Source organism: Calliphora vicina, chromosome 2 (assembly GCF_958450345.1).
Source record: "Calliphora vicina chromosome 2, idCalVici1.1, whole genome shotgun sequence".
Taxonomy (NCBI): Eukaryota; Metazoa; Arthropoda; class Insecta; order Diptera; family Calliphoridae; genus Calliphora; species Calliphora vicina.
In genome coordinates this window covers 6,912,788-7,056,966 of record NC_088781.1, presented here as the reverse complement: position 1 = coordinate 7,056,966, position 144,179 = coordinate 6,912,788, and the positions used below count along the sequence as shown (strand labels likewise).

At 30.3% G+C, this 144,179-nt stretch overlaps 12 protein-coding genes across 17 annotated transcripts in view; 8 read left to right on the top strand and 4 right to left on the bottom strand.

Moving 5' to 3' along the window:
- The window catches only part of LOC135950176 (MTOR-associated protein MEAK7), a 9,353-nt gene extending 6,883 nt beyond the window's left edge, over positions 1–2,470 (bottom strand). The window contains exon 1 of the mRNA XM_065499704.1: positions 2,213–2,470. Within this exon, the coding sequence (XP_065355776.1) occupies positions 2,213–2,341 (129 nt within the window). The 5' untranslated portion in view covers positions 2,342–2,470. The remainder of the gene's footprint in view (positions 1–2,212) is intronic.
- A 1,142-nt stretch (positions 2,471–3,612) lies between these two features.
- Uvrag (UV-resistance associated gene) lies at positions 3,613–6,694 on the top strand. Its single transcript, XM_065500823.1, has 5 exons — positions 3,613–4,200; positions 4,263–5,438; positions 5,501–5,578; positions 5,642–6,226; positions 6,319–6,694. The coding sequence occupies exons 1-5, from the start codon at positions 3,767–3,769 to the stop codon at positions 6,446–6,448; spliced, it is 2,403 nt and encodes an 800-aa protein (XP_065356895.1). The 5' UTR covers positions 3,613–3,766; the 3' UTR covers positions 6,449–6,694.
- A 496-nt stretch (positions 6,695–7,190) lies between these two features.
- Positions 7,191–8,734, top strand: LOC135950316 (reticulon-4-interacting protein 1 homolog, mitochondrial). The gene is made up of 4 exons (XM_065499855.1): positions 7,191–7,559; positions 7,616–7,824; positions 7,887–8,492; positions 8,560–8,734. Exons 1-4 carry the CDS (start codon positions 7,244–7,246, stop codon positions 8,665–8,667), a joined length of 1,239 nt encoding a protein of 412 aa, XP_065355927.1. The 5' UTR covers positions 7,191–7,243; the 3' UTR covers positions 8,668–8,734.
- Positions 8,735–20,868: 12,134 nt separating this feature from the next.
- Positions 20,869–21,628, bottom strand: LOC135952491 (uncharacterized). Its single transcript, XM_065502452.1, has 3 exons — positions 21,439–21,628; positions 21,221–21,369; positions 20,869–21,152 (listed from the first exon to the last, which is right to left on the bottom strand). The coding sequence occupies exons 1-3, from the start codon at positions 21,503–21,505 to the stop codon at positions 20,985–20,987; spliced, it is 384 nt and encodes a 127-aa protein (XP_065358524.1). The 5' UTR covers positions 21,506–21,628; the 3' UTR covers positions 20,869–20,984.
- A 3,497-nt stretch (positions 21,629–25,125) lies between these two features.
- FASN1 (Fatty acid synthase 1) lies at positions 25,126–44,089 on the top strand. The gene is made up of 4 exons (XM_065502572.1): positions 25,126–25,805; positions 35,123–42,517; positions 42,621–42,764; positions 42,840–44,089. The coding sequence occupies exons 2-4, from the start codon at positions 35,498–35,500 to the stop codon at positions 42,951–42,953; spliced, it is 7,278 nt and encodes a 2,425-aa protein (XP_065358644.1). The 5' UTR covers positions 25,126–25,805; positions 35,123–35,497; the 3' UTR covers positions 42,954–44,089.
- A 20,552-nt stretch (positions 44,090–64,641) lies between these two features.
- On the top strand, positions 64,642–84,916 carry fusl (fuseless). 4 transcript variants are annotated; one of them, XM_065501208.1, is made up of 6 exons: positions 64,642–65,007; positions 66,054–66,152; positions 79,853–81,468; positions 83,159–83,311; positions 83,384–83,567; positions 83,626–84,916. In XM_065501208.1, the coding sequence occupies exons 3-6, from the start codon at positions 80,818–80,820 to the stop codon at positions 83,958–83,960; spliced, it is 1,323 nt and encodes a 440-aa protein (XP_065357280.1). In that variant the 5' UTR covers positions 64,642–65,007; positions 66,054–66,152; positions 79,853–80,817; the 3' UTR covers positions 83,961–84,916. The 4 variants fall into 4 exon arrangements, with proteins under 4 accessions (XP_065357280.1, XP_065357278.1, XP_065357281.1 ...); XM_065501206.1 differs by having other exon boundaries at positions 65,764–66,152; XM_065501207.1 differs by lacking the exon at positions 64,642–65,007 and adding an exon at positions 65,117–65,304 and having other exon boundaries at positions 65,764–66,152.
- Positions 84,917–88,455: 3,539 nt separating this feature from the next.
- LOC135952167 (acylphosphatase-2) lies at positions 88,456–93,230 on the top strand. Its single transcript, XM_065501972.1, has 3 exons — positions 88,456–89,048; positions 92,741–92,867; positions 92,949–93,230. The coding sequence occupies exons 1-3, from the start codon at positions 88,982–88,984 to the stop codon at positions 93,061–93,063; spliced, it is 309 nt and encodes a 102-aa protein (XP_065358044.1). The 5' UTR covers positions 88,456–88,981; the 3' UTR covers positions 93,064–93,230.
- A 1,565-nt stretch (positions 93,231–94,795) lies between these two features.
- On the bottom strand, positions 94,796–95,595 carry cype (cyclope). Of its 2 annotated transcripts, none has more exons than XM_065500704.1 (3): positions 95,457–95,595; positions 95,046–95,240; positions 94,796–94,976 (listed from the first exon to the last, which is right to left on the bottom strand). In XM_065500704.1, exons 2-3 carry the CDS (start codon positions 95,216–95,218, stop codon positions 94,913–94,915), a joined length of 237 nt encoding a protein of 78 aa, XP_065356776.1. In that variant the 5' UTR covers positions 95,219–95,240; positions 95,457–95,595; the 3' UTR covers positions 94,796–94,912. The 2 variants fall into 2 exon arrangements, with proteins under 2 accessions (XP_065356776.1, XP_065356779.1); XM_065500707.1 differs by having other exon boundaries at positions 95,411–95,475.
- Positions 95,596–96,559: 964 nt separating this feature from the next.
- Positions 96,560–109,677, top strand: Ncoa6 (Nuclear receptor coactivator 6). Of its 2 annotated transcripts, none has more exons than XM_065500820.1 (5): positions 96,560–98,018; positions 100,093–100,273; positions 100,344–107,816; positions 107,880–108,431; positions 109,537–109,677. In XM_065500820.1, exons 1-5 carry the CDS (start codon positions 98,004–98,006, stop codon positions 109,596–109,598), a joined length of 8,283 nt encoding a protein of 2,760 aa, XP_065356892.1. In that variant the 5' UTR covers positions 96,560–98,003; the 3' UTR covers positions 109,599–109,677. The 2 variants fall into 2 exon arrangements, with proteins under 2 accessions (XP_065356892.1, XP_065356891.1); XM_065500819.1 differs by having other exon boundaries at positions 100,090–100,273.
- A 6,649-nt stretch (positions 109,678–116,326) lies between these two features.
- On the top strand, positions 116,327–117,493 carry LOC135949828 (brachyurin). Its single transcript, XM_065499266.1, has 2 exons — positions 116,327–116,778; positions 116,858–117,493. The coding sequence occupies exons 1-2, from the start codon at positions 116,327–116,329 to the stop codon at positions 117,444–117,446; spliced, it is 1,041 nt and encodes a 346-aa protein (XP_065355338.1). The 3' UTR covers positions 117,447–117,493.
- On the bottom strand, positions 117,458–123,121 carry mtRNApol (mitochondrial RNA polymerase). The gene is made up of 12 exons (XM_065500797.1): positions 122,683–123,121; positions 122,479–122,610; positions 122,007–122,418; positions 121,621–121,767; positions 120,793–121,552; positions 120,466–120,728; positions 120,020–120,394; positions 119,820–119,961; positions 119,638–119,745; positions 119,327–119,557; positions 118,037–119,259; positions 117,458–117,829 (listed from the first exon to the last, which is right to left on the bottom strand). The coding sequence occupies exons 1-12, from the start codon at positions 122,966–122,968 to the stop codon at positions 117,700–117,702; spliced, it is 4,209 nt and encodes a 1,402-aa protein (XP_065356869.1). The 5' UTR covers positions 122,969–123,121; the 3' UTR covers positions 117,458–117,699.
- Positions 123,122–128,579: 5,458 nt separating this feature from the next.
- Positions 128,580–142,832, top strand: LOC135950254 (uncharacterized). The gene is made up of 5 exons (XM_065499795.1): positions 128,580–128,882; positions 136,181–136,384; positions 140,252–140,471; positions 140,530–141,124; positions 141,767–142,832. The coding sequence occupies exons 2-5, from the start codon at positions 136,308–136,310 to the stop codon at positions 142,540–142,542; spliced, it is 1,668 nt and encodes a 555-aa protein (XP_065355867.1). The 5' UTR covers positions 128,580–128,882; positions 136,181–136,307; the 3' UTR covers positions 142,543–142,832.
- The last annotated feature ends 1,347 nt before the right edge of the window (positions 142,833–144,179 follow it).

Sequence of the window (144,179 nt, the reverse complement as noted above, 5' to 3'; positions counted from 1 at the left end):
GCTTGCAAAATCATTGGGACCTACTCAAGCAGCAATTTCAAAATGTTTGCGAGCAGCAGGGAAATTGGGTACCATACGAATTGAAGCCAAGAGTCATTGAAAGACGACTTTGCATGTCTGAAATGATGCTTGGGCACTATAAAAGAATAACATTTTTGCACCGAATCATTACTTGCGATGAAAACTGGATCCATTACGATAACCCGAAGCGTAAGAGATCGTATGTGAACCCCAGCTGAATCGACTCCAAAGCCAAATACCCATGGCGCTAAGGTAATGCACTGTATTTGATGGGACACAAAGGGTCTTATCTATTATGAGCTGCTGAAATCTGACCAGACCATCGCAAGGAACCAATACCGAACGCAACTGATTCGTTTGAAGCCTGCATTGGCCGGAAAACACCCAGAATATGCGGCCAGACATGAAATCGCAATATTCCATCATGACAATGCTAGGCTAACATGTTGTAATAGTTGTTAAAAACTATTTAGAAATAAGTTGTTGGGAAGTTTTGCCTCACCCGCTTTATAGTCCGTCCGACTACTATTTGTTTCGATCGAAGCAGAACGCTCTCTCTGGGATACGCTTCACTTTGAAACAGAGTATCCGATATTGGTTCGATTCGTTCTTGGCCTCAAAAAATGAGCAGTTCTTTCGGAATCATAGCTAACAATGGCAAAAGTTTAAAAATAAAAGCTAAAATTTTTAAAAAATTTCGCTTTTTTAAGTCATACAGCCAATAATATACTGTTTTTTAATCGTAAACTGGTTTCTTAGTGGAAAACCGTTTCCTTCGTTTTTTTTTTTGTGAAAATAAATTTTTTTTTATTGATAAACTTTTTTTTAATGAAAAACTTGGTTTTTAAATTTGTTTTTTGAGAAAAACTGGTTTTTAGCGGAATTCGATTTTCTAGTCCAGAACTATATTTTTTAGTGCCAAATCGTTTCTATAGTAGAAATTGGATCTATATGTGAAACAGCATTTTTTAGGGAAAATGTTTCGTTTAGGGAAAAAACTTTTTTTTGGAAACAGTTTTTTGGTGGAAAAATTTTTTTTTATGAAAAAAAAATATTTTTAAGTTAAATATGTAGTTTTTTATGATACATTTTCTTTCAGTCATCTGTAGAAACTTCTACTTTGCTAATATGATTACTCACATTACTTTAAATCGCCTCAAATAACAAGATCTAGAGAACAGAGATTTATAAATAAGTTTGTTACACATCAGATATTAATAGATATTCTAAATAACAGACAATTATTATTAATAAAATTAATAATAAAACAAATTAAATGATTTAAAACGTAATAGAGGATTAGATTAACAATAAGATTTTAGTGAAAAAACGTTTTTGTATAACAAAAGCAATGTTTGCCGTTATGATTATAACGGTAAATACACATTTTATATGCATGAATAACAGACCAATGTGTATTATATTTAAATCTAAATCTAAAAAATATTGTCAATTAGTCCAACAAATAAATGTGTACATTCATACATACATACATATGTATGTATGTAATAATTATTGTTTGATTTCTTTTGTGTACTTATTGTCGTCGTACAGTGTTTGTTTGATCAATTTGTTGTTGTCCGTTTCATTTAGGAAGCACTCATTTAACTGTAAGTTGTATAACGTTAAATTTTCTTTATTTCATTATCAATTTCCTTAGACGATCTGCATAAACAAACAAACCAACAAACATACAAACAAATAATTGCCATTAACGCTGGCTGGCATTGTCAGTCATCGTTTTGATTTGCTTCTTTTCGCTTTAATTGCTTTCGTCATCATGATCGTTTTACATGTTATCAGCTAAAGATACATTAGTGTGTTGTTCCCTCTTATTATGTGTGCTTTTTTATTAATTGTTATCCATCACAAGCAGTTGTTAAATATGTAGGTCTTTGATGTCTTATGACTTTATTTAAAATTTTTTTTGTTTTTTTTCGTTTTTATAGAAAATCCAATACGAATTCCTTATACAATAAATATGTGTAAGTATACACTTTTTTTGTGCCTGGCTAGTATAATTTGTAGGAAACAAATCCACTGACCTTGCATTTTTTTGTATTTTATATCAAAAAACTTTTGTTTGTTTATGCCAGGGATCTTGTTACATTTTGAATTTATTTTATTGCGTGGTATGATGTAAATATGGGCAAGCAAATACCGGTTTAGCTTGTGGTTTATTGATACTTACCAATAATTTGTTTTCCGTAATTTTCTCTGTATGTCCTCCTGATGTGTGACGAAATGAATGTTCCAAAACTTTCAGTTCGTCAGCTGTAAAAGGTAGTTGTTCGCCTTTTTTGGCCTGTTGATTACCCATTTTTTTAAAAAGTTTATTTGCCAATAAAATATATTCGAAAGCGTATGAAAACAAAACTAAAACAAAACGTTTTTTACAATCGACCAGTAAATTCTTCTTTGATGTGGTGTTATGATGGAGAATGAAAGAGGAAACAACTCAAAACAAAGCAGAGATGTTATCCACAACAAACAGCTGACTCAATAAAATGACAATTGCAACGGGTGGCATCATTAACAAGCAAGTTTTTCTAATTGGTAACCAAGGTTGCCAATTCTTTAGCGCAGAAAATGGCTAGATTGTGCTGGGGAAATAAAAAATTACTAGAAATGCAAATACACCAAGTAACTGAAAAAAATCGATGCAAATTATCTCTTAATTTAGTGAAGTTAAATTTAACATGTAAATATTTTATTTTAAAAAAGATACACTTCTTCAGTTTCAAGCAATGGTATAAATCAATTTAGTGATATTTTTGTAATTACTCTATCTTAAAAAAATTTTAATTTTGAATGCAAAACCCTCTATGTTTTTGAATATTTTCATTATAATTCCATTATTTTGTATAATTTTCAGTTACGAAATATTTTTCTTACTTATTTTGATGAATCTAACGAAATATTTTAAATTGACTAACGCGTTTTCGAGATATCGCCCATTACATAAATATTTTAGCCGGAATAGATACTATAAGAATTTAATATTCCTTATTAACAGATGATTTTAAATATATTCCGTCTATATGTCTCGTTCCCATCCGCCAGAAAATGTATTTTAAGGAAAATAATAAGGACATGTAGGTTTTGCAACTCGCTTCCCATTGAATTGAGGCATTTCAGTCATTAAAGGAAAATAATTGGATAATTTTAAACAATGAGAATAAATTTTTTCTCAATAGATACGATTTATTATATTTTTAATTCCTTTATATTTACATGGACATTGTAATTTCTATTGTGTTAATCATATAGGACCCTTTTGGGCTCGAATTTATATGCGTATGGTTTCGTATAACTTTTCAAACTGAATTTTGAAATTTTTTTCATAAATCACATATTAAATTTTTTTTCGTTTTCGTGAAATTAAAAACAAAAATGTTGTAGAAAAGATAATAATAAAAAAGGCTAGGATAATATAAAATGCCTGGATTTTCTGATTAGATCAAACTTAGCCAGTTTTTCTTATAGATAAATAAAAATAATATCGCTAGATCTAACCCGAAAAAGGCTAAATTGGCAATCTTATTGGTAACTCTGCTTTGTCAGATTTTTGACGTTTCATTTTAACAAAAAGAGTAGAAGAAAAACATAAATGAAAAATTTACTGCAAAATTGTATTATTTAGCAGAAAACTGGAAAAGTGTTAAATAAATTCAATATTATAGCAAAATTATGTTTAATTCAATGTTAAAAATAAATATTTTGTAAATATCTGTTAAAAAACAACATGAATATAAGACCCAGATGTCGTGAATGGCTGCCCTTAAGTACGCAGCAATTGAGATTAAGAAACCTTCAAGCAATACAAGGCGTTAATATTGAAATAAAAACAAAAGGCAGTTCCAGATCGTCCTCCGGGGGGGTTTACACACAGACGCTTTTGTATTACACACTGCACGATCATCCGGAAAATGAGCCATTCTATCAGAGTGAAAAGGTGGCCTTGCGAAAGCATTTACATGTGAAATGGGCGGAGATACAATGTCCAGAAATACTAAAGTCCAATGCTAATTGTGTTTGTATTAAAATATGGGCCTGCATAAAGAAGACTGAACAATTAGTGAACACAGAAAATGACGCGCCCACAGAAAAGGGCCAGATAGCTGAGGTTGACGACAAAAATACACTGCTGAGAACAAAGAAGATTAAGGAACCCATGAGGTATGTTATAACTGTATTTATTATTTAGTTGTTGAATATTCATGTATTGCTTTGTATTTTAGTGCCTTAACTTTAGAATTTGTTAAATTCCAAAAGTTGCCCAAACCCTCAGACTGTCTACTCTTCAGTTGGGCTATTTACTTTTCTGGTCTCATACCCCTGTCTCAAAATACCGAGGTCAAGTGTTGTGCGAATTCGTTGATTTTTCAAATGAATGATGAGTACTTTGCCTCGCCAGAACTCTTTAGTACGGAATGTTTACGTCAACAATTGGCTATAAACTATGAACGTTACTCGGCCAGTGTGCCAAAGTGTAGCATACCCACACCAGATGAATTTACCATTAACTCTCCGCAAGTTTCCCGTAGCTCTAGTCCTGTGGCTGTTGATTGGCAAAAGGATTTGCTGCGCATGTCAAAGACACGTTACGTCCAGTTGAACTGCGTACGTTCCGAGGTACGAGCTAGCTACGACTTGGTGAAATTGTTGAGATTGCAACAACTACAAAGACAACGTTTGCAGACGCAGCGCGAAAGTGTAGAAATGACAGCCGACATTAAACGTTTAAGCTTAAGATGTATAACCAAAGAACAACTATTAAGAAAACCACGTACCACTTCGATGAACTCAGCAATCTCATCGTCTGCATCAACTGCCTCACAGTATCATTCCATGGGTCGTACTCTTAGTCTTCTGCTGGCTGAACAGCAGCACATTGATCCTCATCAACTGCTGAGGGCCCAACAGCTGCAACAGCAATTGGAGTCACTGAAAAGTAAACAGCGGCTATTGCTAAGTGCTCAGGAAACCTTTTCTAAACGTATTACTCATCTTAGGCAACAATTGAACGGTGCTACTACATCGCGGCAGCAAATGCAAACTTGGTTGTCAGCCCGTCGACGCCATCTACATGACGACAAGTTGGAATTAGAACAATCCACGGTTCAGCAATTGGAACGACGTCATCGCAGACGTTCCATTACCCAACATGTAGAACGTATAATGTCCTCGTTATGTTTGGAACTCAGGGACATTTATCCAATTGCCCGTAATCGCTATGGTCTCTATACAATCTGTGGTGTACCATTTCCTACAATGGATGGCTACGTTTTGGACTCTCTCAATGCCCAAAGTGTGCATATATCAGAGAATATTACACCAATGGCTTTGAGTGCTTCATTGGGGTATGTGGCTCATTTGGTCGAAATGATATCAGTCGTTCTAAATCGGCCTTTAAGGTAAGTTTGTAAGGCAGTTCTGTTCTTTTAAAGATTTGTAGCAATTCTTCATTTCCTTACAGAAATCCAATTATACATGAGGGTTCACGAACACGTATTATGGATGTTATCAAAGATATACCCTCGTATACGTCAAGAGAGTAAGTATTATCTAGAAATTCTTATCAGAATTATAATTAATTTGTTTTGTTTATTTTACACAGATTTCCCCTCTACAGTCGATCCTCAATACCCACAAAGCCAGTCAAGTATGCAGTTAATTTGCTAAATCAAAACATTGCTCAGTTGTGTTTCGATATCACCGGAATACGTTGTGATATGCGTGCCACCATTGACAATTTATTAAATATATTTGCAACATTTATTCAAATCGAACAGAACAAACGAGAAATCTACTCACACACACGAACTTTGGCGGTAAAGCGTTTAACTATAGCTGAAATAAATGATTCCAATGAGGTGGATGGTGGATCTCATCAGCTGCAGCATCATCATCATCATCACAATCATAATCATCAGGAGCATAGTGATAGTCACCATGATAATCAGCATTTGCCCAATCAAATGTCAACTAAGAATGGTGAACAAGATTATTCCCTATCGAAGTCGCATTCGTCGGTCGATATGAATCATATGATGCCACCAACAACACTGATGCATCATCACCATCATCATAATGTGCCTGTATTTGCGCTAACTGCTGATAAGCTGTTACATGCATCACGTATAAGTTCGCACCCAATCGACATACAAGATCGATCAGTACTTATAACAACAAATCAACAACGGTAAATGCTGTTCTATTTTACTACTAGCTTACAAAACATTTGTGTGTGTAAACATTTATGGAATTTTCTAATAAATTGTTTTCTTTGTTTAGAAATTGTCGTTCTGTTGGCTCTTATACGGATAGCGAGGAAGAAGTTTGCCACTCGACACCGATTCAGTGTTTTTCTAATTCAGACTCTAACTTGACATCATTACAAAGTGGTGGGCATCATCATGTTTAAAGATTTCTTAATGTGATATTGTATTTTATTTCTTTTTAAGTTTATTGTTTTCATTTAGCTTTTTTTTCTCAAAGAAAAAATATTCATTCTTTTATGTTATTTAATTACAGTAACATGCAAAAGTACATTTGTAATATAATACTACTATATTTATATTGTGTATTTTAATCGAAAATAACTAATATATACAAATACTTGTTTGTGTTTATAGCCAATTTAATAAAACAACTATAAAATTTAATACAACTTGGAAATGTGTATCTTATGTGATAATATTCGGATTTGCCGAATTATTTATACAATTCAACTTAGTATTTTAATAAATCTGGGCGGTTACTGCCTAACTCAGTCGAAAAACGAAAATGTTCGAAATTGTGCGCTACATACATTTTAATTAGAAACGATTTCCTTTCGAATCTAGGGACTATCACCCCTGATTTGGGGGAATGTAATCTAGATGAATCCAGCATTAGCTATTTGATTTCAAACGACAAACGGACATTTGTTTTGAATAATTTATCATTAAATATAAATATTCTAATTTATGCAAACCAAAATATTCAAATTCAAATCCTATTTCAATTCTACTAGTGTATGTACAATGTTTCCTGCCTTTGATAAATTTAAAAATAACCCATGGTCACCTTAATCAACTAGAATATCTTGGCAACTCTTAAAAAAAATATTGCAAACAGCTGAGCAAAACAAAATAAAAAAACAACACAAACAAATCGAAAAAAGAAATTAAAAAATTTCTGAAAATTGTATAAGAAATCATTAAAATAATCAATAAGGATGCAATTAAAATTTCTAATAAGACCTTTAAATCGTTACAATTACTTTATTTCACAACGATTTGTCACACAAACCCACAGTCCACCTACTGGTGCAAAACAGCAACAAATACCAACAAGCTCCCTTAAAAGAAGAGAGAAGGATGATAGTAGCAAATCGAAATTAAAAATGCAAGGATGGCAAATCCATAGTTACGGTGATGTGGATGAATTGCTGTTAACCGACAAATTGAAAGTACCACAACTGAAGCAGGCCAACGAATGTCTGGTTAGAGTAACGACCACTACAGTCAATCCCATAGATGTGGCCATGTTAAGTAATAATTTTAGTACTTTACAATTGAAACAAACTCTATAAGATTTTATTTTATAGATGGTTATGGTGCCACCACTTTGAATACCATGCGTTGCCAGGGCAATTCCATAGAATTTCCCTTGACTTTGGGTCGGGAATTTTGTGGTATTTTGGTGCAGAAAGGCATGAATGTTGATATACCCTTGGGTCAAAGAGTTTGGGGTGTGGTACCGGTACAAAATACAAATGGAACACATGCTGAGTATGTAGCAGTAACGAATCACTGTGTAGGTTTCATTATAGAAACACTTAGGCAGTGCACTTACCAATCAATGTTAATTTCTTACAGCTTTCGGCAGCTCCCAAAAATCTTAGTGATGAAGAAGCTGCCTCAGTGTTATATGCCGGTCTTACAGCTTGGTCGGGTCTCTATGTTACAGCCAATATAGGCGGTGTCTGCGGTGCTCTCTCTGCCGATGGGGGCGGTGCACAAAAACGTATTTTAGTTTTAGGCGGTTCTGGCAGCGTCGGCTCCCTGGCCATACAAATGCTTAAAGCGCAAGGAACGCAAGTTTTAGCCACCTGCAGCGAAAATGCCACAGAACTTGTTAAATCGTTGGGTTGTGATATTGTTATTGATTATAATAATTCTGATGAAATGGCTAAATTGCGTTCATTTGCTCCTTATGATGTGGTGCTTGATTGCAGTGGTCAGGGACCACAAGGTGCTGAACTGTTGAACTTTAACTACAAGCAATATGTAACCTTTTCATCACCACTTTTGAAAAATATTGATAGCTCCGGTTTGGGTTTGGGACTTTTGAAAAATGTTCGCAATATTTTGGAAACAAATTTTAAATCAGTTTCCAAACAAAATGGTTTGGTTAAATGGGGTTTCTTTTCTCCTGCTGCTCAGGGTATTGAATTTTTAAAAAAATTGGCGGAGCGTGAAAAGGTATTAAAAATTAATAATGTTTACTCTGATTAATGGACTCATTTAAATTTTATGTTACATTTTTCAGATTATTCCCTTAATAGACAGCAGTTTTGAGTTCGAACAGTTGCCGGCAGCATTTGAAAAGGTTCGCAATGGCCATTTACGCGGAAAAGTTGTTGTGAATATTGATTAATTTTATACATATTTGTATTATTTATGATTTGTTATTAAATAAACCATGTTTGTGATATAATCGAAAATATTTATTGTTCTTTTTCTCAACTTTAAGATTTTTTATGAGTCTGATTCAGAAACACGAAAACAGTTTAAAAATGTTTGTATAAAAATCACTTAATTTTTGAGTGTATTTTTTTTTGAATCAGGCCCGTTATCATAGAATAAACACATAGAACGGAAGGAGAGAGTAATATATGTATATGGAAAAATTACTCTCTTTTCACACATACGGGTGATACAATAACAAAATACATGCAATACATTCTCATGAATTAGGTTTTTGACAACAGACTTAGGTTTTTGGCTCTCAGTTACCTATCTAGTTGTTGTCTATGCCCGATATCACCTTCACCGTCACTACTGCAAAATAATTGTAATTCGCCAGGAATATCGTTTAGTTGGTCGTCTCATAATAAATTTCCTTCTTCATTTCACGCCTAATTAGTTAAACAGGCAGTATTTGAAGTAATAATTGAAAGATACACGACTAGTAGTATTGAACCCATTTTGGCCATTGGCCCTTACCCTTCACCTTCGTATATATAAGTTTATCATTCCGTTTGTAATTTCCACAATATAATTTCCCGACCCTATAAAGTATATATATTCTATATCCTTATAGATAGCGAAGTCGATTAAGCCATGTCCGTCTGTCTGTCTGTTGAAATCAACTTTCCGAAGCCCCAAATACCAGACATACACGATTCATACATCAATATCTCCGAATTCTTCCGGCTCGGTTGCTATTTAAAATCGAGAAAATCCGTCCACAAATGGCTGAGATATAAGGAAAAATCCAGAACAACCTCGATTTTTGACCTATATCTGGATTTCTAAGTCATTAATGATAGACATTTCACACACCTTTGCAACGATGTATATAATACCATAGTAAGTTGGACATACAATGGGTTAAAATCGGAAAAAATATTTTTTAACCCGAATTTTTTTAAACCAAAAGTTTTTTTTTCGCTAAATATTAAAAAAATAAAATTGAAAAACAAAAAAAAAATGTTTAAATTAAAAGAAAAAAAATTTAAATTTAAAAAAAAAACTAAAAAACAATTCGAACATTTTTTTTCCAAAAAATTAAAAAAAAAAAAATTTGGAAAAAAAACAATAAATTTTGTTTACCTAAAAATATTTAAAATTTTTATTTTGAAGTATAATAAGATTCGGCACAGCCGAATATAGCTTTCATCAATTTGGCACTAACTATAAATGTTGAATTCAAATCACTGCAACAGGCTATTAGAAAAAAAGTTGAATGCTATTCTGTCATATTTCAATAAAAATATGCCTTATTAGCATTTATTTTATTGGCACTTTGATGACGTTTGTTTTTATAATACCAAATGCATCATATTTTTGTAAAAATTTGCTGAATTGCTATACAAAACTGCAGAAAAACATCCCGTTGGAAACATTAATAGAAATAATACACATTATTTTAATTATTGCAATTAATATTAAGAATTAATTTAAGGAACACTAGCTGCTGGATCCATTAAGACATAAGAATATTATACATATTGAAAATCATTATTTATAATACATATTACATACATTTGACCCTTATATTTAATTTACTCTGAAATTATAGAGTCTCCATACAAGGCCCCCCCAGAAAATTACTTGATAGTGATTAAATTGTACATAAACATGTTTTCTATGAACTTAAATATTTCTACCAATTTTTGTGAGGATAGGTCCATTATTGACCCTACCCTCCATATAACCCCTATATCAGAAAAATATATTATTGTCACATTGATTCACACAAGATTTAGCACAGCCTAGTATAACACTCTCACTTGTTTCTTTCTTATTAATTTTTCTGAACAAAAATATTCAAATTAGAAAAATCAAAATTCAAATTAATTAATTGATTAATTTAGTTTTGGTTAATCAGAAATGTTAACTAATAGATTAATTGAATAATTATAATATTGATTAATCAGAATATTTGATTATTCTATTAATCGCATATCCCCACTCTTAACCATTTCATTAAAAAATTCACTACGAATTAATTCATAGGCTTAATTAGTAACTACTTCTGACATATTTAATTCATTACTTTTATAATTCGTTCTTAAAGAATTAATTCCATATTGAATCATTCACGTTTCCTTTAATTTAATGATTAAATTTTTATTCAAATCAAATCTATTACAAAAAGGTTTTTGACGATTTTTTAACTTATTTTGTAAATGATTAAAAATAAAACAAAAAGAAATTAAACGAATAAATTTACTTTCTTATAATTTGAATAACAATTGAATTATTAACAAAAATTTAACCATTCAAAGGTTGAATAAATTTTGTTTTGAATTAATTCAACAATAAATAAATTATGTTCAAGTAAAAGACTTTGAAGCTAAAGAATTTATTTGAATGAATTTGCTAGTTCTGAATTAAGTTTTTAGTGAATTAATGTGCTGTTTTTCTATAGCGAACTAAGCTCTGACGGAATATAGAAAATAATAAAATTCATAAAATTATAATCAAGAAAATTTTTATTGGGATTCCTTCCCTGTGTTTAATAATTAATTATGACATATTTTGTAATTGTCTGACGTTAATCGTTAATACGATTTAAATAATTCACCTCTATTTAACCGAATTATTATCATTTTTTTAATGTTATTCATTAGTTGTTTAATTATTAGTTTGTTTACCCTGCACCATATACACTAATAAGTAAAAATACTTACATTATCAACATTTTTATTTTTTGCAACAAATTAGAAGAAAATTATTCTGGAAAACCTAATCTTTTCGAGACTATTTGAATACAGAGTGAGTTGTAGAGTGTCAAAGTTGCTCACATATAGTATTTTGTTTTTCAACAAATGAAGAGCGATTTGTCTTTATTTTAAGTTTTTGTAAAGTAGATTTAACAAAATACGAGTATGTTACAGCCATGGATAACATGTATAACAATTATTATTTACCGACATTTTTCGTTTCGTCCCCACAATTAAATTAATAGAAATGATCTTAAAATAATGATTGCATTTGTGTAGATATTTTTAGTTATTAATTTGTATGAGACAAAAAAATATCTAGACGTATAAGTTCACTTAATTAAATTAAGTTTTTATCTATTAATTTGAGCTATGGCAAACAAATAAAGAAAATATATATTTTCTACTTTATACGTAGCTGTAAATAAATACATATAGATCGGAAAATCTCCTGTCAAAGACGTAACTCAGTTGTCTAAAACCTAAGTGGTGGGAATGTATTACTAAAAAAACTATGTGAAATCAAAAACTACACTCGTATTTGTGATTATTTTGAATAAGTTTCCGCTCTATGTTTCTCTATGGCTGTAACCAAAAGAGCAATTTCTTAAATATGAGCCAATGTACGATTAAAAACATATATAAAAGTCAGAATAATTGAAATTTAGGGATATATGGTATGTGCTCCTAAGTCCGCATGTACCAGCAGTCGGCAAGTATACCTATTATATTAAAACTCAAATAAATAAGAATAACTGCAATTATTTATTAAAAAAGATCAATTTAGCTTTATAAACACTATCAAATATCTTTCTCCTAATTTAAATTTAAATGAAGATACATACATATATTAAAACTAAACTTAATTTATTTAAAACAATAGAAATTATTTAATTGTAATAACTAGTCATCAGTCCAATAGCAAAATCACACACTCAAGGCCGGTAGATTAAAAAGAAGTAAAGGTCTTAAACTGCCGACTACTTGTACATATGTACATCTAACCTATTTGAAACATTTTATTTACGTCTTATATTAATCCTTAAAAGTTGGTTATTCTAAAAATTATTTTTATCAGAAATAGGAATATCTCGAAATTCATGTGTTTAATTTTTTATACAAAATTTGAAATTCTATAAAATCTAAACCATACCAAAGTTAAACATTAATCAACTTCAAATTTCGTATTGCCACTGAGAACCCGTGATCCAAATTTCCCTTGTCGAAACATTTCGCTAGTTCTTAACAATATTATAATATTTGAGACAAATTTAAATAAATTAAACTTTTTTTGTGTAAATGTATGCATTTTTCAAAATTTACAATTTGGTTATTGATTAACACTATTTTAATGTTATTATACCCTTCACCATGAGTGACAAGGATATAATGTAACATAGAGACGAGACGTAATTGTCAAAAACCTAACTCTTGCAACAACAAAAATATGCTATTCAATGTATATTGTTGTTGTATCAGGCATATGATTTGTTATATCTTTGTTTAACAAATCGGAGTGTCTCATCTCTATGGGCGAGGATATATAAAAGTTTGTCATTCGTTTAATAATTTCAACATTTTTCATTTGCGACCCCATAAAGTAGTTATATTCGGGATTTCATGTCAAGTGAATCAATTTTTGAAATCGACATTCGTGAGAAGGGTATATATAAGTTTGTCATTCCATTTGTAATTTCTACATCTTTCATTTCCGGCTCTAAGAAATATATGTATTCTGGATCCTTATAGATAGCGGAGTCGATTAAGCCATGTCCGTCTGTCTGTCTGTTGAAATCAATTTTCTAAAGACCCCAGATATCTTCGGGATCCAAATCTTCAATAATTCTGTCAGACATGCTTTCGCGAAGCTGAGAAATGAGGAAAAAACCAGGACAACCTCGGTTTTTGACCTATATCTGGATCACTAAACCATAGTAAGTTGCACCTACAATGGGTCAAAATCGGAAAAATATTATTATATTAATATATAATTTTTCAAAAAATTAAACTTCCAAAAAAAAATAAATTTTGTTTACCTAAAAATATTTAAACTTTTTATTTTGAAGTGTAAAAGATTCGGCACAGCCGAATATAGCTCTATTACTTGTTTAATTTATTTTTGCTTAAAAGAAAGCTTAGGCCATAGATGGGAAACTCTCCTGTCAAAGACCTAACTCAGTTGTCAGAAACCTAAGTGTTGAGAATACATGTATGTATTTAGGTCTATTCCTTTAAAAGCTTTTTGGTAGCTTTGTGTGATGCAAGTTTGTAACTCAAGACATACAATTTTTAAGGAAATAATAAAGATTTGTAACTAATTATGCCAAGTTTCAGTGAATTGTCTTCCTAATTATGAACTAACCAAAAATACAACTTTTTTCTTAAAATAACCCTACTTTTAACTTAAAAATTTTTAGAATTTTTTTAGGGATTATTTGACAATTACGCGAACAGTGCTAATCTTGCAAATGCACAAACACAGCAAATAATATAAACTTGTGATTAAAACAAATTAAATTACATACATTTATTATCAATTTCTATAACACGAATGCAAAAATTGAAAAAAATATTGAAATTATTTCGCTATAGCAACATTTAAAATGGAAAAATCAAAGACAACTACACCAGCAACAGCAACAAAAAAAATTAAATGAAATGCACTTATCGATAATTTTAGCTAATACAAAAACTAATTTATAATTTATAACAATTTAAAATAATCAAATCTTTATTATTATTTTCTACATGATTATGTACATACGACTAGATACTCACATACATACATATGTAGCGACTTGTGAGAGTGTACATTTCTTTTTTTAAATAATTCCTACTTATTATTATTATTTGCTACCTTGTCGCGTGATCATACCTATTAATCTATACAAAAATAAATTAAAGCAAAAAAAAAATAATAATAATAACAATAAACAATTTATTATGAGCATGGGCAAGTTGTTATTATTATAAACTCATCATCACATCATCGTACCACACTTATCATATACATTATACATATATATGTACATACATATGTACATAATCGTATCTACATATGTATGTGTCGTGTTCGAGTACTTGAATATCATGAAATGTTCACTCATTCCACGTGTGTTCTCTAAGAGAAATACCATGAATTCTATACTAAATACATACATATGTACATACATATGTATGTATTCGAATGTTTTTATTTAAGTTTGACACTCTCCTGACGACCATCTGATATTTAATGATTAGATCAAAAGTTCAACGGCATATGCTTTTGTTGTTGTTTTATTTTTTTAGTACATACTAACATTTCTTTATTTTTATTTAGTTTTTTCCAGTTGACATGCAAATAAACAAAAAGAAATCATTATCGTCGAAAGGAAAATTTTATATAGATCTACTTTATAGTACATACATACAAACATACATACATACATGCATAAACAATTGGTAATATTATGTATGAATGTATGTTTATCTCCTCATCAATGTTTTGAATTTAAATTTAAAGTGGCTTTGGTAGCTAATTTTAGTTTCAGATATTGGATCGGAATTTTTTTTATTTTGGTAAAGAAAAACATTCGATTCCCTGAACGAATTGATTTATTTGATATCAACTGTCATAAAGTTTGAATAATAAATAAGCCAATTATAATGAATCAGTTATGGAATTGTTTGTTTTAATAGATTAGAATTATTATTTGTTGTCAATTTCGATTAAAGATTTTGTTAACTAAAAAAACACTTTAACATACATATGTATGTTGAATTTTCGTGAAGACCCTAGCAAAATAATTAATTACAGAATCAGATACATATCACTCCAATAAATACAAAATTACAACTATTCCAGAAATGATGGAAAACAAGTTTTACAAGACTTTACTATATCGAGATTGTACCATTACAGCACATGAAAAACAAAACGACTATAGAGTTCGAAAGAAATGATTTGCAAAGTCAAATAAAATTTCATCTGTCTAACGAACTGTCATACTGCACTCACTTTTTGACATTTATGATCAGTACAATCTGGAAAATAATCATCAAATCTACCAAATTATCCAAATTTATCCATTTGGGCAACTTATAGACGACTATTTTTGAGTGAGATCAATCAACAACAGAAGCTACAGACTCCATTACATCCAGACAAATCTCGCATTTGGTGCGGTTTACACGCATCATCCGACCGTATTTCTTCAAAAATGAAGCCAGAGCTTACGTTATGGTCAATGGAGATCGTGACTACACCATGGTCAACGATTTTTTGTTTGAAAATAAGGATGACATTGATCCGGGCGAGATATGGTTTCAACAAGATAGCGCTACATGTTATACGGCGACCCATTTCGAGAAATAGTCTTTATGGTCATGCGATTTGATCTCTTGATTATTTCTTGTGGGGCCACGTGCATTCACTGGTTTATAATGAAAAACCGGAAACAACTGACGCTTTGGAGGCCAACAATGTTCGTGTTAATCGTGACATGCTTGAAAAAGTGGGCCAAAATTGGACTTCCAGAAATCATTTTCAAATATTAATGCCATGCAAAGAATAACATGCCATCCATGTATTTTCTAATAAAATATGTATATTTTTTTTGAATAAAATTACTTTTTTGTGTTATTTTTACAATTTCAATTTCTATCGGGATTAAAAAACAAAGTTTATTTTTATACCCTTCACCTTAGAATAAACACATAGAACGGAAGGAGAGAGTAATATATATGGAAAAATTACTCTCTTTTCACACATACGGGTGATACAATAACAAATTACATGCAATACATTCTCATGAATTAGGTTTTTGGTTCTCAGTTACCTATCTAGTTGTTGTCTATGCCCTTCACCTTCGTGAGAAGGGTATATATAAGTTTGTCATTCCGTTTGTAATTTCTACATTTTTCATTTCCGACCCTATAAAGTATATATATTCTGGATCCTTATAGATAGCGGAGCCGATTAAGCCATGTCCGTCTGTCTATCTGTCCGTCTGTCTGTTGAAATCAATTTTCTGAAGACCCCAGATATCTTCGGGATCCAAATCTTCAATAATTCTGTCAGACATGCTTTCGAGAAGTTTGCTATTTAAAATCAGCAAAATCGGTCCATAAATAACGGAGATATGAGCAAAAAACCGGGACAACCTCGATTTTTTACCTATTTTTGATCTATATATGGATTACTAAGTCATTAATATAGACAATATGGATATCTAATGATAGATATTTCAAAGTCCATTGCAACGATGTAGTAAGTTGGACCTACAATGGGTCAAAATCGGGAAAAATATTTTTTAACCGGTTTTTTTTTCATCAAAAAATTTTTTTGTCATAAATTTGTTTTAAAAAAAAAAAAATTTTAATTTTTTTTTAAAAAAATTTGTAAAAAACTTTTTTTAAAAAAAAGTTAAAACACAATTTCGAAAAAAAAAATTTGAAAAACAATTAAAATAAAATTAAATTTTGTTTACCTAAAAATATTTAAAAAAAATTATTTTAAAGTATAATTTGGTGAAGGGTATATAAGATTCGGCACAGCCGAATATAGATCTCTTACTTGTTTAATTCCTAATTGAATCATTAACTCAAATTGAATGATTAAATTTTTCTTCAATTCAAATCTATTGCAATTAGGCTTTAGACAATTTTTTGAATTGAACAGAGATTCGAATTAATTCAGTTTATGTTTAATTCACAAAAATCATAATTCAGAATTATAATTTAAAGCAACTCATTCCCTAAAAACATTCCCAACATTAACAATTATTTAGCTTCATGTAAAGGCTTTTATTTGAATTGAATTCTATAATCAATGAAATTTTGAATGGTTAAATTTTTGTTAATTCAAATCTAATACGAATTGAATTCTTTTCTTTTTTTTTCCTTTAATCATTCACAAAAAAATTGTCTAAAGCATATTTGTAATAGATTTGAATTAAAGAAAAATTTAATCAATATACATTATTACGCTATTTTGTAATGGATTTTAATTAAATAAAATTTTAATGATCCAATAAAGAATTAATTCCCAAAGGAATGAATTCAATATGTTTGAAGGGAATTATGCCTATGCATTAATTCGCAATGAATTCTTTATGGAATTGCTAAAAGAAAAAAATTAATATGATTTTAACAATTTAATTAAAAATTAATTCTTTCGAACATTTGATTACAACACAGGAAAAACAAAATCGCTATCTTGTCCAAGGTTGGCTATCGATTCGAAAAGTTTAACGTCAGTTTACCAATAACTGTATTTTGGGAAACAAAATCTATGTTATTTCGCTAGATTTCCATAAACTAAATTATGAAAATCAAAAATGTGTAATATACGATCTAAATAAATAATAAATATTGTATTCGTACTTGACAATAATAGTGTTTTTAATGATTTCTTTATACATATATTTAAAAGAATTTTTATTTATTTATTGTAAAAAGTTCCTTTCTTCATACCCAATTACATTCATTATAAAATTATTTTTATTTTTAAACATAAGACCGACTTAATGTCTGACCGTTTTACATACGAACAGACTAAAATTCCACCCAGTACGAGTATACATATAGTAGATACAAGCAAATTAATTTTATTTTTATTTATTTTAAGAGCCAAAGTCATGATTTAATTTTAATTAATATGTAATACATTCCACTCAAGGTAAAAAAATTTGTATAGTGACAAAATTTAAAACAAATTAATTATTTATAGTGTACTGTAGTGAAAAAAACACTCTCCAAGTGACGTAGCAAATGTATAGTACATCATAAATCCATTGGTTTTTAAAATGACAATATATTATTATTCTTATATAATTTAAAAGCTTTCCAATTTAGCTGTGGGAGTTTTGGTCAAAAATCAGGAAGGTTAGTGTGTAATATGATTCGAAAGAACACATTTTCGAAGTACAGTGTGTTAAACTTACAAATTCGAATGATTTTCTTTTCGAAACCAATTACAAAATAATCCCCAAGATTTCAGGCAAATTTCATGTTTCTATGTTCATTAAAAAAAGTACGAAACGCAAAAATAAACTACAAAAATTAAATTTAGTTGACCCTGATTTTTACCGAAATGTTGGAAAGCATTAATTCTTTATGAATTTTTTTCTTTAAATCAAATTAAATTTGATCTTTTAACCATTCCATTAGAATAGCATTTATTACGATATTGAATTAATTCCCCTGACAGTTCATACATCATAAAAATAATTCCTTATAGAATCATTAAAATTATTCTTTAATTCGAATCTATTACAAAATAGCTTAAGGAAATGATTTCATTTGTTTCAATTTAAATCTATTACAAACGGAATAACAATACAAAAAAAAATAAGGAAGAAAAAATATTTTTATTGAATTTGGATTAGATTTGAATTAACAAAAATTTCAATTTTATTATGAATTAATTCCATTATAAACTCATTCAACAATGAATGAATTCCATAACCCCCTGTCTATACCTGATAAATTTTTATCATGATAAACTTCAAAATGGTTGTCTAAATAAAAAATTATCAGGTATAGTCTCCATTTATTAGTATTATTTCTTCGTTATGATAAAATTGTTAGTGCTTTTGCTTAGACAACTTTGTCTTGACAACAAATGTCATTTATTGTTATGATGAATATTTGTCAAGTATAGACAGGGGGTTAGTATTATTGCTTCGTTATGACAAAATTGTTAGTGCTTTTGCACAGACAACTTTGTCTTGACAACAAACGTCATTAATTGTTATAAAAAATATTTGTCAAGTATAGACAGGGGGTAAAGTCATTGAATGAATCTAAGCTTCAAAAGAATAAATTCTTAATTCAGTTTTCAAAATCAAATTTAATGTATTCTTTAACCATTCCATTAAAGCATTCAACAAGATTTTTTTGTCTTAAGTTGTTGGTAGTTCAAAAGTATTGAATTCATTCCTTTGAGAATTCATTATTAATACAATTAATCAGGGTTGTCATAGATAAAAAATGTACATTTGTATGTTTGTTTTTTGTTTAATCGATAAAGAATTTAATTCTAGATCGAATATAAAACCGATAACTTTCGATTTCACGAGACCAATGTACTTTTTCTGTCGTTTTCAAAACCGATTCCGACAATGATATGATTCTATGACAACCCCGAATTTCTGATTGAATGAATCATCCAAGTTTCCTGTAATTCAAATCAATTACAAAATAGTATTGAATGATTAAATTTTTCTGCAATTCAAATCTATTACAAATACGCTTAAGTCAAAACAAAACACAAATTGAATAACAAATATATTAGCTCAATTTGGATTAAATTTTAATAAAAAAAATTTAATCATTCAAAAAATGATTGATTGAATGAATTCTGTTATATATAAATTCAATAAAGGAATTAATTATAATAAACTAGTTGATCGCCCCGGCTTCGCCCGTGCGAACTAATGTTAGTTCTTCAAGTTTCTCCAACCCACGCACACCAGCCTGTTCTTATTTATTTGCAAATAAATTATCTAAATTTGTACTGCATACTTCAAGGAGGTTTTTTATTACAGTTGGCTGGACTCACAAAAAAAAAGAACGAGTTTTACACGGAAATTTTTAATTAAAATTTAATTAATTTGAAACTCTGGAATGAATAAATTTTTAACTAAGATTTTAGTTAATTAAGTTTAAATTAAATTATTTAATTCAAAGCACTATTTCCAAAACATGACAAAACTTAAGAGTGATATCCGTAACATTAACTTGATGTGAAAAAACTTAGCCTTTTCTTTTTTATGCATTTTGGATCCTTTTCAAAGTTTAAACGATTGCGTTTAGAAACGCATGACTTTAAGTTGTTTTGCAACCGATGCCTTGGAACTTACCCCATATCTGATGACATGATTGATGACTAAGTATTTTTACCGTAGAGTGTCGTATGATCGTCATACACTTTTTATACAACTTAAAAAAAAAACTAATATTACTTGGCATGACGACATATCTTACAGTGAAAAGTAGAAAATAGTTGGTTCAAAATCCATATATATAAAAATGTATAGTAATTCATAAAATGAGAACGGCTGGGCCGATTTCTGTAAAAATTTTTTGTCAGTGGATTTTCCCTCCGGAAAAGTCGGAAAATTGGAAAAATCGAAAATCGAGTTTTTGTATGAAATTTTGAAATTTCAGTTTTGAAAACGATCGCGGAAAATGCGAAACTTTATTACTCTAAAGTTTGTCTGAAGGCTTAAAATTGGAGCGAGGCGAACTTCGCCGGGTCCGCTATTTTATTATAGAATTTGATTAATTTTTAGTACTCAATCATGTCTTGATATATATTTGAACATGTTATGGACCTTTACACCTATTAATTTTTAGCCTCTTCAGATTCTATTCGACATTTTAAATTCTTGTTATAGAAATTCTTTAAGAAATAAACAAAATTTCGTATTAAAAACATTAAGCACATTTCTAATTTTATTACACATAAATGTAAAAATGCAACATAAATATGTATATTCAATAAAATAAAATACAATGATATTAGAAAGAAGCTACACTAACGACGTCGGGAACGAGAACGGGAGCGACGACGACTACCACGTCTACGTCGACGACCTCTAGACACCCTTCTCCTAGAACGGCCATGAGGCATCATATTCGGTCGGACAGTATGCGAACGCCGGAGTTGCATTGCAAAATTGTTGGAATCATCAGTTGGTGCGGCCTGATTTTAAGAAGAACAAAAATTTAAATCTTTTTACGAATTTTTACAGTTTTAATTGGCACCCGTACTAGATCATCTGTTAATGTTATAACACCCAAGCTGTGACCCACATCCAAAGCATTATCTATGGCCTTTTGAACATTTCCATAGCATTGTTTTAGATTCTCTGACGACAAAACGCATTTAATATCTTCGCAAAGATTTTCGTAAGTGTCACCTGAAATTTAAAAATCAAATAAAATGTATTATCAGACTTGAATAGAATCTGCAACATTAAAAAACTTACATAATTCCGGCTTTTGACTGAGGCTTTCCAAAATATGTGGTAACAAAGCAGAATTTTTAAGGTCCATTGTTTAATTTTTCACTTCAATTTAATTTGTTCTTTAATAATAGTATGCCACAATAAATTGATTTAAAAAAAATGTTTCCACAGCAATTAATAATTTTATGAGTCTCAGAAAAATTATGAACAATTGATTAATACACAGAAATCAAAAGTGTTTTGATGGAATATTTTTTTTTTTGTTCGTCAATGTTTTCAAAGTAGATAATCAAGGTGGAAACTTCCATATTTTGAGATCATCAGATGAATATGAGAGCAAAGTCTAAAATTGACCAGACCTTAAATAATAAGTAAATTCTGTCTAGACTGTGGTCTATACTTACATTTTTTTTAAAAAAAGTCGTGCCATTATTTAATCTGATAAAAGTACAACTCAAATCAATTGAATATGGTATTGAAGAAATTAATGTTTTTAAAAATGGATTTTTATACCCTTCGTTATGAGTGAGTGATAAGGGTATATATAAGATTGTAATTTACACATTTTACATTTGACATATATTCTGGAGCGTTATTATTTTGGTAAACAAATATAGCCATTGTCCGTATGTATTAAAGATATATTCATACATAATATACTAACTACATGCATATAAAAGTATGTCAGAAAAAACTTATACACTTGTTCCAACAAATTATTATTTTTCTAATCACGTTAGCTTTTAAAAATATGTTAGAAATTATCTTTTCTGAATCACTCATTTTCAACGTGAAAAAAATTAAAAAAAAAATTTATAAAAATCTGAAGATTCATCGTCATACTGTTCCAAAAGCCATTAAACAATATATGGAAGACTTGAACATTGAAAGAAATCCTGGATTAGGAAGAAAAAGGTTTAACAGATATTGGCAAAAGAAGTCGAACAACTCTTTCGAAGAGCACCGAACACCGAATAAATTTATATCTATTTTATAAAAAAATACACTTGCTGTGTAATGGAGGATGAAACTTATGTACTGGCAGACTTTTCACAACTTCCGGTTCAAGATTTTTATGTGGCTGATGGACGAGGTAATGTTCAAGAACAATACTGGAAAAACAAAAAAATTCGCTAAGAAGTTTCTTGTGTGGCAAGCCATTTTAATGTTTAAAGAGAATTTTTATATTGAACGGTTTTAGTTATATTTTAATACAAGTACAAGTTTTTTCTTTAGCTCCTATATTCATTGTAGGGTTACTTTACAGTTGTTTAAAATAAAAGTGGAAGCAAATTAAATGGAATGAATTATGATATTTTAAGGTTTTTCCTTAAACTGTTAAGCGAATAGGTGATAATTTATAACATGTCAATAAAAACACAATAGCAGTGCCTTCGTACTAATCAGATTAGAAGGATTTAGTTATATCAAATGGTAAATCTATATAGGTACATACATACAAACAAATTGAAATATTGAGGTAATAAATAATTGTAATAAAATTCGGTATTTTCATACGAAAATTGTATACCTATTCAATTATTTTTTTTTATTAAAGTTCATAATAACGAAAATTGTATACAGAAAGTATGAATACCCTCACTATAATATTACTCCAGATATGCAATAATACATTTTTACTTTGTACGGGAGGTGCCATGCTCATTGTTCCTATATAGGTCAATTGTGAATCTAAACCATCCAGGGACCCACTCAAACACACACAACAAATTTCATCGAAATCGGCCCAGTCGTTAAGGAGGAGTTCAGTTACTAACACACGTACGGAAGAATTATATACATATGTATATAAAGATTTTCAAAATTCGAAAATTTTCTTTTTGAGCACATGAATATGTACTTGATTGAATTATGGAATAATTGAAACTGTTTAGGAAATTGTTTTTTCTGAAAATACAAATCCTTTTTTTATTTACGATCGGTATTTATAAATTATTTAAAACAATTGAAAAACATTTTATTTTCATATGTATTGGGTTTGTATAACACAAAACAAATAAGGCAAACAATAAATGTGAAGAAAATATAAAAAAAATAAAATTTGCACAATTAACGAAAACATATTTTGAATACTATCGTGTAAACAAGAAATACCTTTATATAAAATATATTCGAAAGATTTGTATTTTAAACTTTTGCATGTTTGCATAAAACTAACATGACATTAGTTCATTTACTTTTGACATTTATTTTCATTAATATGAGGAAATGTTTGTTTTATTTTATTAAAATACAATTGAAGAGCTTAGTTCAATAATTTGATAAGTCACAAAATCAAAATATTGAAGGAAATCAATTTAAGTTTTGTCATTAATTGGAATGTTGACCAAATGCGAGGGGTTACATATCATTGCTATCGATCAGCTGTTCCTTTTGGTTGAGGAAACATTCAGTCGCAAAGTAGGTCTGGGTTGATTAACAACTCGCGCATCATTGTAATTATTTTTTAAGTGCAATCAGGCCCGTTTTCATTTTTGCCTTCGATAATTATAGGTCGACTAGGGATTTACTTAAATCGAGTGGGATACCCTGGCTTTTTGGTTACGTAGGTACCTTGCCATTTATTTTGAGAATTCAAAATATTAAGGAAATTAAGTAACCTTTAATTCGAAGCAAACATGTTTTTTAATTATTTTTATTTTAGAATGCAAGAATTGAAAAAACAATAAACACATACATACATAAATACATAAATAATTACAAAATTAGTATTTTTAAATTAAACGTCAGATGGAATACGGTTAAAAAAAAAAACAAAGTTGAAAACATTTTCGATATTGCCCAGCAAAAATAAATTGAAGTTGTTCAAGAAGAATGTATATTTTCATGAGTTCTTTAGTACTTATTTACTCAAATTCATTACATGTAATTAATTGTAGTTTTGAATTAAATTCACTTTTGCTAAGTTTTCATTTAACTTCAATTTAACTATTATTGAGACTATACTTTTGACAGAATCATAAGTTCATTAATTATAGGTAACTACTTATTCTATCGTTTGAAAATTCTTTTAATAAAGTCTTTTGTTATAGGTACAAAATTTAAAATTTTTCAAATACCTATTTCTGTTAAAAATTAAAAGTGTAATATTTGTTGTTTAAATATACATACATAGCTACACGCGTACAAATTTGTGTTTTATTATAAAAATGCCACACTTCTTACTGATAAAATAATTCGTATTTATTTCCATTATGCGACGTCTCTGTATAATTTGTAAATAATTTTTAATAATTTGTAACGGCAACAAGCCAAGCCGTCTTTCATTCATGCTCTCTTATTCATTTTGCATATGCTAATATTTTACGTTCTCTTACATATATTTTTTTCCCATACACTTTCTTTTCCGCTCTCTTACTAAGACGGTGTGTGTTTGTTTCAATTCCACATGTCACAATTAAGTACAACAAAACTTTTAGTGTAAAAAGCACACACAACATACTACACACATTTATAAACTTTCATGTCGCCTGATGTGTGTTTTTATATCGGGGCGGTTTTTGTTGTTGCTGTTGTTATATACACAATTCCTTTTCATTTAACATCATCACATCATCTGTTGTTGCAGTTTTTTTTTTATATTATTATTGTGTACATTTTCGTTTTTGCCTGTGTTTGTAGCTTTTCTCGTATTCTGCTTCTTCTTGTTTAGCGTAGTGACACGACAACGTTCTGTTCCGAGTAGATTTTCAGACCAATTTTATAGTGGGTTAAATGTGCGCTAACATTAGCAGTTTTAAATTAGTCTTCATTGACAGTTCAAAACGAATAGACGTTTAACATTTTGAGGATCTACCTACAATTCCTAAAATCGCTATTCACATTTTGAAGCTGAAGTTCTGTGAGGACTACTTACATACATATTAATAATTCCATTTAAAAACGGATTATAGCTACATATATAACACAAAATAAATATTATTATTGCATATTTGAAATATTTAAACTATAACAAACAACAAAAGTAACGGAATTTTATTAAAAAACCGCTACAAGAAATATAAAAACAAAATAAAAGTGTTAAAATAAACTCAATAAAAGAAAATAAAAAACAAATCAAGTGAAAAACTTAAATCACAAAAGAAACTCTAAAAAACAAAAGAAAATTTCAAAATCAATAAATTTGTTTTTGGAAATTTACAACGTCATAAATTGGAATCTTGTTGAAGTTTAATTTGTTAAATTAACTGAACCTTGTGCTTTACTTTACTGGACCTACGGTATAGCACTCTTTAGTTAGTTTTTCGTGCTGAATAACTACAACAACCCCAACAAATAGAATAATCAAGCAACCTTTAAGGACTTTGCCAACAACAGCAAGAAAAGAAAAAAGTTTCTGAATTTCATAAAAGTCGCCTGATTTTAAGGTATGTATTCATATAAATGTGTTTCACACTCATTCATACATGTACACAAGTAAATGTGTGTGTGTGTTTAAGAGAGAGTGTGTGTGTGTGAATTTCTGTGTGTATGCCTTTGCCTTAGTAGGTCCTTTGAGGAAAACATCTGATATTATGACATTTAGGTGTGTCCTTGCAAAAACAACCATTTTAGTTTAGCTTAAAGAAAACAATAATTAAAAATGTACGCAAACCCGGTGTAAAAGTAAATATTTGCTAATGATTCCTTCCGTCTTTCCATTTAGTTTATTTGTTTTCCAATATTGGGCAAATATCCACCACCACCACCTGTTTTACGTTGTACCTATGTTGTTGAAAACTAGTAATTTTATTTTTCCATTTACAATAAATGTATTTTTGGTCGAGTAATCAATATAATTGTTATTAATAATTGTTAGTGGTGGCATGATGTTATGGAAAGGTGGAGAATCTAATGGTTTTGTGTACTCTCTTTTTTTAACCAATAGTATTAAGTTTTCAGCTTAAATTTGTAGAGAAATAAATCGATTTTTGTTTTTTGATTCAAAACAACTTTTTATATAGTTTATAACCGATTTGAGGTTATTTTCAATCTTAATTTTTTGTTAGCGGGAAGTTTTTATATATACCTACTTCTATAAAAATAATGATAAAAATCGGAAGATTAAATTTCAATTCAATATTTATTTATTTAGTTTATTTTTTAAAAAATCATAAACAATGTTGAAATTTATTAAAATTTACATTAACAATTTGTTTTATAAACCTTTAATAGGTACATTTAAAAACTGTTTATGAATATGGGGATGAGTTTTCAATACTGTTTGAAACATTTATTATGATGTTTTTATTTAACTTTTGGTTTGTGAAATTTGACATTCACGCTTACTTACAACTGATGAAAATGCAATATTATTTTTGAAAATTTGAAATTAAATTCGATCTCATGCTCGACAAATTTTAAAGCTGTTAAAATATTCTATAGATTATGAATAAAACTTGATAACAATGCAATATTATGTTCAAAAATTTTAACTTATGTAGGTACGAAATTTTTTAAAAAAATTATAAATCATGAATTTTTACTTTCCAATTTCGAAAATAAAAATTTAAAAAAAAAAAAATTCAAAATGTTTATTATTTTTTAAATATTTTCAATGTACATATAGGCCTGTTACAGAATTTCATACCGACCGAAAGTGGAATTAATTCCGTATTTTTCTTCTTCAGAAAGTTTTCAAAGTTGAATTGATATTCGTTTGTAATTACATACCTGTTTTTCTAAAATTTTTAATAAATTTCTGCACTAAAAGCTTCACTTAAAATCTGTCAAATTAAAATCAGAAATACAGAATTATTAAATATTTTTGGAATTAATTACACGGAATCTGAAGAACCTAAAACGAAATCGAAAGTACTCTAGGTATTGAAATGATTTATTTGTTTATATTTTATAAGATTAATTGTTATTAGTCATTCAAAAATATGTTTAGTTTCCTAATCAGTATGTTTATTAAATAACTAATAAATAAATTATCTTAATCAGTTAAATTTTATATTGAGTACACTTGAAAAACTCGTGTGCTGTTTTACCCCCAGCTAGGCCGAATCTCTACAGTGGGCGTAATGGACTAAGCAAGCAGGAATGGTACACATTTAAATTCAATACAGTAAAATGGAAATAGGCTCATTAAAATTTAACTTAAAAACTCTAAAACTCTCTAAAATTGCAATATTTGGCCCCATGGGCTTTGAATTTATGAAAATAATAAAAATTGCTTACACTTTGAATATTTCTTGAAAGCTATTCATTTTAAATATTTTATACCTAGTTTATGGAAAAAATTCAGTTAAGGACTGATTAAATTTGTATGTTTTTGTATGAAAACCATTAAAAAATTATATTTGTGTTCATTAACTATGTACCTAAGTATATTTAAATTGAAATTAGATTTCTATATTCTGGTATATTAATAATGATTAATATATACCTATTTTAAAAAAATATTCATAATAATAAAAATTTATTCATCATGAATCTTTATTTTTCTTACTTATTTTCTAAGAATGTAAAAATTTCCTAATAAAACTGGTTTGTTGTGAAAATTTTACACAACTTTTAAATAGAATCAATTACTCCATTCTAAAAATTTTCAAATTAACAGTGTTTAATAAGAAATTTAGCAAATTAGGTATAAAGAAATTTGAGTTAGCAAACACTTTTCATGTAAATTCTAAATTGTATAGCAACAGAAACTCATTATATAATAATATACATATACTATTTGGTAAAATATTTCTAAAATTAATAAACATAACACGGTTGGCTCTATTTCATTTTTTAATTAGAAAATAAAAAAATAAAGCAACAATTATAAATCAAGCCAAAATAAATTTAAATTGTGGCTGATGTAATCTTATCAGTGTTTTTTTCCCTAATTTTTAAACTAAAATATTTACAGTGGAAAAATATTACCAAGATTGTAAAAGTTTTGTTTATTTTTTTGAAAGAAGAACTTAAATATTTGTTTTGTGAATTTTGTTAACAAAATTTAACTAAATTATCCTTTATAAGTTTGTATTACTTTTTATAGCTCATTTGCTATCGCTTTTTTATATTTAGTTGCTAGTAAGGTTTCTTCTTGTGTCCATTCTTGTAATAGTTTTTGTTTATTATTATTTATAGGACTTCTTGATTATAGAAAACTAATTAATCTAAATAATAGCAATAGGATGCCTTATAAATGTCTTTAATTAATTAATTAATGGGTTTCCTTGCACAATGTCAGCCAATATTACTAAATTAATTTATCTCTATTAACCCTTACTCAACCGCTTACTATACTAAACGAATACTCGTTACAATCAATATGTATTCGAAACTTGACCAACAATATTTCTATGAATTAAAGGTGGCGTGATTTTAAAATGATGATGCTTTAAAGAGAAATTGAAAAAAGTATTTCAAAATATTTTACTTTTAAATTTTTATAATGATTACTGGAAAAAAAAGAAATAACAAATACATACAGAAAATAAGCCACCACCAAGTTAAGCCATTGAACTTTTGTTTTATTTTGTTATTTTGCTTTTTTTATTTTTTTTTTGCCATTACAAAACTAACAACTAAATTTTATTAAAAACAGAAAAAGTTTACGAAGATGGCAAAGTAAAAGCTAAGAAAATTAAAAATAAAACAGAAGACAAAAACTGTTTTTAAAATAAAATAACAATAATGACTTTAAAAAAACAATTGCCATAAAATTATGTTAAATTCAAACTGTAAACAACGAGTTATAGACGAGCGAATACGGTTTTCAGTTGATATAGAAATTTCAAAAGTTAAAAGAGTTTAAATCTGGTTTAAAATGACACGCTTAACAAATGAGAACAATGATCATTAGAATTTTATTTCACATTCATAAAAATGTAAGGAACTGATTCAGAAACAAGACCAGAAAACAATTTTTAACTTTTTGTATGAAAATCTCTTAAGTTTCCAAATAATTTTTGAATGTTCTTTATAAAAAAAAATTTAAAATTGTTTTCCGTTAGTGTTTCTAGATCGGCGCTAAACCACATTCTTAGACCTATAATTGCTTTATAGTTTAAGAATCATAATCAATCAATTGTTCGTTTTACTAATTGGTCAATTTTGTTTAGAACAAATAAATAAAGTTTGTTCAGTTGTTGATTTTTATTCTGAGGAGTTTTGTTTGACTGAACTAAGTTTATGAACGATTCCTCTATTAATGTTTTTGCTGAAAATTTGGCCTAATAGGTATTAACTGGATTTTTAATAATGAAGTAAACAAAAAGGAACTTAATACAATTCAAACCATTTTATGCTATTTAAAAGTATTTTCAAAAGAACAGTTTCAAACAAGGAGACTAAACAGCTTCACACTGTTTATTTTACCGAATTATTTAATTTAACTATAATAACCAAACTCTATTTTAAACTTAAAAATTTATGAATTACTTTTACCCTTTCTCTTTTGCCTCTAAGGAATGAGATCAGTCGATCACATAAGAAATAAAACATCGTAACTTTTTTTGCAAAACTAAAAATTTACCAGACTAAGACTTAAGCGGTCTTAGTACTTGAATAGTAAGTGTATTATTTGCTTAATAAGTAGGTACATTTGCACTTAATTTTAGTACATTTGTTAATTTTTAAACTATCCCCCTTCTTTACTTAACATTTAATATAGATTTGATCGATTTGCAAGACACGCATCCCCTCTATAACGTGGCCAATACAAAACAAATGTGGTTGCTATCCAATATTGGGAGAATCTTTATAAATTTCTCTACCCAAAACAGCAACAAATCGCCCACAATATTCATATCTATGTTTTTGATTTAGAATACTATCACCTCATCAGATTGTTGTTAATTTTTTTTTCTTTTTTGTATTTATATTTTAAAATCATACGATTTTTTTTCGTCTTTTTTTGTTAAAATAAAACAAATCTATACTCAAACTTAAATAATGCTCTCTATATTTGCTATAACTCTCTTTAAAAGTTGAATTCTCGAAAATAAACAAATAATTTTATTTAGAAATGTGAAAAAAAGCTAGAAAAAAACGTGTGTAGCTACATTTGTTATAGAGTAGTGTTGCTACTGGCTTGAATGCGAAAAACAAACCGCAAACAAAAAGTTTGCTTTGCATACATATAATTTGTGTGATCGTACGATTTGTGTCAATCACGCTCCAAACGTATGTACTGGTGTATAAATGATCATATGTATTAAATTGTGTATTTTGCTTCTTTTCTTTTTTAATAGGTATAAACAAAATAAAAACATGATTTTATAATTTTATTAGTCCTACATTTCTTAATTTCCTATGCTTTCTTTTGTACAATTAAAGTTTAATTAATTTATGTAAATTAAGCAGACATATACTGAGGTAGATGGTAGGTAGGTACTCGTAATTTTCTTTTATGTTGTTATTTTTGTTAAGCTTATTTAAAATTTTAATTAATTAATACATTTGAACTTCAATTTGAACAGCAAATTGTCATGCGTCATATGTCAAATTATAATAAAAATCAATAAACATTAAATTTATAATGGAATTATTTTCCCTTTTTGTTTTTTTTTTTGCATGTGCATAAATATTGTAGATGTTTATAAAAGTCTTTAATGCCGTTTGGTAATTCCTTTAATAATATATTCATTCATTCACGTTGTATTAAAAACGAAAGATATTTTTGTATTTTTTTTTATATTTTTTGTTTTCCATGACGTAATTTCATATCGCCTGATATGCCGGCAAAGAAACGCCAAACAATAATTCTAAACGTGTTTTCCCTCAGTAATTTGATAAAAAAAAAACAAAAGAATAAAGCTCTTTTTTTGCCACACATTTCAAAGCGGGGATGGCAAACTAAGTGCTGTTTTCAATTTTTAAAAAAATGTTCTTTAAAGTAGAACAAAATCTTAGTCGAAACAAAAAATTTGAAAATTTTCATAAAGAAAAAGAAATAACTGAGTAAGACGAATGCATTAATTGAATTAAGCATTTAAGGGAAATATTAACAAATTATTTCATTAATTTAATAATATTTTCATTAAATTATGGTGATAACCTCAGATAACTTACAAAGATCTTAAATTGATATCAATAGTGTTAAGAATTATAATAAATGGCAGAGATGTGACTTTTTTTAAAGGATAGTCTATTTTTTGCTACAAAAATCAATTTGTGAAAGGAAAACTCCTCAAAATTTAGTGTCATTTAGATGATTTATTATGTTCTTCGAATTAGATTGGATTAACAAACAATTGACAATTTGATTTAGCATCATGCGTTTGTCAATAGAAAGCAAATTGACAAAAACCGTAGATGACTTACAAAGATATTTTTGAATGGTATCTATAATGTCGACTTGAGGAAGAAAGCTTCCTGAAGATTGAGTGTCATTTACAAACTCCTACTCAAATTGATTCAAAATTATTTTTTTTTTTTTTGCAAAAATTATCTTGATTTTTAACACATTTTTGTTTCTTGTATTACTAAGGGCCTGATTAAATTTTTATCTTAAAAATCACTTAGTTTTCAAATAATTTATCACATACCTACGATGATAATTGTCAAACGATACGTAATTGTCAAAACCCTAACTCTTGCAACAAGAAAATACATGATGATAGTCACTGTTTTTTGTTTTTGTATAAGACATATGATTGTTGTTATTTTAGTTTGATCAGAGTATCACGTCTCTGGTTTTTCATACAAAAATTTTAAAAATTTTCTGGTCGAAAATCGAATATTTATCTTTTTTGAATTACAAATATCTCCATGTGGAAGGAAGCCTCCTGGAACCTGTCATTTGCTACATATAATACAAAAAGCTGTTAGAAAAATGACCGGAAAACTATTTTTAAATTGTTGTAGGTATGAAAATTACTCAGTTTTCAAATAATTTTTAAGTGTTTTTCATACAAAAATTTTAAAATTGTTTTCTGAATCAGGATTGGTTTAAATTTATATATTTGCCACATAATAAAATAGCCATCCCTGATTCGAACAGATCTTTTACTGTATTTATTTTTATGTACCTATGTAGCTCTTAAAAATATATAAATTTTTTATTTATTTTATTTTGCGTGTTCAGCTACAGAATAATGTAGAATTTTAATTTTTGAAAGCATTTGAAAGTGAATGAAGAATACATTAATTAGGTACATACATACAAATTTAATTAAAATGCCAGGAAAAGTTTTTTCTAAATAATAAAGTTAAAAATGTTGATACCTATAAACAAATTGTATAGCTTATCTGCAAATAGTTTATTTTTTTAATTCATAACGCTCTCTTCATTAACATTCTGTCTCTTTACCTATGCCTTGCTCTTCTCATTTAAATGTTTGCATTAATAATAATACTTATCAGTTGGCATAAATAAATAACTGTTTGATCAAGAGGTGTCATTACTTTAAACAAAACAAAAAAAAACTACACTCATCCATACTTATAAAATCTATTATTTACATACATACATACCTATGTGTATTTATTAATCATACGAGGAGTTTCTTTTCCATTGCTCACATTGAACTTGAAAATATTTTTAATCACGCCACCTTATCTCTCACTATTTTGATTTTTTTTTTCAAGAGAAATTAACCAACTAATGCAAAAAAAGTAACTGTATAAATATAGAATGATGATAAGTGTGTGAGTTTGATTTAAACTGTAGCGATCCTCAGTTTAATGCTATCTATGAGCAATTGGTAACACACAGATGTTAAAATTTTGATTTGTAGATTTTTGTTAAATCTGATTAGTAGTAAATTCCCTTATAAGTATGAAATATTATTGAAAATATACTTATCGCCAAGTTCGTAGCTATAATTTAAATAAAATATTGTCTTAATCGTAGACTGGTAACCAATATTTTGCATTGATAACGTATGATATTTATTCACTTATACTAGGTACTGGTTATTACAAATAATAGTGAACAAATTTTCCATAAAATGTTGAAAAAAGTTTTGCACCATATCTCAGAATTTTAAAAATAAATATTCCTTTAAAAACTTAATTAGTAATTACGACTACATACATAAATAACGGTTGACAACAAAACAATGGAAACATTTCCCAATATTCAATTAATATTTCAAAATCTTTTATTTAATATTTCAAAATCTTTTATTTATTTTATTAAAGAATCATTCGTCTTCTTTGCAATATTTTGCCATTTGGATAAAGCTTCCTTCGTGGTATAATTTTGATAGGTTTTGTATGGGATTGACATATTGTCATTGGATTGTAAACACTCGGTTACAAGCCTAGTTGTGTCCATTGTTTTTTCAATGCTAAGAAGTATAACTATTTCAAATTGAATTAATATTTGTTTTCTTCATTCAATTTGCTTTTGTTATTATCATTTACAAAAGGATTTGAAAAAAATTATCTAAAATAGGTATCTAAAAATAAGAAAAATTTTATTAAGCTACCTATTTTGTAATGGATTTGAATTAAAGAAAACTTGAACGATTCAATAAGGAATTAATTCCATAAAGAATGATTTATCTTAGGAATGAATTCAATACGTTTGAGTACTAATGAATTAAGCATATGCATTAATTCGTAATGAATTCTTTAATGGAGTGATTAAGACATACAATTTAATTTTAAGGATTGAATTAAGCTTTTTAATAGGTACCCAATAAGCATTTTTACTGGAATTCAAGTTGAAAGCAAGTATAATTCAAGCCTTGAATTATAGGCAAGCAATTGAATTATATACATTTTAATTCAATAGTATTTTCCAGTAAAAAGGAAACATATAAATTCAAACCATTTAAAAAATATTAAATTTTTCAAATATTTTTCAAGTTTAAAACATAATTTGCATTCAAGTCAAATTCCAACAAAACGTTCAAGTGCTTGAATTTTTGGGGCTTATTGGGTATATTTTTAAATTTCATACCTATTTGAACTTTAAAAACTCAACAAACACCACACTTTTTTTAAAAACTATAGAGTATTTCAAAGTCGCATATTGACAAAACACTTTATCGTTAATTCTTTTATTTATTTTATTTTCTGCACACTTGAAATTCATTGCAAAGCAATGAGTAAACAAAAAAACACTCACAAGCAACAACAAACTGAACCGGCATCGTTTACAAACTAAAAATCATGCCATACAAATTTGCCACTACATAAAAAACCTACAACACAATAGTTTTACAAACACAACATAATATCCGTACTATTCCATATCTTCATATGTACAGATAATACATAATTTTATATATATAAGTATATACATCCATCCATACGTACATATGTATAAAGAAAGCCATAACATTGAAGTTAGCCCAAAAATCACCTGATTTTCACAATGTATACTAACGTTTCAATTCCGGCTACTTCACATGAAACAAAAGCACAAAGAGAAAATAAACAAAAACATAACAACACAAAGATATAAGAAACAAAACTGAACTTAAAATATTTAAGAGCAAATCTCTCTCAATATGTATTAAAACTAATTACAAAAGAGAAAAAGCTTTTATTTTAACCCATTTAATGATGGTAGTGCATGATTCGAACCAACAAAAACTGTTAGGAATATTTGAAACATATAACTACATAATAAATATGTAAAACATACATACCTATGTAGGTGTACAGAAAATAAACTACATATGTATGTATTTTTAATTAATAAAGAAATATTTAATTACTCCTCTACACTCTACAACTTTTAAATACATATAAATTATGAAAAAGATAAAACAAAAACTAATAATTATTTTTCTTTTATTTATTGCAGCTTTTTTTCAAACTGTTGAAATCCGAGAATAAGATTCATTCTGTACAAACTGTTCACCAAACGCAACAACATTCAGTCAATAGCCAAAATAACGTTAATTCATCATCATCGCCATCTCTGCAAAAATCTGGTAACAAAGGCAAATCTGCAAATCGTCGTAAAAAGAGACGCAATAAACAGCAACGAAATTCTACGCCAACGCAACAGGATATCCAACTGCAACAAAACGAACAAACTGATCAGATAGTAGTGGTAGTTAAAGAGACAAACGCAAACAGCAACACATCTCTATTGTCATCGACTACAGCAGCATTCAACGCAACCAATTCAAATTCAATTAATTCAAACGACGCAACTAATCATCTAATCAACAATATGCCTGCCCGTTTTGCTGATGATGTTATAAATGAGAGCGCCGACCGTAATGTCCCCCATGACCATCTGCAGGGACGTTTCGGTGCGCGTTCAAGCGGAGCCATGACTACCAGTGATATTGCTATTACTGGTTTCTCTGGCCGTCTGCCCGAGAGTTCCAACATCGATGAGTTCAAGAAGAATCTCTTCGAAGGTGTGGACATGGTAAATGATGATCCCAGAAGATGGGAAAAAGGCTTGTACGGTTTGCCCGATCGCATTGGTAAAATCAAGGATGAAGATTTGGAACATTTCGATCAGCAATTCTTTAGTGTACATCAAAAGCAGGCCGAATGCATGGATCCCCAAATGAGAATGCTATTGGAGTGTACTTACGAGGCTATTATTGATTCCGGTGTTAATCCCTCGGAAATCAGAGGTTCACGCACTGGTGTATACATTGGTGTTTCGGCTTCGGAAACCGAACAATATTGGACTGCCGACCAAGATCGTGTCAATGGTTATGGTTTGACCGGTTGCGCCAGAGCTATGTTTGCCAATCGTGTTTCCTATACTTTTGACTTCAAAGGACCCAGTTACAGTGTTGACACCGCTTGTTCCAGTTCTTTGTATGCCTTGGAACAGGCCTTCTCCGACATGCAAGCCGGCAAATGTGATTCGGCTGTCGTTGCTGGTTTAGGTGTTATTTTGAAGCCCACCATGTCTTTGCAATTCAAGCGTCTTAACATGTTGAGTCCCGATGGTATGTGCAAAGCATTCGACGAGTCTGGAAATGGCTATGTTAGATCCGATGGTTGTGTGGTCATCTTTTTGCAAAAGACCAGCCAATCCAAGCGTGTTTATGCCACCGTCTTGAATGTTCGTACCAACACTGACGGTTACAAGGAAATGGGCATTACTTATCCCGATGGCAAAATGCAAAACCGTTTGATTAGAGAAACCTATGAAGAAATCAACTTGGATCCCAACGATGTGGTCTATGTTGAAGCTCACGGCACTGGTACTAAAGTAGGCGACCCTCAAGAAGTCAACTCTATAACTGATTTCTTCTGCAAGAATCGTCAAACTCCTTTGCTCATTGGCTCAGTCAAGTCCAATATGGGTCACTCCGAACCCGCTTCTGGTGTTTGTTCGATTGCCAAGGTATTGATTGCCATGGAAGAAGGTGTTATTCCCGCCAATTTGCATTACCAAAGTCCCAATCCTGATCTATACGGTTTAATGGATGGCCGCTTGAAGGTGGTTGACAAGAATCTTCCCTGGGAAGGTGGTATTGTTGGTATCAACTCATTCGGTTTTGGCGGTGCCAATGCCCACGTTATTCTGAAGTCCAATCCTAAGCCCAAGGCTATTACTCCTACTGTAGGACCACCAAAAATGGTCGTTTGTTCCGGTCGTACTTTCGATGCTGTCCAAGAGCTGTTGGAAGATGCTACAGCCCACAGAGATGATGATGAATACTTGGCTTTGATCAACGACATCCACTCCAAGAACATCCCTCTCCACTACTACCGTGGCTATTGCGTTATGGACACCAAGGGTTCGTTGCAACGTGAGGTCGTTGAATTCAATGATGAGAATCGTCCCGTTTGGTATATTTACTCCGGCATGGGCAGTCAATGGGCCAGTATGGCTAAGGATCTAATGCATTTTGAAGTTTTTGCCAACTCTATCCACAGATGTGCTGAGGCTTTAAGACCAGAAGGCATTGATTTGGTCGATGTTTTAACCAGATCCACCGAACAAAGTTTCGACAACATTTTGAACTCCTTCATTTCGATCGCTGCTATGCAAATTGCTTTGACCGATCTTCTAACTTCGCTCAATATCAAACCTGATGGCATTGTGGGCCATTCCGTAGGTGAATTAGGTTGTGCTTATGCCGATGGCTGCTTTACACCCGAACAAACTGTGTTGGCTGCTTACTGGAGAGGCAAAAGCATTCAAGATACCAAATTGCCCCCCGGCAAAATGGCTGCTATTGGTTTAGACTGGGAAGAAGCACACAAACGTATGCCCGCTGATTGTTTCCCTGTTTGCCACAACAGTGGCGATAACTGCACCATTTCTGGCCCAGAAGCATCGATTGACGCTTTGGTTGCCCAACTCTCCTCAGAAGGTATCTTTGCTAAGGCCGTCAAATCATCTGGTTACGCTTTCCACAGCAAATATATCGCTGATGCTGGACCAAAATTGCGCAAGAGCTTGGAGAAAATCATTCCCAATGCCAAGAACCGTACAAGCAGATGGATTAGTACCAGTATTCCCGAATCCGCATGGAATACACCTGTAGCTAAACAATCTTCGGCTGCTTATCACGTGAACAATTTACTTTCGCCAGTTTTGTTCTACGAGGCTTTACAACATATCCCCCAGAACGCTATTGCTATTGAGATTGCTCCCACCGGTTTATTGCAAGCCATTCTCAAGAGAGCTTTGGGCCCCGAAGCCACCAATGTCAGTTTGGTGAAACGCGGCCATGAGAACAATGTTGAATTTTTGTTGATGAACATTGGTAAAATTTATGCTGCCGGTTCCCAACCTCAGGTATTGACTATGTTCAAACCAATTTCATATCCCGTGGGCCGTGGTACCCCTATGTTGAATTCCAAGGTCGGCTGGGATCATTCGCAAAAATGGATTGTTCCCAAATATGGCAAAGAAACAACTTCGGGCGAAACTATCATCGAAATCAATTTGGGCAAAGAAGACGACACCTTCTTGGCTGGACACACCATTGATGGTAGAATTTTATTCCCAGCTACTGGTTACATGACCTTGGCCTGGATGACCTTTGCCAAGATGAAGGGCATGGAATTTGAAAAGTGCCCCGTTGTTATGGAAAATATCGTATTCCACAGAGCTACCATCCTAAACAAGGAAGGTGTGGTCAAATTCGGTCTTAACTTCTTCGATGGCACCGGCAACTTTGAAATCTGCGAGGGTGGCAGTTTAGCTGTTTCCGGTAAAATTTCCATTCCCGAAGACATTGAAAGAGAAGAATTGCCATTGGACGGTTTGACAGCCAGTACTTTGGGCAAAGAATTGAACACTAATGACGTCTACAAGGAGTTGAGACTTCGTGGCTACGATTACTCCGGCATTTTCAGAGGCATTGTTAAATCCGATACCGTGGCCAATGCCGGCCAATTGCAATGGGTAGGCAACTGGATCAGTTTTATGGATACTATGCTGCAATTCAGTATCTTAAGCAAGAACTTGAGAGAATTGTACTTGCCTACTCGTATTGAGAAGGCCGTTCTTAACCCAACTAAACATTTGGAGGAAATGTCGAAAATGTCTGCAGAATATCTAACACAGAACGGTGTACCCGTTTATATGTATGGCGATATTAATGTCATCAAGAGTGGTGGTGTCGAGATGAGAGGATTGAAAGCCTCATTGGCCTCAAAGAGACCTGGCACCCAAAATCCCCCTACCTTGGAACGTTACACTTTCGTACCCAACGTCAACCATGCTGAATTACATGAAAACTCCGAAAAATCCCGCTTGCAAGCCTTGACAGTGGCTCTCCACACAATCATTGAAAACTCGCAGGGCGCCATCAAAATCAAGGGTGTTGAATTGGCTAATGGCCGCAATCCTGATGTCCTCATGGCTGCAAAATTGCTACAAATCATTGAAGGAGAACCCACTATTACCGCTGATATCGCTGTTGCAACTTATAACAACAACGAGGAGACTATTGCCTCAACTTTAGGTGCCGAATCGGGTGTACGCATTATATCCAAAAATATTCTTGAAGAACCGGTAGAGCAGAACTGTCATTTCCTTTATGCTTTGGATGTTTTGTCGAGACCTGATACTATGATTTTGGAAAACAGCAAGGCCACCATTAAAGATAATGGTTTCCTCATCTTTGAAGAGTCTACCACATCATACAACAAGTCTGGTCGTGCATTGTTGAACAAGTCCGGTTTAACCGTTGTGACTGAGCAAGTTATTGGAGGCTCCCATATTTTGGTAATGGCACGCAAACCTGTTGACTTGAAGCTACGTGAAGCTGTCGTAGTCCAAGTCACCGAAACCAACTTCAACTGGTTGGATGACCTTAAAGAAGCTTTGGCTAAGGCTGCCGAAATTGAACGTTACGTCTATGTTGTTTGCCAAGGAGAAGAACTATTCGGTGCTATTGGTTTTATGAACTGTATTAAAAATGAAAATGGTGGAAAATTGGCACGCTTGGTCTTTATTCAAGATAAGAACGCTGAAAAATTCTCGCTCACCAGTAAATTGTATGCAGAACAATTGTCCAAGGATCTTATTACCAACGTTTTGAAGAACTCCACCTTTGGCACTTTCCGTCACTTGAAGTTGGAGACTGATGTGGCCACTTTGCAAGTTGAGCATGCTTATGTCAATGCTCTAACAAAGGGTGATCTTGCTTCGCTGAAATGGATTGAAGCCCCCCAGATTAACGCTGGCTTGTTGGATGACAAATCGGAATTGTGCACTGTTTACTATGCTCCCATTAACTTCCGTGACGTCATGTTGTCCTCAGGCAAACTTTCAGCCGATGCTTTGCCCGGTGATTTGGCCCAACAGGACTGTGTCTTGGGTTTGGAGTTTGCTGGTCGCGATTCTAAGGGTCGCAGAATTATGGCTATGGTGCCCGCCAAATCTATGGCTACCACCTGCGTGGCCTCCAAGAATATGATGTGGGAGATACCCGACAACTGGACTATGGAAGAAGCCTCAACTGTACCCTGTGTTTATGCCACCGTCTACTACGCTTTGTTGGTGCGCGGTCAAATGAAGAAGGGAGAAAAGATCTTGATTCACGCCGGTTCTGGTGGTGTGGGTCAATCGGCCATTTCCATTGCCTTGCATCATGGCTTGACTGTCTTCACCACCGTTGGCAGCAAGGAAAAGAGAGAATTCTTGAAGAAACGTTTCCCTCAACTCAAGGACAGCCATATTGGCAACTCTCGTGACTGCTCATTCGAGCAAATGATTATGCGTGAAACCCAAGGCCGCGGTGTAGATTTGGTCTTGAACTCTTTGGCCGAAGAAAAACTTCAAGCTTCCGTACGCTGCTTGGGCTTGAATGGCCGTTTCCTTGAAATCGGAAAATTCGATTTGAGCAACAACTCGCCTTTGGGCATGTCCGTGTTCCTCAAGAACACCTCATTCCATGGTATTCTTTTGGACAGTGTCATGGAAGGTGAAGAGGCCATGCAAAACCAAGTTGTAAACTTGGTGGCTGAAGGCATCAAGTCAGGCGCCGTCAGACCTTTGCCCACTTCAGTTTTCAACGAACATCAAGTTGAGTCCGCTTTCCGTTTCATGGCTTCCGGCAAACACATCGGCAAAGTTGTCGTCAAGGTCAGAGATGAAGAGGATGGTCGTAAAACGGTAAAACCCACAGCTCGTTTGGTTAATGCCATACCTCGTACCTACATGCATCCCGAAAAGAGCTACATCATCGTTGGTGGTTTGGGCGGTTTTGGTCTCGAACTTACCAACTGGTTGGTTACCAGAGGAGCCAAATATCTAGTACTCACCTCCAGATCCGGCGTTAAGACTGGCTATCAATCCCTTATGATCAGAAGATGGCAACAGCGAGGTGTCAAGGTGTTGGTAGACACCAGCGATGTAACCAGTGCCAAGGGCTGCCAACAACTGCTAGAAAATGCCAACAAATTGGCTTTAGTAGGCGGTATTTTCAATTTGGCTGCTGTACTTAGAGATGCCCTGCTCGAAGATCAAACCGTTAAAGATTTCGAAACTGTCTGCGAATCAAAGGTACAAGGCACCAAATACTTGGATCAATTCTCCAGAGCCATGTGCTCCGAACTCGATTACTTTGTCTGCTTCTCAAGTGTGTCTTGCGGTCGTGGTAATATTGGTCAAACTAATTACGGTCTGGCCAACTCTGCCATGGAGCGTATCTGTGAATTGAGACAGGCCAGCGGATTCCCTGGCTTGGCCATACAATGGGGTGCTATTGGTGACACTGGTTTGGTTATTGAAAATCTGGGCGACAACGATACAGTTATTGGAGGAACTTTGCCACAAAGAATGACCTCATGCCTACAAACTATTGACTTCTTCCTGCAACAGCCCCACCCTGTCTTGGCTTCTATGGTAGTGGCCGAGAAACGCAAATCCGACCAAGCCGGAGGTGTCAGTTTAATTGCCTGTGTTGCCAACATTTTGGGCTTAAGAGACACCAAGAATGTACAAGATTCAGCTTCTTTGGCTGATTTGGGTATGGATTCCCTAATGGGCGCCGAAATCAAACAAACCTTGGAGCGTAACTTTGACATTGTAATGTCTCCCCAAGAAATCAGACAGTTGACATTCGGTCAATTGAAACAACTTAGTGGTGGTGTCGAAGGCAACGAAGCTGCCGCCTCTCCTGCATCTCCAGTCCACAGAACACCCAGCCCAAGTCCATTTGGTGATGGCACCCAGGTGGTATTCACCACAGAACTTATGCCCACTCAAGCTATCGTACGCCTACAATCTGCTGCTCCTGCCGACTCCAAGAAACGTCCTCTCTTCGTGGTCTCCCCCATAGAAGGTTTTGCCGATGCTCTTAAACAATTGGCCTCCCGTTTGGATTGTCCCGTCTACGGTCTACAGTGTACTGCTGAAGCCAATCTCGATTCCATCGACACCTTGGCCGATTTCTATTTGCAACAAATACGCACTGTCCAACCTAAGGGTCCCTATGCCATTGCCGGCTACTCGTTCGGTGCTCTAGTGGCCTTCGTCATGGTGCTCCACTTGGAGAACCTCAAGGAAAAGGCCCGTCTAGTTATGTTAGACGGTGCCCCCAAGTATGTCAACTGGTATACCACCAGCTTTAAGCAACGCTTGAATACTTCCGATGATCAAAATGAAGCCTACGGTTTGGCCTACTTCGGTATGGTTGTGGCCAATATCGATTACAGTTTGGTAGCCAAGGTGTTGCTGAATATACCAACATGGGAGACCAAGGTAGCTAAATGTGCGGAAATCGTTGCTGCCGAAATTAACCAGCCAACAGATTTGGTAAGTTTTATTTTGAATTCTAAATACAAATGATGACAAAGATCATTTTTAAAAATCAAAATTCGAATTAACAAAATTTCTTTGTATTTTTTTTTTCTTACAGATTGTACAAGCTGCTACATCATTCTACAAGAAGTTGCTGGCTGCCGATAAATACGTACCCTCCACCAAAGTGTCGTGCGATGTTACTCTAGTCAAACCCACTGAAAACTATGCCAAATTAGAAAAAGACTATGGTCTTAATGAGGTAAATATCGATATACTTTTTTTTATCCATAACAAGTAAACAAATTACTAATATATTGCTGTTTCCGCTTTTCAGGTCTGTCAGAAATCTGTGAATGTTTTGACCGTTGAAGGCAACCATCGTACGTTCTTGGTGGAAGAAAAGTCATTGCAAAAGATAGAGAGCATATTGAATAATATCATCAATTAAAATTAAATCCACACAACAACACAAACAGCCAACAAAACTGAGAAAATTTCTATTTTCGAAATTTTTCTTTAACCTCAAACTTAACATTAATTTTCATTAAGAAAACAAACAAACGCACATTTCATGTCATGTCATTTCATACATTTATTCATTCATTTAAGGCATAAACCAAATTTTAGAATATGTATTTGCATTCCACACATAATAATTATGGGTTAAATTGCAAATTGTTAACAAAATTAAAAAAAAGAAAAACATCACATACATATGTATAATTATAATATTGTTAAAGGAATCGTTCGTTTTATCACACCAGCAAACAACTACAAAAATGCACATTAAATGTTCATTTTTTTATATAGTTTTCTTTTGCACTTAACAAAAATCTTACTTAGTTTAGTAGTCTACCTCTTTCTAAACGTTTTGTAACTTGTTATCTACACCATTGATGAGTGCTTGTTTAGGTTGTGCTTTTCATGTAGGTCCAACTTTTGATTACAACTTAAACGACCATTCATCGGTGGTATCTTTAAAAAGATATCGTTTATATTTCATTAATTTGTTAATATACCGCTTTCTTGGTATATTATAACACATTTACAAACACATTCCTTAAACAATCTAACCACCAACCAAACAAATAATCTACTATACGTTTAATAATTATAAGTTTTTTTATAATCTACCAAATAATTTAAATTTAATATCGTTTTGTGATTACTTTTAGTTGATTTTTTTTTTATATTTTTATAGTTTCTCAAAAATCCTTACTAATTTTAAGTTGTTCTATTTCTTTTTTTGATTCGTATAATATTATATTTTCCACATTTTTGATAATTTAATAAAAATTTAAAACAAATTTCAACGTAAAAATAAAATAAAAAAAAATAACATAATAAATGTATGTATATTTAGATATTTTGCACTAAACATTTTTAAATTGATATTATTATTATTATATATTGTGAAAATTATTCAAATAAGTGGATATATAACTATATACGTTTATGTATGTAAAGAAATAATATTCAAAAATGAATTTATTAACAAAACAAAAAGAAACAAAACAAAGAATTAATTATAAATGTATACTATATATTTATAGAAATAAAAATAAAGGAAATTTAAAAAAAAAACCATTGAATTTGTTTTAATTTAATATTACTGCATTTACGAACGCACCCTAATTAAGCCTATGGAATAATTCATAATGAAAAGTTTCTGCTTATATATTGGCCATTTAAGATGATCTAAAAGATATGCAGTGAGTTACAATCAAGGTTTGTTACAGTAACCGCTAAGCAACTGTTACTCTTAAAATACCATTTCAGCTCAAATAACGTTACCGAAATAACTTCAATTAAAGATACCGCTAAAATACAGTCACTGATGTAATCGTAAATATCGTTACCACTAAATACCGTTAACGATATTCTATAAATAAAATAATAATGCTGGATTGATTCAAAAAACTATTCAATTCATAAAACAGGTAGAACTTGTAAAACTACTATCCAAGTAAATTTAATAGCTAGAGAGTTTAAAAGATTTACAAAAATTACACCCCGGGAGTATATCATATTTCTAAACAAAAACGTACTGTTCATATACAATCTGCCAAAGAGCATTTAAACCGGTCTCTTTGCGAATGGACAAAGTGAAAGATATTAATTAATTATCTTACATCTGTGTCTGAAGACACAACTTTTTAAAGCTCTTTCTTTTTTTTTTTTAGAATTTTAAATTTGGTTGGCGGAGTTGAAAAACTCTCAAATTGCCAGGTTATCCCACGTTGATTTTAGTTCCCAGTCGACCTATATCTTCATATAGGAAGCTGGAACTTTAAATCATTTATTAAAAAGTTAGGTTATGAAAACCAAAAACGATTGCATGTGGAAAATGCAAACTTCGAGAAACTGTAACGCGGTACAGTTAGACGACGCCAAACATTATCCAATGCGAGAGTGAGCCGCAAAACTCTCGAAGGCAGCGAAAAAGGGACGGCCCGATTGCCCTTAAGCGATAATGACAATGACGCGCGAGCTCTTTCTCCACCCAGAGCTGAATTACGACTGAAAGCTCTTTCGAGTTAAAAGTTTTGCAATAGAAATGATAACCTCAAACAAACATATGGCAACCTGATTATTATTAATAAATACTCCTAAAAATATGCAATTTATTTTATTTAGCATTTTTTTAAATAAAATAACAGACAAATCGAAAACAATTAAGGCACAGATAATTCACAAAAACGTTAAAATGTCATGTTTTAAATAAACTATTAACAGATTTTTGGTAATTATTAGAACTTTATATTTTATATAATTTGATAGTAAATATTTACAATATACCTTGACAATAAAGATTGTTGATGACGACCTTGGCAGGGTAGAAAATGTATTTCAATTTGCCAATTCTCTAGAATTTTAGTATTCAGTGATATTCTTTAAATTATTACAAATAAAATATAAGAAAAATTAACTTAAGCCTAATTAAATATTTACTATCAAATTATACAAACTATTAACTTTAGCTTAGTCCTGAAATGCGCAAAAATATAACTGGCTACACAGTAAGAGAGTGCAAAAGATTCAAATGTTTCTATAAAAATTGTTTAATTCCACAATTTCCAAGTCCCAAGTAAACTTGCTTTATTAAAAGTCTTTAGAACTTATATAATCATCATATTTTCCACCAAATACAGATTTTTATATGAAAAATCTAAAATCACTCATAGATCGTTAATAACGGGTCCTAGAAGAAAAAGGACTAAAATCTGTGATCACTCATATTTCCCACCAAATATCGATTTTTATATGAAAAATCTAAAATCACTCATAAATCGTTAATAACAGGTCCTAGACGAAAAAGGACTAAAATCTGTGATCACTCACATTTCCCACCAAATGTCGATTTTTATATGAAAAATCTAAAATCACTCATTAATAGTTAATAAGAGGTCCCAGACGAAAAAATACTAAAATCTGTGAACACTCATATTTCCCACAAAATATCGATTTTTAAATGAATAAATCTAAAATCACTCATAAATCGTTAATAAGAGGTCCTAGACGAAAAAGGACTAAAATCTGTGAACACTCATATTTCCCACCAAATATCGATTTTTATATGTAAAATCTAAAATCACTCATAAATCGTTAATAAGAGGACCTAGAGGAAAAAGGATAATAAATTGTGATCACTCATATTTCCCTCCAAATATCGATTTTTAAATGTAAAATCTAAAATCACTCATAAATCATTAATAAGAGGTCCTAGAGGAAAAAGGACTAAAATCTGTGATCACTCATATTTCCCACCAAATATTGATTTTTATATGAAAAATCTAAAATCACTCATAAATCGATTTTTATATGTAAAATCTAAAATCACTCATTAATCGTTAATAAAAGGTCCTAGACAAAAAAGGACTAACATCTGTGATCACTCATATTTCCCACCAAATATCGATTTTTATATGAAAAATATAAAATCACTCATAAATCATTAATAAGAGGTCCTAGACGAAAAAGAGGTCCCACCAAATATCGATTTTTATATGAAAAATGTAAAATCTCTCATATATCGTTAATAAAAGCACCTAGAGGAAAAAGGACTAAAATCTGTGATCACTCATATTTCATACCAAATACAGATTTTTATATGAAAAATCTATAATCACTCATAAATCATTAATAAGAGGTCCTAGACGAAAAAGGACTAAAATCTGTGATCACTCATATTTCCCACCACTCATAAATCGTTAATAAGAGGACCTAGAGGAAAAAGGATAATAAACTGTGATCACTCATATTTCCCACCAAATATCAATTTTTATATGAAAAATATAAAATCACTTATTAATCGTTAATAAGAGGTCCTAGAAGAAAAAGGACTAAAATCTGTGATCACTCATATTTCCCACCAAATATTGATTTTTATATGAAAAATCTTAAATCACTCATAAATCATTAATAAGAGGTCCTACAAGAAAAAGGATAATAATCTGTGATCATTCATATTTCCGAGCAAATATTGATTTTTATATGAAAAATCTAAAATCACTCATTAATCGTTAATAAGAGGTCCTAGACGAAAAAGGACTAACATCTGTGATCACTCATAAATCGTTAGTAAGAGGTCCTAGAAGAAAAAGGATAATAATCTGTGATCATTCATATTTCCCGCCAAATATCGATTTTTATATGTAAAATCTAAAATCACTCATAAATCGTTAATAATAAATCACTCATAAATCATTAATAAGAGGTCCTACAAGAAAAAGGATAATAATCTGTGATTATTCATATTTTCCACCAAATATCGATTTTTATATGAAAAATCTAAAATCACTCATTAATCGTTAATAAGAGGTCCTAGAAGAAAAAGGACTAAAATCTGTGATCACTCATATTTCCCACCAAATATCGATTTTTATATGAAAAATCTAAAATCACTCATTAATCGTTAATAAGAGGTCCTAGACGAAAAATGACTTAAATCTGTGATCACTCATATTTCCCACAAAATATCGATTTTTATATGTAAAATCTAAAATCACTCATTGATCGTTAATAAAAGGTCCTAGAAGAAAAAGTACTAACATCTGTGATCACTCATATTTCCCACCAAATATCGATTTTTATATGTAAAATCTAAAATCTCTCATAAATCGTTAATAAGAGGTCCTAGACGAAAAAGGACTTAAATCTGTGATCACTCATATTTCCCACAAAATATCGATTTTTATATGTAAAATCTAAAATCTCTCATAAATCATTAATAAGAGGTCCTACAAGAAAAAGGATAATAATCTGTGATCATTCATATTTCCGAGCAAATATTGATTTTTATATGAAAAATCTAAAATCACTCATTAATCGTTAATAAGAGGTCCTAGACGAAAAAGGACTATCATCTGTGATCACTCATATTTCCCACCAAATATCGATTTTTATATGAAAAATCTAAAATCTCTCATAAATCATTAATAAGAGGTCCTAGAAGAAAAAGAATAATAATCTGTGATCATTCATATTTCCCGCCAAATATCGATTTTTATATGAAAAATCTAAAATCACTCATAAATCGTTAATAACAGGTCCTAGACGAAAAGGGATAATAATCTGTGATTATTCATATTTCCCACCAAATATCGATTTTTATATGAAAAATCATCAAAATCTGTGATCAAATTGTAATAATGGCCCTAAAAGCTAAATATATTCAATGCTTACTATAATGATTTTCTTTTCTGTTGATAGAACTCACTACCTTGTTTTAATTTTAAAATCTATTTAACAAAAAGTTATATTATTTTATTGATAACAATTTTACTTAATTGATTTAAAATCAATTATGCATTATTATTTTCTGATTTACAATTACATTTGGTTATATACATATAATCTTGTTGTTATCGACCAACAAGTTTTGAATTTGCGGAAAAAAATAAAATTGTAAATAAAACAATAAAATTGAATCTAGACGGAAACTTATTTGAACAAAAAATTATAATAATAAATACTACTACTTGCAAAAAAAACTAGTAGATTAAATAGCAGTTTTTACTTGAATCAAGTCGCACTATATGATCTTCCAAATTCTTCTAAATCAATGTTTTCAATTCCAAATTATTAAATTAAGTTTTGAACCTTTACTACATTATACTTTGACCTTGGTAGTGAAATGTTTAAATTGGGATTTGGCAATACAATGGAAACTTTTCCAAATATTCAATTAATAATATAAGGTGTCCAAAAAAACACTCACTCAAAGCGGATGATCTTGCCGATTACTGGAAATCACCAAAATGAGATATTACACTGAGGGAAAGCGATCTTACAAAATGAACAACGATGAGGTTAAAACTACGTAATAAAGTATATTTCTTATTTATTTTTTTCATTTTCAGACATTTGACCCAAAAAAAGCGAGAGAAAACAAGTAAGAGTACTATATTCGGCCGTGCCGAATCTTAAATACCCTCCACCCTAATATGATGGTATAACAACTGAAATAATATAACAATTGTTAGTAAGACTAATTTTTCCTTTTTAACCTCAAGTGAATAAACAGAGTATAAAAAAAGAAAATCTTGTGTAGAACAACATTTTCTGTAGAAAATCTTGTGAAGAACAACATTTTCTGTAGAAAATCGTGTGTAGAACAACATTTTCTGTAGAAAATCTTGTATAGAACAACATTTTCTGTAGAAAATCTTGTATAGAACAACATTTTCTGTAGAAAATCTTGTATAGAACAACATTTTCTGTAGAAAATCTTGTATAGAACAACATTTTCTGTAGAAAATCTTGTATAGAACAACATTTTCTGTAGAAAATCTTGTATAGAACAACATTTTCTGTAGAAAATCTTGTGTAGAACAACATTTGCTGTAGAAAATCTTGTGTAGAACAACATTTGCTGTAGAAAATCTTGTGTAGAACAACATTTGCTGTAGAAAATCTTGTGTAGAACAACATTTTCTATAGAAAATCTTGTGTAGAACAACATTTTCTATAGAAAATCTTGTGTAGAACAACATTTTCTATAGAAAATCTTGTGTAGAACAACATTTTCTATAGAAAATCTTGTGTAGAACAACATTTTCTATAGAAAATCTTGTGTAGAACAACATTTTCTATAGAAAATCTTGTGTAGAACAACATTTTCTATAGAAAATCTTGTGTAGAACAACATTTTCTATAGAAAATATTGTGTAGAACAACATTTTCTATAGAAAATCTTGTGTAGAACAACATTTTCTATAGAAAATATTGTGTAGAACAACATTTTCTATAGAAAATATTGTGTAGAACAACATTTTCCATAGAAAATCTTGTGTAGAACAACATTTTCTATAGAAAACCTTGTGTAGAACAACATTTTCTATAGAAAACCTTGTGTAGAACAACATTTTCTATAGAAAATCTTGTGTAGAACAACATTTTCTATAGAAAATCTTGTGTAGAACAACATTTTCTATAGAAAATCTTGTCTATAACAATATTTTCTATAGAAAATCTTGCCTATAACAATATTTTCTATAGAAAATCTTGCCTATAACAATATTTTTTATAGAAAATCTTGTCTATAACAATATTTTCTATAGAAAATCTTGTCTATAACAATATTTTCTATAGAAAATCTTGTCTAAAACAATATTTTCTATAGAAAATCTTGTCTATAACAATATTTTCTATAGAAAATCTTGTCTATAACAATATTTTCTATAGAAAATCTTGTCTATAACAATATTTTCTATAGAAAATCTTGTCTATAACAATATTTTCTATAGAAAATCTTGTCTATAACAATATTTTCTATAGAAAATCTTGTCTATAACAATATTTTCTATAGAAAATCTTGTGTAGAACAACATTTTCTATAGAAAATCTTGTGTAGAACAACATTTTCTATAGAAAACCTTGTGTAGAACAACATTTTCTATAGAAAACCTTGTGTAGAACAACATTTTCTATAGAAAATCTTGTGTAGAACAACATTTTCTATAGAAAATCTTGTGTAGAACAACATTTTCTATAGAAAATCTTGTGTAGAACAACATTTTCTATAGAAAATCTTGTCTATAACAATATTTTCTATAGAAAATCTTGTCTATAACAATATTTTCTATAGAAAATCTTGTCTATAACAATATTTTCTATAGAAAATCTTGTCTATAACAATATTTTCTATAGAAAATCTTGTCTATAACAATATTTTCTATAGAAAATCTTGTCTATAACAATATTTTCTATAGAAAATCTTGTCTATAACAATATTTTCTATAGAAAATCTTGTCTATAACAATATTTTCTATAGAAAATCTTGTCTATAACAATATTTTCTATAGAAAATCTTGTCTATAACAATATTTTCTATAGAAAATCTTGTCTATAACAATATTTTCTATAGAAAATCTTGTCTATAACAATATTTTCTATAGAAAATCTTGTCTATAACAATATTTTCTATAGAAAATCTTGTCTATAACAATATTTTCTATAGAAAATCTTGTCTATAACAATATTTTCTATAGAAAATCTTGTCTATAACAATATTTTCTATAGAAAATCTTGTCTATAACAATATTTTCTATAGAAAATCTTGTCTATAACAATATTTTCTATAGAAAATCTTGTCTATAACAATATTTTCTATAGAAAATCTTGTCTATAACAATATTTTCTATAGAAAATCTTGTCTATAACAATATTTTCTATAGAAAATCTTGTCTATAACAATATTTTCTATAGAAAATCTTGTCTATAACAATATTTTCTATAGAAAATCTTGTCTATAACAATATTTTCTATAGAAAATCTTGTCTATAACAATATTTTCTATAGAAAATCTTGTCTATAACAATATTTTCTATAGAAAATCTTGTCTATAACAATATTTTCTATAGAAAATCTTGTCTATAACAATATTTTCTATAGAAAATCTTGTCTATAACAATATTTTCTATAGAAAATCTTGTCTATAACAATATTTTCTATAGAAAATCTTGTCTATAACAATATTTTCTATAGAAAATCTTGTCTATAACAATATTTTCTATAGAAAATCTTGTCTATAACAATATTTTCTATAGAAAATCTTGTCTATAACAATATTTTCTATAGAAAATCTTGTCTATAACAATATTTTCTATAGAAAATCTTGTGTAGAACAACATTTTCTATAGAAAATCTTGTGTAGAACAACATTTTCTATAGAAAATCTTGTGTATAACAATATTTTCTGTAGAAAATCTTGTCTATAACAATATTTTCTATCGAAAATCTTGTGTAGAGCAATATTTTCTATAGAAAATATTTTGTGTAGAAAATCTTGAGTATAACAATATTTGCTATAGAAAATCTTGAGTATGACGATATTTTCTATAGAAAATCTTGTATAGAACAATATTTTCTATAGAAAATCTTGAGTATCTTGTGTATGACGATTTTTTCTATAGAAAATCTAGTGTAGGACAACATTTTCTATAGAAAATCTTGTGTAGAACAATATTTTCTATAGAAAATCTTGTGTAGAACAATATTTTCTATAGAAAATCTTGTGTAGAACAATATTTTCTATAGAAAATCTTGTGTAGAACAATATTTTTTATAGAGAATCTTGTGTAGAACAATATTTTCTATAGAAAATCTTGTGTAGAACAATATTTTCTATAGAAAATCTTGTGTAGAACAATATTTTCTATAGAAAATCTTGTGTAGAACAATATTTTCTATAGAAAATCTTGTGTAGAACAACATTTTCTATAGAAAATCTTGTGTAGAACAATATTTTCTATAGAAAATCTTGTGTAGAACAATATTTTCTATAGAAAATCTTGTGTAGAACAATATTTTCTATAGAAAATCTTGTGTAGAACAATATTTTCTATAGAAAATCTTGTGTAGAACAATATTTTCTATAGCAAATCTTGCGTAGAACAATATTTTCTATAGCAAGTCTTGCGTAGACCAATATTTTCTATAGCAAGTCTTGCGTAGACCAATATTTTCTATAAACAATCTTGTGTATAACAATATTTGCTGTAGAAAATCTTAAGTATAACGATATTTTCTGTTGAAAATCTTGAGTGTAACATTTTTCTATAGAAAATAAAATAATTTTCTATAGAAAATCTTGTGTATAACTATATTTTTTGGACATGTTGTGTATAACAGTATTTTCTATAGAAAATCGTATGAAAAACAGCATTTTCTTTAAAAATCTTGTCTATTATAACAGCATTTTCTATAGAAAATCTCGTATTCAACAGCACTTTCTATAGACAATTTTGTGATAACAGACGACTGTTTACAACATAAAGCTACAGTAATATTAAAATTTTAAGTACTCTGGTGATGAAGAAAGTAATTTTTTAATACTATTTTAATACGGAACAAAAATATAATTTTCCATCCCTGTATATAAGATTAAAAGTAAATCTTAAAATAGGAGAACACATATGGAACCGTAACAGCAAATCAAATATAGAATCGTTTACATAATCTGTTGAAATTTCATAAAATTTTATAGAAATTGCAAACGGAATGACAAATTTACATATACATATGTATATAGCCATGCCACTTATGATGAAGGGTATTAAAAGAATTAAACACAACAATCGAACAAAAAGCTTTTTCTGAAATGTTTGTTATTTACTTTCATGTTTAAAAACGGCTAAAAAAATAGAATAACAATATGGGAGTCAAGGCGAATTGTTTAGACAAGTGAACTGTCAATTCACTTGTGATTGTTGTGGCGAAAAATACAACAAACCCAAAAGCAAAAACAACAACAGGCAACTTTGACAGTTCGACTATCTTTTAACAAAAACAAAGTACCTGTTGTTTTTGTACATGTTGTAGTTCTGTCGTCACCTTCTATAGATTCGCCTTGCTGGGAGTGGTTGCGTTGCTCAATTATTTGTTGACAATAGCAACAAACAACAACAAAAATGAAATAAGCGCAAAAGCAACGTGCTCAAACAACGTGGTTGTTGTTTTTGTACAATATGTGTTCTGTGCAGTGTTACCATATGTTAAGTTTTCCCTTTTTAGCAAGGTTTTTGAGACGCAAAAAGTTTTATTTTTAAAAAAATATTTTTTTTGGAATATTGATATCAATAAGTTGAACCGATGATTTCAAAATGATAGTCCCCAAATTCATTCACGAAATGGGGAGATTGATTTGAATATATTGAAAGTGTCTCCAGCACCAAATTCACATAAATTATCTCATATATGTACGAATTGGGTTTTGTAATTTTAGTATGTACTTAGAAATAAAAAGTTTTCTTCAAAAAACATATAGCAACACTGGTTCTGTGTACGCGTGAGAGAGTTGCTCTTTTGAGAACACATTATAAAAAGCTCTCTCTCAATGCGAATTTATATACTAGCTGGTGTTGATAGCACAGCTGATTAATGCTGTTTGAGCTGTCAATTATCCTGTGATTGTTGCGGCGAATGCTACAACAAACGTAAAAGTAACACAAACAACAGGCAAACTTTGACAGCTTAAACCACATAAACAAAAACAAATTGCAAGTGGTTTTTGTAAATGTAATACTTGTTGTAGAATCGACACCACCTGGTATATAAATTCGCATTGCTGAAGATTGACAAAAAAACACATACATACATACATACAAATAAAGATTTGTTTGTTATTATACATATATTTGCATGACGTCATGGAAAACAATAACAAATTACATTGTGTTTTGGTTTTTTTGGTTATATCTCAGCCCAGGTCCAACTTACTATGGACTTATATACGTCGATGCAAAGGTCTCTGAAATATCTATCATTAGATATCCATATTGTCTATATTAATGACTTAGTAATCCAGATATAGGTCAAAAATAGGTAAAAAATCGAGGTTGTCCTGGTTTTTTCCTTATATCTCAGCCATTTGTGGACCGATTTTCTCGATTTTAAATAGCAACCGAGCCGGAAGAATTCCGGAGATATTGATATATGAATCATGTATGTATGTTATTTGGGGGCTTCGGAAAGTTGATTTCAACACACAGACGGACAGACGGACAGACGGACAGACGGACAGACGGACATGGCTATATCGATTCCGCTATCTATAACGATCCAGAATATATATACTTTATGGGGTCGCAAATGAAAAATGTGGAAATTACAAACGGAATGACAAACTTATATATACCCTTGCCACTCATGGTGAAGGGTATAAAAAACGAATGTATCAGAATTTCAATACCATAAAAGTGTTTTTTTAATGAAGTGAGTCAAGCCCTAAAATGGGTATAATTTCTGAATGTGATACAAAACAATGATTACAATTTAGTATATATTTTCTTAATTATACATGAGCAGAGTTTACAAAATTAAATCTTTGTGTTCTAGGTATTTGCTGATAAGATGAAATGAAATGAATTAATAATGTACATAAAATATTGTAAATTATTGTATTTAAAAATGTTTCATATGGGCAATTCCACGAGAATCACTACCACGACTGAAAACACAAAAACCCTTGAAACTTTTTTTCAAGATGTTTTGAATAGAAGAAAATAATAAAATGTTACTATGTGGAAGTATTTAAATCATATTACAACATTTTAAAGACAAAAATAATAGTTTAAACTGATTATATTTAATTATACCCTACACCACCATAGTGGGGAGGGTATTATGCGTTTGTGCAGATGTTTGTAACGCCCAAAAATATTAGTCTAACACCCACCTTAAAGTACACCGATCGACTTAGAATCACTTTCTGAGTCGATTAAACGATGTCCGTCCGTCCGTCTGGTTGGCTGGCTGGCTTGTGCGCAGAGTACAGGTCGCAATTTTGAAGATATTTCGATAAAATTTGGTACATATTATTTTTTCGGCCCAAGGACCAAGCCTATTGAAACTTTCTGAAATCGGTCCAATATTTCACCTAGCCCTCATACAAATGTCCTTCCGAAATTGGACTTTATCGGTCATAAATGTTTAATTTATAAATGTATCTCCACAAATTGCGCTCCAAATAAGTTTTATATATACAAAATTCATGTCACCAAATTTTGTTACGATCGGTCCATAATTAGTCATAGCTCCCATATAGACCCGCTTTCGAAAATCACTTTAACGTGCATAAATCGCTTAAAAATGTTGGTATACTCACAAAATTCAACATAGCAAACTTTCATATAGACATAAATCACACGACCTAGTTTCATGGTGATCGGTCCATAATTGGTCATAGCCCCCATATAAGGCCCACTTCCGAAAATCACTCAAAAATATAAATTATTGAAATTTTAAAAGAAAAAGGTTTTTGCTCTTTGCTTAGTGTAGGGTATTATATGGTCGGGCTTGACCGACCATACTTTCTTACTTGTTTTTTAATGTTTTAGGTATGTTTTAGGCTAAAATTGCGGCGAAAACTAGGCTCTCAATTAGCTTGTAGTATGAAATGAAGTTGACTCTGATTGTTTTTTTGCTATTGTCAAATTGTTTATTGAAACCGAATGTATATTTTCTATTCACATTTTTAGTTTTTGTATACATATATTTACACAATATATATTGTTTTATTATAAGAGAAAAATCTGTCACGTACGGTATGTCACGTATGATATTAAATTTTATTTATTATAAAATCATCCAAAGATTGTTTTTATTTAAATATGACGGATTGTAAAGGAAATATATTTCGTTTAGTGCATGATACAGTAATTGTAGAAGGTAGAATCACTAGGGAGAGTTTTCAATATTTTTTCATATTTTCTTTTGTTTGACGTTACAAGAAATGTATAATTGATAATTTATTTTTTACTGAGTGTACCTTATATTGTTGTATCATGGTTTAGTGTAAAATATTAAAAGAAAACATAACGCCTCTCACGATTCGAAATGACTTCTGTTTTATGTTACGTACGATATAATCTTATTTCGCTCAATATTTTGGACAACAATGTTTCGAAAAAACTTTTTATTATTTTCAAATATAGTCCCCTCTGAAGGGAACATAAAGACCAAATTATTTTTCAGAAACTCTAATTTTTGAAAAATCTATTCCACTCTATAGGCGTACAAAAATTACGTACGATGATATGGAATTGCCCATATGTTAATGGGAAATTGTTACAAAAAAATTGTTAATAACAAAAGTACATTTAATTAAAAGGAAAATGAGAGAACATTTAAATGTGAAATAGTTTAAATAAAATAGCTTAATTGCTTAAGCATTTTTACTGGAACTCAAGTTGAGAGCAAGTGTAATTCAAGCCTTGAGACCAGTGTCAGCCAATTGATATGTAATTGTATTGCACATTATATCAATAGTATTCAACAGTAAAAAGGAATTATAAATATAAGCCACATGTTTTATTGTTTGAAAAATATTTATTTTTAAGGTTTAGAATATAATTTTATTTGCATTTAAGTCAAATTCCAACAAAATATTCAAGTGTTTGAATTTAGTGTTTATTGGGTAATTGATGATATTTTGAAAAACTTGCAATAAATATTTAACAGAAAATAATTGTTTAAAATGTATACAAACAAAGAAACAAATAAAAGTTTCAAATCATTGTAGTAAACATTCAATTTGTACTTATGTATATTAACCTCATTTAATTAGTATGTTAAATATTTTGTTACTTTTTTTAGCCAATTTATCAATATTTAAATAAATAATAAATAACAAATTTATTAATTTAAAGGTTTATAGATATACATACAATACATTATAGTCCATATAGTCCATAATTTTTTTTAAAAAAAACCTTAAATTGTGTAATATTTGTATATAAAAACAAAATTTTGTTTCAACTTTATGTTTAATATTATTCAGTTCAGTGACTGTTTAATAAAAGTGAAAATAAAATTCCAAATAAACAAACATTAATTAATTACACAGATTTTTTTTAATTAATTCGAGATTTTGTTTTTCTCTTGGTTTCATTCAATGTTGAATTTAATTTAATTTTGTTCTCAACAGATGACAACAAAAATGAGCAACTAGAGTTGTATTTAAATTTATTACCACATAATTAATAACTATATAATTTTTTGGGTTAATATGACATACAAATTAGTCTATTTGTTAATTTAATTAACAAAACAATAGACTGTCAACAGAAATAACCAGTAAGAGTGTTATATTCGACTGTGCCGAATCTTGTATACCCACCAACAAGATGTGACAATAAAATATTTTTCTGATTTGTATAGGGTTTATATGGATGGTGGATAGGATCAATTATGGACCGATCTTTACAAAAGTTGTTAGAACGATTTAAACTTGTTCATGTCCAATTCCATCACGATATTAATTATTAAAAGACAATTATGAATGTTCAAGTTATTTTCTGAGGGGGACCATGTATGGGGACTAGGAACAAATGATCTCCGATTTTCGACATACTTTATAGTATAATTTCAGAGTATTCAGAACTAATTTATACAATATTTTATTAGGATGTCCGCCTAATCAACATATTTATGACTGCTTAAACAGTATTCCAGGGGGACATTTTTATGGGGGCTAGGTGATATCATGGACCGATATTGCCCATTTCCAATACCCAACAAACCTTATCACCAGAGAGTATTTGTGTTTTCAACAGACAGACATTCGGACATAGCTAGATCGTCCTAGAATCTTATGAGGACCCAGGATATATATAATTTTGGGTCCTACGACAATATTTCGAAAATCAAAAAAAATAATTATATGAAAAATTTACCCAATTGAGCTAAAGTGATTTAAAAAATAAGGGGATTAGTTTTATTACAGAATATTAAAATAATTATGTATCCAAATACATTATTCTGCTATTCATGGTATAATTTGTTTTGTCTAATCCAAAAAAAAAACTCTCAAATTTATAAATAGTATAACTCATTTGACGTCAAAATAATTAGTAACATTTTGCGCCACAATAAAACTCATTCAAATCCAATAAATTTTGTTATTTACTTTTAGTATTTTGCTAACGATCCGTATCCATAATCATACTAAATACAATACACATGTTTGAATTACTTACTTTGTACTTTTAAAAGGTTTATAAAACAAATTTTCATCTATCTAATGCTTTTATCAAGCAGTTATGAATTTCCAAAATAAAAAAAAGAAATAATAATTTAAAAATAAATATTTTTTTGTATAAATTAATTAAAATTGTTTATTCAAAAATATAAAAGTCATTATGGTTTCAATTAAATAGTTAAAGTGCCTTATTAACACATGTTTAAATAGACAGCAAGCTGGCAAGCACAGTAGGTGCTAATGAAACCAATAATAGTTCAAATTTTACAGACGATTTCATATCAATAACTTGTGATTTTGACTAAATTTTCTGTTGATCTTTCAAATAAAATGTATATAAATAAATAACAATGTGTTTGTTAAAATAATTAGTGAAAAAATATCTGAAAATTTATGTTTGGTTAAATGAAAATCAAATAAAATCGTACCACTGCATATTAAAAACTTTTCTTTAGCCTATTTCATATACAAATTACTTGAATTGAATTTTAAAAGTTGAGAGATAAAAATTAAAACTTATTGCAAAACTTGAATCCTTTGTTTCAATTCATAATTAAATTTTCAAAATCAATTTCAATTATATCTCTGAACCATTAAAGAATTAATTACAAATTAATGCTTAGGCTTAATTCCTTAGTAATTCTTTCCTTTGAGAATTAATTCCTTATTGAATTAGTCAAGTTTTCTTTAACTAAAATTGATTACAAAATTTATTGAATGATTAAATATTTCTTCAATTCAAATTTATTACAAATAGGCTTTAAGCAATTGTTTTTAATTCATTTTGTAAGTGATTAAAAACCAATAGTTCAATCAGAACCAATTCAGATTATTTGATAACATCCATAGAACTACTTCTGGAATCAGTACTGTGGAATGGTATTGTGATTCTTAATTAATTAAATTTTAAAAAACAATAAAACGCATAGAAATAAGAAAACAAGTTTTATTTATAAAAAATGAAATTAATATTGAATTTTTTATAAAAGTGGTTGATATTTTGTGATTTTTATTTAATTTCAAATGTCAACAACTACGTTAGGTTTTTAGAAAAACAAATTGGCAAAAAATTATATATACAATCTTTTGCACTTAAGGTCTTTGGGTTATATTTGACCTGGAACAAAAATCTTGAATTTGTTGTTACGCACAATTAAGTTAAATGTTTTCAGAGCTGTGGTAGCACTGATATATATCTGTCTCTTTTCATCATACCTGCTGACATTATACTTGTATGAAAACTGCGATACCCCGGTTAGATACCAAAGCTATTTTTTTCTTATCCTTCATAAGGTCTTCGGGTCAAATATGACCCATTTTGAATTTTTTCAAAAAGTGAGTGGTTGATATTTTTGATATTTCCTCTATTCGAGGAACCGGGTATTCGATATTTGAAATGTGAGCTTTCCAAAAAAAAAACCGAACCGGGCCGATCACCCTAATGCCTAAACGCATTCTCCAACGTTTCTCCAATTTGGTTATCCCTTCCAAAAATTAAGTTTTGTCAAGGTCATCGTTGGAGTCAAGCCAGGTTTGGAAACATGAAATAGTCATACGGGGATAAATCCGGAGAATAGGGAGGATGAGGAGCGATTTTTAGCCTAATTCATGGATTTTTATCAGTCATCCTGCGAAAAGCATTCTCAAAATTGACACCACCGAGCCATGTGAGATGCCTACGGCTTCCAGTTTATTTAATTATTTCGGGTGTAGATCCCTCAACTGCAGAACGTTCGACATCTTTCGTGCTTGTACGGCCACGTGCTTGTACGGCCACACCAAATATTGAAATTGATGGTGGAGAGTTCCCTTAGTATTTGTCAAGCTTAGCCTTTATTAAAGTGATGTTTTTTGCTTAACGAGCACACAAAATTCACTTTTTCCCATTTTCTGGAACTTCTAACAGTTTTTCGTGGAAAGGAAAAATATTTTAATTTAAATAAAAATTTAACTAAAAAATTAATTTTGAAGTAACAAAAGTTTAACAAAGTTTCCCATGATAAAAATGATGTTCAACATTCTACAGTTAAATGTGGGTTATTATTATCGATGCTAAAAAAATTAAAATAATTTATAAATTATTTTAAGATTCACCTCTTTTATAACTGCACACGCTTTATATTATCATACGCTAATTTTCATAAATATAAATTTTAATTCCCATGAAAATGTTAATAGATAAATTTGTTGAATGCTAACTAAAAATATACAAAAAAAAATTGCAGAAACAAATAAAATGTTTGATACGAGTACATATTTTTAAACTCAGTCACCATCACCTTAAAAATGCAACCCAGACTCAAAACTAAGAAAAATGACAACTGTGATTTCCAAAATTCAACAACAATAAATTGTGGAATTTATTTGATCACTGCGAGAGAAATAGCAGTAATACTCGCCTTAAATATAAACTAGATTCTTTTTTAGTACATTATCATCATTATTATGATGAAAAATATAATAATAATACAATTCGCCCAAAAAAAAGATAGTCATTTAGTTACTTGTACTTTTTTTTTTAAGTATATAACTTTGAAACGGAAAATATTTTTTGTTATTAACGGCATATAAATTATGAGATAATATTGAAATAAACATTAAAATAAAGATAAATATTAAACAATTTAATAACTATTAAAAAAAGTGATGAAAAAATAAATATTATATTACAAAATATAAAAAGAAGAATGATAAAAGCAAAAGTGTGCAATAAAATATGAAAATACATATGATTATAAATTTGATATCACTCATACGCTCCCCTAAACGAATAAAACTCAGTGCGAAGAGAAAGGGTGTGAGTGAGTGAGCGAGAGAGCGAGTGTGTGTTTGTGTGTGACAAAGTGAGTGCGCTTACTGTAATCTCGTAGAGGTATTTGAATTAAGAACAGGGGTGTTGAATTTAAATTATATTGATGTTAGAGCATGATTTGAATTTGTGTTTTATTTTAGTTATTTTTAGTTTATTTTTTTTTATTTTGTGTTTACTTTTACAACGAAATGATACAATAAAAAAAGTATTAGTAAATAACACTGTGCTCCTAAAAATATCGAATGTTTGTAAATTTTGCTTGATCACTTTAAAAGAATACAACTAATGTTTTGAGATATGGTAACATCAGTCTAACCCCAATTTTCTTAATCTATGGTTATTTTTTATCATGACGATATACAAAATTTATATTAATTGGTAGTATATTGTTACGAAAAACGATAACCAGAGTTTGAGAAAATAGGGGTAAGTAGATCAAATCTACTTACCCCTATTCACACGAGTACAAAAAATGGAATTAAATTGTGAACATTTTAGGATTTTCCACGTGGATTAACTCAACGTTAATACGTCCTTAAATACAGTTAATAAAGATTTAGACCACCGTTAGCTTCAGATCAAATTTCATAAAGATTGATCAAAATATATATTTTTAGTCTGCGAGAACTAATACAAGTTGTTATTTTGATAAATTCTCTTAATCTTCTTGGAAATCTCCGGAACCACTGCACGGTGGTAAATTCCGGCCAAAAGTGTTTTTTTTTGTTTTTTTAATTTTTATAAAATTTTGATGGTAAATTTTTCTTAACACTTCAGAATATACAGTATAATAATTATTTTGGCTATATGGTTATTTATAGAGCTGTAAAGTCAAAGGTTTTTTCTTGTCATTTTAATATTAGAAAAATGAGATTTTTTACTTTTGAATTGAAGTAGCCTGTGCTTTTTTCATTAAAGTTTTTTTTGCAAATTAGCACATGGTTTTATAAAACAGTTAGCAGTTAACCATTCTACGTAGTTATTAAGGAGTCTTTTCGAGTTATTTTTATATAAAAGTGAAATGATTTGGAACTAGTAGTTTAAAATCTATAGAAACTAAATTAAAAAAAAGTTTGAAAGGCCAGTACAAATTAAAAGGGGCTATTAGAGGTTAAGTGTAAATTACATCTAATACTGTGAAGTATCAAGAGTAAGTACTATAAATTTCAGCTGTAATTATCTGCCATTCTAATAACCAGAACGATTTCAGTGCCTACATATATTTTACAAATTTTTTTTGTATTTTTTTTTTTTTGGTCAATTTCAAAAATTATGTAAGTTTGAGAGTTATTTACGTCTATACTGAATTGGCCAAACCATGTATTTGTAAGCTGGAATTTTTTTCAATTTTACATGAATAACCTAACTTTTTCGATAATTTCAAAACGTCCACGTTTGTTTGACCAAACCCTGTATATGTATTCCGAAATTTGTGCGACCATTTTTTTCAATCACTTATGCTATTCTTCATTTTAGGACTAAATTTCAGGCATTTACATGAATAACCTAATTTTTTCGATGCTTTAAAACGTCCATGATTGTTTGGACAAACCCTGTATATGTAATCCGAAATTTGAATGACTGATTTTTATTCGATCACATATTTTATTCTTTATTTTTGGAATAAATTTCAGCCGCTTACATGCAATTTTTTGATACTTTTAGAACGTCCATGCCTTTTTGACCAAACCCTGTATTTGAACATCGAAATATTTATCGATCGGTTGGTTATGTTATTCTTAATACAAATACCAAATTTCAAACATTTTTATGAAGAAGTAAAGAAGTTATGGATTTTGGCCGGAATTGACCACCGAGCGCTGGGCCGATTTCGTGCAAACTTCTACAAACCATTCCCGAACCGTTTTGGTAGAAACGTGGTGACCAGTCGATGTCACCACTTTGAGTGGTGACATCAAAGTGTACACTTCATTTTATATATATAGCTGTACGAGGGCGGGTCTACATTGCTCCTGTCAACAAGCATTTGTCAGTTAACTCCTGTCAAAATTTGAACAAGCGGCGGCATTTAGTTCGTGTTTGACAGCCATTGATAGCAGACTACCTCGTTACTAGAGGAGAAAATGGAAAAAAATTAATTTCGTGTACTCATTCAGCATTATTTTTTGCGAAAAAAAACCATCACTCAAACCAAGGCTAAGCTTGATTAACACTATGGGAAGTCTGCACCATCGTTGTATCCGTACAAATACGGAAGATACCGAAGGTTCTCGGTGGCCAGTTGTGGTTTACACCCGAAGCAATTGATAAAATACACGATCTGGTGTTGGCCGATCGGAGATTGAAAGTGCGAGAGATTGTGACATCTCACATGGCTCTGTGATTTTTATTTTGAACGATCACTTGGGTATAAGAAGGTGCCGCGTTTGCTAACAACCGACAACAGCAGTGTTTGGACGAGTTTTTGAGCCGCTTCGTAACCGTAGACGAAACTCGATCAACCACAACATACCAGAGGCCAAACAACAGTCAAAACTGGATTTATCGGGGTGAAACGGCGCCAAAGAAGGCCAAGGTGGGTTTGTCAGCCTATACGTATAATCCCCATTGACTACTTTCAAAAGGGTAAAACAATCAGTGACGAATATTATACCAACTAATTGGGTCGATTTAAAGAGGATTTGAAAAAAACGAACGCATCGTTTGACTCCAACGATGAAATCATTGTATTAGAAATACCTATTTTGATGATCTCGACAAATCTTATTTTTTGGAAGGGATAACAACATTTAAGAAACGCTGGACAAAGTCTATAGAGCTCAAAGGAGATTATGTTGAAAAATGAAATGTTTTCTTTATTCAAAAAACCTGTTTCATTCCGAAAGTCACAGACTTATTGATCCGCTTTCGTATAAGAGGAATTGTGATATACTTTCTTCACAAATTAAGGGTTTTGTCCTGTCTTCCCGAACCAACGATCTAAAACGTTCATATCATTATAATTGTAAAAAAGATAACAGCAAATAAACTAAATTATAAATATTTTTCTTTTCGCTGAGTGTATGGAAAATCCAACAAAATGTAACAAACAGCAGTATCACTTTAATCTCTTTGATATTTTATTGAGTGATTTTTTTACAACCCACACGTCTGCAATAAAAACACAAGCGAGACAAAATGTTTGCCTGTGATAAGATTGAGTTCTGTTCCCTTACGATGGATGTTCAAAATCACAATAAAACACCAACACCAATGCAATTATCAACAAAACACCGCGCGCGAACACGGTGCCACTGACATGAATTCTAAGTAAAAATAACGATTTTATTTTCAGTTCAACGTTTTTTTTTTTGCAGTAACATTTCTACTACTCGTACTAATACTAGTTAGTGTATTACGATTATCGTGCGAGCTCAGACACAAACTTTAAGTCTACTACTAACTAGGTATTTAATATAGTACATATATTGTGAGAGACGATCGGATGCTTAGATATTCTGGTGGCTGACTAACGGAACGAACGCATTGTCAATCGAGTTTTTCCTGCAACAGGTTGTTGTTTTCGCGTAACAAAGAATCCAAAAAACAAATATAAATAAATAAATTTATTTATTTATTATCAAAAGAAATTGAAAATAAAAACAAACTTGAACTCAAAACGTTTGAGTTAAATTTTTGAGAAAACAGTTTTACGTTTGCTGTTTTGTAAAATCAGTTACAATTTCAACTTTTAACATAAATGAACGAGTTAGTACATGAGTTTTGATTTTTAACGATAAACAATATCCTTTCAAATACTTCCGGTTTATAATTGTTGGTGTAATTTTTATTTTAAAAAAACGACTTTATAATTGAAATATAAAACAAAAATAAACTGAAATTAATAGTTTATCACACGCATTATTTATGAAAATATGTATTTTGTTTAATAACTAAGTGCTTTTTCTGTGACAATTTGCAAAAATTATAAAAATAAAAAACAAATCACAAGCTGTGCTAAAATAATAACTTAATATCTGTGTCATTCTACTACCGCTACTATCAGTAACTATCACTACAACAATCTGTCATTCACTTACTCATTTTCATTCATTCTTTTTTGTTGTATTTTTGGTGGAACCCTTCTTTTGTTTTTGTTATTTTTTATTTGTTTGTTACATTCATGATTATCACCACCAGAGTGATAATGATAATACCTATTCGAAGCGTGTGTAAGTGATGATCATTATTTACATACGATCGCTAAAAATGTGCTAAAAGTGAACAAAAAAAGTAATGAAAAGAAATAAAGTAAAATATGTATATTAAATATTATAAATAACAATTGTTTTGTTTATTAAACACATGCTGTTCAACTTTCAAGTAGATAATCTATTATTATCATTATCACCATCATTCACATCGAAATCCTCAATCTTGGCTTGTCTTGTCTTGTCTTTTTGTTGTCTACAAAAGTGGAATATTTTTGTACTTATTCTTTCTTTGTATTCTTTTTGGTTACAGGCAGGCATCTTTTCCTTTCTGTTGTTTAGCTTTCCGAAAATTCAATTCGAAAAAAATAATAATATGAACTTATGAACAAAATATGTATTTGTATGTTTGTATAAAAATGTAACGCTCAAAAAAAAAAAAATCTACGACAGTATTTAAATCAATTTAGTGCACAATTTAATTTTAATAAGATCTTTCTTTCTTTTGCTGAACAATGAAAATTCACAATTTTATTGTTAAACACTTGATGTGAATTTAACTTCTATCGTTTGTACGTAACTAAACGCCTAAAACGTGATCAGAAATTTTGTGAAAGCAGAGAAAGAGAAACGAAACAATTTAGAAAATACTTATATATCGAAGCTGTGCCTTATTTGCATTGGAATAAACTACAAAAAAAGGTAAAATATTTATTATATCTTAATTCATTGCATTGTAGATCGTCTAAACAAACATTAATTCATAGAAAATTAATTTAAGTGACATCCTGTGACATAACATTTCGAATACATTTGTTTTGACAACTATAGGTCATGTTGTGGACGAGAGTTTCGTGTTCGCTTTCAACCGAAACCGGTTTTTGGTTATTTCTTTTAGAGCAAATTTTAACAGAAAGACTGAACTTTAGAACTGAAAAACAGAAATTTGGCTGGTAAAATCAGAACAACATTTTCGAATTTTCATGTATAAAGCTACAAAATCGATTAATTTTTCTTTTTAATCGAATAATCCCCCCGGATTTTAGATCCTGATGATTCATCCACCAAATTCTTTTAACTTGTTCCTTAACATTTAATTAACTTAAAAATACAATTTTCTGAAGACATATTGTCGTTTTTTTGGAAACTGGACATTTGAAATTATTTAATTTATTCAATCCTAAGAAAAATTCTAAATTACTACGAAAATCGTATGCCTTTTTCTATTCTGGGAACATTCTGAAATAGCTTATGTATAACTCTTTCAGCCACAGTTTTTTGTGTATAAGTTTATAATCAAAACAATTGCATTTTTAATTTAATTAGGGTTCATATATTATGAAAAATAAGAAAAACTAAAGAAAACGCTAAAGGATTTTATGGAATAAGGTGGTTAGTTTATTAACCACCATGGTGGTTGGCATTAAAAAATAATTATGATACAAATTTTCGTAGCGTATAAAATTGTTTGAAAATTTAACATTTTGACTAAATAGCTGTTTAGGTGAGATATTCTCCAATTATTTTATATCATTTGGTATATCGTGTATCGGCTCTTCCAATCGACAATTTGTTCACCATTTTGATTCCACCACAGCAGTTTGGGTAGATAAGTCACTAACAGAAGAATTAGGCAAATTTTAAACCTGAGCCAAGAAGGTATGTCACCGAGCACCATCAACAGATCGACTTTCTCCTAATAATTCTCTTCCTCGTCGAGTTCAAATAACAAAGTAACACTGACTTTGATGAACAATAATCACTCTGACTTTTTTTTATTGAATACGGGAATACCGCTTAGAAAAACTGTGGTTTACAATATTATCAAAATAAAAAAATATTAATCAAACCAGAGCAACCTTACGGCAAAGGTTTATAAAATAATTTAAACGATGACTTAAAAAAATTTAATTGTTTAGCTAAATGCCAATAGATGTCACTAAATGTTGTTTAAAGATTATAGAAAAGGTGGTTAGAAAAGTAACCACTAAACCGGAAAGAGATAAAGAAGTGAGCGCATATTTTTTAGACATATAAAGTATCAAAGTCTAAAGGCCTTTCCAAGATCTTTCACAATAAAATGTGCAAAAAAAATTTATACTTGTTAAATAAAACATAAACCGTTCTCTAAAATACGTAGATTTATTCAAATATTGTAAAAATTCATTAAATATTAAAATATTGGCATATTACTCGATATTTATAAATTTATCCACTTTTTCCGGAAAACCTCCCTTTAAAGATCTTAAAGTTGCTTCCGTAATCTTTTTACGCTTAAAATCGGACATGTCCTGGAATACCTTTTCTGTATTCTTTAATTCTATTTTTATAAATGCCCAATATCTTTTCGCAGACCGAAGTTCTGGACAGTTGGGTGGATTTGCCTCCCTTGAAAAGTTTTAATTATTTTTTCAAATAATTTTTTAGAAAAGATAATATCTGACATATTTTTAAAAGCTGGCGTGATTAAAAAAATAATAATTTGTTTGACCAAGGATAAGTTTTGGCTGCAGTAGTGTGTATAAGTTTTTTTGACTCATTCTTTAGTTATATTGTGTTTATTTTGCGGGAAAATAAAGTTAAAAAATCATTTGCCATATTGATGTAAACAAGTCGTCATTAGTAAAGAAACTAAACTAAATATAAAATACTAAATATAACCAACATTCTTGGCATCGTATCCAAAAGACCTTGACCTATCGCAATAAACTATAACAACTCTACAAATAATATTGTACTAAAAAAACATACGAACATTTTAAGATAAGAATCAAAAAGTCAACGCACTTTTTATCACAAATAAAATCACAAAATTAGCCATCAAATATCAAATACTGTGGATGATGATTTGGCTGGCTAATTTGTCGTACTTCAGTTGAATTAAGTGGTTTCTGAAAAATATAGAAAAAAAACTCTTCAAATTGCCAAGTGTGAGTGTGTGTGTGATAACTGCTCATTTCGACAAATGAAAAATTAGCTTAATGTGTATTTCAGAGAGAAAGATGATAAATTTTAAACTCTGGAATAAACTTGCCTTGACTTTAGCAATTCTGTTTGGATCACATTAAATTCATACTAAAATACCTAGTACATCTACATACATACATATGTATATATATTTGTGCTTTTGTTTTGTTTTTGTTGTTATATCTTGTCATTTTTGTTTATTTTTAATTTTATTTATGTCACTGTTAATTTATTTATGTGCGTTTAATTCCCATACTTATTTGGTTCTCTTGTTTAGGAACGCACTTTTAAAGTCGTTGATAAAATGAGCGAATATATTTAGTATATGATTGAGTTAAATGGACTTGTGTTACACATTAGTGCTGTAGATCTTTAACTTTAAGCAAGGAAATATTTTAAATTATTCCATAAAATCTCAGGCCATAAATACGAGTATGTTAAGTATTTTAGCGCCCTTTATTTTTGGTTTAGTGACAAAAAAAGTTTTGTTTTTATAGAATTATGTACGAGGGTGACTTGATTATTTAATGTTACAAATTGAGTTTAAGCAGTGGTCGGAATAAAAGAAACATGAGTCACTGATAACAATAATATGTTAAGCACGTACTTTCTTTGTTGTAAACTGATCAGATATTGATTGTGATTTGTATCAAAATTCATTTGAGGTAATGGCAAGCGCGGATCCAGGTCAACCATTTGGGAGAGGGGGAGTATTAAATAAAAAAAATTATTTTACATTTTACTTTTCTTCCTTTTTGGTATTAAAACTTTTTGGTTTTTGGGGATAAATTTCCTTTTTTACCCCCTGGATCCACGCCTGGATAAGGGTATATAGGGTAGTAAGACGCCGGCTAATATTTGAAAGATTTCCAGCCAATCCTGGTATAGTAGGACGGATTGTCAAGTGTCTAAGAACTTTTGGCCAAAACTGGATGCCAATGCAACCAAAACACTAATTGGGTTGGATAGGTGTAGTCTCAGAATTCTAGTATGAGTGATAACCGGCCACTGCTTGTTGTATTTTGTATTTAAATATAAAAGCAATTTATTTGAAATATAAAACTTAAACGTTACATTAAGTGACACGTAATGTTAATCGTGTCAAATCTCAAGCTTAGAATGACAGTTTTAGCAAGTCCATTTTGACAGCTGTTGGAGTACAAAGCTTTTTAAAATCCAACGCCGTTACTATTCTTTGGTATTGCCAACATCTCCCTTTGTTTTACATATATAGTACGGGGAACAAAACGGAGGCTTTCAACTTCTATATAGTTTTTTTTAATATTTCTATAGTTTCTGCAAATGTTCCGTCTCGAGGCTTTTTAGGAACTATGTAAACCTTGTATTTGATGCGTCGTCAAGGTCTTGCGCTTCTGTTTCAAAAATGTCCTCATATCTGTCATACCATGTTGAAAATATTTGGCCATCTTCTGGTTCATATGTAAATTCACGAATATTTTTGGATACAATGTTCATTAAGGCCTCTGGTACTGTGGATGAACTTGATGCAGGTGTGGATAAACTAGATGCATGTGTTGATGCATTATTTTGTGATATGTTGATAAGCATCTCATCAACTGTTGTTGCTTGTCCATAGACTCCTGTTGCCGAACCAAAATTTCGCCTACGACATTTTTTAAAGATCTTGTTGCCATTTTTAACTTTTTACCTCGTCGCCAATTGTTGTATTTTAATATAAAAGCAATTTATTTGAAATATAAATATAAACGTTACATTAAGTTTTAGTTGATAATCGTGTCAAATCTCAAGCATAGAATGACATTTTTAGCAAGTGCATTTTGACAGCTGTTGGAGTACAAAGCTTTTTAAAATCCAACGCCGTTGTTATTCTTTGGTATTGCCAACAGTGCTTATTTGGGGCCTTTATAGGTAAATAGGATAATATGACGTAGGATTTTGTAGAGTGTGTGGGAATGTAGAGGAGTTGGAGACATTAGAGCCCATTATGTGCAACTGCCCGATAATCATTGATTTAAATGGTTAGGTAACAGATATTTAGATGAACTTGGGAGTGTTGCTGGCTGTAAAATGAGTAACATACTAGGTTTTATCAGGGGAATAGGTTAGCTATTAAAAGGATATTCTACGATGAATTCAAATTTGTAACCACTTTACCGTCTTCATTACAAATTACGTTTAGATTATCCTATCGTACTCTTCTACACAAAATATTGTCGATTGACATTACTTGTAGGACAATGTAAATTAACCTTTAATTGCGCACCAGACATTGACTGTATCAATTTATTTTATCATTTTTATTGAATTGAAATGTAATCCAATAAATGATAAAATAGTTAAATATGGAAATTTATAATGATCAAAAATTTTTATTATACGTAATTCTAAAAAATATGGTTCCTTATCACCCTTGAATCATTAAAAATTGTAAAAAAAAATAGGATGAAAAAATGCTCTCTAACGGCGCCATCCCAGTCCCAAGTCGTCGTAAATTTATTCTAACAGTTAATTGTTATTTAACCCACGTCTGTATGTATATTTAAAGTTTGCTGTCAACACGTACTAATTTTAAATTTATATGACATTTCTGAACAAATTAAGCAGCTTTTTAATAGTGTTGTTGTTGCTGCTGCAATAATATTCGTATTGGTATTAGCAGCTCAGTGGTGGTGGGTGATTTATTGTTTTTAATTAGATCAATGTTAAATTATTACAGATTTAAAACACTGATCAGCCACCACTAGGCTGGAAAAAGAAAGGCTACTAACAACAAAACCCATAGAAAAAAGATAAATTATAAAATCAAAACAAACCAAAACAATACACAACATTAGCAAAACGTAATAAAAAAAAAACATTTTTAATTAATGCAAACTTAATTTACGTTAATTTCTAGAGGATGTTGGTGATTTAAAACAAGACAAACGTCATATTAGACAATAGTTATGGGTAACACACTAGATATTAATTAAATATTAGATAATTTTTACTGATTTTGAAATAAAATAAATTCTCCAATACTATTGATTTTTTAATTAATCGTAATTTTTATCCTGAAATCTATTCCAGAAAATAGAAAACATTTTTGAATTTTCATGTTTAAAACATACATACATATGTATGAATTCGAATGATTTTCTTTTCGAATCGAATTACACAATAATATCCCAGAGCATTTAGAAGCTTCCCAAAGACGTTAAAATTCGTCATATTTATACTAAATATAATCGCGTTTCAAATCCCAGTGATAAGAGTTTCTCCTTGACAAAGACATATACTCACATTGTTCTCACAAATCAAGAATCTCGAAAATTTAAAATATTTTTTATAAAACTCTGTGTGTCAGTTGAATGGCACCATCACATGTACATTTTTGTTATTAACACATATTTAGAGTTAGGTACATTTTCACTAACACCCCAGCAGTTCTAGGAGACTGTCCCGAACTAGTAATTTTACCTATCATTTAGGGAGACAACTAGTTACATAACTAGCTATGTGACTAGTTATTTTAACACGTGTATGTCCTAAGTAGTCGGTCAATTGACCCGTTTTGATTACAATCAGACTGTCAAACCGATGTAAACAAACCTTCCTCCGACAACTCTCCAATAAATTACTTCTGGTGGGTAAAATGGTACCGTGAAATAGCTCCCAAATGAAATAACTCCCAATGAAATAACTTCCAATGAAATAATTTCCATCAAAAATGAAATAATTCCCAAACTCGAAAAATGAAATAACTACCAAAGGGTAAACCAAAGGGTACTCCCAATAATCGGCGGTTTCATAATTTTAAAAATATTAGTCCCAAAAAAGCGAAATAACTCCTAATGAAATAAATCCCAATAGAAATGAAATAATTCCCAATCCAAAGCAATTTATTTATGTAATCTAAAAAAAAGGAACTACAAAAGTGAAATTATTCTTCGCTTACCAAACATATTTTGCATTGCGGGCCTATGGCGTAGCGCAAAGTTTTACTCCTCTGGGATGTGTCAAAAACTGGCTTAACTCAGAAAATTTGTTTTGCATTTTGATACACCCCAGAGGAGAAAACCTAATGCAAAAAACTTTTCTGAGCGATGCCAGTTTTTGATATTTATGGTTTCTGCTTTTGCAAAGTAGAACCCAACAAAAATGAAATAACTCCCAATACAGTGAAATAACTCCTAATTCCCAAAATAAAATGAAATAAAACCCAATAAAAATTTCATTGGGTGTTGTTTCATTGGGAGTTATTGCATTATGAAATAACTCCCAACAAAAAATTATGAAATAACTCCCTATGCGTTAGGAGTTGTTTCATAATGAAATAAGTCCTAAGTTGTATGAAAAAGTTGTTGGGTATTATTTCATTTTTTCCTGGTTAGTTATTTCATTTGGGAGCTATTTCACGGTACCGGGTAAAATAAGTACTTTATGAAATATAAACGTTTAAAGTGACTACACTCTAGGTTACTAAGAGACTCTAAAGTTACAATTGACTTCACGCTAGCTACATGAGATGTATAAAGTAACCATTTAACTTCACACTGCACTACTAAGAGCACATACGTGTCAAATTACCTAAAATATATAAATTGGAGTCAGCCTGTCTATAAGGGATAAATTGACTACATGCTTGTTAAAATAATGTTATTTAATAACAATAATTATATTATAGTTGATCTGGAGACATTATTGCCCTCAACCATAATATAGCATGTTTTACATATCCATATTATGGTTGAGATGGAATCATAATATGGTTATACACAATTGTAATATGGATCATATTTTCATATTTTATGATTTTACTCATTTGTAACATTATGGTTATAAATGAAACATAATAAAATTTGGCAACAACCATCATAATATGACGCTGTTGGTTTTTTCTTTGCGAACATTTAAATATGTTTCCTTAGATTTTTATTTTTCAACTTTATACTATGGACTTTGATCTTGAATAACATACATATTTGCATACATAGTAAGTAATTTATTACTTTTTATCGCTGATTTTGTAATTATGTATTTAAAATTGTGTTACTGTTTCAAATCAAGTCTGCCTCAATCTCTCTCTATCTAGCCTTGATTAATTGAAAACGTCTCTAGAAACCGACATAATGTAAATAAAAACAAAACAACCCTGGTCACTTGAATGGAATTAGTATGAAATTAGTTGAGTTAGCCTGCTGCTTACTAACCTTTGTGTAAAATTATTATAAAATTTAAGTCTGAATGCATAAAAGCAAAAATATGCTGGATAAAAAAAAACCTACAAACCCAGCAAGACTTCCTCGAATCGAATGCAATGTTTTCGTGCTTTCATTTCACATTGGCATTGTGCATTGCCAGCCAACCAAACAGCCCGCCATCCAGCCAAGGAACTTGTTGCATTAACATTTGAGCAGTGAAATTGTTCATAGTTAGCGACAGTGACAATGCACATGTATTTATTTAAAAAAAAAAAAAAAACATTTAGTTATTTTTTTTATAACATATTTTTTTAATGATTTGTAGCACCATTAAACCAAGAGAAATGTCCACAAATGTTTAAATAGTTAGACTCACTTGCATGCAAACACAGGCATAAATATGCATTAATGCATTTTTTGAAATAGTTTTTAGTGTTTAGCATGTGTGTTTTTTTTATCCATCTGTCCGTTTGTCCGCCTGTCTGTCTTGTGTCGTATATATCATTTAATGTGTGATTTGTCACTGTTAACTGCATTACCGACATTTAGATTTATAGTTTAAATCGTCGATCAACAAAACATCTACAATTACACATACAGCTGCAAAAATATTATTTATTTGTATCATTATATTGCATATTTATTTGTTTAATACAATATATACAAACAAAACTATTTAATATTAAGAAAATAACGTTGTTTACAAATACCTAGTACATCAACTGCATTTTCAATTTCATTATAAACAAAAACAATTAATTAAAAGTTTTGTTTTTTCAATTAATCTTAGCCCACTTTTTTCTACCCTATATCGAAAATAATCAGCAAAACTTCAGTATCGGAAAAGCAGATTGGAAAAAACGACTATTATTTGAAATATCATAACATGAACCAAATTTCAAACAGAATTTTAAATAGTTTTTATTATGCGTTATTTTTTAAAATGTTTAGCTTTTATTTTGAAACATTTGTACAGTATAAATTTATTCAAAGTATTCAGCATTGTTAGCTATGATCTTTTCCCATATTTCTGGCAACATACGGATTCCGAGTCAAAAGAACGGTTAATCTTTTGAGGCCAAGAACGAGTAAAGCCAATATCGGATACTCTGTTCCAAAGTGAAGCGTATCTCAGAGAGAGCGTTTTGCATCGATCGAAACATATAGTAGTCGGACGGAGCAAGGTCTGGACTGTAAGGCGGGTGAGGCAAAACTTCCCAACCACATTTTTCTAAATAGTTCTTATCAGTTATTACGGTTTCATGTCTGGCCGCATATTCTGGGCGTTTTTGGCCAATGCTCGCTTCTTCAAACATGATTAAATTGAACTTTTAACTGTTTCGATTTCGTAGCCAAGATTGATTTTAGGTAATTGTATTGGATAAATAACTAAGATCATTGTAACGAAACAGATCAATAACTTTTCATTACAAACATATCACAGTGATGTTCTATATATCATTTGCTTAGTGTTTCTAATTACAAAAATTATGAATAACAAAACAAAAATAAAAACAATTTTTTAAATACACTTAAACTTATTTACTTTGTATCTCTGACTTTCTTTGCCATTTTTTTTCAAACGTCATCAAAGAAATATAAATTAAATTATCTTCACAACAATTGGTTGCAAGCGAATAGAAAAGCCAACAAAATAAAGCACTGTATGTGGTATAAATAAAAAAATAAATGAATGAAATAATAAATAAATAAGTACGATATAATTGGTGGGTTGTTGTCTGTAATAAACCAATCCTTATGCAATAGATACTAAAAAAATGCTTAGAGCAATTAGCAAACGGGGGACAAAAAAGCTTAGCTAATTAAAAAGTTTCGTAATTTCTATAATGCACAGTGGGATGAGTTTAAGCTAAATGTTGAAAATATTGTCATTTACTATTTTTGACACTAGACAGACAAGTGAGTTTTTAAAATATTTGAGTAGGTCTAAAGATTTATTTCAATTTTATTGAAAGTTTATCAAATTGTCTATAAACAATTATATGGGACAAGTAACCCACTGTATTTTACGTTTTTGTTATTGTATAAATACTTAATCTAATAAAAAAAATATTATAATTGTTTGTACATACATATAGAAGATAAATAAGCGAATGACATTTGCATTTGATAAGAATTTCTTATACAAGTTCAAAGTAAGGAGTGAGATCGAAAAATTCTTAACACACGTTTTTCATTACATTTTTTAACCCAAGTATTATTTGAATTTTTTTTTGATCAAGTTACCTTTGAAAAACATGTCAGTTATTATGTGTAATGTCAATTATATTAATTTTTTTGTTAATCTGATTAAAATGAGTGACCAGAAAAAAGTGCGTACTGAAATTATTAAATATTTTCAACAAAACCCAACTTGGTCTTACAAAAAGTTGGCCAAGCATACAAAGGTCTGCCGTCAAACTGTTTCCAATGTTATTAAACAGTACCGGGAGAACTTGTCAGTTGATAGAAAACCTGGTTCAGGTAGAAGGAATGGTCCACATGATGTTTCTAAAGCCAAAAAAATAGAACGCATTTTCAAAAGAGCTCCCAACACATCCGGTAGGAAAGCAGCCCGGTTAGCTCAGTGCTCGGACTATTTGGTACGAAAAGTTAAAGCTAATGCAGGTTTAAAAACATACAAGGCTCAAAAAGTTCCTGACAGGAACGCTACTAAAAATTTAGAGGCCAAAAACAGAGCACGGAAATTGAAGTCAAGTTTTATAAAAAAATATTCTTGCTGCATAATGGATGACGAAACGTATGTTCTGGCAGATTTTTCGCAACTTCCAGGTCAAAAATTTTATGTTGCTGATGCTCGAGGGAATGTTGAAGAAAAGTTTAGGACCCAAAAGCAGACAAAATTTCCCAGAAAGTTCTTGGTATGGCAAGCAATATGCAGTTGCGGCAAAAGAAGCCACTCATTTGTTACAACGGGCTCTATAAATACCGAAATTTACATCAAGGAATGTTTACAAAAAAGGCTGCTTCCATTCATAAGACTTCATAATGTGTCCACTTATTTTTGGCCTGACTTGGCATCCTGTCACTATGGCAAACAAGCCCTTGAGTGGTACAAGAACAATAATGTGGTATTTGTACCAAGAGAGGCAAATCCTCCAAACTGCCCGGAGCTAAGGCCAGTGGAGAGATATTGGGCTCTTGTTAAAAGAGAATTGAAGAGTACAAAAAAGGTGTCCAAAAGTGTGGTAGATTTTAAACGGAGATGGACTACATGTTCGAGCAAAGTGACAGAAAGCACTATAAAAACGTTAATGGAAGGGTTTCCGAAAAAGGTTCAAAATTTCATCACTAGTGATTAAAACTATAAAAATAATTTTTTTTGTAAATTGTAATAATAATTTCAATCAAATAAAAAAAAAATTAAAGCTGTAAGTTTAGTGGTTTCTTTTTTATAAACATATATGTATGTTAAGAATTTTTCGATCTCACTCCTTATAACAACTGGGATTTACAGATTCTTTTTTTTTGCTATTATGATTATTACTAGCTAACCCGGTTTGCTTCGCCACCCCAATCGTAATTAAAAATTGTTTAATAAAGGAAATTTTATAAAATGGGTATATGCGAGATTTTTTGATATTTTTATTTTGAAACATTTGTACATGACCTTTTTCCATCTTGCTGGAAACATATGGATTTCCAGCCAAAAGAACTGAACCTCTTTTGAGGCCAAGAACGAATTTTTTTTTTTTTTTTTTTTTAAATAAATAAGTAAAGCAAAACCCATATATGACGCTTTGTTGGCACAAATTCCAACATTTTCGAAGAAAAAAAATGTTGAATCAGTCACTCAGTAACGTTACTCTTATACAATATATAGAATAGAATATGTATATTATTCTTTATCAATAATTTAAATAATGTTTGTTGTTTGTACTTTTAATAACAGTGACTTTTAACTGTCACTGTCAATTATATCAGTCTTAAATAAACAATTTGTTTAAAGCAAACAAATTTATAACAACAATAAAAAGCTTTTTAATTTAACTTTAGACCTACATTATATTTTCTTAATCCCTTTATTGTTTAATCCTCATTAGTAGGGTGACATTATTATTCATTATTTATGGTTACTTTCAGTTGTGTTATTGTATTAATTTGCTAATTAATACGCAACAAGTGTCAACTAATAATTGTAGTGTGTATTTATTTTGTTTTGCATTTAATTAACACAGAACGTTTATTGAAAATGTAAATAATTGTTATGATTATGCACATTATTTTCAATGGCAAATATTTTCATGTAAATTAAGAAATTGCGTTTGTTTTAATTATAAAAATAGTTATTTGTTTTTTAGTTATTAAGATATAATAATGATACAATTGCTTATAATTATAATATTGGTTATAATAAATGTTTTTAAGCTCTCATGTATAAAACTTCAATCTAAGATATTCAGGGTTATTCCTGTTCTCATGTTCACTAAGTTACCACAATATTTTTTGCATTTGCTTAAAATTTCAAATAAAATAAATTTGAATCTGATTTATTAATCCTTAATTATTTGTTTGGATAGTTATTTTAAGTTTTGTGTAGTCTCGCACACGCGACCTACATTTTCTTGAATAGGGCTGATTGTTAGTTGAATTTTGTAGTTTTGAAACTACTTGTCAAGTTGTTTTAAATATTAAAGTTTATTTTACTTAATTTTTCTGGGAGTGTTTCATTAATATTGCAAATACAAGGAAATGTTAACAAATCAATGATAAAATTCATTGAATCAATCACTATTTCTTTATTAATTGCCTGCACATGCATGTTTTCTCGAATAGGGCTGATTTTTAATTGAACTTCCCAAGTTAATTTAAATATTAATATTTTTCAATAGATCAAATCTCAAAGTTCAAAGGTTTATTTTACATAATGAAAAGTTTCTTTAAGATTGCTCATAGAAGGAAATGATAAGAAATCAATCAATTTCGGATACTCTGTTCTGAAGTGAAGCGTATCCCAGAGAGAGGGTTCTGCATCGGTCGAAACAAATGGCCGCATATTCGGCAAATGGCAAATGATTGCTTTAAACGAAGCAGTTGTGATCCGTACAGGTTCCATGTGATGGTCTGGACAGATTTCAGCAGACCCTCTTGCTCCCACCAAATACAGAGCATTACCTTTGCGCCATGGATATTTGACTTTGGTGACGATTCAGCTGGTTGATCGGGCTTCGAGGACGATCTTTTACGTTTCGATTTAAGAGATCGCAAGTAATGATTCAGTGCAAAAATAATTTTCTTTTATAGCGTTGAAGTAGCATTTCAGACATACAAAATAGCCTTTCAATGTCTCTCGGCTTCAATTCGTATACCATATATGGTACCTAATTTCCCTGCTATTAGATAAATCCTGCTGATTGCAAACGTTTTGAAATTGCTGATTGAGTAGCTCCCAATGTTGGGTTTGACAACAATATTCATGGAGTAATGCCTCCAATTCTTGGTATTCAAACTTGTTTGGCTGGCGTGGGCGATCTTTGTCTTCACAACTTCTGGACCGCTCAAACCATCTATCGAACGTTGAAACTGATGAAAAACATTCACCATAAGCATCGGTTAGCAATCGGTGTGCTTAAATAAGTAAAGCAAAACTTCCCGCATATGACGCTTTGTTGGCACAAAATTGGACATTTTCGAAGCAAAAAAAACATTGTTGTTTACAATATAATGTTGAACAACAAAGTGAGAATAAATGACAGATATGTACCCTTCAAAAAGACTTATATGTAAGTTATTAAAAATAAAAACCACGTTCAAAAGATACGCCATCTACTGTAAATCCCGCATTTTTAGGTCATATATTTTCTTAAAGTTAACATTTTAGGAAGTACTTTAAAAGAAAAATAAATTCAGAAATTGTATTACTGCGAGATTTGTAGCCTTCCAATGTAAAACTATTTTTTATGTAAATTTCAACTTTATGTCAAATTTTCTCTAATCGAATATTTGCTTTCAAAAAATTAAGTCCTGTTTTGTATGCCCCAATATGTTCTTAAATATTTTGCAAAGGGAATTTATATCCAGAACCTTGGTACCGTCAATAGAGTAAAATATCGTTCCAAAATTTTGTAATTTTTATATCTAATTTTACTGGCCTACTGTAAGAATTCTTCGTTACGTTCATAAGTAGTTCAAAAATAATATTGTTTAAAAATTAATAACCTGTGATTACCAAAATAACTAAATATCCACAACAAATTTGAACTTAATTTCTCTCAAAACTAATTCATAAATTAAATCTTATATTTACAGATCGTCAAATAACTTTCACCAACTAACAACGTCACTAAGTATCTTAAAAAACCATACATTATTAAAACGATTTTGAACGGAGGAGATGAACTAAAAATTCCTAGGAAAATTTCCAATAGCAACGTTTTGTCCTAAATCTCTTACTTTTCCCTCTCACAAACATCAGCAACAAACATAACGTCAAATGTGCAATAATAATTGGAAAATTTTATGAAAAAATTATAGTTTAAAAACTATTTAAAGATTTACAAAGCTAATTAAACAATAACAATTATAATCAGACTAGTAAATAGCACAAACACTATAGAGAGGGAGATAATAATTTACAAGCAAATCAACATACATAACAAACAAACAAATAAACAGCTACAACAACAACAACAACAGAAAATTATAATAATAAACAATTATCACATCATCAAGACTCATAATTATTTAAAACTACCACCCTCCTACGACTACAATCGTAATATTTGAAAATATTTGAAAAAACAAACAATATTGAGACAAAGGGAAACGGAAACCCTTAAACATCATGTTGGATGTATTAAGGGGGAAGGCACCTTGACATTTTGTTATTTTCTCACATCGAGAGCCAGAGGAGCACAAACACATAAAGAAGAAGAGAGAGAGAGAGCGATATTATCAAAACAACAATTTGAATTATGATGTTAATTGTATTACTACGATTATTGGAACTAAAACGCAATTAAATATACAAATATATGCCCAGATTTAATGTCTAGACGATATACAACAAATATTTAGAGATTTTAACTAAAACAAACATTTATTTTTCTAGAAAATGTATTCTAATAATTCATAAAACGCAAAGCAGAATTTTGTCAATTAACACTACATACAACTCCAGCAACTGCCTTTTATCAAAGATTTACAAACATAATAATAATAATAAAAAAGAAATTAAGGAGTCTCAATCCCAAACAATATCACTATCACTCACTATGATGCTTACTAGTGATACGACACATTCAAATCTATCTACAGCACCATGTCTTACAAGCTGCCACAAATCTCAACATCACCAACAGCAATCGTTAACTCATCCTCTACAGAATGCACCTGCCACAAATCACACATCGACCTCCACAAAGAAACCTCGAAGTCTACACGATATGCTACTCGAAACCCTAGACTGCGTACTCTCATGTCTAATTGTAGCACCCTGCGTCATTGCCTATTGGCGCGGCACTTGGGAATTAATCGGTGTTCTAATCTTCCCCAAGAGTGTGCCCCTGTCAGCGCTCTGCTCGTTTCTCATCGGTGGCCTGGGTCACATGCTGTTCACACTGACACAACGTTTCTTCATAGATAACATACATCCGGACAAACATCGTCTTACCTTCTATGTTTTCTCACGTTGTTACACATTCATCTTTGGCATTGTGTGCGTCAACATGTGGAGAGGGTCATGGGTACTGTGCGATTGGTTGACCAGTGCCGATTCGTTAATTATTATTTGTGTAGTAACACTGGTGGCCCTGCTGTTTCTAATCGCCACACGTACCGTACGAAATTTGGGTGCTGCTCCATATTCCGTAATTATGGATCATAAAAGCGATTATTTTGAAGTGGAAACAATGTTTAAAGTGGGGGTAAGTGGTAAATGTACTTATTGTGTATTTAACTGTTTATTTATATTTAAGAAGGACCATTATAGGATTGAATATAATCGCTTTACATATTTACTGAATGTCGAATACAAACTGAAATCAGGGGCCTAATTTTCGCATTCGTATACGAGCCAAGACTTTTTCGAACGTGAGAGTTTTTTCTTTTTGCGATTTTCATATTCGATATGAAATAAAAAATGTTTAAGAATTTACCCCCATATTCATAAAAATATTTTAAATTTAAACAATGTTTTAAAGCTAAATTTCCATACAAAATTTGATTTTAAAACGTTCCCAGTAAGCACCAAAGCCCCAAAAATTCAATCACTTGAACATTTTGTTGGAATTTGACTTGAATGCAAATGTAATTATATTTTAAACATGAAAAATATTTGAAAATTTATTTATTTTTCAAACAAAAAACATATGGCTTGAATTTGTGTCTCCTTTTTACTGGAGAATGCTATTGAAATAAAGTGTAATACAACTGTAATTCAATTGCTTGACTATAATTCAAGGCTTGAATTATTTCGACTTGAATCTAGTAAAAATCCTTTTTGGAAAGCCTATGAATTAATTCATAATTAATTCTTGAATAGAAAGGTTAAGACTTTAAGTTGTTTTTTAAAATTGAAATAGGAAACATAAATTCAAGCCAAATGTTTTTTGTTTGATAAACATTTAATTTTTTCAAATATTTTTCAAATTTAAAACATAATTAGATTTGCATTCAAATCAAATTCCAACAAAATGTTCAAGTGCTTCAAGTTTTGGGGCTTTGGTGCTTTTTGGGATAAATTCTTAGTAATTGAAAAGTATTCAATTTGTTCCTTTAGGAATTACTTCGCAATAAGCATTTTTAGTGGAATTCAAGTTGCAAGTAAATATAATTCAAGCTTTGAATTATAGTTCAGCAATTGAATTACTGTTGTATTACAATTTATTTCAATAGCATTCTCCAGTTTTTTGTTTGATAAATATTTAATTTTTTCCAAAAATTTTCAAGTATAAAACATAATAACATTTTGCATTCAATTCCAATTCTAACAAAAAGTTCATGTGCTTGAATTTTTGGGACTTTGGTGCTTTTTGGGTTCTTGCTAGAATTCCTCATTGAATCATTAAATTTTTCTTTAATACAAATCCATTACAAAATAGCTTTATACAATTTATTGAATTATTAAATTGTTCTTCAATTCAAATCTATTACAAATAGGCTTTAAACAATTGGTAAGGGTATGCGTAAGCGGAAAAAATTGCAATTATATAAAACCCTTTTTAAAATAAAGCAAAAAGTGGATCACATCCATGCACTTTTGGAAAGTTTTGAAGGATTTAATTTAACAGAGGTTTAAAATATCAATGTTAGCACTTTTGGAGCTCTTATTTGAGTTTGCTTGTTTTATTTTTATAGGTTTTTAATTTTAAATGATCTAATAAACTCTGTTCTAGACGTCCAACGTTCAAAACGATGGTTCAAATTGCAAGAAAGTGGACTTTGGACACAATTCAAAAATTAATGATACAATAGCATTTTTCAGTCCGAAATTTTTTGCTGTGGCTAAAGCGATTAGGTTATTTTCTATGAGATCGATATATAAATTAAAATCAATCACAATAACTTTGAAAAAATCACAATAATTTAATTTAAAATTCATTTCAAATTGAATAGGGTTTCCATCAGCCCGGCTTATATGTAATGGATACATTGTTTTCGGTATTTGTGATTGGTTCACTTGTGGTCATAGCTTGGAGAGGTCTGTGGGGCATAATGGATCTGACGCTGTTTCCCGAAGACAGAGCGAAATCAGCATGGGGATCATTGGCAAGTATTTAAAGGACTTAATTATTTAAAGGAATTGAAACACTAAAGTCAAAAACTTACAAAACATTACAGATCTTGGGTTACATAGCAGTATTCTTGACGTTTATTTTGCAACCTTTTGTGCGTTGGGTATGCAAACGCATCGATGGTCTAATGAAATTGGTATTTTGCGATGTTTATTATTTTGCTGAATTTTTTGGAGCTGTCAATGCCTGGCGTGGTATATGGAATCTTTTGGATGTTTATTTGTATCCAGGTGAGTGAACAAATTTGCATACATACTTCTATCTGGTATTAATAAAATAAATTTGCAGATAATAAAATTTTGAGTTACTGGTTAACACATCTGATACCATTTCTTATATTGGCCGCTTTGAAATGTTCCAATTCCATATTGGTGCGTGGTGTTTACATAGATGCCGATGGCCCTGGTGGCGAATGCGTCGACATACCGATTAATTATGTGAAATTACATTTTGAAAGAGAACGAAATAAAAAGAGCAGCGCTAGCCAAATATACTCCCAATCAAAGCCTAATCTTATAATCAAATCGCCCCATGACAAGGAGGCGCAGTGTGTGCTAATTGAAAAGCCAACGAAACCCGAAATAAAAATACAATCTGGAATGGATGCAACGCAATTGGTTTAACACCATGACTGGACTGAGTTATCAAAATAAACAAAAATTTATTTTTTTTTTTAATTTATAGTTATGTATTTCACAAATACTTAAAAAATGAAAGAAAATAACAAAATTTGTTATTTTATGTTTTAGAATATTATCAAGAGAAAAATGTGTTGTTGAAATTAATATTAATTTGATGATTACAACATTAAAGTAGAGAGTAACAAATAATTATGTAAAATTGTACAAAAACAAGATTTAATTTTAAGTTAAAAAAACAAAAACATTCCTTGTGTAATCATAAGTCTCAATAGTCTAGAAGTCAAAGCTAAATTATTATAAACTAATGTTATCAACAGATCAATTGACCCTAGGACATTCTGGGACATATATGTAACTTCAAGAATCCAACTTGTTACCTGTACGAGCAAAATATTATACGATCAAATATGCAGTGAAATTGAACAAATTTAAATTTATCCAGATAAAGTCAGTTTTAGCATTAAACTCCTTCTAACTATGTAACAGTATAACATTGTAAGGACGTACATATTTATTTAAAATCATTTTAGATTAAATCTATTCTATAAGAAATGAAAAACAAAGAGATTAACTTTAACTCATGTTCCGCATAAATTATAAATGAAATCAATCAATCAACAATAAATGTCCTTATTACTGCAGCTCTTTTTAAAATGTCAGGTTTTTCATTATTTGTTACTCATTGTATTTTATATTTTAAGTTTTTATTATATTTAGGTACATTCCTCGTTGTTAAACAATTTATTATTTAGTTGATATTAATTATATTATATTATGTATATGTATGTATTAATGTATTCTCTCATTATCATTATTATTATTATTACTATTATTACTATGTCTGTAAGTACGATTTTTTAGCAAAATTTAAACAAATTAACAGAAAAAAAACAAAAATACAAATCGAAAATAAAAATAAATTTCTCAAAATACGAAAACCCCTCGAGAAATGTTTGTTATTGTTGCCTATAAATAGTTATTGTTTGGTTGTTTGTTTTGAATCATCATCATGCCAAATAAAATGACGCCTTCTCGTTCAATTAAATACTAAATACGAGTAAAAATGCTGAAATGCTAAATTGCAGAAACAAATCTAAACCTTTTTTAGAAAATCTTTATGACAGAAATAGCCTTTATATGCATATAATCTTATAATCGTATTAAGCAGTTTTTCTTTAAACAAATAATTTAGCAGATATACAGTGGGGGGGCTATTGGGAAAATAAATACAATAAACACATTTAAAAAATCAAACTGAAATATTTTTATAAAATTAGATCTGAATCCATCCCAAGACAAAGCCTGTTGGATATTGGGGCAATAAGACAAAACATGAATGTCACGCTTAACCAAGATCTTCTGACAATCTCTGATTGGGGTTTAATGCTCGCAAGACTCAAAGTTATATGTTAACTAGGGGTGCCAGATTCAGTTTCGCAAAAAGCTTGACATTGGGGTTTAAAAATCTGGACAAATCAAGACAAAAAACTGGACATTAAAAAAATTTATTTCGTTTTTGAGCTTACGGACTTGCCCAATTCAAAAACTTTAGAGGTTTGTAAAAAATTTTCAAAATCTTTACAAGATTCCTCTCAATTTGTTCGTACTAATCAGGTCGAATATAGATTGTTTAAAATATTAAAAACTCTTTAACAAAAAGCATTGCTTACTGGTATTAAAAATACCAAACATACCTTTGAAAAAAATAAGACCATATCATTTGACAAATATTTGTTTATAAGCTTCACGAAGGCAGCAGTAATCGATATATTGTTTATAATTTATCTATTTCATCAGATATTTGAAGAAGTTTTTGTAAATATTCCCAAGAAAATAAAACATTATTTAAATTTAACAAGAGAGTTATATTCGGCTGTACCGAATCTTATATACCCTTCACCAAATTATGCGTTAAAATACAAATTTTAAATATTTTTAGGTAAACAAAATTTTTTTTCCAAAGTTGTTTTTTTAATTTTTCGGAAAAATTTTTTTTTCGAATATTTAAATTTTTCTTTTAAATTTAAAAAAAAAAATTTTGGTTTTTAATTTTTTTTTTAAATTTTAAAAAAAAATTTGTTTTTTAAATTTTTTTTGGTGAAAAAAAAATTCGGGTTAAAAAAATATTTTTTCCGATTTTGACCCATTGTAGGTCCAACTTATCTTAGCCTTATATACAGCGGTGCAATGGACTTTGAAATATCTATCATTAGATATGCATATTGTCTATATTAATGACTTAGTAATCCATATATAGGTCAAAAATAGGTCAAAAATCGAGGTTGTCCTGGTTTTTTCCTCATATCTAAGCCATTTGTGGACCGATTTTGCTGATTTTAAATAGCAAACTTCTCGAAATTATGTCTGACAGAATTATTAAATATTTGGATCCCGAAGATATCTGGGGTCTTCAGAAAATTTATTTGAACAAACAGACGGACATGGCTTAATCGACTCCGCTATCTATAAGGATCCAGAATATATATACTTTATATGGTCGGAAAATTATATTGTGGAAATTACAAACAGAATGACAAACTTATATATACCCTTCTCACGAAGGAGAAGGGTATAAAAAGAGGAATCATCACCAAAGTCGTAACGATTTTCTAATATAGTCAGTCTTAAATATTTTTTATTCATTAGGCAAAATTTTTTCAAAATGCTAACTTTGCTGCCAAAAAAATTTGTCATTTATGCTCATTTAAGTCTATACATACATCAGTACGGTCATTATATTAACCATTCGTGGTCGACTGGACAGTGGATCGCACTACGCATTTCAGGGAAAATTCGTTCTTTAGCCATACAGTCCAGTCCGTATGTGGAATAAGCTTCCTACTGAAGTCTTTCCTGTCACTTTCAAAATGTGCATATACTAAATTTTTCGGATCAAAAAATATCTTCAAATTGCGATCTTCAAATTTGCGCACTAGATTACAGCCAAATAATTGGTCAATTCACAAGGTCTCTTATCAGTCATATTGTCATAATGTCCTAATATATCACGACTCGGCAGCTCTGCTTAAATGACTCTTAGGCATTCGGCGCAGGTCTCTTCTGGTTGGTTACGATAACACAATAAACATAGCATACAGAGTAGTATTATTTTAGGACATGTTTTGCTTGAAAAGCAATAAAAACCATTGTGATATATTAGGACATTATGACAATATGACATGATAAGAGACCTTGTGAATTAACCAATTGTATTTTATTGACATTGAACGAAATGAATTGTGGCGAATTTTTAAAATTTTTAGTTTAATTTTAAGTTAATAATGAAATGTATTTTAGATAATTGTATAGGCACTGTAACAATGTGACGTGCAAGAATGATAAATATGTTTTTCACAATTTTTTATGTTAATGAAATATTTCTATATATTTTTACGTTTCTATAGTTTGGCGCCAAGTTGTTTATGAAATGAATAGTCTAGATTTATTTCACTATTTAAATGAACCACATATTAAACAAATTACTTTTATAATAGATTAATGTTATTAGGTCTAGAAAATATGTATCTTCTTGTCATAAATAATATCATATGTAAATTGTTTAACCCATTCTCAAGCGAATGTCTCTATTAACTAAAGACTATTAGTATAATGAATGCAAAACGAACAAGTTAAAATCAAGAATGAATGCCTATATGTCAGACTATAGTAACGCTACATATCAGAAAAGGTAATAATCATATTGGAGAATCACGTTGTCAAATTAAAATCAGGTATACAGAATTATTAAAAATTTTTTGAATTAATAATTTACACGGAATCTGAAGAATCAAAAACGAAATCGATCGGAATAAAAACTGCGGAATTGAAACCATTCCGAACAAAATGTGTGACAGGTCTGTATTACTGTCTTAATACTGATACCGAATAAATCAAAAATATATCCATAATTTAACTTAAAATTTCTTATTTTAGAATCAATTAAGATATAATATGACCCTATAAAGTGTTAAAAAAGTTTTTTTTTATAAAAACGTGAAATTAAGAGTCCGACCGAATATTCGGTATAGGATTAGGCCTAAAATCGGCCTAATATCAACATTCGGTATTCGGTCAAAATTTGGACGATTGCCGAACCGAAACTTTCATGAAGGAAAAACAAAGATTATTAGAGATTTTAATGTGATAAAAATCGATCGATTTGAAAGCTCAAATAATTTAAAATAATTTAGCCACAAAATGTTCAGTTCATGATGTAAAAACATGATTATTGCTCTAAAACTAAAATTGTTAATTTTGTTTTAGATATTAATAATACATTTTTTTAGATATAATAATAGATATTAATAATACATCAAAAGTTTCGGTTTCGGATTAGGTTCGTTTCGGTTTCGGTCGCACTCTATAAATTAATGAAAAACCAACTGCAGAAGATAAAAAATCATCACAACTACAACAAATAAATAAATAAAAACTAAATAAATGAAAATAAAAAGAAAATTCTCTAAACAGACATGTGGTTATTGTTGTTGTTGAACTATAATGCAAATCAATCGAGGACAATTTCAATTGCATTTTCAATTTTGAATGAAAATAAATAATTGTCTACACGTTTCAAGAGTTGGCGAAACAAACAAACAAACAACATTTACTTAAGGGAAATCACAATCCAATTGAAATTGTTCATTTCAGTTTAATTTTAAAGAGCAAAGTATTTAGAATAGAAAATACAATTTTCATTCGCCTTTGATTAGCATTAGATAGTAATTTTGTACAATTACGAAATAGAAAATAAAAAAAATAAATATCTATATGTACTTGTATCAAGAATAAAAAATAAAAGTTATTACTACATATTACAAATTTGAAAAATAGAATATTAATGGAATTCATGTAATTTTTAACAGTGTTTGCTAACAAATTTCTATAATAAATTCTTTAACATTTCTAAATTGTAAAGAAATATAATTAATAACATCAAGTATTTACATAATACGTAGAGGTTAAAACATTTGCAACCGATTAAGTGATTTATTATTGCCACAATGGGTGGTATTCCAGATATACGACAACTAATAACGGTCGAATTTGAAGTGTACGGTCATGTGCAGGGTAAGTTTTGCGAAATACATACTCGTAAATTGAAGACACTCGTGGCATTTGCAAATCAATAAAATTTTATTTTAACAAATAAATTTACGTGCAGGAATAAAATAATTTTAAAATTTTAATGACAATTAGCTTCCATTAAAGAAAGTAATGTATCATATTGAATTTATTGGTCATTCTTATGGAATTTAAAAATATGAATCAAATTTCAATATTTTATGCTACAAATAAAACGTTAACGCATAATACAAAAAAGTGCAATGCTTGACAGAAAGTTATATAGAAATAGATTAAAATAAATAAGAGATTAATATTCCTATATTATATGTATATCCTTCACCAAAGTTACTGTAAGATATAGTTTTGGTGAAAACATTTTTTTAATAAATAAAAAAAATTTGTGATCAAAATTGTTGGTGCAAAAAAAAATGGGTTTTGAAAAATATTTTGACCCATGTCATGAATAATTATGGACCGATCACCATAAAACTAGTGGTATATGATGGATTTCATGTCAAGTGAACCAACTTTTGAAATCAATGTCTTCCGATCGGGATGAAATTTTCACCAAGGTTAGTCCTATTGTACTATCCAATAGGAATAACCTTGGTGAAAAGTACTTTTTTTACAAGAAATCGTGCAGTAGTCATATCTATCCACTGTAAAAATCTGCTATCATTTTCTGTATTATTTGGCCGTACAGTTGTTTCATTGTAATGTATTACAAAAAAAAATAGTTTTTTGCATCTACTGAACATTTTTAAATTTTGAGTTGACTCTCTTTAGAGCAACCAGTGCGATATATAGCAGAGCTGTAAATGAATTATTCAATTTTGAATTAATTCGCGAATCATTCACACAAAAAATGAATTGAATGAAATTTGAGTCAATTCAAATGAATTTGATAAAAATGAATTGCAATTCGTTTCCAATTCAAATGATTTGAATTGATTTTGAATTAATTCAAATGAATTAGAAAAAAGAGTTAGCAATTCATTTCCAATTCATTTGAATTGATTTTGAATTAATTCAAATGAATTAGAAAAAAGAATTAGCAATTTATTTTCAACTCCGAAGCGGAATTCGCAGCATATTTAGCAGATTCTTCAAAGTCATTAAGTTTGCTGCATAATTATCAGACGCACAGTGTTGCTAATTTTGAAATAGCGGCCAAAAGTCTTTTTTTATTTTGCCGCCAATTTTTAGTTCTAAAAACTCATATTAAAGTTAACTCCTGAGAACCTCAGAAGCCAAAAATTCAGGTCTCTATGTAAACATTTTCTCTATAAACAGGGTGATTCAATATGCACCTTTTTATTGTTTGACTAAAAAGTAGGATTTTGTAACAAATTTTTAAATTTCAGTCGCTTATAACTTTTTATTTTTGCAGAAAAACCAACAAAACTAAATTTCTTGAGTTCAACACATAATCGGACAAAGTAAAATAAGTATTCCAAAGTGTCCGATCAATATTTACTTAGTTGCATATCCTTTGTTGTCTAGAATGGTCTGTAATAGCTTTATAATCGATTTTACCAAGTTTTGAGTTCCATGCTTCTAGTAATTACTCTTCTAGCTGAACTAATGTGTTACTTTTTATATGATGCACTCTCCTAGCTAATTCCTGCCAAAGATGCTCAATTCCATTAAAGTCTGGAATCTGTGCAGGTGATTCTATATGTTTGGAACTATTATGGATCAACCTTAGCTAAGCAACACCTGCTGTGTGCTTGGGATCATTGTCTTGATTGTTGCGATACCAACTATTTCGAACATAGCTTTACATTTTGTTTCAAAATGTTTCAAAATTGTGAGAAAAACAAATCTGTCCATTTTGCCTTCAATAAAATGGTGAAGGGTATAAAAGATTCGACACAGCCGAATATAGCTCTCTTAGTTGTTTTAATTATAAATGGAAATTTCCGAAATACATATATAAACTTCTAAAATATAATTGGAATATTCGGAAATGCAATTAGAAAATTCTGAAATACAATTGGAAATGGCGTAAAATTTGTTGTTGAACTAAAAAATAAAGTTTGTGTATTTTTTTTTTTTTGAAAATTGTTAAAAACTATCGTTATTTTAGTTATTTTATAATTATTCAATTGTTATTTTTTAAAATTTTAATTACTGCTGCAGACAACAACAACAAAAATAAGTTTGTTTTGTATTTTTTCAACACCATTTCGTGTTTATTTTTACTTCTTGTATAAAAAATTCTTGAATCTTTTCTAAATTAAAATTAGATTTAAATTGCATTTATCGCATGTGTATATTCAATTTAATTTCTGAATAAAATGTAATTCGTTGGCGGTTGTTTGTCAGCATATGTAGTATGTAAAATGCGTGGCGTTTTGTTTTTTTCTGTTTTTTTGTTTTTGGTTAAATATAATAAAAAAAGAACACCCATGAATTGGGTAAAACAACAAACTACCTTGACTTTTTTCATTAATTCAAAGTACTACAATGTATGCAGTTTATGTTATATAGAAATGATATCTTATATAGAAAATCTCAGATAATTTTTAAACAATACATTTATATATTATAACAAGGGAAACCAGAAATATGCAAATTCATTTTTAAAAGCCATATTTGGCTCAATGGGCTTGGTTTTGAATTTAAATAAATAAAAAAAAGCATGTTATTGCATACTTTGATTTTAATATCATATTTGAAGGACATTTTAATGTTTTCAAAGTATATTTGCTCTTTTCAGAGCGCATTTTGTATTTCGAAAACAGAGTCAAACAATTTCCTTAAGATTTCGTGGTCATTTCGCTTTTGTATGTTCTCAGTAATAGCAGAATATATCGTCCCCTTAATAAAACAATAATAGTGTATAATTTTTTGACATTTCGAAATAATTGAGTTTTAAATTTTTTTGTTAGTAGACATCTAGAATAAAAGTAATATTTCAATTGATCTTTTGACCCACTTTATGGAAGTAGAATTTCACCAAATTTTTACCACATATAGAATCAATTATGAAATAAAAAAAATAATGGTGTACATGCTTATACACTACTGTTTTATTAAGGGGACGATGTAACTGTTCCGATTATAATATACCATTCACCAAAGTATACATACTTTAAGATAAAGATTGAAAACTATTTTGAAATAAATTTTTTTAGTGAAAAAATGTTTGTGAAAAAAATTATTGTTGAAAAAAATTAAAAAAAAAACTTTTTCAGATTTTCGGTTCGAATTTCAATGGCATTGGAAAGGTGTTTGATATGCCTTTCATTTGATATCCATATGGTCTATATAAATAACTTAGTAATCGAGATATATGTAGGTAAAAAAATGGAGTATTCGTGGGCCGATTTTCAGGATTTTAAATAGCTAAAGAACCAGAAGTATACCCGCTATATTGATGATGCGACTCCGATATCAATATCGATCCGGAATATAATTTATGAGGTCGGAAATGAAAAATATGGAAAAACTCATGTTGTATGGTATAAAAAACTATTATGGCTGGCAAAATTAAATAGATTTTTTATTTTAGAGCATTTTTTAGCATATTTTTCGTTTTCCTAATTATATCAATCTTGATTATCACAAAATCCAAAACGTAGAAAAGAAATAAATGATATTTTTAATAAGAAACTCTTTTTCACAAAAACCCTAAAATATATATATATGTATGTATATCATTGATTTAATGAAAATATGTTTACTTTCAGGTTGCTATTTCACCAAATTCACTCGAGATTTGTGCACCAAAGCTGGCATTACAGGATGGGTAAAAAATTCCAAAACGGGCACTATTTTAGGCAAAATGCAAGGACCAAAAGATGAAGTTGATAAAATGTAATTTATTTTTTAAATGCCAATCAATATTACCAAACATAATAACGCATAATACTTTTAATTGTTTAATTTTTTTGGCAGAATTGACTGGTTGTCGACAAAAGGTTCTCCGGGATGTCAAATTGAAAAATGTGATTTACGAAATATGGGTACATTAAATCGTTTAGATTATAAGACATTCGATATTAGATTTTAATATAATTTTCTGCTTAATTTATTACTATACATACATACATAATTATATATCATAGGACATAAGAACGATTGATTTAATTTTTGAGAAATTTTGTTTTGATTTGTATATTATTATTTTTGTAACAAAATAAAAATAAAGCCACGGAAAATGTGCACAAAAAGAGAAAATATATTATGGGTCTAATTAGTAGGTAGAAAAAATACCCTACGCTGAGTATATGAGCAAAAACATATTTATTTTAAAGTTTCAATAACTTTTTTTGTAACTGATTTTCGAATTATAATCATAGACTGATACGAAACTTATTTATGTTAAATTTTTAAAGTTGTATGCTTGTTAAAATTTTCGGAAGTGGGCCTTATATGGGAGCTATGATAAATTATGGAGCGATCGACATGAAAATATGTCGCGTGATTAATTTATATGTGAAACTTATTTCTTTTCAATTTTATTTGAATACCAACATTTTTATGACATTTATGCTCGCCATTTTCGGAAGTGGATTTTATATGAAATTAATGGATTGATTATAGATCGATTCTAGAGTATCCAAAACCGAAAAGGGTCAACCGGGTTTTTCATCTTTGTAAACCGGTTAATCGGTTTTTTTAAAAGACAAAAATCAAACCCGGTTTTTTCAAAAACACAATTTTTCGGTTAAACCGGAAACCGGTTTTTTGGACACTCTAATCGATTCGTACAAAAATGTTTAAATGTGATTTCTTTTTATATAAACCTTTTGGAGAATTTGTGTGGGTACCTGTATAATTTGTATTTTTAGGGCGAATAAAATCGTATCGAAATATCTTAAAAAAAAATTTAAACCAAAAATTTTTAGCTGACAAAAATTTGTTGGTGAAAAATGTTGTTGACCCATTGTCCGATATGCATCATTGGAAATGTCTTTCAAATGTGTATCTTTTGATAACAATATTTTCTATGTTAATGACCTTGTAATCCAGATATACATATGTAGATCAAAAATCAATATAGTCGTTGGTTTTTTCTTATATCTCAGTCATTTGTGGTCCGATAGTGGATATAATGAAATATCATGCGAGTAATTTGGGAGCTTCGGTAAGTTGACTCAAATCAAAAATATAGAAATTACAAACGGAACGACAAACATGAAGGATATAAAAATATTGCGTTTCTTTATTTATTCATATTTAGAAATTTATTTTCTATGTGAAAAATATCTTAGAAATTTGATATATCTACATATCGTCTACGTAGTTCCTGAGATATAGACAAAAATATGTCTTTGTTGTTTGTTGGGGGGAGGGGTTTTATAAACTTTTTTCAATACCTAAATTATCATTAATATATCTGATATACAGCTTATAAGCTTACAACTTATTACAAACATCAACCCTTGCCAATCATGATAAAGATTATACAAAATTTATTAAAAGCAAAACTCTGTATCAGGTATCAGCTATACTTTTTATATAGTAACCAATTAAAATGTATAAAAAACACTAAAATACGACCTACCTGCTATTGCTTGATCAATAAATGGAATAAGATCTTGAAATATTTGAATCTTGGGCAAATTGATGTCATGAGTAAAATGATTAATATTGAATTAAAAGATGAGTCTTTGGCGATAAATGATGAGTTTTTCGTTAATTGATTAGTCTTGAATATTATGCTTTATCCTAAGTAAAATATTGGTCAATTTAAATGAATTCAAAAATACGTCCACATTTTTAGCAAAGAATTCAACACATTTTGTTTTTTTCTTTTTTCGTATAGAATTTTTTCTATTTGTTTTTAGTTTGGTTTATACTGTTAAAGATTAAATTAGCAATTGTATTTGGCTAAATGCTTCCATCGAACAAATAGTTTAGCAAGATTGGAAGCGACCATTGGCCTTCATGCGTTCAAATGACTTTTGTGCATCGTAAGTCCTAAAACATAATACAAAAAATCAAGATTAGCATTATTAAATAATTGTATAATGACAAATTTTCATTTACTTGTAGAATTCAGCATAGGCTTCCTTTTTGGGGTTGTTGACCAACATTTTGAAGCCAATTGTAATACAGGCTGTCAAGCCAATAGCAATAGCCAATTGACGTTTGGTTTGCATGTTGTGCAAACCACGCATAACGGGAGCAGATCCAGCGGCAGGAGCAGGTGTGTTGGCCATTTTAATGCGACTCAAAGGACTACTGCAATGAAAAAAATTATAAATCGACTGAATGTAAGGTTACGTAACTTTTTTTTTTGATTTGCTCATCACAAAAATTTAACAATTGTAAAAATTACAAACAAATATATTAAGATTTTTGCGAATTTCAAAATTAACATATGTAGAAACAATTTTAATTAATAAAATTACTTTTAATATATTTTTAACGTTAAACTTGTGAAAAATTCTTCAATACCTTTCAGTGGAATACGCAACAAAAGTTCTCGCTAAATTACTTGTTTCGAAATGTCACAATTTACATTCGATATCGAAATTGATTTTGTGCTGTGTTTAGTAAACGTTAATTTTATGATGCCACATCATTTGAAAAAGAAATATGACTACTAACTTATTTAAAAGGTTATAAAAAAGATTTTAATTTGCCAAAATGTTTAGAACTTTGGAAGTTCTAAGCACTGATGATGAAATTCTAAAGTGGAAATTCTACTGTCAAAGACCTAACTTAGTTGTCAAAAACCTATGTGATGAGAATGTATTTGTAAAAAAAACTATGTTTTCAGCAGAATACGAATTTGTATGCTAAGCTTTTCTAAAATTCCCCAAACAATAAAAACCCTTAAATTTTAGGAAACCGATTTTTACACCCATAGTTCGTTTTTGTAAAAAAAAACAATGTGTTATAAATACAAATTATAGTTTAAATATAATGTTCATATCTTCAGGATCGTATAATATTAATTATACAATCGTAGGCAATCATTTAAATTCAAAATTTTTTTAATTAAACGATTTTTTACATGTATTTAGATTCTATATTTATTTATTAAAATTCATAGTAATATAAAAATCCCTTAGGACCAAAATAATTTCATTGTGAAAATACATGAACTATTATACATCAAAAAAAATATATTCAAATAAAATCTTATTCGATTTCAATTAAACTTAAAAATTTTAATCATATTTAAGCAACTCAGCAAGGAAATAAAATATATATAATTTAGGAATAAACTATGATTTTCTTTTCGTATATTTTTTTAATAACACATATCTTTTATTTATTTACAAGCAATTTTGTTTATATTCAACATATTGCAAATAAATATAAAAAAAATTATATTTATTATAATATGCTTACTGAACACACCCTGAATAACTAATTGCATTATATGAAACTGAACACATCTTCTTAATTATATAAAATGGCTACACTACATTGGAAAGCAATACTACTATTTCTTTTTATTCTAGTATAAAGCATATAGTGTTGTTTCACTCTTACTCATTGAAAACATCATTAAAATCACAAATAATTATATGAAATGAGAAATCGTGCAAGTCGCGAAGTGGAAGTCAAATGCAAATGGCGGTTGTTATTGTTCGTGGTCGAAAATTTTTACAACACGAATTTTTTTTACAATTTTCATCTAGAATATACAATTTAATTGTAATAAATTTTTGCAAATCTTAAAATATAATTTCTTAATAATACGTGTGTATAGAAATTCAATTGTAAAGTGTTAATATAAACAGTGAAAATTTCGATTAAAAAAATTGGTCTTTGGAAGAGAAGAAAAAAAAATTGTCGTCAATCATATTTTTTCTGGCCCCTTGCTACCAATACAACAACAACAAGAAGTAAAAAAAGTTGATACTTCGTATGGTTCGTTTTCTACGCCTGTGAATATTTTTTGGTCGCGCTGTTTGATCTCCAAATAAGCTTCTTGTGTTGTGTTAGGAGGCCTCCTCCTCTAGTTACCAAAAAAAATAATAAATACAAAAATCGTGAAAAGTTACAAATAAACTAATAAACTGGTCATTATTTCAAGAATATGACATGAAGTCCTCAAAACGCTAAGAGAAAAATGTTTGGATAAATATTTACAAAGGAGAAAAATAACATGTTGGTTTAAAACCTTCGACATAATAAATATCTTGTAAAGTTAAAAATAAAACAAATAATATAAAATTTCCTTTAAAGTCATAAAAATATTGAATACAAAAGTTCATATTAAAAAACTACTCGTTAAGAATGGTGCAAAAAATTCCACTTATAAAGTAGTCATTATAGTGTTTTGACAATTTGTTGATGAAATAAATAAAAATCGTGAGAGAAGAAAAACTAATACTACTACTTAATAATAAGAAACTCCCCAAACAAAACGTAACGCAACAGCAAAAGAATAATAAAATAAAAAAGGAGAATATCACATCACGTCTCTTATAAAATGCAGCTCTGCAGAAGTGACAAAAGTGGCAGGTATATCAGAAACGTAACGTAACGTGATATATGCCATGATTTTGTTTATTGTTTTGAAAATAAGTTTTTTTTAATAAAAGAAAAAAAAATAATTCATATTAAAAAAACATTTTAAAAAGTATAGAGTTGCCATACTATAAAAAGAAGCTTTGTTTAAAAATTCAACAAATGTGTACATTAAAAATATTAATATTACATTGTTTGCTACCACCGCTAAGTGCTTCAAATGTTTTATTACGAAAATGGCAAAATTGTGGTCATAGATTTAAAATTTAAAATATTAATTACTATAATTTGTGTTAAAATATTATTATCTTTAATTAATGATTGTGAAGAAACAGTAGCAGAAATAACCGTAAACAAATGAAAGTTTTAATTTTTTGTATGTATGAATATCTTCGCGCGATTTCTGCTAATTTAAGAATTAGTGAATATTCGCTTATTTTTTATAATAATTAAAATAAATTCTATAAAGAAAACCAGACAGCTCCCCGTCAAGTGTGATTGTCGTCGTGTGATGATATGCAACTTAAACAGGTGAGTTGGATATGTAAAATTGTTTTTATTATTTAATTCTATTATACATCGATTATTATATGACAATGGTGTGTTACTATTTGGAACATTTACTAAGCACAATCAATTTAATTTTATTCCTTAATTAATTAAATATTCTCAAATTTCTTGCTTTGTAAATTAGAGGGTTGCCAAGTTTGCAAAAATACTAGAAATAGTAACATAGAACAAAGTGATTTTGGTAAAGAATGTACATAATTAAATTGTTTTCAAACATGAGGTATTCAAGAGTGATCAAATTTAGAAACAATAAGAAAATATCTCAAAATATTTTATCGACTGCAACTATATTGATGTCATTAGAAATGACTTGAATCAATGAAGCAATGAGATTAAATTATTATAATTATATTTGTACCTATAAGTTTTATCAATGTTTTTGTGTTTAGTGCATTCCAAAAACCGGCTTTAATTTATTACGTCTTAACTAATCGAAAACACGATCTAAAAATCATATAAACAACATAATAATGTAACATTTAAAACAAAATTAAGAAGCTTAGTACTGTAAATTTAAGCAATATACATTATAAACATAAAATGTAATTTTTATAACTAAAATTTCTTCCCTTTAAATTTAATTAACACAAAGGTAGGAAACTCTTATTTCGAGTTTATTTTCTATACGAGATTTCACTCGCTACTCGTTATTTTCACCACTTTTTTGTTATATTTTTCTAACCGAAAATCAACGAGTACATCAAAATGGCGGCCAGATATTTAATGTAAATTTTTTGTAAATTATACTAAAGAACAATAAATATAATTTATTTAATTAATTGACAAATATCTAAAATTTATTTTTACCAATTGTGCTTAATGTGCATTAAGATTTAGATAAATTTTTTCCAATCGCTATTTTGGGCAATCATATATTGTACTCTTTCTTTCCTATGCTATTTGTTTGTGTAATATGTGATGTACTGGAATGCTAAATGAGTGTGTGTTAGTGTAATAAAGAAAAAAGAAAAACCAGAAGTGTCAAAAAACTTGTATTTTTTTCATTAATATATTTAATATTATTTTATTGTTTAAAATCGTTAAACTTTAAATAATAAAGTATATCGAACGTACATGGTAATTATAATAAAATGATATGTGAAATACATTCATGTTAGAAACAAAGTGCTTGAGTAATAAAATAATTTTTCCAACTCGATACTTTTTTAATGGGAGTTGCCACATTTATATTTCATATGTCAGAGCTTTGCCATATGTAAATTATTTGTTTTTGGGAATAATTAGATGAAAACATAAATAATTTTATGTTTATAAAATAAAATTTCCATACAAAATTTGTTGATTAATTATGAATAAGGCGGTAAATTAAATAATTGTTTGTTAATTATCTATTAGGAATTTAGCGTTGATGTGTTTATGGATCATTACCAAATTTTTACCAGTGGTACATTTAGAATTCCTTTTACATAATCAGAAATAACTTTATTTTATTGACAAAACTTTAGGCATTCATTTAACATTTCTTACGGCCATATAAAATAGCTTACTTCCGAGTTATGGGTCATTAAAGAAAGCCGGTATATACAATGTATAAACCCCTTCCTCCGGCCATAGGCTTTAATTAGGTGAAAATGTGTTAATAATAGGGATTTGAAAGATCCCTATTATTAACACATGTTGCGATCCGATAAGAAATATTAAAGTAAAGGTATGATAAAATTATTGTTTTAATTTAAGATGCCCATATATATTATTTCCTGTTGTTCCTATAACCCCCATTAACACAAAGTCTGGTTATGCCTTAACTAATAGTTATACTGTCGGTTAAAATTATTTTTATATGTAAACTGTCAGTATAACTATTAGTAAGGACCATAGGGCCGTAAGAGACCCATAGCTAGGAAAATATTGACCGGATTCGAACAAATTTTATTTTACAAAATCACCCTACCTCTTATTTTAAGGTTTTTATTTTTCTTGGCGTCCATAAACTAGATTTGTTACGCGATTTAGTTTTGTAAATTTAAACCTTTTTTGCGTAATTGTTATTAAAATGTCATTCTTATTACAGCAGATTGAACCGTGTATGCGGATAACAGTGCAAATCCCTAAGGATGCGGCGCAAAGGTTACGCCAATTGGCTACCGAGGGTAATCCTACACTACGGGCCCTTGGTATACGGTCCGTGCAACTAGAGGGAGATTCTCTGATATCACTCAATCTTGGTGGTCAACAGATTGATGTCAAAGTTTCAGGTATTTTTCATAGACAAACAAGAAACAATTGGATACATTATATTTATTTATTCATGTTGTTTTTTTATAGACATTTCATCTGTTGTTAGCCATGAGACGTCCGGTACGTCTATTAGTGGTATTGGAAGCGGAGGAGTTGGAATAGGAAGCGGAGAAGGTTGCAATACAGATATAAGTGATTTATCACAATTACTCAATGTGGGAAATCTTGTTGGTCCTAGTACAAGTAGTGCTTTTGTGAAATTGCCGCAAGCTCAGTTGCAACAACATCCGCAGCAGCAGCAGTCACCCACATTACTTCAACAACAGCAGCAACAGCAACGAGGGAATATGCCTCCAAATATAAATTTTGGTTCAAATGTTGGTGTTGGTGGCCTGGATGCTGGGACTTTGTCTCTACAGCAACAGCAAATGTTGCAACAACAGCGTCGTAATATGATGCTGGGCGGTCCTAGTACAAGTAATGCCGCGATTAAACATCAGCAGCAAAATGCTTTCAATACCGTACTAGCAACACAGCAAAATCTCCAACAACAACAACACCAACAGCAACAACACCAACTGCAACAACCTGTATTCAAGTCACCGAATACGGTTTGCCCCATGGATGGCAAAGTGCCTGTACCACCTCTCCCTGTAGGAGCTGGAAACACTGCAAATTCACGAGAATTTCCTTTTGAAAGCATGCGACAAGCTCGTGTTTTGCAGGGCCGTGATAATTCCCTCAATACGGTGGGCTCATCCTCGTCAACTATACCAACGCCTGGTGGAATACCTTTGGCTGCTGGTAAACCTGCGGTGGGTAGTGTACCAGGCAACAGCGTTGGCGGCATTCCTCACCAACTTATGGGTTCATTGGGCCCACCGCCTAACGTTGCGCTTAAAGTGATAAAAAATCCTCAAAGTGGTGAAATGATTACTACAACTGTTTCTACAGCTTCTGGTAAATCACAGTTTTTACAGCCACCTCCTCCACCTTATCCGGGTGTTGGTACATTGAACTCTCCCGCCTCCCAAAATTCTCCTGCTTTAGCGAAGCCAATATCAAGCTACTTGCAATCACGAGTAGTGCCACCCTCAACGCCAACAGCATCACCAACTGGAATTACAGGCTCTAGCAACAACAACAACAGCAGCAATAATATTGCGATGTCTTCACCGCTTTTGGTGAATCTGCTACAGAATGACAGTAATTCGGTGGCAAATCAACATGGCAATCAAGTAAAATCATCGCCGTTGCCTTCTCCACAACATCAACAGCAGCAGCATCAGCAGCAGCCGCATCAGCAGCAACAGCAACAACATCATCCACAACAACTGCCGCTTATGCATCAACAGCAACAGTCTCCCATGATGGCGGCGATGAGTCCTCAGCAACAAATCATGAATTCTCCATTGCGAACCACAACACCGGGTTGCGAATTCATGATGCAACAACATTCAAGTCAGGTGCAGCAACAAATTGTCTCGGCACCTGGTACCCCAGAAAATGTTCTAAGTGTGCCTTCTTCTCCTACTGCGGCAACGAATGCCATGCGTTCTATGCCACCAGGTTCGCAGCAAATCATGTTGAGTCCAAGTAATAGCAATATATACGCCCAGCAACAGCAGCAGCAACAACGTTTTCAACAACAGCAACAAATTTCACCCCAGCAAGCAGCAATGTTGCGTCAGCAACGTCAACAGCAGTTGCAGACAGTTAATCAGTTACAAAATCAACAACGTTTCATACCGCAGCAGCAGCAGCAACAACAGCAAATCTTGCAGCAAACAATGGGTGTTAATACAATGTTAGGAAACCAACAACAGCAACAAATGAGGCAGTTGCGAGTTGGTGCAGGTGGTGGTGGCGTTGGCGTTTTAACGCATCAAACTCCACACTCGCCCTTGCAGCAGCAACATTTACAGCAACACCAACAGCGTATTATTGGACAACAGCAACAACAATATATGTCTGTCAATGCTGGCAACATGTCACCAGCAGCTGCTCATTCACCCGCCTCCAGTCATCATTCGATGCATAGTCCCCACATGGCATCTCAACACTCACACCAACAACAACTACTTTCACCTTCGACAACACCAGCACAGTCTCCTCTCACAGCGCCTCAGCATCTAACGCAACAATTGCTACCACCACCTCCACCACAATCCCCCTCGACAACAGGTCTTACGCATAATGCTTCTTCCTCCATTCACATAGTACCTTCTTCACCGTCTACGCCAAGTATGAATCTACAGCCACCACCAGATTACAATCAAGCGGCTGCATCTTCAAGATGGCCGGCGTCACTAAATAAACCCATGGATTCGGCGACCAAGTCAAGTTTTCAAGAGTTCACTCGCTATCAGATGCAATATAATTTGCAACAGCAACAAACCCAACAACAGCAGCAACAAATTATCTCCGAAATTGCAAATTCTTTGCCGGGCGCATCACCCAACAACCAACCCAGTAACAACCACCACCACAATCAGCAATCATCCACAACAATAGCAGGTGGTAGTTCTACTGGTGGTGGAGTGGGAGTGGCAAACATAAACCCAACGTCCTCAAACTCTGTATCAGGAGGCATAGGTTCTACCAGTCAAGGTGTCGATGCTGCTCTGGTTGCCCAAGCAGTCGATGACCTAACAGACCCCTTGATAACGTTGTCTGATTTGGATGCTTTGACGACAAATGATTTAGATGCTTTGTTGCCAACTTTAAGCTGTGATATTGATTCATCCCTTAGTTTGGATGACAAAAATGAATTGGAATCCTTGCTGCAAGATGCGAAAGATCTTGACTTGGATCTTATTGAGGGTATGGATATTGATGAAACAGCCGCTGCTGCTTCATCACTATTAGCGGGAGATGAACAGCTGCCGCCACCAAATGTTCCGCTAACAATGCCGCAAATGCAAACGCAGCAGCAAACTCAACAACAGCAACAACATCAGCAAAGTTTGCAGCAACAGCTAATGCAGCAGCAAAGCCAACAACATCTGCAGCAGCAACAAAGGCAGTTGCAAATGCCACAAAGTCAAATTATGCAGCAGCAGCAACAATCTCAACATATTCTGCAGCAACGTTTACAACAACAGCAGCAACAGCAACATCACATAAACCAACAACAAATTCTTGTGCCTCAAAATCAGCAGCAACAACAATTTCATATGACTTCAAGTCATCAACAACAACAATTTATGATAAACAAACAACAACATCAACAGCATTCAAATATTCTTTCTACTCCTGTCTCTATCTCTGCTGCAGCTAGCAGCTCTCAGACAGCACCACCACCTCCTCCTCCTTCCGCGCAGCCGAAGCAGTTTCTTATTAATCCTCTAACCGGCGAACTAGAACCCAGCCCAAGTGATGACAGCGAAACTGAAGCTGAACAAGAGACTCTGCAATCTTCATCTAATTCCGCCCTCCATAACATCTCAAACGCTACCAATACCTCCCAAGGAACAAATTACACCCCGAATAATAGCACAAACAGCATTTATGATTTGCTACCCAATGCATCATCATCGCATTTCTCCGAAGACTCCAATTCCAACTCGTGCAGCACTGCCATTTCCAAATTGTCGGCTGGCGAACAAAATAATGGAGGCTCCTCAACACCTCAGTTACTGGGAGCAGGTTCGGACACCGAACGTTCTAGAGACTCTTTAATATCGAATAAGTCACAAAAGAATAGAAAATCGAAAGCCAATATGTCGTCAGCAGCAAACTTAAATATAAATGCCAGTGTAGTTAGCAGTAAACCTGGTGATATGGGTTCTCCCAGATCAAATTCATCGTCACCGTCTGTGGGAGCCATGTTGGCCGGCGGCAGTACTTCAAGTAAAAAGTCTAAAACCAATTTATTAAGGGAGAAGCTGCAGCAGGGTCTAAGGGAGAAGAAAAGCAAAGAGGCAGCCAACGCTGGTGTGGTCAAACCAAAAAGGGAGAGAGCAAAAGCGGGCAGTAAATCAAAGGCTGCTTTAGCTGCTGCCGCCGCGGCAGCTCAATCACAAACACAGAGTCTTACTCAAAGTAAACATAATAGTGCAATAGCAAGTCATTTATCGTCTGTTAACACGGCTACAAGCATAAATGTTACCAATTCGATGATGAATTCAGTGGATGGCACCACAACCTCTTCAACTGTTGGTGGAGCAAATGTGGCGGCAACAGAAAAAATCAAATTACGCCTGAAATTGGGAAAATCTGAACCCGTTTCACAGGCATACAAAGTTGATGTGACGTTTAGCTCGGAAAATGTGCAACAACAGCAGCAACAATCTCAACTAAATGCTCAACAATTGGCAAGCAGTGTAATGCAACAACAACAACAGCAGCAATTGCATCAACAAAACCAACAACACCACACCACATCGTCACCGTTTCAACAAAGTACTAATCTAAATACACCTCAGCAACAGCATCAGCAACAACACTCCCTACAACAAATGCAACAGCAATTAACACACCAACAACAGCAATCATCCATGAACCCGCCACAATATCAACAACAAGAAAATCTTTTTCCTCAACCATCCTCCTCGGCAACATCATCAGCGACAACTGGCATAAACACCGCTTCTGTAGCGCCGGCGGGGGGTAATTCTTCACCCGCCACAGATGAGCCCAGAGTTCCTCCGCTACACATTAGTTTGCGGGGAGGAAAAAATTCTATTGTTATAAAAAATTCCCGAAAAGAACGCAAGAAAACACAGAACGCGGCGGCGCAGGACAATGATTCTTCTGACAACATCAACAAAACAAAATCGCATCTCAAACGTACGCACCTTATTACAGACAATACCTCTGCCAGTGCAACAACAACAGGTGATGTAACCATAGATGAACAAAATGCAACAGATGCCAAACACTCCAAACTGGGACTAATAAATGCAACAAAAACCCCTACAACTCAAATAAATGGCATGCCAAACACCACTTCTTCGGACAAGTTGGCTACTACAACATCATCATCCACAACAACCACTTTAGTTGCGGGAAAAAATGGTCTAACCATAAGTGCCACAACAATGAACAATGCTACTACCATGGAGGCTAATAAAACCAACCAAAATCTGTTGATGGATACACAAAGTTTGGGTTCCACCAATTTGGGCACGGTCACCCACCTTCCACCCCAGCAATTGCTACAACCCTCCACCCAACAGCAATTGGCCAAAATTACTTCTTTGCCAAATAGCATCACCCTAAGCACCATAACGAATCCCAATACAGGAGGCGGCAGCGGCGGAGTCGGATCGAATTCGAATAGTTTGCAAGTGAAACATAATCTGAAGACAACAGCCACTATAACACCGATACAGGGAAAACCTCTAACAAAAAACCATAAGCCACCGTCGTATATAACGGCGGTACAACAATTACAATTGCAAAAACAGCAACAACAACAACAGTTAGCAGCTTTAGCCGAAAAGCAAACACAGCAACAGATGATAGCAGCAGCCGTAACAATGCTACCAAGTGCAACGACTCTCAAACGAGTCGAAATTACAAAAGTTGAGCGTAAGGATGCCATGGGTAATGTGGAGCATGTTCTGATCAAATCAAATGAGCCGGTCACAACCACCTCAACAACAACTACAACAATTAAGGCCAGCACTCAGATTACAAATTCTGCAACCACCTCATTAACAGGATCATCAACATCTTCATCTCTGGTGACCACAAATGCAAAGGCAAACATTAATGTGGTGGAAAGCAGTGCAGGCAAAACGGACAATCTGGCTGCAACTAAACAAAATGTAATTAATCATCCCATAAGTACTTCGACAACCACAGCAGCGGCAACAGCGACAGCCACAATAGCATCGTCAAATGTTGCAGCCACAAATTTAAACTATAATCAGTCAACGCTGGCAACTACTTTGCGCAACTCTCCTGCCAGTACGGGAGGAGGCACGCCAGCCCATGCGAATAGTGCGGGCGGAGAAGATAGTGGCATAGAATCCATGGATGCATTGTCGGAAAAGTCACCACACCAGCTTACATCCAGCAGTCCCCAATCCCTGCAACCTCAAATCACTTCTGAGAAACCGCCCCAACAAATACTAGCTAAAGGTCAAGCGACTGAAACTCTAAAGACAACTGAGGAAGTGGCAACTCAACTAACATTGGCCGACGACGAAATCGAAAAGGCCTTGGCTAAAATGGAGGGTTTTACAGATGATGATGACAATAATGTATTGGATGGGGAGAGTCTAAAAGAAAAAGATGTCTCAAACTCCAAGGAACTACAGCAACAGAAAATCAATGGTGACCACTCCATCTTCGAGGACGATGTTAAAAAGCAAAAAGACAGCAAAGTGATTTACAACAACATACATCATCATCACCACCACCACCATCTTCATCATCATCTGGACGAGGATGATGATGACGATGAGGATCTTATTAAAAATCTCACTGCCAGTATTATTGAAGAACATGAAGCGGGCGAAAAGGCAGCCAAAGAGAAGTTAGAAAAGGAACGAAAAGAAAAAGAAAAATTAAATATTAAAGAACTTGAAGAAGAGCAAAGGCAACGGGCGGCAAATAAATTAAAATTAAGAGACATCAAAAACGAAGATTTCGAGGAAAAAATTACCAACACCACAACTATTATAAAAAAAGATGACTCTATTAAAATCGAAATCAATTGTAACAATAATAACGATAAAGAGCAAACATTAGATACAAAGAAAATTTCCCTAGAAACTCTTAACAAAGTTGAAGAAAACAAAGAATCCAACAAGGAGCTGCAAAAAGACGTTGTAATTAATAAACAAAGCGAAACTATAAACTCAAGTCTAGCAACGCCCATATCGATAGAAATACCACAGGCAACGGATATGGATTCACCTCGCATAAGAACAAGAGCCAGCAGCCGTTTGGGTAGCCCCATGGATGTGGCAAAGTCGAGTCCATCTATGGACACCACCAACCCAACCACACAACCATCTCTGCTTACAAATAAGCATGTTATTTCTACCAGATCTTCAAGTCATAGCCATGAACGAGTCAGTCTAAGTCCAAAACTGCAGCAAGCTAATTCGTCCTCTAGCACCAGCACAAATACCAACACCCATAACAGTTCGGCAAACTCTAACTCTAACACCAACACCAGCCAAACGCAGCCATTACAAAATCATCATAAACGAAAAAGACAAGAATCTGAAGGTGGTAGTAGTAACAGTGGTGGAGCTAGTGAAAATGATCCCAAAAGATCCCGTAGTGGTAGTACAAGTGGCAGCAGCGCTGTCGCCTTACTAAACCACACGGAAACTACAAATAATAATAAAAAAACCGATGATGGAGGAGTTGTAAAAAATACCACTGCTACGACAAAGAAGATTGAAGAATCCTCTGATTCAGATGAACCTCTAATAGAGGTGGCTGGCAAGGTCAGAAATTCTAAAGCAGCAGCTGCTGGCAGCATTGATAATAGTTCATCATCATCTCCTAACATTAATTCGTCAACATCAACATCAATTGTGGACAGTGCATCGGAAAAAGTAACACGTAATAGTCGATCACATCAACAACAAAATAGTAAGTACCTAACTACCTATTGATACATTCAATGTTTAATTTTAATTGTTTTATTTTGTTTAGAAACATCTACAAACATGTTGTCTACGGCTGTTGGCAATGAAACCAGTTTGAATTCTGTGACTTCTAATGCGGCAAAAGTTCCAAAAGTAAATAACAGTCATGCTGGTCAAACGAACAGTCATACAAATAATTCAGCTGCTGTTGGTTCCAATAACACATCTGTTTTAACGTCGAATTTAACAACAACAACAACATCGACACCAACATCAAACTCATCGGTTACATCAACACCAACGCATGCTACACGCGGAGCGAGCCATGTTTCTGCTGTCGCTACCGGAGCAACAACACATGCCGCATCAACGAATCATGCGGCCAATGTTAACAACAGCGTCAATAGTCCTAGTGATGAGAAAATCGGTACCCGACGAAGTGTTCGAGCTTCGGCGGCAGCAAATAAAATGATTTACACCAGGGGCATCCATAATAACGCCAATAATAGTAGTGGCGGCAATAGTAGTGAGACACCTGGAAAAATGGCAGGCAAATCAAGCACATTAAATTCTAGTTCTGAGAGCGTGGCAGAGGCTAGAAGAAAAACACGCAGTGCGGGTAAATATCCTTTTTTTTAATAAAAACTTTAGGCAGAGAAAAAATGTTTACATCAGAGATCGAAAATAACGGGTCCACTTTATTTAAATTTGCTTAACTCTCTCGGCAAAATGTCCTGTGGGAAATATTATTACTATATTCGGCTAACAAACTAAACTTCATAAAATTGTTTTTGAAAATTTAAAAAATTTTTTTTTTTCAAAATTGTTTTTTTTTTCCAAATTTTTTAAAAAAAAAAATTTAATTTAAAAAAAACAAAATTATGACCAACAATTTTTTTTGGTAAAAAAATATTTTTCCCGATTTTGACCCATTATTGGTCCAAATTACTATAGCCTTATATACATACATCGTTGCAGTTGACTTTGAAATATCTATCATTAGATATCCATATTGTCTATATTAATGACTTAGTAATTCAGATATAGATAAAAAATAGGACAAAAATCGAGGTTGTCCCGATTTTTTCCTTGCCATTTATAGGCCGTTTTTCTCAATTTAAAATAGCAACCGAGCCGGAAGAATTCCCGATATATTGATGTATCATTTATCAATCATGTTTGAAAGTTATTTGGGAGCTACGGAAAGTTGATTTCAACATACAGACGGACACGGCTATATCGACTTTGCTATCTATAACGATCCAGAATATACATACATATATACTTTGTAGGGTCGCAAATGAAAAATGTAGAAATTACAAACAGAATGGCAAACTTATGTATACCCTTGCCACTCATGGTGAAGGGTATAAAAATAACATTCTAATATCAATAAAATTATCAAATGATGACCCAAGAAAATTATATTACATTGATCTGTATTTTCAAACCAAAAACGTAACAAGAGCAAACGGATTCATGTCACGAGTTTGGGGAAGCGAAGAAAAAAATATACTGTTGCCTATTATGTATGTAAGAAATGATTTTTAACAGTTGTCTTGAGTGATTTATTTTTTATAACAAAATATACATAAATCACAATTTGGACGAGTTATTTTTGGTCTCTGGTTTAAAAAATAACATTTTTACACATTTTTTTTATAAAAATAGACTTGCAAGATTTTATGAAAGTAACGCTCTCCAACATTTATTTACTATTTCAGGTGTAGGTGAAGCTGTTTTAACTGAAGGTCGTCGCAGAAGAGGCTCCAGAGACTATAAGTGACCATTGTCTTGCGACTCGGCTACAGGTTCTGAGGATAAATTCGAATTTTATATTTTCCATGATGACGAGGACGATGATGAAGAAAATTCCCAAGATTTAAAAACAATAAAAACAGATCCAAGTATGGCCGAGGCGCAGGATAATCAGTATAATACTATAATTCGTAAACATGTATATAATGACGATGAGGATGATGATGTTAACAATGTGGAAATGTTACATAATAAACAACAACACAACATTGAAACGAAAGAAAACTATGATAATTATCATCAAAGTATCACCTCGTTTGGTGATGAGCCCGTAGATGATTTGTTGGCTTTGGCCAATGATGATGCTACAGCAGTTGAAACTGCTAATTTGTTGCTGTCCGAACATCAGCCGAATTTTGTGGACTTTGATGAGTTCAATATATGTCTTAACAATATTCTTAACGATGACGTTGACTCTCAACTGCAACTATCGCCGTCGGTAGTAATTTCCAACACTCTAACAACGGCCGATGTTGATGAATTGTTCAAGGTAAATATTGATATAAAAAATAAAAGCCTAAATCCAATGTCAACAACAACTTTGAATGAAAAAAACATTTGTAGTATTAATAGTAGTAGTAGTAGTAGCAACAGCAGCAGCAACAGTAGTAGTAAAAGTAGTTTACAACATTACCACCAACACCAACATCAGCATCATAATAATGATGAGGATGACGATGACAATGACTTATTAAATATGGTTCAGTTTGACGATCATATGGACTTTACATTCTCACCTGAATTAGAAAGTAATACCAATACCAGCACCGCTACTACTCATCTAACATCTATAAGTAATGCTAATTATAAAGTTAATACAATTAGTAGTACCCATAGGCATAGTTTACCTCCCCACGGTCACAACTATGTCCTAGACAAAAATAATGACCACAATAATATTGATAATGATAATAATGATGATGATTTAGATCTAAATATGATGGTGGATCCCATAAATATACAATCAACATGCAATCCAACTGCTACTGTATCAGCTTCGCTGACCACTACCGCTACCACCAGTCATATGAATACTGATGAAGACGACGACGACGACAATGAAACACCACAAGAAACAGCCTTAAATAATGTCATTAAACGCAATAGTCATAGTATTGTAAATATATTTCAATAATATAAAAAAACACTCATACCATAAAATGATGATACTTTACTTTTTTTTTAATCTAAAATTGCAAACAAAACAAAAAGATAAACTAAAAATACAAAAATGGAGCACTCACTCAATTTTAAGAGCTAACTAATGCAGCAACCAATGTTTATGCAAATTATATACTTCAATTGTAAAGCCTTTAAGGTGGTAAACTTTCCTTTTGTTTCGAAAAAAAAAAGAAATTTTGATTTTCATTTCTAGTCAATTTATGTTGTTAAATATAAAAAGCCCTTAAAGTTATGAGCAAAATATAACCTTTTTATTTTTTGTTTCTTGTTTTTTTTTTTTAATTCTTACGTTTAAGCTGCATTTCCTTAAAATTTATTTTGTAATTATTTAATATGTATGTATTATATACTAAATTAAAAAAAAAAAATAAATAACAACTCCACTGTCTTAATTAACAAACGATAAGAGAAGTACAGACATTTTGTAAGTTGATCAAATAGATAATTTATGAACAATAATCCACTCCGCAGTGTAAAATGTGAGGCGTTTGCTTTTCTAATAAAAAGGTGAAATCCCGTTCTCTGTTTTTCATGAAACCAGAAAAACAAGTACAATTTAAGAGCAAAAATACAAACATAAACAGACGACATTCAAGGGCAAAAAAGCAAAATTTTTGTACTGTAAAATTAGTTCCCACTTTTAGGCGCACTTTGTAGTTTTTGGGTTATGATTTCCTTTCTTTTTAGAACATTGCATGAAAACGCTCTTCAATTTTTAAAACAAAAAACCAGCTAACAAATAATCTCAATTTCGAATACATATACACTCTTAAAAGTTTAATTTTATATTACACGAAGGTATTGAGTGCTGTTTTAATAATAATCAATATTTTTATTATTTAGTTGTAGAAAATCTAATCTAACTAAATAATATTTCGGAAAAGGTGGAAATAACGAAAATTCATATTATTGTTCTTGCACATTATTGGTTTAGACAGCAAGAGAGATTTAAATTGAACATGTGTATCTATGTAGTTTTAAAACATTTTATGCAATTTGTTGTGGTTTTGTAAATTGATAATTTATTTCATTCATTTGTATAAAATATAGGGTGTTTTTTTTTTGTAATACAAGTTTTAAAATTTAAATTTCTTACTGAATTGAAATCGTCTTATTATATTTTATACTTCAATTGTTTTTTGCTATACCTTTTATTGTTTACTTTTTTTATATTTTCTCTCACTGTAAGACTCTAATTACAACATATTTAAGAACTTTTAAATACATATTTTTCAAACATTAATTAAGTTGTTTAGTTTAATTTGCTTTATTAAGGTCTGTACCCAATGTCTAAAACGTGTGAGAAGTTTTCGAATCGAAACATTTTTTAAAATTCTAAGAGTTATTCAGTTTTTATCAGGATGATTTAAATAATGCTCAAACTGAATACTGACACCTTAAACGATTTACTCTCTTACTCACCCTGTGTTTAACAAGTTTTTCAATGACTATTTTCTGCCTACTTGTAATGAATTCGGTAACCTTTATGTTTTAAAACTAAACTAAATAACATTTTTGCACAGAATTTTGTCCTTTTTTAAAAAGGGCTTAACTTTGAAAAATTGTAAATCATTAAACTTTATCGCAAAATGGAAATATCCTAATATAGTGAATTTGTTTTAAAATTGATTTGTTTTATATACATGTTTTATTTGAAACAAAATCAGAAGAAAAATTTAAAAATTTAACACTTATGGAACAAAAGTCACCATTAAGAGGCAAGCAACATTGTGAATACATATTTTTTTTAAATATAGAAAATAAAACTTTATTGTAATATCTGTGTCTGTATAGAAGAACAGATTAAGTTGAAACATACAAATTTTGAACTATTTCCAATTTTGTGTAATTTTTATTGTTTCTTACAAAAAAACTGTAACTCGACATTGGGTATTAAATTTATTAGACATTAAAGTTACAAGTTACATTTTCTACTTAAAATCTTTTTCATTATCAATTCGCCCTTATGTCGACTTAGCTACTTTTTTATATGAACACAGATATGTTTGGTTGTGCTCCCTGAAAAATGGTATTAGATGGAATGAAATTTATCTCATTGTACTCAATATTAAAGAAAATAAATTAACAAATAATCATTTAATATTAATTTTGATATACAAATAATTTTAGCCAAAAAGTATTTGTTCAGTCTGTTTGTTTACCTGTTGGTTGTACTACAATATTTTCCAATATTTTGTTTTGAAAATTGTCAATGCTAGTGAAATAAAAAAAACTAGCAAGTGTTTGAAAAAATTTTTTAGAATTGGCGGGGAAAAAATAATTCTGAAAGAAAAGTAAAACACATTTGACGCCTCTTAAATTTATCTTTTATTTGTGATTAATACTACATTCAGAAAAAGTTCAAGAATAGTTTCGAAGTTCTATTAATGGCTGTTTTTTTTCATGATAATGTTCATAAATATTTGAAATAAACCAAACAATTTTCTAATTACAATGATTGTCTAATAACAATTCGATTTGTTGTTAAAGTACAACAAATATCAATCAACTGTTAATGTTTAGACTGAAGGATCTAAGAGTTTTAAATATGTTTCATTAATATAAAAATATAAATTCACAGCAATCGGCACAGAAAAAGAGTTAAAGAGTAAACGTTCATTTTAATTAACACAAAGTCTGTGGAAATGTTCGTGTATTTGTATACTTTATAATTTTTAAATAGTTTCGCGTCTTTATTTTCTGTATTAATAAATAAATAATTTGTACTTGAACCTTTTAACTGAATTATTGTACATATATAATTAACTCTAATAGCAACACTTAATAGAAAAGGCACATGAAATATGAAATAGTATGTATACATAGCCAATAATAAACTAAAAAAAAAAAATAAACATAAATATATATTTTAAAAATATATAACAAAAATATCATATAAAATTACTATAGAAGGACTCAGACTTTCTATATAATATGATATAGTAAAAAGAATGCAATAAATTGTGAATAAGATTTTCAATAAAAAAAAAAAACAAATCAACTAATGTACATACAAAACAAAAACAATGTATAAACATAAATAACAAAAATACTATTTTTGCTAAGTATTTATAAAACAAAACAAAAAATGTAATGTAATCAATATTAAAAACAAAAAATATTTTTGCAAAACATAACAAAATCATTTTTATAAAAAAAGCCCTCCATTTCCTTGTAATTTCTAATTAGACTTTCTTTTGTTTGTATCAAATAATTCAAAAAAACAACACACTACTTTACGGCTTTTATTTAAAAATATTAATAAATAACAAATAACAAAAAAATTACATTTATATATTTATATTACAAAAAGAAAACAAAAAAAAAACTACAACAATAAAAGTAAATAGTAATAATATTAATAAAATATAACATTTATAAGCAATTAGGTTGTAAGCTTTAAATAATAATTATAAAACCCCAAACCCTTAAATATTATAATAATAATCTACTTTATACAAAAAAGAAAAACAAAAAAATCTATATAAATAATATATATAATAAAAAAAATAGTAATATTTAATGGAAAAACAAAGTGTCTTAAAAGAAATTGTAGTATTAGTTTATCTCGTATATCTATTATATTAATTTATATTATTATTATTATTAAACCTATAAAACGATTAAAAAGCAAAAAAAAAAATAAAAAAAATTACCACAAATAATTCACATAATAAGAATTAATTATCGTTATTATTTAATTTACTGTCTAATAAAAAAAAAAAGAAAAACAAAAAAAATATATCTATGAAAAAAAAGAAGAAAAAAGTATGCATGAAATACAATTTTAATTATATTATTATTATTAATTCTACCATTATTACAATATTGCAATTGTATCCCTTTATTACTATTATTATATATACTTTCTATTGTTTTTTATTATTATTATTATTTTATTTTAATTTCATTTAAAAAATGCAAACAAAAACAAACAAAAAAATTCCTGAAGATAAATGCATAAAGCAGTAAAAAGGAAAATGTTTCATAAACAATAAAAAAATATCAAAAAATATTAAAATTCAACTTTTATTTTCATTTTGCTCTCTACTGATGCTATCAACTGTTTCAATGACGCGCTGTAATGACTAAATTGTAAGTACGTGCTAATATTAATGGTGTCTTGTTTGTTAATATTTGATTAGAAAACAAGTAAGAGAGCTATATTCGGCTGAGCCGAATCTTATATACCCTTCACGACATTATACTTTAAAAGTAAACATTTTAAATATTTTTAGGTAAGCAAAATTACATTTTTTTTAAATTCATTGGTGAATTTTATGACAAACAAAAAAAGGTGAAAAAAAAAATATTTTGAGCCATTGTAGTTCCGACTTACTATGGCGTTATATACGTCGTGACAAAGGTCTTTGGAATATCTATCATTAGATATCCATATTGTCTATATTAATAAAATAGTAATCCAGATATAGATAAAAAATAGGTCAAATACCGAGGTTGTCCTGATTTTTTCCTTATATCTTAGCAATTTTCTGATTTTCTCGATTTTAAAAAGCAACCGAGCTAATATAGAGGATATATTGATGTATGAAGTAGTTATTTGGGGTCTACAGAAAGTTGATTTCAAAATACAGATGGACATGGCTATATCGACTCCGATATCTATAACGATTCAGAATATATATATGTACTTTGTGGGGTCGCAAATGAAAAATGTAGAAATTACAAACGGAATAATAAACTTATAGTATACTGCACCCTTGCCACTCATGGTGAAGGGTATAATTAAAAGCAAATACTTGTTATTGCACATGGTTACGGAATAAAATGTCAGTGGTTCTTAATGTCGAAATACCAGGGTTCATTCGAAAAAATTAATTTTTTTAAGCCAGAGGATTAAAAATAAGTCCTTTCACAAAAGGTTATAAATCGTACAATATTATTTTCTCTTAATTTACAATAACACTGTTGTGACAGTTAGACACAGAGAGACAGGAGTTGGGCGTCACTTATAAATTGCGAATGATGCGTTCCGCATTATTCTGCCGCAGAGGAAATTACGTCGGAGAATGGACGTCCCGTATTATGATCACGTGGAGGAAGGTACAACTACGACGGGTCTTATCGTAGTACACTCACGTGGAGAGAGGACTACTACAACGTCCTCTCTCCGCGATCATCTACGTCAGCACCACCACGGCCCAACAATACTCAACTAATACGATTTTATTAGGTGATAGTGAGAAGAAGTCAAACCAAGAGAGAGGGTAGCACACAACATTTATATTGACTAATATCACATTTTTACAAAATAAGAGGATTAGTGTCCAGCCATAAAAACTAATAAACTTTTAAATTTTTTCGTAAAATTTTAACTATTTGAGAAATCATGTACACACCTCTTATAAATGATGATATGCATCATTATTACATAATAAGTATCTTCATTCATATCGTAGTATGCTCAAGAAATTAACTCACTGTTTAAACGTATTAATATATGTAGTTAGAACTTCATTCGGATGTTGCATATAAGAACATGATTTTTCAAACATGAGCCAACAGTTGTGTTCACAATGTGTCGAAGTGTGTTGTCGCAAGCAGTCTCCAATAATGAACTGCAGCACAGTAATTGTCGTTAGTTTTCTAACTGCTCTACTGCTACTACTAACAATGGCTAAAGCTGATCGGAAAAGAGGAAAATCGTATGTTGACAATCGTTCCCCACGAAGTAGAACTGATGAGAGAGGAGGACCGGGGCGAGGTTTTCCTAATTGGCCCGGTAATGAAGAGGATTATATAGTCCAAAATTGGCGACGTAAATGTGAGAAATATAATATTGTCAACTCAGTTAAAAGTTATATCACTGGAGGTCTCAAAGCAGAAATGGATATGTTTCCATATTTGGTGGGTCTACTAATGTACCAGCCACCGAGAGTATATCAATGTGGAGGTTCTTTGATAACAGAACGTTATGTTTTAACAGCAGCCCATTGTTTGTACAGGTAAATAAATTGTTGCATTCGTTCCTGAAAACAATGAGCTACAATTGCTTTGTTTTAATTTTTATTTAATTTTTAAAAGAACTGTTGAGGCTCGCGTGTATTTGGGGTCCTACATATATGCAAATGCTGAAAGTGCCGCCTACGTATACAATGTCACCACACGTGATTTTATCATACACGAAAGTTATGGACGCCAGGGTTTTAATGACGACATTGCTTTGATTAATCTACCAAAGCCTGCCTCACTGTCAGATAAAGTGAGATTAATTAATTTAGCTCCCAGTTACATGACCCAAATATTTCTGCAAGGAGAAGTTGTTACAACTGCTGGTTGGGGTCGTATTAGCGACAATAATACCAAACTAAATGAGCAACTTTATTATACGGACACACGCATTATAGGCTATGAAAAGTGTATGTGTTATTATTTACCCGGTTTGGTAAATAGACGTTCGCATGTGTGTGCGGATGGCACTGGAGGAAGTGGCAGCTGTGATGGTGATTCGGGAGGACCTTTAGTGTATCAACACAAAGATATGGCTTACCAGGTGGGAGTAACATCGTTTGGCAGTGCGGGTGGTTGTGAAATTGGTTTCCCTACGGTTTATTCTAGGATAACAAACTATTTGAGTTGGATTTCCAGAAAAACCGGTCTAAAAGTACAATAATAACGCAATCGTTTTTATTTTGCAAATTTTTTCCATGTTTTTTATTGTTTAATTTTTTTGTAATAAACTTCTACATAAATAAATTCTTACAAAGAACATTTTTTTTATAAAATTACTTAACCAATTATTATTTTTGTTTTAATACATAAAATTATAGAAATTTTTGGTTGACCATGAATTGTTTCCAATTTTTTGTTTATGCTGCTTAGAAAAATGAATAACAAAATACTAATTATAATAGCCAATGATGTGTTCAACTGAAAAAGTATATTGAATCAAGGACGTTACGTAAATCGAAATCTCCTTTTTGCGGCATTTGGCATAGAACTCGATTTAAATGACGTTTCGAAAGATCTTCGGCGGAATCATCATGAGAAAAATCACTGAAAATATTTTGAATTAAATTAAAAACATGTAAGAGAGCTATATTCAGCTGTGCCGAATCTTCTATACCCTTCACCAAAGTTACTTTTAGATAAAGATTGAAAAAATGTTTGTTGAAAAATAGATTGTTTAAAGTGAAAACTAACATGGTGAAGGATGGTATAACAATATTTTATAGCTAATTTTTTTTGTTGTTGTTTGTTTACCTTTCTCTGAAGCTGTATTTCTGTTTAAGGAACTGAGATAAATCTTCTAAAATTGCTTGAGAATGCAGGGCTACAAACTGTTCGCGGCATATTTTATTTAGCTGGGGCACCGTACAGGCGTGTGTCCAAAAGCAATCGTGTACCGAAACAAAGGTTAAGCCATCACGTTCACAGTGCAGCGAAGTCAACATCATGTGTGATGAATCCAACGAGTGTATGAAGTTGGGAGGAAAGGCATTTTTCTGTTTCATAACATTGGGTTTCTCATACATATCAGTGGACATAGTTTCAGATACTCGTCCATTTGATCTTTGGGTATGTTTAAATTCATGTCTATTGTAGGGTTGTACAACTGGCAATCCCAGAGGTGTTACCCATTCAACATTCTTACCACACACACCCGATATCAGGCGGGCACATTCCGTAAACCAATCTTGTATTTCTCTGGTAGAGGTGAACATCTCACGCAGACTTTCAAACGTTTTGGTGGTCAAATAGGTGGAAGCAGGCCACACCCAATCTTTGGGAAAATCATCGATGTCTTTTAGTTGTCGAGCAATTTGTAATCTGGCTCCATATCTAGTTACTCCGTAAACAGTAGTCATGACAGTTTGTTTGATTACTTTACGTCTAACAAAACCATCTAGCGCCTGCGCTACATGAAGACCATTTTCAGCATCTAATTTACGGGTCTTTTCTACCAACGCCGCCACTGCACTGTAAACATCTTGGGGTATGGGCGCTGGTGCTAAATTTACACTTATGGCACCCGCTTTATCACGTCCCAATGCGGCATAATGCTGTAGACCATTGCAGGAGCCGTCTTGGTGTATGGGAAAACGACTTAAATACTCTTCGGGATTGGGCGATCTATAGACTTTAGCTATCTCAATGCAACAAGCCAGCGTCTGCCAAGGTTCATCAGATTTTGTCCACCATTTGCGACCATTAAGTGGATTATCAGCCGAATCTAAAATGTCTGGCAGGGCTTCTTCGGCATACAGTAGACGTTCTCTAACAGAGTCGCGTTTCTTAAGACCAGTGAGATTAATGCAATGTAATTTTAACCAACTGAAACCGTCCACACCTAAAGGTTGAGGCTGATCGAAAATTAGCATAGAGCGTGCCAGATCCGAACCTAAATGATTGAGATGGGGCGGTACTGGATAAACGCGGCCTCTGAAGTCCATATTGTGAGGCAGCCAGAAGACTTTATCGCGATACTGTTTTGTTTTTTAAATATTTTAAAATGATTTTATGTTAGAAAATATGTAGTTCCATTGTACTTACATGATTTGCCAGTGATAGGCGATATAAAGTATCACACCATAAACTGTACATTTCAGCTTGCTTGCGTCTATGGCCCATTTTTTCTTTAAATAGTTTGGCGCGATCTGCATTCGATATTGTGGAATCTTTTTCAGGTATGGAAGGTAGGGCTGGCAAAGAATTGGGTGGCTGTGGTACATCCAATTTATCATTGCCGCCATTTTGGAATACCTCAATAATTACATCTAAAATCTAGAAAATATAATGGAAACAATATATGTACCACTAAATATCTTTAAGGAATTAGTTTTTTTTAAACATTGACAACTTACATCTGTGTTTACACGCCAGGGAACACTGGCCAACTGATTTAGAGAGTCTAAGGCAGGATAAATATTTTGTGAAGGCATGGAGTTAATACGTTCCCATTGTTGTATGGCCTACACATTTGGTTAAACAGTAAACAATGGAGTTAAAAATAGAAAACATTTTTTTGTGAAAAAAGTTTACTTACTTGGAGCGGTAATCTAATTAAATCGGATTTATTTAAAAGATAACCACCATTGTGAGGAGTACTCCATGGTTGGGGAGGACACAGCATAGGTACTAGATTCGAATCAAAAGTTAAAGTTTGTTGACGAGATGCTCGCAATAGTCTAAAAAATTAAACAAAATATTATATTTATATATTTTTACTTTGCTTAAACCACCTACCTAGCCAAAACGGGGTGAGGCTTTACCTCTTCCTTTACCATTCTACCCTGATTACGGAATAGCGTATAAAAGGCTGGTAGTAAATTTTGTTGTTTAGTTTTTTGTTTTTGTCGCATAACATAGGTATCAATTTTAATGTCACGCATTAATATATTATAAAGAAAACGTCCCACCCCCGTCAAAACATTTGATGGCCAAGCCACTTCCCTTATATCCATACTGGGACCAGAAACGCGTTCTTTATGTACTAAACGTTGCCAGATTTGTCTGGTGTTATCGCTGGTATTAGCATGATCCCAAACATCGCAGTAAGCACTATAAATATCACCGATTTTCTCTAAGGTACCGTTTTTCTTTTTCTGTTCAATTTGAAAGCTGACAAGGAAATTTAAAAATAAAACATTAAAAACATTTTAATTGTATACATACGTAAAAAAGCTACTAACCGTTGTTGAACTTTTTGTCCCAATTCTTTGTACAATTGACCCACTGTGGGACTGAATGTTTCAGAACCTTCTGCCTGTTTATAAATTTCTTTTAGTAATATGTCGGCGTATTCAGAACTATCCAATGTTTTTAAGTACGTGTAGTAATTCATATAACCTTGTGGTTTATAACGAATTTGAGCTTTCAAGGTGTTTAAATCTCTAACAATTGCATTGGAAATTTGTGAACGCCACTGAGTTTCCAATTCCTTAAGTTTTTCACGCTGAAATCATAAAACAAAAAATATTACACAAAATCATAGGAATAGTTTCATTAAATATACTCACACAATATTCAGCATTTGTGAATTCTTTAGATTTCTCTATAGATTTGATTGTTATGCAACCATCTAACTCAATTTCCAATTGTTTTCTGGCCATTTCCTCCAGTTGTTCTTTATTATAGCCCAATTTGGAATTCATTATCTCAGAACCATCACATTTATCGTATGCAGTATTTCTCTCGAATACATTCTCCTCGGCAGGCAAAACCTTTTCATTTAAATTATCTAGCAGTGGATTTTTATATTCCAAAACTGGTGGTGTATAAATCGGTTGAAAGTCAGGAAGTACTCGTTGTATAGCATCTAAAGCAATATCACGCTGATCGTCAATAAATTTCGATTTATCCATAATTTGGTTTACGGTCAAGCCCATTTCTTCAGCCTTTTTAATGTACATTTGTATCTTATCGGTATTTTCAGCAGACGTTTCTAAACGTCCTAAACACTCAAAGATGGCCGCATATGTTTGTTCATTAAATCTCAAGCCGTCTTCTTCAACCAAAGCGAATATTTCACGAAAACGTTCGAATGAACCCTTTTCGGCGTAGCCATGCAACAAAATGTTGTACAAATCTATGGTAATTAAATTATTTGTTGAGCTATGCTTTTGGGCTCTTTGGCGATAGGTTAGTAGAGTTGATAGGCCACGATTTTGTAGACCCACTGAAACACAAACATTTAAATACGTGGTGAGATTTAGTCGTAGGGCTCTTTCTTTGGCTAAACGTTCTTGCAGTTCATTGTGATGGATTTTGGATTTAAATCTTAAATAGAAAAATTACATTTTATAATAGAGATTTTAAATTTTTAGAGAAAATTACGTTAAATGTACCTGGGTTTTGATTTCTCTGTAACTGTGGCTATTTTGTGGTGGCTTTTTGTAACATGATCATCTATGATATCGGGTGATACGTAGGGTTCAGGCGAGTCTAAAGGATCTATCATATCTTCATCTAAGCCATGTTTTGAAGCAGTCATACTAAAATTAAATATTTTAATAAAATCAAGTAAGAGTGATGTGCCGAATTTTATATACTTCTCACCAAAATATTCATAAAAAAATATAAAAATATTTTTTTAATTTTTTTTTTATTTAAAAATATTCTAAAGTATAATTTGGTGAAGTGTATGTATATAAGATTCGTCGCAGCCAAATATGGGTCTCTTACTTGTTTTTAATGAAATTTGCATTTTTCCTTTAACAAATCAATAACTCACCTGTAAGCATCATTTTCAATTTGATCATTCTCCAGACTCTCAATAATATCTCGAAAATTATGAAAACTCTTGATAATTTGTTGTATTTGTTCGGGATTGTTGAGGATTTGCTTTGAAATGAGTTCCTCATCTTTGCCAAAGAAAATCATTGGCTTATCATCATAACTGCCAGTTTCCAAAAGACTACTATCCAATGCTTCCATATTGATTTTTTGATATTCAATGGGCTGTAGTAATATTGAAGAAGGCGTTGCAGCCTTTTTATTTGATTTCGTTTTAGTTTTTGCTTTCAGTTTTTTATTTTCGATTTTCTTAATAATTTCCTGCTGTGTTTTGGTAATAAAATCTTGCAGCTTTTTGGCCTTCAAACGTTTCACCCGTGACTTACGATCATTGGCGGCAGTATCAGTTACTATAAATAATGAATAAATTTATTGAAAATGTAGATTTTAAAACAAAACCAAGAACTAACCTTCTAAGAGTTCCACATATTTTGCGAAGCGGGGTTTTTTTACTTTTTTATTCTTTTTCAACTGAACCTCAGCATTTGTTGGCGTTGTAGATTGTGAACGGGCACTCAACATTAAGGCAGTTGTAGTAGCATCTATTTAATTAATTAAATAATAATAACGTCATTCATTATGAAAACATCTATATATAGTACGATTTAACTCACCTCTGCCCACTGTTGATGTGACTTTCTCAACAATTCCTTGACACTGAACTACGGGTTTAGTTAATTGGAAATTTTGTTGTAGATGACAGTACACGGCCTTTTGGTGATCATTGTTTATGAGTTGATATCTAGCCGGTTGCAATAAAAATGCATTTGCATTTTGTCTACCAACAATTCCACCACCACTACAACTGTCTCTAAGACCCACCACATGTTTTTTATACCCATACACAGCTAAACGAGAATTTTCTATGGCCACTCGATTGATCGTTAATAAACGATACATTTTCTTATTAACTTGTTAACAAATTCATCAATTTACACTTAATTTTTTACGATAATTGTTTATTTTTATTGAGTTAATTCACTTTATTCGCTTGCATAACCGTTAAATTGTAGTGCAGAATTCCCAAAAACTTCAAGAAAAACATTGCGCAGTTTGACAATCACATGGCAATAACAATCCTGAAGTTGGCTGCAATTGTCAACATGAAATTTAGTATGGCAATTCTATACAGCATGTATTTTTATGTGGCAATGATTTTAGTGCTAATGAACGTTATTATGACAGTGGGTTCAAATATAAAAAGGTAAATATGAATTTTTTAATTGATAGCTATATATATATATACAGTGGGGAGCTCAAATGAGTACATGTTTCTATTTTGTGCACTTCTTATGGAATAAAAATAAAACTAATAAAGCAAATCCAAAAATTTTGTCTGTCATGTATTTTATGTCTAATATGTAACAAAATTAATTACAATTCAAAACAAAAAACATCCAGTTCTAAATAAAAAAACAGACAAAACTAAAATAACTCGCATGTACTCAATTTTGCACCCCACAATAATTTTAGGGAAGAATTGCATTTTTTAAAAAAATTTTCAAAATCCTTTATTACGTAAATAAAATTTTACACGCATTGGCATATTTTCTATAAATTTTTGTATATAAAAGAGGAAATCCTGCAGAAGAAGTAATTTTTCAATAGGATGGTGACCCAATACACACGTCAAAAATCGTAAAGAATGGTGTTCCTAGAAAAATTTCTTATTAATGCAGTTATCAGCTCAATGTCTTGAGTTCAATCCTATTGAGAATTTTTAGTGAATCGTGAATTGGCGGTTGAAACAATACCGATTAACTCCTACCAATTTGTACGAGCTTTAACAGCGGATTGAGCACGAGAGAGAGAGTATTCCAAAAAAAGTTAATGAAAAATTTATAGAAAATATGCCAATGCGTGTAAAATTTTATTTAAGTAATAAAGGATTTTGAAATTTTTTTTAAAAAATGCAATTCTTCCCTAAGGTTATTGTGGGGTGCAAAATTGAGTACATGCGAGTTATTTTAGTTTTGTCTGTTTTTTTTATTTAGAACTGGATGTTTTTTGTTTGAATTGTAATTCATTTTGTTACATATTAAACATAAAATAAATGACAGAAACAATTTTTGGATTTGCTTTATTAGTTTTATTTTTATTCCATAAGAAGTGCACACAATAGAAACATGTACTCATTTGAGCTCCCCACTGTATATAAAATTGGGGTATAACAATTTGTACAATATTAGTTTTTAAGTTTCAAATCCCAATAAATCAATTACAGATATGATAGCGAAAACCACTATTATTATTATTGTAATATGTTCTATAAATTTTTGGTAATTATTCGAACATTTTATTTTATATAATTTGAAAGTAAATTTGAATACAACATCTCAAAATTTTTCGTTCAAATATTTCCATTTCTTTGATAACAGTAGTGGAAACACTGAACCAAATTGGAAAACCATATAAGAAAACAGGTCTTATACTGGTTTTATATAAAAGAAGTTTCGTCTTCTTTGGTAAAGCACCCATTATCTTATATGATTTCTTTAAAACAAGTCTTGCATGTTTATTAAACATAAAAAGAATATTAAAGTTGATTCCAAGATATTTCAGATTTTCAACGAAAGGTGTATTTATAAATACACTAGGATCGCCCGGTGGCCGAAATTCGACCACTTTTAAACGCTTTTTACCACTTTTATGCAAAGAATTTAAAAAAAAAAAATGATGTTCTGCAAATCTAGAGAAAATAACCTTTTAAACCGTATATGTTTCATCAATAGTGGTGGACAATAACATACTTAAAAGTGTACCACAAAAAAACGTGTGGCCTATTTATATATAAGATACCCGATACATATGAAAATAAAAAGTTTTTGAATTGTTTTAAACAAATATTGAATATCGACCGTAAATCAAAAAAATCATTCGTATTTTTTTGAAAATCTAATACAAATTTTTTCTAGACGATGAAATTTTATTATGATACTTGAGTTTTTGACAAATATCAATACTCAGTATTGCCGTCTATAAATACCTTTACCTAGATAATATAAAAATATAAACCAATATTGCGATACATATTACTATTTAAGTACATGGTTTAAAGAGTGAGTTTTTAAAACGTTTAATAAAACGATGTAAAAATCGTCATGTTTTATCGTTATTTTAATAATTTCTTTTGTAATTTATTTCGCACAAAATATTAAAAAGGGAGTAGAGATTTTCAAAAATTTTAAAACTGAAATAAAATTATACTTTAAAATAAAAATTTTAAATATTTTTATGTAATAAAAATTATTTTTTTTTTTTCAATTTTCATTTTTAAAAAAATTTAGTTTTTTTTAAATTTTTTAAAGTGAAAACAAATTTATGTTAAAATTTTTTTTGGTCAAAAAAAAATTCGTGTTAAAAAATATTTTTCCCGATTTTGACCCATTGCAGGTCCGACTTACTATGGCGTTGCAACGGTCTTTGAAATATCATTAATGACATAGTAATTCAGATATAGGTAAAAAATAGTGGTTGTCCGGGTTTTTCCCTATATCTCAGCCATTTGTGGGCTCGATTTGAAATAGCAACCGAACTGGGTATAAAGCGGATATGTTGATGTATGAATCATGTATGTAAATTGTTTGTTTGGGGTCTACGGAAAGTTGATGTCAACATACAGACGGACATGGCTATATCGACTCCGCTATCTATGAAAAATGTAGAAATGCCACTCATGGTGAAATGTATAAAAACTATGTGCATTAATATTAAATTAATAAATTAATTTTTTTTTAATATATTTCATTTATTTGAAATACAAAGCATAAATTAGCATTTCAAAAATTCATATTATAAAAGATTTTCAAAATATTTAATCGTCCTATTCCATCTGATTCCTATTTATTTTAATTTTGCTAGCCCCATTATTATAGACTATTCAAAAAGTACCATTAGAATAATGAAAAATTACAGTTAAGTCCCCACTTGTAAATTTCCTTTCACATGTTTTTATGTTCATAGGTAAAGAGAATACAAAAAGTACCATTCGATTAAAGAAAATGTAGCAAAAGTCTCCCCCTTGAAATCTCACTCATGACCATAAAGCTTAAGTACCCATGAGAATAAAGAAAAAGTACCATGAAGTATGCCCTTGAATTTTCACTCACTTGGGACCATATACGCTTAATTTCATATTTTTCCATCCAGAAAATTCAAAAAGTACCATTACAATATATAAAAAGTACCAAAAAGCAGGCACTTGTGGATTTCCACTCAATCGGGTCCATATAACCTTTATTTCATGTTTCTAGGTTCATTGGTGAAGAAATTACTCGAATGGTACGAATAAAGAGAAAGTACCAAAAAGTCTCCCCCTAGAATTCTCACTCACGTAGGACCATATACGCTTAATTTCATATTTCTATGTCCATTATTACAGAAAATTCAAAAAGTACCATTACAATATATAAAAATTACCAAAAAACAGCCACTTGTAGATTCCCACTCACTCGGTTACATACTTATAAGCTTCATTTCATGTTTCTAGGTTCATTGGTGAAGAAATTACAAAAAGTACCATTTGAATGAAGAAAAAGTACCAAATTAATTTCATGTTTCTATCGTTATCGAAAATTCAAAAAGTACCATTAGAAGAATAAAAAACTACCTATAGTTCAGTTTTCACATTTTGGTACCTAAATATTAACCCCTATTCATAACACTAACTTCTCTCAGATTCATATCAGCTAACTTTAATAAGTGAAATAATTTAAATTATTAAAAAAGTACCATTAGGAGAACAGTACCAATGTCCCTTTTCCTCCTTGAACACCCCTCAAGTTTGAAATTTAAAAATATTCAATTTTGCCAAAATTGTTTATGCTACAGGCATGTCTCAAAATATTAAAATCTGTGTTAATGTGCCCAAGAATAAATATGTTTTAAAAAAAGTACCAAACTGTTTACCCGGATTTGGTCCAATATTCACCTTGATTTTTGTATGAATCCAGGAAGCAATGTTAAAAAATTATCAAAATTGGCTAAATAATTTCAAATAAAATGTATTTTCCCGATTTTATCTTTGGTACCTTTTTCATCCCTATTGCGTGGTAAAATTTTATTCAAATAAATTTCTGTATCGTGGTGTGTCAAATTATAGAAAAACATATTTAATGAAAAAGTACCAAAAATAAACACAATTTTTATCCCTTAAGGGTTCGAAAAAGTACAAAAACTTATGTTTTATATTTTTTGATAAGTAAAGAATACGATTTATAATTTGTTTCTATGATGCAATAAAGAATTAATTCTTAAAAGAATGAATTCAATACTGAACTTACATATTTTTCTAAAAGCTTATAAACTTGATTTCAAAGCGATGGTTCCAATAAGCTTGATTCTTTTCTGTGGAAAACATTTTTATTATTCTCTGCATATTTCCATCAATTTTAAAACAATTAATTAATATTATTTTGCGTTTTATTGTTTGTTTGTTTAAATATAACATATGTAAGTGTTTCAAGACATACAGATGTCTATTTTCCTTGTAAGATGTAAAATCTATTTTACCTAATCACTTATGTACAAGTAGTTTTTTTAATGGCTTCAAGACATGCATATGTTTAATTTGATGGCAATTAATCATTTCTTTTTTTTTTAATTTTATTTTCCATTAAATTGATGTTCATTTAGTGCACATTGTTAATAGAATGAAATTACTTATTTAATTCGAATAATGATGGTCCCTGGGTTTAAGTTTATGTCGAACATTAGGAACATGTGCAGCTACATATTTCAATTGGGTAGTTTGAAGCGATTGTTAAGAAAATGGAAGTAAATGTACTTTCACACTTGAAATTTTATTAAATTTTTAATGAGTTTTTCTCAAAAGATTGAAATTGAAGAAAATAAATGTTAATTGTAACATAAACAATCAATTAATGCATTTATTTGGGCATATCACAGTTGATAATTGCAAGTTAGAAAAAATAATTGATTCCATGATTTATTTCTTAAATAGTTTATAATAACCTTATTCATAATGAAATTTGAAACTTATCAAACTAAACGATTTTTTAATTTTTACAAATTTTTAATACGAAAAACAATTATTATTCTTGCAAAATATGCCAGACACTAAAAAATTTCGATTGTCACAACCAAACTGTTGTCTCTCAGTTCAGTCAATTGAAATGCAAGCTAACAAACGATTCTCGTTAAGGATAAACAATTTCCAAAAAATACGAGTACAAAATGTTATACTAATAAGCATTTGAATGCATATGTGGAAAACATGCACATTAAATATATTCATTATTTATAGAACTTTAATGCGCATTTCTCTGATCTCAATGAATTTTCTTTCTCTTCGAAATAATAATAAAAAAAAACTCCCACACTGCATTCATTGTTTGTTCTTATTTTCTGTTTGAATAAAAGTGATAATGCCGGCTAAAGATATGCCCGAATATTGTTGCTCTTAAATCTATTTTATAAATATTAATTAGTACTCTTTGCTCAAATGCACGAAGGGATACAATTCACTATTTTACTCCAGCTACGAATACACTAGCAAAAGATCTTTTAAAAAGCAAAGACACTAACTAAATGAACTTTATTCGTATTCTAGATTTGGTGGCGTTGAGTTGTTGATAAGAAAACGGGAAAAAGTGAAAAAAACGTTTAAAAACCAAATTAAGAAAGATTTCAAAAAGGCGAATAACGAAAACGAAAATAATAAAATATTATTTAAATAAAATAAAAAAATCAACATTAGAAAAAACAATATCATTTAAAAGAAAGACCAAACAAGAAAATAGTGCTACATAAACAATTATTAATATATGATTTTTTTTAAATAAAAATTATTGTTGTAAGTATTAAATAATAGAAAATTCTTATTAAAAAGTTATCGCTTTGTAGTCGTATTTGATAATTGTAAATCTCTTTTAGCAATTTTTTCCACAACGTTTTTGTTTTGCAAAAAAAATTTAAATGTTTTTTTTTTATTTTGTTTAACTATTGCTTTGATGAAAATACATCATCATTTATCAACCTTTTGGCCTATTTTTATAATATATTTAAAACATTATTCGAAAATCATTGATAAGTTTTTTTTTTATAAATCAGGTTAGTGTTACTGTTTCAGAATTGTTATGGAATTTATAGATTTTCATACAATTTAAGTGAATACAATATAATTGATAAAAGTTCGGTTTGGTTTGAATTGGAATGAAATTAGAAACAGCATTGGACAATTGTTTGTTTTGTTTAAAGTCACTTCCAAGAAATATAGTATGTATTCGTATTATATATACTATATATATATATTATTTGTAAAATTTTTAATTCATAAGACTGAGTACATACATATGTATGTATGTACATTTAAATAATAGATTAAATATTAACTGTATATCGTCACCTAAAATGCAAAATAACGTAACATCACCACTTTTCATCATGTTTATAGGAGAAGCAAAAAACGATATAAAATGAAAACTACTTGAGATATTGAAACAAAATTTTCAAATATGAATTACAATGACTCTAGAAATATATTTTATGAAAAAAAACTATTTTTTTCAAAGCACACTTTAAGATATGTGGCTTACGTTTTTTTGAATTGTTATTTTCTGAAACAAAAAAACGTATCATCAATATAAATTTTTATGAAAAAATAAAAACTTAAAAAAAAATATTTTTTTTATTTTAAATAAAAGCAGTTTATATACATACATATGTATACATTTTTAATTTTATTATGTTTTTTTTATTTTAATTACTAACAACTACTTTTTTAAACGACAAAAGGTTCTTCATTAAATTTTCATTAAGACTGCAAAAAATATTCAACTGCAGCAAATACCTAAAATGAGGTAAAAACGATTTAATAATTAATTACTCAAAGCGTATACGTTATTTTGTTTAAGAAAATCATATATGTATGTACTTGATGAAACTTTAGTTTCAATTTTGGTTAGTGAATCGTAATCAATAATAAAATCAATTTCTTCATCACACCCATGTTATTTGGAATCAGTTTCTTCCTCCGTAAAATGTTTCAGGGTGAATCATAATATTTTGAAATTTGATTAAAATATGTCTAAGAACCATAGAGAATTATACATAGAGAAGAGATACTCCGTTTTGTCTAATAAAACTAAAACAAATCATATGTCATATATTTGATACAACAACAAAAACATTGACTTGAATGTAATTTGTTGTTAGAAGAGTTAGGGTTTTGACATTTGACCCTCATCTCCAGGTTACCCTATGCTAAGAACAGTTTTTAACTACATAATTTATTTTATTTTTCAACATAGTCCCCTTTGAGCTCTATGCAACTTGTCTAGGGTTTTTAATTTCCCGACCTTTTTTGATTCCCGGGAATCGGGAAATTTTTTTCTACATTCCCGGGTACCCGGCTATTCCCGAAATATATGTATAATGATATTGTAAATTAGGAATATTATAGCAAAATTTCATATAAAAACTTAGTGTTATAATTATTAAATATCAGAGCTTCACATTAATTAATAAAATTTGAGCTTAATTCACTAAAATCTTAATCCGTAATTTCATAAATCCATTACTAATATTGAATTTTTTAGATTCATTCCAAAGTCTTTGTATAAACTGAATTAATTTTAAAGTTAATTAATAGCAGAATTTATTCAAACTTAGAATGATTAAATTTTTGTTAAATCAAATCATTTACAAAATTAATTGGAAAAATTTTCTTAAGCCTTTTTGTACTAAGGAGTGAGATCGAAAAATTCTTAACACACGTTTTTCATTACATTTTTTAACCCAAGTATTATTTGAATTTTTTTTTGATCAAGTTACCTTTGAAAAACATGTCAGTTATTATGTGTAATGTCAATTATATTAATTTTTTTGTTAATCTGATTAAAATGAGTGACCAGAAAAAAGTGCGTACTGAAATTATTAAATATTTTCAACAAAACCCAACTTGGTCTTACAAAAAGTTGGCCAAGCATACAAAGGTCTGCCGTCAAACTGTTTCCAATGTTATTAAACAGTACCGGGAGAACTTGTCAGTTGATAGAAAACCTGGTTCAGGTAGAAGGAATGGTCCACATGATGTTTCTAAAGCCAAAAAAATAGAACGCATTTTCAAAAGAGCTCCCAACACATCCGGTAGGAAAGCAGCCCGGTTAGCTCAGTGCTCGGACTATTTGGTACGAAAAGTTAAAGCTAATGCAGGTTTAAAAACATACAAGGCTCAAAAAGTTCCTGACAGGAACGCTACTAAAAATTTAGAGGCCAAAAACAGAGCACGGAAATTGAAGTCAAGTTTTATAAAAAAATATTCTTGCTGCATAATGGATGACGAAACGTATGTTCTGGCAGATTTTTCGCAACTTCCAGGTCAAAAATTTTATGTTGCTGATGCTCGAGGGAATGTTGAAGAAAAGTTTAGGACCCAAAAGCAGACAAAATTTCCCAGAAAGTTCTTGGTATGGCAAGCAATATGCAGTTGCGGCAAAAGAAGCCACTCATTTGTTACAACGGGCTCTATAAATACCGAAATTTACATCAAGGAATGTTTACAAAAAAGGCTGCTTCCATTCATAAGACTTCATAATGTGTCCACTTATTTTTGGCCTGACTTGGCATCCTGTCACTATGGCAAACAAGCCCTTGAGTGGTACAAGAACAATAATGTGGTATTTGTACCAAGAGAGGCAAATCCTCCAAACTGCCCGGAGCTAAGGCCAGTGGAGAGATATTGGGCTCTTGTTAAAAGAGAATTGAAGAGTACAAAAAAGGTGTCCAAAAGTGTGGTAGATTTTAAACGGAGATGGACTACATGTTCGAGCAAAGTGACAGAAAGCACTATAAAAACGTTAATGGAAGGGTTTCCGAAAAAGGTTCAAAATTTCATCACTAGTGATTAAAACTATAAAAATAATTTTTTTTGTAAATTGTAATAATAATTTCAATCAAATAAAAAAAAAATTAAAGCTGTAAGTTTAGTGGTTTCTTTTTTATAAACATATATGTATGTTAAGAATTTTTCGATCTCACTCCTTAGATTTGAATTGGAGAAAAATTTAATTATATAATAAATTTTTGAAGCTATTTTGTTATGGATTTGAAGAAGAAATTTAAAGAAATTAGAATGATTCAATAAGAAATAAATTCTTTAAATAAAGATTTCACTTTTTAAATTTTCATACGAAAAACCCCAAATAATAATAATATGCGGTTTATTGTGATATAAGCAAAAAACTGTGAAAAAATATAGTTCTAACTTGTTTTCTATGTATTTTCGTCAGTTTTTAATTCCCGGGATTCCCGACTAAAAATCCCGGAAATCGGGTAGTGAAAAATTGACAAAATTCCCGGGAAGTTTGTACCGGGAATTCCCGGGATAAAAACCCTAAACTTGTCCTACATTTCTTCAATTTGTTATCGCTTCCAAAAAATAAGATTTGCCGAGGCCATCAAAATATTAATTATTGTGAGATGATTTTATCGTTGAGACATTTCTTCTGGTTTGGAAACAAGAAATAGTCACTCGGGGCTAAACCCGGCGATAGGGCGGAAGAAGGAGCATTTCGTAGCCTAATTCATGGGTTTAGCCATGGAAACTGCAAATCTGACCTTTTGTGCAACCGAATGTGAGCAAAAGCGGAAGCCATCTTGCGGAAAGCATTCTTATACCCATGTGATCATTCAAAATTGAAACCACTGAGCAATGTGAAATGCTTATGACTTTCACAATCTCTAGCACTTTCAATCTCCGATCGGCTAACAACATATCGTGATTTTGTTCATTTCTTTCGGGTGTAGTGGCCTCATCGTCCAGAATGTTCTGTGTTTATAAGGCCACAATGAAATTCAGTAAACCACTTTTTTTACATATAGTAGAGTTTCAAATATTTATTTGGGGTATTCACTCGGTCTGTTATTAGTCATATTGTCATAATGTCCTAATATATTATAATAGTTGTTGTTGTGTTTTAAACAAAAAAAGTATTATTTTATAGTCTTATTAGTTTAGAACTATTTTGTTTGAAACATAACAAAATTATGGTTAAACTATCAAAATATATTAGGACATTATGACAATATGACCAAATAGTAGTCCGTGTGAATACCCCAATTGTTTAAATTTGTTCTATTTAAAAAGTTAATCGTAAGTTGCACAAAGTGCAATTTGGCGTCTGATGTATTTTGCAAAACTTCTTTCAAAACTATAATTATTTTCAATACATATTCTCAAAGTATATTTTGTTTTCTCAAATCTATTGCAACAATGAAATGTATTTGGAGTCCTTCCTAATCGGGAAATTTCCGGAACTTCATTTAAAGGCCCAACTATAACATGCATACACTAGTTTAAGTCAGCTTAAGCAACTGTTCGAATACATATAAAACGTATCTGACAAACTGTAATATACTTAAGAGAGTTTCGTCAAGTTTCGTCAAATTTTATTTGCTTAAGCATAGAGCGAAGCTGGTCGCACATTCCGTAGGTTTGTTTATTTATACAAAGAAAATAAAGAAAAAATGAAAAGGATGAAGAAAATTAATTTATTTTCATAAAATAATAAGAAATACGTATTTTTTTAATTACGTGTTGCACATAAATGTGCAAATGGGGCTAAATTGTTTTGAATGCACATAAGTACATTATGGCCACCTAAAAGTTTCTTCCGATTTTTTTAAGCATTTGACAGTCTTTTCGTTCGATTTTGACATTAACTTAAGCTATAGCTTATGCATATTATAGTTGGGCCTTAAGTTTTCTTCTTAAAGTCACAGTATTTTTTCTGCACAGATATAACAGATTCGTTGTTGAGAATTACGATTTAAAAAACCGAATTTTTGCCTTCCCAAATAAAATGTATCAGCTATAACAGACAAATTTGGCCATTATATGTATACCGATTAATTTTGGACGGTTAACTGTTCGAATAATTTAAAATTGCCGATTTTCAAATAACAAATAAACTGATTAATTTGTGTCGATTAACCGAAATTCCTTTTTTTGCACTTTAACATATTTTTTTGTATTTATTTTTCCATTTGAATTCAAATACAATTTGAATTCAATTTCAAATTAAAATTATATATTTTTTTCGAACATCCAAGAAAAATGTTTAGTGAGAATAACAACTGACATATTTAATTTATATGTATTTGAAACTTTGTTTGCATTTACATGTACAGAACTTAACTAAACTATACGAAACTATCCAAAAAGGACACCAATAGTATAACGAAAGATTTGATATGCTTAGAAAAAACTAAAAAAACTGAGATATTGGATATTTTTTATCATGCTTTCGATTTCTCCAACATCAACAATCTGCGAGAGAGTTTTTTCCAAGTCAAGTTTTATTAAATCTAAAGAAAAAAATCGTTCAAAAGGAAAAAAATTAAATTATATTCTTTTTTTAAAGATTATTTCAGAAGATCTCACTAAAATCCTAAAAAAACTCAAATGTGTATACAAAAAGGATCTCAAATACCATATTTGCTATTATTTTTTTAGTTGTATTGTTATGTTTTGTTTGTTTTTATGTTTTTGTACACAAAATTCGTGGTTGTATTTTCAATTTAAATTTAAAATAGACATTATTCGGTTAATCGGTTAACCGAATAAATGGGTATACATTAGTGTATTCAATTAATCGGGTTTCTGGTTTAATCGGTTAACCGAGCAAATAAAACCCCGATTAATTATTTGCTCGGTTAACCGATTAAACCAGAAACCCGATTAATTGAATACACTAATGTATACCCATCATCATTATTTAACAATTAAATATTTTTCTGATATGGGGGTAGGGTCAATGATGGACGAATTCTCACAAAAATTAGTAAAAAGATTTAGGTTCATATAAAACTTGTTTATGTCCAATATCAACAGGATATTAATTACAATATTAAAATACAGTTATGAATGTTAGTAATTTTCTGATTAAAGTACAAAACGCTATCAATAGTTACCAATTGTTATCGATATCGACAAAACATATACAATTTTTGTTGTTGTCGACAACGACTTACAGAATAGGGGTGATTATGTATTTCCCGAGAATGTAAAAAATCCTTAATTGTAAGTAGTACTTATCTATGTATATTTATTTAACTAATTTTGCTCTAATCTAAGTAAATAAAATTCAAAATTTTAGATTCTCTATTTTTTTAATAAAAGAAAATGTTTAGAATTAACCCAAATAATTTTATTGCATCTTAATTTTTTTTCAATTTTGTTTAAAAATATGGCAAATAAGTTATGTGAATGCATTCAAATTAGTTGCAATAAACATTTTAAATTTGCATTTTAAATAAATCGTTTCAAAATCTGCCAAATAAAATTGAATAAAAATGCTATATACATAATTGCTTAATATTAAAACATACATATGTAGTATATATTTATTCCAGAACCAGAAATGAACGTAATTTTTTGAGCTATATATAAATATTATTAAATATTTATAAAATTCACTGCCAATTACGAGTATTATATAAATATTTATATCAATTTTATAATAAATAACAAGTCTTTGTTAAAGACAACAGCCATCCGATGAAAGTACGTAAGATGTAAAATATTACATTATATGTATGTATGTATGTTGATATATTAATTTTCATTTAATAAATTGTACAATATTTTAAAACAAAAATATAATAACATTTCTATATCAATATTAAACAATTTTAAATAAACAATGAAATTGCTGGAAAAAGAAGGCACAAACCACATATGTGCACACAAAGCCATAAATTATATTTATAATGAACTGGGTCGATCTTTTTGTTATAAAAATGCAATTTTCAAAAAAAACAACGTTTGTTTCTTTTTCAAATACATTATTATGTACAAACTACATAGTAAATATAATTAATTATACATATTTTTAGTTATTTAAAATTGTTTATGTCATGTGCTCGCTCCACATAAATAAATTTATGTATTTACAATTTGGTTCTTTTTAGAAATTCAATTTTGGATATCATACAAAGCACGCAAATACTAAAATGTATATTGCAATTTATTTTTAGTTGTACATCTAAAATGCTTGAAACAGTTAGTCAACCATTTGTAAAAAAAATCAATCAATTACAATTTTAAATAATTTCAATAAATGTGTGTATTTTTTTTTATTATTATTTCAGTAACGCACAATTGATGAAGAATTGAATAAGGCGTAGAGAGGAAGGCATCACTTAAAATCACAAAACAAAAATATCCGTTCAACGTTTTCATCGACAACTAATTCCATAGGACTGGGTCCGTTCAACAATGAAACAAATTATACGAATACTATTTTTAACCATAATTGGTTTCAGTTTAGTAGAATTAACGCCAGCTCAAGTCACGTAAGTTGCATTAAAAGAACAAATAATCACAATTTTTACACACAAACATACTAATTTTAAAATTATGTATATAAATCTGAAAGTCTAGATCAGTTTCTTGTCAACTGCTTATTTCATTATAAAATAACCCCAATGCTTTGGGACTTATATCAACATTTTTTGTTGGGAATTATTTCATAATGAAATAGAAATTAGAAATTTTTGTTGGGAGTTATTTAAATTTTTAAGATTGGAAATTAGTTCATTTGGGATTTATTTCATTGATAGTTATTTTTTTTTGAGAGTTATTTTACTTTCAATGTCATAAATGTCTATTTACTCCATGGATTGTAATTATTTTAGCTTTGTAATAGACTCACTTTTTATGCAAATATTAAAATTTGTTGCAAGTTATAGAGTTAAGTTAATATCATAGATTGGTGTTTTTTGTTTTGTTTTAAATTGCAGTATAGTTTCCAATTGAAATTGTTCATTAATTAAAATTAAAACTGCATAAACAGTTTAGTTCACTGACTTTTATTTATTGTATAAATGCGTTTTTCCCATCTCTTCATATGCAAGCAGCAACAAGAAGTGCGAACGAAATAAATGGGGTGCACTCATCAAATATAATCAAATTTATAGTCCTTGGATTTGAGTTATTATATTCATAACTTGTTTCCCCTTTAAAATTCCATAATCTAAAAAGTGTTTGGAAATTTTTTTTCCGAATACTGACAGAAACCTTATTTTTGGCCTAATCCGAAACCAAATATTCATTCGGACTATATTAATATGTCAAGAAAATAAATTTTTTCCGAATACTGACAGAAACCTTATTTTTGGCCTAATCCGAAACCGAATATTCATTCGGACTATATTAATATGTCAAGAAAAAGAGTTTGCGAGGCATATTTCCCGATAAATTTCTTTAAAAATTTCCTGCTTAAAGTCACAGTATTATTTCTGCACAGATAAAACAGATTCGTTGTGATTTGTTCTCAATTCGATTATATTCATACATTTTTTCGATACTAGCAACCGAAAATAAGAATTACAATTTTAATAACCAAATTCAGAAATGCCCGGGGATTTTTATCAGGATATTTTTGGAATTCCTTTATAAGTTTTCTTCTTAAGGTTCCGCACAGATAAAACAGATTCGTTGAGATTTGTTGTCAATCGAATAATTCAATAAACTTTTTTACTAGCAACAGAAAATTTGAAATAGAATTATTAATTTAAATAAAATACATGAGCTACAACAGAATAGTTCGGTCATTTGGACTGAATTATTTGATTTGCTATAAATTCGGTTATCACTTCGGCACAATTCTTCCGAAATAATACTTTTCTGGATTTTCATAAGATTATAAGACGAACTAGCTATGTTCGTCCGCGTGTCTGTTGAAAACACGATACGACCCAAACCCAGAAAGGTGCTAGCTGGCTGTACTCTTTTCCACAAATACTCTCTGTTAGTAAGGTCAATATGGGTCCATTTTTTCACCTAGCCCCCGTAATGAAATTGAATATAAACAAGTATTATATGAACCTAAATCTTTTTACCAACTTTTGAGAGAATCAGTCCATAATTGATCCCACCCCCATATAACCCCTATATCAGAAATATGCACATATTGATGATGGGAATCAAAATTATTCCGCACAGACGAATATAACAGTCTTACTTGTACATTTCATTCGCACTCCCTAAACAACCAATAATACTCTTATTTAAAAGAAGTCAATGCCATCATAAGTAGAGTAAATTAATTCAAATTAATTTCAAATTTCCCATTGTTTTCTTCCCATTAATATTTAATTATTATTAGGGTAATATCAATTGTATACTTAGAACTTTTCTTTTAATTAAAGAAAACATATGAAATCTCAGTTTTTATTAAAATATTTTTTCAAGTTCTTTTTATATGAATACGTTTCCGGCCAAATCTTCTTCTAGGAGTTTCTAAAGATTCTATTTATTAAAATTTCAAATGAAGATTAACGCTATAAACAATAAATGCATAAAACTATTGATTTTAATAAATAAATAAACTTTTTACAATTGATTCTTTTCTATGCAACTTCAACTCAAATCAACATACTAAAGAATGGCATTGCATCCAAATGAATGTATGAAGTGCTAGGGAAAACGTACTCATACAATTCAAGTGGCACATTCATTCATTACATCATAGCGCCGCCTTGTTCTGCTTTTATTTTGTTCTTCTTTTTCTAATAATGATGCAAAGGGCATGAACAAGATCAACAGACAAATGGACAGACAGAGAGCTGAACAGAAATTATAATAAAATATGAATAATGACTGAGTTGCAGACTGAAGGAGGCAGCTTTTTATATTAGTCCAAACAAATTGATAGATGACGGTCTTTGTTTTAGAATTGGGGGAGAGAATTGACAAAGACAAACAAATGATTTTAAGTAGATTTTCATGTTAAATTCTTCTATATATAAATGTGCGGAAATAAGATCTCTTTTCTTTCTTCTGACATTTTCTTTACAATAATTTATCAAACTTGAATGGGGATATTAGTTTTTATTATTGAACTTATTTTTTTCCCCTTTAGTTTGGTAAATAATAATCCATCATCATGCTTTTAAAGCATTTGTTGCTCAATCTACCAGCAGAAAAATATGGGGTCAACTTTCTAAAGAAATTTTATTTTAAAAATGAACCATTTAAAATGCAGTCTAATTCCTAGAAACGATTTTCTTAATTTTATTTTTTATTTTTTTTTTAATAATTTAAGAGGAGGCCTACTACTAAATGTATTCAAATGTTGAGGGTTCTATCATGTTTGTCATCTTTCTGTATTTATTTATAGAAAATATTGTACAAATTAATATTGGTACATACTTGTATGTATGTGAATGATGATGATAATGATGACGACGACGATGTTGCACTATGGTGGTGGCATGCCACTTTAACGGAGTGTTGACATGCAAATTAATGTAGAGTCATTAAGGAACAAGTTATTTGAGTCTGTATAAATACGTTTTTAGATATAAATATAAAATTTTTGATTATATGATGTGCGTGCGCGATGTAGTAACTAGGTTTACAGGATTGTTCCATTCCTGGGAAATATAGTCAATACCATAATAATGAATTCGATTTTCAAAATCAAATTAAATTGTATATCAACCATTCCATTAATGAATTAATTACAATGCAATTCATGGGTTTAATTCATAGTGAATTCACACATTTTAAAATTCATTATTTACCGAACTAATTCCTTATTGAATCATTCAATGTTTTTAATGCAAATCCATTACAAAATAGCTTTAAAAATGTATTGAATGTAGAAAAACAATTTTAATTCAATTTGTAAATTAAGATAATACATTATAGTCTTAAGTAATACATACATATCTATATAAATTTTGTTTCAAATACTTTTATTTTTTTAAAAAAAAAGTTTCAATGAAATTTAACTTTAACTTTGTATTAGATTTGAATTAACAAAAATTTAATCATTCAAAGGTTGAATGAATTAAATGCCTTTAAGCGAAGCTTAAGAATTAGATATTGGGAATGGATTTATGGAATGAATGGCTGATATTAGTTAAATTTGAATTAAGCTGAAATTGAATTACATAATAAATTTGAAGCTTTGATTTTGGCATATTAATTAAATATTTGGAAAAGTTTCCATTGTATTGTCAACCACTGTATACAATATTATTATTTAGAGTAATTTAAACTTCAATTACAATATTTTGTACAGTATTTTACTGAATACAACCGACCAAAACATAAACAGAGACAAAAAATCGCTATAGGGAATAAAACTAATTAATTATGTTTTATATTGTTTAAAACTGAATTTCTCTCTATCTCTCTAAATTGTATTATAGGCTTGGTGATATTCGGGGAACTCTGCAATCTCTAATTTATTCCTACAATCAATTAGACAATAAATTAGAAAGACATGAACATCGTGAACGAGCCTTGGGTGAATTATTGAAAAAAGGTATGATGGCTTTGCAGAAGGGTCAAAAGAATTTAGAACCTATAAATGGCATATTCTCACGTTTGGATGAGCGCGTCAGTCAAATAGAAACAATGTTAATAGCGGTAAATATTAAACTTAAAAGAAAAGGTAAAAATATGATTATAACTTTTTTCCCTGCAGCAAGAAGAAAAATACAACATACAAACCGAAAAACTGGGTGAAGTTTTAGAACGCATCTTCAAATGGATGCAAGAGAATGACGAATGTTATAAACGGCCACCAGTAATGCCGAGTGCGGCTCTGTTGGCTGCCCCCAAACCAGCCGAACCTGCGATACCACCTACATTTGTCAAGGATCAAGAAGAAATTAACAAAAAACTCATGGCACATATGACAACGCTAACGCAAAATGTTGACAAACTATTGGACGTGTCGAACAACATGCTGGAGCATACTGAAGTGGCATTTAAGACAAGTCCAGTTACCCAAGAAAAATTATCGAAAATTGAAGATCGTTTGGTTAGTTACAGCATGGCTACACCAGCACCACCTCTACCGCCACCAGTCATTGTGCAACCAAATAATACTGTGTTCGAAAATAAAGTCATTAAAATGTTTGAAGATGTCAATACTGGTTTGGCTAATCTGAAGGATTTACCCCAACCGGAAGTGGGTCTTTTATTGGCCGATAAAGAATTTATACAAAATTTAAATAATGAAACACTCAGTGCATTGGAAAATGTTAAAGCAAAATTACTAGAAGCCTCTGAAGCGGGTGAGTAGTTGCGAATAGTAATGAATTGTCTGTTGTCTCTTAAATTCTTATCTCTCAAATCTTTAATCGGTATACGATTAATGAAACATGTTTATAGAATTGATTACTAATTAGTTTTTCATTGAGTAATGAAAACATCAAGTGATTTAAAATGAATGTCAAATTTATAGATTATTTTATAAATAATATGTAATAATTATGTACCTGCATCAAACAGTTCAGTGTGATATTTTCAAGATTTTGTCTAGCTAAACTTAATCATTTAAGATATAGAAAATTAAAATCTAATGTATTCGAGCTTTTTTATTATTATTATAAACTTTATAGAGCTTTAGGTCAGTCAGGTCAGATAAATTTAAAAATTTTATAAATCTGAGCTAAAGCTCAATAAATTCTATGATGAATTTTATAAGACATCACAAACAAATTGTCCTTGGGTTTTCTGATTTTGACATTTCAATTTTTATTTGTTTTAATTTCCAACAACTCTTGATCTTATTCGCTATTTTACTTTTTGGAAAAGTATACTTTGGTATAGGATATATAAGAAATATAGCTCTCTTGTTTGTGTTTTATATCCAAAATATTTATCTAAACAAATAAATATAACTAACAAAGTTCTGTTTCATATCTCCTTTTCAGCTGTTACAAAAACTTCCACTACAGTTGAAAACCATGGCAAGAATCTGGCATCAAATATAGAAACCGTCCAAAAGAATGTCATAGACTCTGCTGAAGTGTTGGACAAATTCTACACCGAAATGAATAATAGCTATACTAAATTTAATGAAGGCCTGGAAATATTTAATAAATTCAATAATATTCTAATGACTAATTCCGAATATGTATTGGATACTCAGCGTAAGGTAGAATTCGGTACAGTGCAAATTGTACAGAAAATAACCGATAATTTGGAAAAACAAAAGAATGAACTATACGAAATAATGAAGGAACGTTTCGATAATGTTGATGAAATGATGATGACCAATCAAATAGAAACCATGCAGAATTTCTCATCTCTCATTGAATCGGAAATCACACAGGTGTGGCATCAAATCTCGATAATGCATGAAGAACTGGGCGATACCAAAGATCTGTTAAAGTCGGTGGATGCTCGCAATGAACTGGCCGTCAACAGCACTTTTGATAGTGTCAATATAATGGGTCTTAAAGTGACAGACATCAAGGATCGTATGCTAGATATGGATTCTAATTTGAATTATCTGTTGGGTAAATTATCGATAATTTCGCAAGAGTTTAATAACATTAAGAAGGGCCTGGGTGAGTCCCTAGGCGAGTTACATAAAACATTTGAAGAAATTCAAAGCAAAATGCCACAAATAGCTGCCGAACAACCAAATTTGGGAAAATATGAGACGGAATTGAAGTTGTTATCGAAACGCAATATATTAACATAAATTATACAATAATTATATATTAAAATTTAAATGAATATTAACAAATACGTATGTATATGTTGTAGTGTTATAGTAGTTTAAAAGAAATGGCAAAATTAAGAAAATTTATCTTAATAGTTTTTAAGTTTTAATATTGTTTTGCTTAATTAAAATATTATACTAAATATGTACGAGCATATTAATGCAATTTTGCTTTAAATGTACTTTATATTATATTTATGTATGTATATCTGTATTAATTTACAAAAAGAAGTGCCAAAAAATAAATAAATAAAATTAAAAAAAAACAATTGTACAATATAAATTATTTAAAGTATTAGCCATTGATCTTTAGGGTAACACAAAGGGACCAATTTCATGGACCCAAGTGAGCTGGCTGATAACTAGCTGCCTTCATAACCTAACCTAACCTAGCCATTGTTAGCTATGACCTTTTTCCATCATTCTGACAACATATGGGCAATTCCATGTCATCATACGTGACATTTGTACGCCTATAGAGTGGAATAGATTTTGCAAAAATAAGTGTGGTAGGTACTATATTTGAAAATAATAAAAAGTTCTTTCTAAACATTGTATTTGACAAAGTTGTAGCAGATATCTATAAGTACAGTGGCATGATATGCCCTTAAAAAAGGAAACGGATGTATTTAATGCAAATGGGACATTATATTTATGAATTCATCTTAAGGACAGGGGATATACGTTTTTTTTTATTTACTCGGGAGCAAACCACATACAAAACATGAATTTTCCAAATATAAGCCAGCAATAGTCAGCGATTGGCCTCATGCTTTGTCATTGGAAATCTTTGTTATGCTTGAAATCATTACGTCTTCAAATTTTAATCTGCCACCGATGATTGTTGCCTCAATTAAATTTGGTGAACATTTTTTGATGGTCAATCGTGTTCCGTTGCATAATTTTGGCGCGTTTATGTTGCGGAGAAACATTATCTGTGATCCAACCTTCAATGTTTCAGTAGAATAATTGAGGCTTGTTCTTCGTTCATTACTGTGTCAATCGATTTGTATTTCATTTTGTCGCCAGTCGGTTTCAATTAATTCGCTCATTGATCTTGTTGACATCATCATTTTTTAGTACCAAAATTGCACGTTCCCACAACCAATCCGAATTTTTGTAGTTGGTTGGGAATGAAAAAAGCATTTATTTCTCGAATGAAAAAATAAAAATAATTTTTTAAACTTTTTTTTTGGTTTTTTTTTTACCTTGAAATCATTAGCGGTATAGTGTAAAAATTTGATTTTACCACGCTTCTGTGCCCACAGACCGAAAATCAATCTGAAGATTCACTGAAAATTTGATAAAAATCGGTCCAGCCATATCTCCGGAACCACTATGCAAACTTCACATAAACCATCTACAGACCATCCCCAACGTACCCTGAAATTTTGGTTGAAATCGGTCGACCCGTTTTCGCAGTTAGTGGTGACATCAAAATGTACATTTCTTTTTATAGATAAAATTTAATATCGTACGTGACATACCGTACGTGACAGAGTTTTCTCTTATGATAAAACAATATACATATATTCTGTAATTATATGTATACAAAAACTAAAATAAAAAAATTAATGGAAAATATACAATGTACATTCGGTTTCAATAAACAATTT

Bases quoted from the DNA above. Each gene is read 5' to 3' on its own strand.
- Uvrag (XM_065500823.1), top strand. From the start codon at position 3,767: ATGAATATAAGACCCAGATGTCGTGAATGGCTGCCCTTAAGTACGCAG. The intron at 5,439-5,500 runs GTAAGTTTGTAA...ATTTCCTTACAG, and splicing joins GTTCTAAATCGGCCTTTAAG to AAATCCAATTATACATGAGG. The intron at 6,227-6,318 runs GTAAATGCTGTT...TTCTTTGTTTAG, and splicing joins ATAACAACAAATCAACAACG to AAATTGTCGTTCTGTTGGCT.
- LOC135950316 (XM_065499855.1), top strand. From the start codon at position 7,244: ATGCAATTAAAATTTCTAATAAGACCTTTAAATCGTTACAATTACTTT. The intron at 7,825-7,886 runs GTAGGTTTCATT...AATTTCTTACAG, and splicing joins TAGCAGTAACGAATCACTGT to CTTTCGGCAGCTCCCAAAAA. The intron at 8,493-8,559 runs GTATTAAAAATT...TACATTTTTCAG, and splicing joins AATTGGCGGAGCGTGAAAAG to ATTATTCCCTTAATAGACAG.
- LOC135952491 (XM_065502452.1), bottom strand. From the start codon at position 21,505: ATGGACCTTAAAAATTCTGCTTTGTTACCACATATTTTGGAAAGCCTC. The intron at 21,370-21,438 runs GTAAGTTTTTTA...TTTAAATTTCAG, and splicing joins CAGTCAAAAGCCGGAATTAT to GTGACACTTACGAAAATCTT. The intron at 21,153-21,220 runs GTACGGGTGCCA...TCTTAAAATCAG, and splicing joins TAACATTAACAGATGATCTA to GCCGCACCAACTGATGATTC.
- FASN1 (XM_065502572.1), top strand. From the start codon at position 35,498: ATGCCTGCCCGTTTTGCTGATGATGTTATAAATGAGAGCGCCGACCGT. The intron at 42,518-42,620 runs GTAAGTTTTATT...TTTTTCTTACAG, and splicing joins TTAACCAGCCAACAGATTTG to ATTGTACAAGCTGCTACATC. The intron at 42,765-42,839 runs GTAAATATCGAT...TCCGCTTTTCAG, and splicing joins AAGACTATGGTCTTAATGAG to GTCTGTCAGAAATCTGTGAA.
- fusl (XM_065501209.1), top strand. From the start codon at position 80,818: ATGATGCTTACTAGTGATACGACACATTCAAATCTATCTACAGCACCA. The intron at 81,469-83,158 runs GTAAGTGGTAAA...CAAATTGAATAG, and splicing joins AAACAATGTTTAAAGTGGGG to GGTTTCCATCAGCCCGGCTT. The intron at 83,312-83,383 runs GCAAGTATTTAA...AAAACATTACAG, and splicing joins AATCAGCATGGGGATCATTG to ATCTTGGGTTACATAGCAGT.
- LOC135952167 (XM_065501972.1), top strand. From the start codon at position 88,982: ATGGGTGGTATTCCAGATATACGACAACTAATAACGGTCGAATTTGAA. The intron at 89,049-92,740 runs GTAAGTTTTGCG...GTTTACTTTCAG, and splicing joins AGTGTACGGTCATGTGCAGG to GTTGCTATTTCACCAAATTC. The intron at 92,868-92,948 runs GTAATTTATTTT...TTTTTTTGGCAG, and splicing joins AAAGATGAAGTTGATAAAAT to AATTGACTGGTTGTCGACAA.
- cype (XM_065500704.1), bottom strand. From the start codon at position 95,218: ATGGCCAACACACCTGCTCCTGCCGCTGGATCTGCTCCCGTTATGCGT. The intron at 94,977-95,045 runs GTAAATGAAAAT...ATTATGTTTTAG, and splicing joins GCCTATGCTGAATTCTACAA to GACTTACGATGCACAAAAGT.
- Ncoa6 (XM_065500819.1), top strand. The intron at 107,817-107,879 runs GTAAGTACCTAA...TATTTTGTTTAG, and splicing joins ATCACATCAACAACAAAATA to AAACATCTACAAACATGTTG. The intron at 108,432-109,536 runs GTAAATATCCTT...TTACTATTTCAG, and splicing joins AAGAAAAACACGCAGTGCGG to GTGTAGGTGAAGCTGTTTTA.
- LOC135949828 (XM_065499266.1), top strand. From the start codon at position 116,327: ATGAGCCAACAGTTGTGTTCACAATGTGTCGAAGTGTGTTGTCGCAAG. The intron at 116,779-116,857 runs GTAAATAAATTG...AATTTTTAAAAG, and splicing joins GCAGCCCATTGTTTGTACAG to AACTGTTGAGGCTCGCGTGT.
- mtRNApol (XM_065500797.1), bottom strand. From the start codon at position 122,968: ATGTATCGTTTATTAACGATCAATCGAGTGGCCATAGAAAATTCTCGT. The intron at 122,611-122,682 runs GTGAGTTAAATC...TTAATTAAATAG, and splicing joins CACATCAACAGTGGGCAGAG to ATGCTACTACAACTGCCTTA. The intron at 119,558-119,637 runs GTAAGTTGTCAA...TATATTTTCTAG, and splicing joins CCTGGCGTGTAAACACAGAT to ATTTTAGATGTAATTATTGA.
- LOC135950254 (XM_065499795.1), top strand. From the start codon at position 136,308: ATGAAACAAATTATACGAATACTATTTTTAACCATAATTGGTTTCAGT. The intron at 140,472-140,529 runs GTAAATATTAAA...TTTTCCCTGCAG, and splicing joins TAGAAACAATGTTAATAGCG to CAAGAAGAAAAATACAACAT. The intron at 141,125-141,766 runs GTGAGTAGTTGC...TCTCCTTTTCAG, and splicing joins ACTAGAAGCCTCTGAAGCGG to CTGTTACAAAAACTTCCACT.